The sequence below is a fragment of the Cetorhinus maximus genome, chromosome 13 (genome assembly GCF_964194155.1).
Source record: "Cetorhinus maximus chromosome 13, sCetMax3.hap1.1, whole genome shotgun sequence".
Lineage (NCBI taxonomy): Eukaryota > Metazoa > Chordata > Chondrichthyes > Lamniformes > Cetorhinidae > Cetorhinus > Cetorhinus maximus.
Genome location: NC_135891.1, coordinates 33026470 through 33170648, shown reverse-complemented (window position 1 = coordinate 33170648; position 144179 = coordinate 33026470). Strand labels below are relative to the sequence as shown.

General features: G+C 42.0%; 2 protein-coding genes and 1 non-coding gene across 4 annotated transcripts; 1 reads left to right on the top strand and 2 right to left on the bottom strand.

Annotated features, from left to right (window-relative positions):
• Positions 1–21855: 21855 nt before the first annotated feature.
• Positions 21856–38488, bottom strand: LOC144689174 (uncharacterized). Of its 2 annotated transcripts, XM_078556296.1 has the most exons (5): positions 38218–38488; positions 30769–30911; positions 30602–30676; positions 24927–25079; positions 21856–22153 (listed from the first exon to the last, which is right to left on the bottom strand). In XM_078556296.1, exons 1-5 carry the CDS (start codon positions 38225–38227, stop codon positions 21971–21973), a joined length of 564 nt encoding a protein of 187 aa, XP_078412422.1. In that variant the 5' UTR covers positions 38228–38488; the 3' UTR covers positions 21856–21970. The 2 variants fall into 2 exon arrangements, 1 of the variants encoding a protein (XP_078412422.1); XR_013578584.1 differs by lacking the exon at positions 30769–30911 and having other exon boundaries at positions 21860–22153; positions 38218–38456.
• Positions 38489–45876: 7388 nt separating this feature from the next.
• Positions 45877–112928, bottom strand: prpf6 (PRP6 pre-mRNA processing factor 6 homolog (S. cerevisiae)). Its single transcript, XM_078555223.1, has 21 exons — positions 112759–112928; positions 107075–107240; positions 104280–104398; positions 103251–103329; positions 101120–101296; positions 93169–93324; positions 92816–92910; positions 91310–91466; positions 89646–89808; positions 81570–81688; positions 81188–81406; positions 71692–71814; positions 69964–70085; positions 68254–68392; positions 67055–67174; positions 59706–59882; positions 59327–59460; positions 58969–59060; positions 49198–49312; positions 48126–48252; positions 45877–46499 (listed from the first exon to the last, which is right to left on the bottom strand). Exons 1-21 carry the CDS (start codon positions 112890–112892, stop codon positions 46347–46349), a joined length of 2886 nt encoding a protein of 961 aa, XP_078411349.1. The 5' UTR covers positions 112893–112928; the 3' UTR covers positions 45877–46346.
• Positions 112929–125193: 12265 nt separating this feature from the next.
• Positions 125194–125308, top strand: LOC144689282 (U5 spliceosomal RNA). The gene has a single exon (XR_013578617.1). It is a non-coding gene; the product is annotated as a U5 spliceosomal RNA (small nuclear RNA).
• Positions 125309–144179: the final 18871 nt, after the last annotated feature.

The following is a 144179-nucleotide window of genomic DNA, read 5'->3' as shown; positions in this document are numbered from 1 at the left end:
CCATAACAGTCGCTCAATTGCCAGGAGGATGATGACGACATGCAGTGAGGACACCCCATAGATCTTCACACAGCCTCTGAGGATGTCTGACTCTATCTGGCAAAGGGCAGCTCACTTGTGCTTTGTGATCAGGGTCATAACATGGAAACGCAGCCATGAAACTTTATAAGTATCTGATCCTTTGTCCACCTTCAGCATCTAACCATTTCAGGAGCACAGCATCAGAGGTCACAGATGCTGAAGAGATGGGGGCCAGCCCCACCTTAAAGGTGCTGAGAGCACACAGAGAAAATGACGGAACTTTGTGGCGCCTACCCACTACATTCCGGTAGCAATGACAAGTACCATCGAGGTGCAGGCGACACTAACATGTCCAGAGAGTGTGAGGCTGGACCATCACTTTGGTCTGAAGGCTGCACAGAGCACAGGGAAGAGACCCTGGACTGAGACACCTGCCTTTATCTTGTGTAGAAAGGTTTCACATCTGTGTGACACGAACACTGCTCATCAGAACAAGGAGCCATAGGTATGGAGACATTCTTGGGAGTTTATTTACAATAGTGAACATGATGTGCAAGTGATTAACACCTGTGCCCAGGCTGTGCAACTAATTCTCCTTAATGTTCTGAATCCTGCTACAACGTCTTGGTGCTCCCCAGACATCCACAGCAGAGGTGGAGGCGGCCTGCTGACTGTGATGCCCCGTCTGTGATAACCTTGACGGATGGCCTCTTGTGGGCCGAGACCTGGAGGGCCCTGGCCTGCTTTCGGGGTCCCGTGGTGTGGCAGTGACACCCTCCTCAGCCTATGGAGCTGGAGCTGTTGAGGTCACAGGAAGAGGGGATTCAGATGGGCCAGACACTCCCAGAGCCACCTGGATGTATGGCCCCAGGGAGGTGCACCTGCTGATCCTCCTCCCTATGGGTGCCCGAGGGCCCCTGGCTGACTCTGTGAGCGGAAGGGTTAGCTGGAGTGAGATCGAGCTGCCCTGCACCACTCTCGCGTACAAACCGTTGGAGGCCAAGTAGGCATCAGCGATGGAGTTAAGCCCGTGCAGCAGTGCAGGGGCGATGTCCTGGACCAAAGGTCTCCAAGGCGGCCGCGATCCTACCAGCTTTGACATCAATGTGTTGGCATGCCGGCACTATCATCTCAGCCTGAAGGTGGACAGACTCCTCCATTGTACCTTGCAAGCTGAGAAGTGCAGCGGACATCCCTTCCTGATGTTCCCGAGCTTGCCTTTGCAGCTCCAGCAACTGTGACATGACTGAATCCAGAGGCTCGTCATTCTGACCTCCAGCAGTCCTCCAAGTACCACACACAGTGCTGCCGTCTGCTGTGGACCAGAAAGTGCGATGTGCTCACCAGCTTGTGACCCCAAGGCTACTCTAAAGCTAGGTCCCACCGAGTTGTGTGTCTCTGCGCTGGTGGAGGATGTGGGTGAGTGTTGTGATGGGACTTCAAGGAGGGTTTCAGCAGATTCCTCTTCTGAGCTTCCCTCGGGGCTTATTTGGAGGTCCTGAGTCATCGACTCTCTCAGCTGTTTCCCAGATGTGCCTGTGAAAGCAAGGAGAGATAATTAGTGCATGGCAGTGGCCTGTGAAACAGGACACATCACTCACAGCATGGTTGTCTGATGGATGTTGCACTGCTGGATCCTTACTTCATAGTGCACAGGTGACCTCACTGTCAGCACAGGAATGGTCCAGATCGTCACCAGCCAGCTGGATGGCTCTGTTTCCAAAATCCGTGAGGACCTTGATTTCAGGCATTCCTCCACCGGTCAGCGACCTCTCCCTGCTGTTGTGTGCCAGCTTGTCCTGCATGAATAGAGATGGATAGAGAGTAAGCAGGATGCCTGCCAGGTCAGATGATAAGTATGCCTGGCAAGTGTGGGCAGTGAGTGATCCCATGGATGGGACAAGGACAATTATGGTGAGTATAAGAGAGTGAATGGCGATGTCCCTTGAACCAGCAATGAGTGAGATCCCTGTGGATGTGTGATGGGTTTGTGAGTGTGTGAGTTGAGAGTGATGAGAAGAGTGACTTACCCTGGCGAAACGGAGGAGATCATTCATTCTCTTGCAGCATTGGGTGGCTGTCCTCTTTGGCAGGGCATTGATGCTGATCACCGCTGCCACCGCCTCCCAAGCCGGATTAGTGATGTTGCTGCCCATCCTGCGGCCAGAGTAGACTTAGAGGACATCATGGCGGCTTCCACTGTGTCCAAGAGGTGCTTGAGGGACGCATCATTGAACCTGCGGGCTGCAATCTCTTTGCCTTTTGGGTCCATGTCTTCTGTGAAGCAGCCGTGGGCTGGAAGCACTGAGAGATGTGCGCGCGGCTGCATTTTAAATATGGCGCCCGACATGATGAAGCAGCGAGGTGATGGCATGGTGGGTGAATGAGAGCCCACCCACCACGGAAACGGTGTGTTTCCTGGGAATGCATAATTAATGTGGCAAATTTAGGATGATATGAGGTGAGAAGCCGGCACTGCGGCTGGCGGGTATGTTTTACCCACCTGCTACTGCACTTAGTGCAAATCTGGGATGATTCCACCATTAGAGTGGGTTTCCGGTGAGAAATTCTTCTAGGGATATAATCTTTCGCCTGGCAAATTAAGCAGGAGGTCTTGGGATTAGAACTGCTGGCTCTCAGTTAAATGTAATTGACCCATTCCCTGCCTGGAACAGTCATGGAGGGGACTGAGTGACTGCCAAGAGACAAAGATTGAGCAGCCTTTGGTTCCCTTCGGCTTCCAGGTATGTGGCCAGGAGGGGTATTGATTCCCAAGGAACACTACTATGTGCTTCTGTTCCATCTGAAAAATAACCATTCACCACTGCTCTCTACTTTCTGCCTTAATCAATTTCATATGCATGTTGCTACTGTACTGCCCCTTTAATCCCATGGGATTCAATTTTGCTAACAAGTTAATTATGCAGAACTTTACTAAAGGCCTTTTGAATATCCATATGGACAATAATAACTGCATTAACTTCATCAGCACTCTCTATTACTTCAATAAGAACGCAATCTAGTTAGTGAAACACAATTTGCCTTTAACAAATCCATTGTGGTTGTCATTTCTTCACCTATATATTTCCAAGAGCCAATTCGTTTTGTCCCTAAAGGTTTCCCACCACCAATGTTAGGTTGATCCTTCTCTCTGATTTTGAACAAGCATGTAACATTTGCAATATCCTCAGACACTGCTCCCATGTCTAAGAAGGGTTGGACAATTGCAGCCAAAGCCTCCACCATCGCCATCCTTACTTCCCTCAGCAACCCAGGATGCATCCAATCCGGGTTAGGTGACTTTTCTACTTTAAGTGCTGCCAACCTTTTATGTACCTCAATCTATTTTCATCCTACCCAAATTTTCTACTACCTCCTCCTTTATTTTCAACATCTTCGTCTTTAGGAAGACAGATACAAAGCACTCATTCAGTACCTCAGTTGTGCCGCCACCCTCCCCCCCTCCACAAAAACATATTTTTGGTCCCAAGTTGTCCCACACTTCCTTTGACAATTCTTTTACTATTTATATGTTCATAAAAGTCTTTTGTGTTCCCTTTAATGTTACCTGCTAATCAATTCATATATGTGCCCTTTTCCTGGCCCTTTTCCTTTTTCAGATCTCCTCTGTACTTGCAGTATTGAACTTGTCCAACAGGTACGAGGTACTTGCTCCCTGTGTGGATGAGGAACAGGGCTGTAGGGAGGATGAGCCAGCTGACCACGGCACCGTGGCACAGGAGGCCATTCAAGAGGGGGGAGCAAAAAGTGGTAGTTGTAGGGGATTCTATAATTAGAGGAATTGATAGCATCCTTTGTAAGCAGGATCGAGAGTCCCGCAACGTATGTTGCCTGCCCGGTGCCAGGGTGAGGGACATCTCTGACCGGCTTGAAAGGATTTTGGTGAGGGAGGGGGAGGATCCAGTTGTTGTGGTCCACGTTAGGACAAATAACATAGGTAAGACTAGGAAAGAGGACCTGTTTGGGGATTATCAGGAACTAGGAACTAAATTAAAGAACAGGTCCTCAAGGGTTATAATCTCCGGATTACTACCCGAGCCATGTGCAAATTGGCATAGGGACGCGAGAATAAGGGAAGTAAACACGTGGCTAAAGGAGTGGTGCGGGAAAGAGGGGTTCCATTTCGTGGGGCACTGGCATCAGTATTGGAACAGGAGGGATCTGTACCATTGAGACGGTCTCCACCTGAACCAATCTGGGACCAATGTTCTAGCGAAAAGGGTAAATACGGTGGTCAACAGGACTTTAAACTAGAAAGTGGGGGGGAAGGGAAGGGTAAAACTCCAAGAAGTATGACCAATGGGAAACAAAGCAGCAGGTTAGCGTGTGGGGGGGGGTGAATTCAACTTCATGGAAAATTATGAAAAAACTGAAAAGGAAGGAGAGCCCAGGAGAGGCTATTAAAGTCTCCAGAACACAAAATAGGACAGAGTGTTTGGAAAGGGCTAGGAATCTAACTTCAAGCACATTAGATAAAGGGACGACAATGAGAAAGGGGACGGGAAATACAGGACTGAAGGTGTTGTATCTGAATGCACGCAGTATACGAAATAAGGTAAATGAGCTTGTGGCGCAGATTGAAATTGGCAGGTATGATGTGGTGGGCACTGCGGAGACATGGCTGCAGGGGGATCAGGACTGGGAGCTAAATATCCAAGGATATACATCCTATCGAAAAGATAGGCAGGTTGGCAGAGGCGGGGTGCGGTTACTTTGTTAGTAAGAAATGAAATTAAATCGATAGCAAGAAACGACGTAGGGTCAGATGATGTAGAATCTGTGTGGGTAGAGTTGAGGAACCGCAAAGGTAAAAAAAGCATAATGGGAGTTATGTACAGGCCTCCGAACAGTAGTCAGGATGTGAGGCACAAGATACACCAGGAGATAGAAAAGGCGTGTAAGAAAGGCAAGGTTACAGTGATAATGGGGTTTTCAATATGCAGATAGACTGAGAAAATCAGGTTGGTAGTGGATCCCAAGAAAAGGAATTTGTGGAATGTCTACGAGATGGCTTTTTGGAGCAGCTTGTGGTGGAGCCCACTAGGGAACAGGCAATTCTAGATTTAGTGATGTGTAGTGAGGCAGATTTGTTAAGGGAGCTTAAGGTGAAGGAACCCTTAGGAGGAAGTGACCATAATATGATAGAATTTACCCTGCAATTTGAGAGGAAAAAGCTGGAATCAGATGTAATGGTATTACGGTTGAATAAAGGTAACTACAGAGGCATGAGGGAGGAGCTGGCCAGAATTGACTGGGAGATGAGCCTAGCAGGAAAGACAGTGGAACAGCAATGGCAGGAGTTTCTGGGGGTAATTTGGGAGACACAGCAAAAATTCATCCCTAGGAAGAAGAAGCAAACTAAAGGGAGGACGAGGCAAACATGGCTGACAAGGGAAGTCAGAGATAGCATAAAAGCTAAAGAGAAAGCATACAATGCGGCGAAGAGCAGTGGGAAGCCAGGAGTTTGGGAAGCCTACAAAGACCAACAGAGGACAACTAAAAAAGAAATAAAGAGGGAGAAGATTAAATATGAGGGTAAACTAGCCAGTAATATAAAAGAAGAGTGCAAGAGTTTTTTTAGATATATAAAGGGTAAGAGAGAGGCAAAAGTGGACATTGGGCCGCTGGAAAATGACGCTGGAGAAGTAGTAGTGGGGAACAAAGAAATGGCGGAGGAACTGAATAGGTACTTTGCGTCAGTCTTCACGGTGGAAGACACGAGTAATATCCCCAAAGTTCAAGAGAGTCGGGGGGCAGAGGTGAGTATGATTGTCATTACCAAGGAGAAGGTGCTAGGAAAACTGAAAGGTCTGAAGGTGGATAAATCACCTGGACCAGATAGATTACACCCCAGAGTTCTGAAGGAGATAGCTGAAGAGATAGTGGAGGCGTTAGTGGTGATCTTTCAGGAATCACTAGAGTCAGGGAGGGTCACAGAGGACTGGAAAATCGCTAATGTAACCCCCCTGTTTAAAAAGGGAGTGAGGCAAAAGACAGGAAATTACAGGCTGATAAACCTGACCTCGGTCGTTGGTAAGATTTTAGAGTCCATTATTAAGGATGAGATTTCAGAATACTTGGAAGTGTATGGTAAAATAGGGCAAAGTCAGCATGGTTTCATCAAGAGGAGGTCATGCCTGACAAATCTGTTAGAATTCTTTGAGGAGGTAACGATCAGGTTAGATAAAGGAGAGCCAATGGATGTTATCTACTTTGGACTTCCAGAAGGCCTTTGACAAGGTGCCGCACAGGAGGCTGCTCAGTAAGTTAAGAGCCCATGGTGTTAGAGGCAAGGTACTAGCATGGTTAGAAGATTGGCTGTCTGGCAGGAGGCAGAGAGTGGGGATAAGGGGGCCCTTCTCAGGATGGCGGCCGGTGACTAGTGGAGTTCCGCAAGGGTCAGTTTTGGGACCACAACTTTTCACTTTATACATTAATGATCTAGATGAAGGAACTGAGGGCATTCTGGCTAAGTTTGCAGATGATACAAAGATAGGTGGAGGGACAGGTAGTATTGAGGAGGCGGGGAGGCTGCAGAAGGATTTGGACAGGTTGGGAGAATGGGCAAAGAAGTGGCAGATGGAATACAACGTGGGGAAGTGTGAGGTCATGCACTTTGGTAGGAAGAATAGAGGCATAGACTATTTTCTAAATGTGGAAAGAATTCAGCAACCTGGAATGCAAAGGGACTTGGGAGTCCTAGTCCAGGATTCTCTTAAGGTTAACTTGCAGGTTGACACGGTAGTTAGGAAGGCAAATGCAATGTTGGCATTTATTTTGAGAGGACTAGAATATAAAAGCAGGGATGTGCTGCTGAGACTTTATAAGGCTCTGGTCAGACCACATTTAGAATATTGTGAGCAATTTTGGGCCCCGTATCTCAGGAAGGATGTTCTGGCCCTGGAGAGGGTCCAGAGGAGGTTCATGAGAACGATCCCAGGAATGAAAGGCTTAACATATGAGGAACGTTTGAGGACTCTGGGTCTATACTCGATGGAGTTTAGAGGGATGAGGGAGGATCTGATTGAAACTTACAGAATACTGAAAGGCCTGGATAGAGTGGATGTGGGGAAGGTGTTTCCATAAGTAGGAGAGACTAGGACCCGAGGGCACAGCCTCAGAGTAAAGGGAAGACCTTTTAGAACAGAGTTGAGGAGAAACTTCTTTAGCCAGAGAGTGGTGAATCTATGGAATTCATTGTCACAGAAGGCTGTGGAGGCCAGGTCATTGAGTCTATTTGAGACCGAGATAGATAGGTTCTTGATTGGTAAAGGGATCAAAGGTTACGGGGAGAAGGCGGGAGAACGGGGTTGAGAAACTTAGCAGCCATGATTGAATGGTGGAGCAGACTCGATGGGCCAAATGGCCTAATTTCTGTTCCTTTGTCTTATGGCCTTATTCAGCTTGAATCTCTGTTATATTATTAATCTTGCATTTGACATAAGCTTCCCTTTTCTGTGCCATTTTAACTTCTATATATTTCGTCATCCAGGGAGCTCCAATTTTGGATACTTGCCTTTTCCCCTCATAGGAAGGGCTGGATTTTTCCAATCCAGCAGTGTGAGGGAGGTGGAACAGAAAGTGGTACTCTTTCGAGTTATCAACAGTCACAGATTACAACTCTTTCGAGTACAATCACAGTTCTTGGTTTCCGGGATTGGGACATGAACCCACAACCCTCTGATTCAAAGGCGAGGGTGCTATGAACTGAGCCACAGCTGATGGTGCACTCAATCCCACTCCTGCCATCTCAGCTCATCAAATCAAGCATCAGTTGAAAGGCCACTTAGTGGCCATTGGCATGAATGCAGCCAATTAGAGGTGCAAAGTGGGGGCTCCACAGCCAATCTGGAGTTTAGGCTGGGACATCATCCGGCAGATCCGGTTAACAGGATGTCAGTCATGGCTACAATGTTAAAGGCTCCCTGCTCTCACAATCTCTTTTTTTCATTATGGCAGGCTCCAAAAAAATTTTTTTAATGAGTTAAAAAAATATACAGAGGCTGCCACCTTCAGCAGCAGAATCTGTTGCTACATGCAGCCATGATCCCAGTGGCAGGCCTTTTCTTTCGCCCTCGTGCCGCTTTGCCATAGCTGCCGTAAAACACTTCCAGACTTATTCATGTCCAACGCCTGAAAAATGCAGTGGCAATGAAAATTTGCAAAAGATTGGGTCCTTAACAAGCTTAATAGCTTGTTAATTAGTCATTTCAAAATGGCGGGCAGGCTTCAGATTTCCACGTCTTCTCTCCTTCCATAATTTTGGAGACTGGTTTGGTGACGTTGTATTGCCGACCCAACATCATCACTTCCCATTTAACGTTTGAGGGGGGGTGGGGGCAGCCCACTTGGTATGCGGCCTGGAAATCTAGCCTAAAGTGTCCAGTCTGTACTCAAAGTCTTTCTTCTTTGCCAACCGCCCTATTTCCCATTTGTGTGATCTAATTTAATAATAACTTGCAGCAAACTCGCTCATGATTAACTCAGAAGGTTAGTTTATTCACATTGAAACCCAGGATGGTGGGGGGGGGGGGGGGGGGGGGGGGGTGGTGGAGGGGGTGATGGTGGGGGAGGTGTTCACAATCTCACACACACACACACACACACACAATAAGGTGGGGATAGAAAAGAGGAAGATCTACAACTATGGATACCAATAATAAAATACCACAGAAATGAATATTAATTCACATGATTTCCAGAATCTGAGTCAAAGTCCAGGGAGTGTTTCCTTCGTGGGGGAGTTCAGTCCAGGTGAGTTTCTAGTTGCTAATCCTTGACTCCAATTCACCTAGGCCAGAATCCCTTTCAGCTCAATTAAATTTTTCTCTCTCCAGTTGACATTTTCATATTTGTCTGTTCCTTGTTCATTTCTATAAGCATTCTAAACCTAACAATATTGCAATCACTGTGTCCCAAATGCTTCCCCACTGAAACATGCTCCATTCCCACTTCATTCCCCAGAACCAGATCCAGTGTTGCCTCTAGCTCATTGGACTGGAAACATACTTATTAACAAAGTTTTTTTGTGCACGTTTCAGGAATTCATCCCCTCTTTGCCCTTTAAGTTGTTACCTACCCAGTCTATATTAGGATAATTGAGGTCTCCCATTATCACTACTCTGTAGTTCTTGCATATTTCTGAAATTTGCTTGGAAATTTGCTTCTCTATCTCCTTCAAATATTTTGGTGACCTAATATATACACCTCTATAGGTAAAAGCTCCTCTATTGTTCCTTACTTCTAACCCCTAAATAAGTTCTATCTTTGATCCTCCAAATACATCATCCCTTCCAATGCTGGGACAGTATCTTTGGTCAATGTTACCATCACCACTCCTTGCTTTCCTTCTCTTTCTTTCCTCAATATTTTGTAGCTGTGAATATTAAATTCTTAATCCTCCCCTCCTTTGATCCAGGTCTCCATTACTGCAATTATCTCATAATCTCATGTTACGGACAGGAGAGAGAGAAACTGAACTTCTTTAGCTTCTCTCCATCTGTCCGTAAGCAGTGGTGTTTTGAATTATTTTTAAAGTAAGCTGTGACGTGTTTCCACAGACCCTCAGTTTGTGTGATCTAAGTTAATAATAACTTGCAGCAAACTCGCTCATGATTAACTCAGAACGTTAGTTTATTCACATTGAAACCCAGGATGGTGGGGGGGGTGGAGGAGGTGATGGTGGGGGAGGTGTTCACAATCTCACACACACACACACACACACACACACACACAATAAGGTGGGGATAGAAAAGAGGAAGATCTACAACTATGGATAACAATAATAAAATACCACAGAAATGAATATTAATTCACATGATTTCCAGAATCTGAGTCAAAGTCCAGGGAGTGTTTCCTTCGTGGGGGAGTTCAGTCCAGGTGAGTTTCTAGTTGGAGACAGCAACATGTAAATCCTTGAAATGAATGCCGATGCAGCAGGATGGGGTTTCTGTGCTTAGACCGTTTGGCAGGGAATGTTCAGAGACTTTTAAAATCAAACAGTTTTCAAAGAGATGAGAGCTGGTGGCTCAGCCAGGAGCTGTCGGAGTTCTTTCTTGTTGGTGTTAAAACAGCAGTCTCAAAGGAATACAGAGATTTCAAAATGGTCACTCGAGTCATGTGACCTTTTCCCACAGTGATGCCAAAGGGGATGTTTACCTTTTGTCTGGGACTGGCTTTGGTTTCAGGACTGAAAATGTCCCAGCCATTAGCTTTTGAAAGAGTTACCATCCATATTGAAGTTCTTGTGTTGGGAAGACATTGGCTAGGCTAGTCTCTGACTCCGTTAGAGGGGTAAGCTTATCAAGATGCAAATGACAGCCATTGTCCCCCCTTTTGAAATGGACCTAACATACGAACATTTGAAATAGGAGCAGAAGTAGGCCATTCAGACCATCAAGCCTGCTGCGCCATTCAATAAGATCATGGCTGATCTGTTTGTGTTTTGAATTCCACGTTCCCATGTACCTCTGATAACCTTTTATTCCCTTGTCTAACAAGAATCTATCTACCCCTGCTTTAAAAATATTCAATGACCCCCACCACCACCTACTTCAGAGGCAGAGAGTTCTAAAGTTGCACAACCCTCTGAGAGAAAAAAATTCTCCTCATCTCTGTCCTAAAAGGGCAACCACTAATTTTAAAGCAGTGCCCCTGGACTTACCCACATGACATCCTTTCCATATCCACCTTGTCAATACCGTTCAGTATCTTGAATACTTCAATCAAGTCACTCCTCACTCTTCTAAACTCCAGTGGAAACAAGCCCAATCTGTCTAATCTTTCCTCATAAGACAACCCACTCATTCCAGGTATCAATCTAGTACTTCTGAACCGCCTCCAACTCATTTACATCCTTCCTTAAATAAAGAGACCAAAACTGCACACATATTCGAGATGTGGTATCACCAATGCTCTGTATAACTGAAGCATAACATCCTTACTTTTATGTGCAATTCCTCCTGTAATGAAGGATAGCATTCCATTAGCCTTCTTAATTACTTGCTGTACCTGCATACTAACTTTGTGTGACTCATGCACTAGAACACCTTGATCCCCCTGTACCTCAGAATTCAACAGTTCTTCAGCTAAGTAATACTCTGCTTTTTTATTCTTCCTGCCAAAGTGAACAACTTCACATTTTCCAACACCATCTGCCAGATTTTTGCCCACTCCCTCAACCTATGTCAATCCATCTGCAACCCCCTTATGTCCTCTTCACAACATGCTTCCCTACCAGGTATGAGACGGGTCTGTTAACAGCTCTGCAGGAATAACAAGTTTCGATTTGCGGGCCCCTGGTTTTGTGATTACAATGTCCTTATAATTGGGTGGTGGAAGCAGAGATGATCAATGATTTCAGAAGGAAATTGGATATGTGGGAGATGAAATTGCAGGGTTACTGGGATAGTTGGTAGCTTCCAGAACACTGTGGCCACTCTGTGCATTTATACCAATGCACTCTAAATCCATCCTGATCTGCCCCCCATTTCCCCCATCTATTGTGGCTTATTTCTAAACTACTCTTTATTTTCATGGTATTTGCCTCTCCCAGTCCTCTGTTCACCTTGTTTCTCCTCTCTAATGCTTCACCTTGATGCTCTTCCTCTTGCCAAATTAGTTATAGAGTCATAGTCATAGGGCTACCATGGCACAAAAGGAGGCCATTTGGTCTACTGAGTCCATGCTGGCTCTCTGCTGAGCAATCTAATCAGTCCCATTCCTCTGCTCTATTCCTGTAAACCTGCAACTTTATCACCCACATATCCAATTTCCTTTTGAAATCATCGATCATCTCTGCTCCCACCATTCCTCCACCAGAGAGTTCCGGGTCATTGCTATTCGCTATGTAAAAAAATTCTTCCTCACATCCCCACTGTATCTCATGCCCAAGACCTTAAATCTGTGCCCCCTAGCTTAAAATTCCACCACAGCACTGAATAATCTCCTGCAAATTCATTGGTCTCAGCCTGGTTGAAGTGCAACCTGTGCGTTTTGTTCATGTCACAATGCCTCAGAACTGGCCCCACTTCCCCAGGAAGCTGAAGCTCCCTGCTCCTGAACCATTTCTTCTACCACATTTTAGTCTGCTTATCTTACTGCTCCTATGTTGATCAGCATGTGATAGTCCGTCATACCACTGTGCTGTGGGTTTTTTCTGAACTGCTATTCAGCACTTAAAACTTGTTTGTGAGTGCCACACGCTGAGAGGATTCCTGCACTGCCAACCTTTTCATCCATCCTGCCAAATGACCACCTACTTACTATTCTCTTGAACTCTCTTTGGCTGCAAGGTGGTCACCTTCTGGAATGTGCGATCCATGAAATTCTCAGCCTCCCATATGCCCTACAGTGACTCCAGCCTCTCCACAAGCTCATCAACCCTGAGTTCAAGCTTGAACAATCTTAGGCACTATGTGCACACATGGTTATCCAGGAGATATGAAGCATCATGGTGTTTCCACTTGGCATAGGAATTGTAGGTCACAGTTGACTCTCATTTACTTAAAGTCTATTTACTTAATGTTATATATGCTATATTTTAATATCCACTTAATGCCTTGTAAGGAATTTGGGCATGATAAATAAGTCGACAAGACTTTCAAATTGTAGCAAAGTGAAAAGGTTTATTAAGCGTAAAGTATGACTTAACAAACTAGGCAGTAATTAACACAGCTTAACAGGTTATAATTCTCATTTCGCCATGGAGAACAGAGAGTGTAAAAACCCAGACTGGATTCGTCTTGTAGACTTCTCAGACTTCTTCAGACTTCCATAATCTTTTCAGACTTCTGTTGTTCTCTGATCCTGGATGGGGACAATCCCTTCCCTTTGGATCTTTCTTCTCTTCGAGAGCAACGAACATAGTTTTGACCTCCTTTCTTATACCCTAAACAGTTAATTAATCCTTTACAAACCATTGGAGCCAATTTACCAGTTGCCAGGGCACATAATTGATCTCCAATTCCCCCCTGTCATCTGCTGTTAGCTCCTAATTTATAACATTCCTAAATAAGAGAGTTCTCACTCATCCAGACACCTTAGCCCAAAATCTCCGATCAAATTCAGAACCCTTGTGCCTAACTCTGATCAGAAAGAAAACTTCCCACTTACCTCCATACATTGAAAAGGCTCCAACTTCCAATGGAGGATCCTGCAGAACTTCCTAAGGCAGGAATGCTCACAAAGAGCAGTGAAGAGAAGAGCACAGAACCCATGCCCCTTTTTTATGGCACTAGCTGCTGTATTCTGGTGTTTAAAGCTTCTCAGAGTGTTAGTGGATGATTGTATGAGTGAATGTGTAAGTGAATGGGTGAGTGTGTAGGTGTGCAAGTGGGTAGGTGGGTACTGTGGCAGCTGGGTAGGGTGTTAGGTGGGTAAGGCAGGAGAGTAGGTAGGTGGCCTGGAGGTAGTCAGGTCAGGTTGGGAGCGGTTGTCAGGTCAGGGGCTAGTCAGATCTGGTCGGTGTGGGAGAGTCAGGGCATCGGGGGAACAGGTGATGGGAGCTAGTCAGATTGGGTCGGGAAAGTCAGGGGGATTGGGGAAATTGGGGGTGTCAGGGTGTAGTTGGAGGGTCAAGGGGAGGTCAGTTGTATAATTACCCAGGAGTTATATTAGGAATTTTCACTCTGACATTTCCTGGGTAACTATCCAGAACTGTTTGAAGTCTCCGACTCGAAGACTTTTTCAGAGGGTCCTGAAGATTAGGGTAATTTCCCATTGGAAGTTGAAACTCACTAGGCAGTTCCTGCAGAGTAAATGCTTTGGGACTTCTGTGGGGTACTAAAGCGCATCTTGGGACTACATCCATTCTTGGACAACCTAGAAACTGGAATATCTGAACCCTTACCTTTTATGTACTGGTTGTGGCTAGTTCAGTGCAGTTCCATACAGTTGCAAGCAAATATGCAAGGTATGGTAAGGTTCATCTATAGTCTAAATTTTGGCACTTGAGGTTATACATACATGTGTTAAAGCTGCAGAATTTGAATACATAGTTTAATTCCCTTACAAAGTATGATTTTCTCACACCCTACTTTTTTTTTGTACACTGGATTTTTATTTTTTGCAATTTAATTTTATCATGTTAGCTACTTGGATTATTCATTTACATATTTACTTAGTCACAATTCTCCCTTGGTTTAAAGTACTTAGCACCACCCTTTCCTCAGTACTCTTAATTCCCATTCTCACCAGATTCCTGTTTTAAAATCTTCACTCGGTTTTGCAATTCATCTCAATTTAATTCTGTGCTTCAGGCTCTCTGTGCTGATACGGATGTACTCTCTAATATATATCTTTCAAATACCTTTCAGTTTGTTTTTGAAAATTTATATCCAGCGCTTTGACAACATGTTATTACAAAGATTAACTGATGTCCCGTGGTTTGCTAATGTGTTTTGCTGCTAAGATGAAACTGTGTTAAACTGGACCTGACCCTTTAACACCACTGATATGCTACTGTAGACTGGTGACAATTTATAAGTCCCCAGTTTCCACTTTGTGGTTATGAATGTTAGGAAGTGAGCAGGAAATGCCGAGCTTTAAAACAATAGTAGTAGTGTATCTCCCATTGCCACCAATGAGTGGAGGGATCTGTCAGCAGTGGGGAGAGCAGGGGCTAACACTCTTATGGGAAAGAGCTGGGGCCTAAGAAAATGGAATCCGCATTTTCATTGGGCACTGTCTAACCATTAGGCGTCCACTCCCCAAGTGTCCCCGTATGGCAGGTACCCCCATAATCACTTTCTGTAAGGCACTCTCATTACCATTTTCAACAGTCTGTTTCTATCTTTATGCTCTTTACTTCAAGCATTCAAACATCAAATTTCTGCTTGTTCACATTACTGAGCTGAAAGCCATAGATTGGAAATGTGTAATTCCCTAATATGCATGCCCTGGGCTAGATTTTGTCAGGGTGGCAGTGGTCCTGACAACCGACTGGAAAGCTGTTCGGGGGAGCCAGATTTTATGCCCAACTCACAGCTAATGAGCAGACTACAGTGCTCCTGTACCTTTAAGGGGTGAGGTTCTCCCCCCCACCCCCCGCCCCCCGGCCAAGTGCTGTTGACCAATTGGAGGACAGACAGCTCTTCAGTCTCCACAGAGGTGGCCACTACTGGGCCTGCACCCTGCCGGGAGATGCAGCAATGAACACAACGAGGTTAAGTAAGGTCGGGGTGGGGAGTTGCTGGGGTCAGTCAGGCAGGCCCCGGTGAGGTGGAGCAGTGGTCAGTGAAGGTGGGAGATGTGTTGCCGTGGGATTGTTATTGTCACCCGGGTGTCCTCTGTGGACCACAGAGTGCCTGATTAGAAGGGCCCCCCACTGAGTCTGCAGGGAGACTGCCAATCTTCACCAGGTGATCTCTCCACAGGGTACACCCACTGCTGGTAAAATGCCAATGGTGGCAAGAAGAGGCTCTTAACTAGTCACAAATGCCATAATTGGCCTTTGGGCTGGAGGGTTGCCCTCCATCTACTCTGCTGCTGGCAAAATGCCATGGCAACAGGAAGGTGATGGGCACTCTACCTCCATCTTCTCTTGCTATTTAATGGCACCCTCCCCTCACCCTACCTCCAGGCCTTATAAATTTCAGCCCCCTGTTTGCTGCAGGAGTGCTTTCAATGAGTTTTCTGACTGATATATTCCTTAATAAACAAACTTTTTTTTATAAACTAACACAAATTTCTTCATAAAACAGTGAAAGTTCAACATTTATGTCATTTCCACATTTTTATGCAAAGCAAATGGCCCAAAATGATTAAAGAATGATTTTTTTAACTGTACATGCACACAGAAACCAAGTGACAAGAAAATCCTCTTATTGGCAACTCTCTGTTTCATTTTCTAATCTATGTTAAAGAGAATCAATATTGATTATTAATACTAGCATTTCTGGCATGATAACAGCAGTTTGCCTCTGTAGTTTTTCTGTGAGGAGTAACAGAAACATAACAGGAAGGCACAGTTGTAACATATTTATATAAATTCATCATTTGCAAAAAACTATTTACAAGGGTGATACTAGAAATACTGGGATATACCTATCAGGAGAGGATGAACAGGCTGAGTCGTTTTTCTCTTGCAAAGAGGAGGCTGAGAGAGATCTATTAGGGGTCTTTAAAATTATGAAAGTCTTTGGATAGGGTAGGCACCGAGAGAATGTTTCCATTTGTGGGGAAGAGCATAACTAGAGGCCATCAATATAAGATAGTCACCAAGAAATCAAAGAAGGAATTCAGAAAAAAAAACTTCTTTGCCCAAAGAGTGGTGAGCACGTGGAATTTGCTACCACAGGGAGTGGATGAAGTAAATGGTAAAGATGCATTTAAGAGGAGGCTAGATAAGCACATGAAGATGAGAATGGAGGGTGCTGATAGATAAGGAAAGTAGAAGGAGACTTTAGTGGAGCATAATCGCCAGCATGAACTAGTTTGGCTGAATGGCCTGTATATGTGTCGTGGTGGAAGTGTTTTGTCTAATTTAGGTTTATGGATATTTATGTGCTGTATATTATATGTTATTCTATGTAATTTGCATGAAATGAATGCTTTGAGAATCCGATATTGAATGCCTTTCAAAATTTTCTGAATAAAGCAAAGAAACTGTCAAATCCTGACAGGATGAGAAGACTCACCTGTCTATCTTTCAACTCTCATGTTGATGTATAGATTGAGCGCTAAGAAATTCTGTAAACTGCACTTGGTCAGAAAATGCAGATGTGAGTGTTAATTGTTGAGTGGTAAAAATATCCAGACAGAGCTCAGTTTTTTGAGACAGACCAGGGCCTTCATGTAAAAACTTTAACCAAATCATTAAAAGACATATTGGATAGCTGTAATCATGTTATTGTGAAATATATAGCTTTAAATTTTTTCTTTAAAGCCTTCATTTGTAAATTAAAAATATATATATGAAGAAAAAATGGAGAATGTAAAACATTTTCAGATGGCAAATCTGCTTCAAAATGCCACCAAATGGTCAGAACATGGAATTATGGGCTGTCATATTAATGGGAAAGTATTTTTTTTAAAAAGTGCAGGCATCATGAGGTACAAATATAATTAATAAAGAAACACAGACACTATTGACTCAACTTTTGAATGAAAAAAGGCAGGATGCACCATTTTTTTTAAACAATATGTACATCTGTCAATTCTTAATCAGCGCAATGCTATTAAGTGTGAGATCTGATCTTCAACATCTAAAGTATGACGCTTGAGATGTGATGGAATACCCTAGATGCAAAACTTGGATGGTTAGACAGATAAATAAAAGGATAGATAGGTCTGTGCATTTAGTAAAACTACTTCATATCCCCATCCTCCACAATAGGGTAACAACTCCACTCAAGTATAAGCCAGACCAGATTATATTCATCAATTTAAAATCCTGCCTTATAAGAGTGTACTGTTTTGACACATGTCTTTGAGCAAGATGATAACATTTACGATAACAGTTTATATGTCATGGTGGAAGCATTTTTGTCTAATTTAGATTTATATGAAATCTGACAAACAATTCCTTCCTCAATTAGCAAAACGAGAAAAGGATTTACTGGAGTTATTTTAAGACAAAGAATTGGATCAAAGACAACTGGAATTTTTACTTTTTGCCAGCTTCAACAGATCATTGTTTGGATCTCATAAAAAAATAGACAACCTATGGGCATGTACTGAAATGCCTATTCTCGAAAATTAATTATAATGTTCTGCATTCTGAAGGATAATGTCCAAACATGTTTGTGCAATAGAAATGAAGGAAATGTTTGAAAATCAACAGTAAAAAAGTATATTGCCAGAAGTTTAATATGATTGGATTACCATGTTTTATTAATAAAGAGATGACGCATGATCCAAGTGTGTAGGGGTTGTTGTTTATTCTGAATTTTTATACAAACACTCTATCCTTGTTCATGCCTGTCTTTCATTATGTGCTTTGGCTGAAATATCGTGTATGCTATTTAACATTTTCCAGTATATAGGCCAAAGACTATTAGCGTGAAAATCTGAATGTGTTCCAAATTTTACACAAGGTACCAAATTTTCACAGTTTGTTCTTGCAAACTATATTGGATACCGCTAATACATCATGTTGCAATGCGCAATCCAAACAACATTAACCTATTAGAGAGTTAGATCCAAATTATCATAATGTCACTTTTCAGTCAGTTTTTAATCTTCCCTCGTTTGAATCCTGTCTTTTTACTACTACCATATCCTTTTTGGGTTTGGGATCGGTAAAAAAAATAAGAAGGCAAGTAAGATGTAAAAATATGAGGGTCACTCATTGACAACTTGTAATTTAGTGTCTCTATAGCAACAGACTCCCCTTCCAGGTAGCTGGCTGCATGCTGGTACCAAAGATGAATTGTGTAATCTCAATTCTTAATAACTTACAAAAGGGTGTGAATTCTCAACAGTGGATTGTGTGGAGTAGAATGTTCCCTGTCATAACTGTTTCTAGTACACCTTATACATGAGCTTATGTTGGAGTTCTTGGGGCCCTATTATGTCAAAAGAACCAGGTGAAGATTTATTTTTCAGAAGGGCAACAGTAAAATGTTTCACTGCGTATGGATCAAAGCAAAAATAAATCCTATTTCTAACTTTATGAAAATCAAAAATGACTTCATCTGTAACAGGTATTGTATACAATTATGTAGATCATTGCGATAGTTAAATGTTTGACCAAATTATTCCAAGCACATCAAAGGACTCAAGATATAATATAAAACATTATAAACTAGAAATGGTTTTGATTCCATTACAGAAATTTAACATTGGTCATTTCAGATGAGTTAATGCCTCTGCCAAAATAACAAGCAAGGAATATCATTTGAATTCATCATCCATTAAAATCAACATTCATTTCCAAGATTATACAGTTATAAGCTTAGATTTTATGATGGAATCATCAAGATGCACACAGATTAAAGATCACAAGTTCAGTACATGAAGATGTTTTCACCAGTAAAATACTCTCAAAATATGGGAATAGTACAATAACAAACCACAGCACATTAGTATCAGCTTATTGAATCACAAAGGAATTTGACTAACATGAAGATCTCTTCAATTAGGTATTCAGTTTGCGCAAGACATCCCTGCAAAATTACAAGGAGTGATTTCAAGTCATTCCACTTCACATACCTGAAGTTACCTATAGATTCTTATTTTACAGACATATCGGGTGGAATCTTCTGCTCTCTCTGGTGGCAAGCTTGGAGATGGCATTTAATTCAGCAGGCATACCTGAGCCCTGCTGCCTTCCCATCCCCACCAGAATTAAGTTCTGGGCAGAAAGGGCCATCATCGACCTTCCCGCCCTACTACCAATTGAGGCCCTTAAGTGGCCAATTAATGACAACTCAAGGCCTTCATCCTGCCCCTCTGGTATTAACCCAGCTGCAGACAGGTCTATTGCCATGTGGCGTGCATGGCAGCAAAAACCATATGGTCAAGAATGTCACCTCCAGGCGGGGATCCCTCGATCAAAGGCACTGGAAGAAGGGGCCTGCTGAGACCCACTCTCCTGCGATTGCTGCCGACCCCACTGCACTCCTCTCTTGTGACCACCCCCCCACCCACCCACCACCCCCGCCCCCCCCACCCCCCCCCCCCGCCCCACCCCAACGAACCCCCACCCCCCAACAACATTACTTACCTGTAGCCTGGGTTGCTCTGTGATCCTGGGACTCCAGTGTCTGTCCTTCCAGTAGCAGTCATGGCCTTCCCAGTGGCAGTGCTGATTACAAGAGCTACCAGCCTCTGACTGGCTGGCAGCTCTCAATAGGCAAGACTTCCATCCCAGGGGTCTTGATTCTAGGCAAAGGCCTGCCACCAGTCTTTCCACTGCCTGATCGGTCTGTGGTTCATCAGATCTTCCCAAAAAGAGGCAGCTGAGGTCTCCCGCTGGCTCTCCTGCTGCCAGGCGAGACCCCCAATGCCTCAACAAGATTCCGCCCATGACATGGGAAGTGCATTGAAATACATCTTACTATATAAATACTGTTGACATCATATCTGTTGCTGGTCTCAGAACTAGTTTTAAGAGTTAAAACCTAAAAAAATAATTAATAACATACTTTATAACATTGCAAGTCATGTGATCACTATCAATTACACTGAAGAGTCTGAAATTTGAAACCATCACATACAAAAGCAGTAATCTGTCTATTGCCCTCAGGTAAGGACACTGAAGTACAAACTGGTATAAGTTGTATTAGCATATAGGTCTATTAAACTGGCATAATACAATTGCATACAGTATTATTTTGATAAGTGCATGAAGAGCTTTGAAAATACAGCAGAAATTCAATACATGTCATGTAACTGATTTCTTGATGCAACGTATTTCTATCAAAGGAAGCTAATTTAGGAATTAATCTGGCCAAAGTAATAGGCTTCATGATTTATTTTTTAACCTTTTCACATTATTGCTTTATTCCACAATTTCTGCATTGATGAAATGTCCAACTCCACCAACATCATCAGCCAGGAAGGTAGGATGGCTATGATTGCTGTTACTCCATAATAAGCATCAAGGAACTGTGGAATTGAGGTGATTACCACACAAATACTTAATACAGTCATATGAAATTCCATAATTCCCTATTTTGAGAAGTCTTTTAAATAAAGTGAGTTATGTACTACTAGATTTTACTCCTACCATTAAATGTTTCATTTAGCACCTCAGTTGAGAACTGGTTTTGCTCACTAAAATGAGACAGTGAGGTTAAGTATCAAGAGTATGTGACCATCTGAATAGGAGTCAAATGCTCAGCTGCCTGAAGTACAATGTTACCATTAGGTTACATTTTTTAAACAAATGCAATATTTGCTATTCGGGATTGCCATAAGGTTATTTTAGACAAAGTAGACTCATGTCTTCAATGGATTTTTTCAAGACGTTGTGTGCATGTTAGTATTAAGGAATGCCACTTATGACATTATACTTTATAGATATAATAATGCTAAATAGTAAATCATCAGCAATTAACACTATTGCTGTGGGATCATATATTAGACCAAATTTGCTGGGAAAATAATGGCAAATTAGTAGTATGTAAATTGTCCAGTGATTTGTTGCAAGGAAGAGCTCACAAAAGGCGATCTCACCATCAATCTTTCCATGAATTTCAAGAAGCTGCTGTACTTTCACATTAATTACTAATTAAAGTCAACTCAGGAAATTGTAGCTGGTGCTTATCAGTGTAAGGACATTTTTTTTATAAGAGCTTTATGTTCCTGCAATGCCACATTATCTCACCAGCCAACAAGGGAACAGTTGAAACAATAGATTCTCATTTCTGCAGGTTGTAAATTGTTATTAGATTTTTTAAATAAAAAAAACATTGATTTAAAAATTATTTTATTTTTACTTTATATCCTTTTTCTTTTTCTCAAACAAATCTTTCTTGCTCTCTAAATCTCTTTTTGTACCTGATTTGACTCTGATTTGCCTTATTTCCTTCTCTGTCATTCCCTTTCTTTCTCAATCCTTAAATCTCATTGGTTAAGGAGATATACTGTTGGTCCCATCATTCACCAGGGTCATAGATACCCTGTTGGCCTCACCATGCCATTTTAAGCTGATGCTTTTGGCAATTTGCAATGCGAAATATTTTTGAGCTGAAGGGTGAGAGCAAAAGTTGAACCAATAGGTCAAGGTTGCCAGAGGTCTCACTCCTGCAAATTCTGGACCATTGAGTTTCTAGATTTTCTCCTTGCCAGGCGTCTGATCACTGCACATGAGTTATAAAAATTACATCGAAAGACACAAATCTTTGTACAATATCTCACACCAGGAAATATTACATTTTAGAAGTAATTTAATATGTGGAATGAAAATAGGGAACAGATAGGAAAGCAACATTGTTAAATGTTAGCCATGTTTGAGCCAAAGGAAAAATTGTTAGGTTGATTTTCATCCAATCCTGGCACAGCTCTGACAGGGTCCAACAAATAATTTTTCCCAACACAAATACAAATTTGAGATTATTCTCAGTTGCTCTTTGTTTCCTTTCCTCGCTTTTACTTTTCTGTGATTCTTGCCTCTTTTCTTGTGGCTGGATTGATGAGTGCTACACCTTGTGCTTCTATTCAACTGCTAAAAGATAAAGGAAAATAACAAGTTTTTCAGTATTTTTATGGTTAAATAAGGAATTATATTTATTTATGCTAGATGAAGAATAGCATAGGGTGATATAAACTTTGAATCTACAGTGTAGGAGTTGCCTTACACATGAATATATGAATTAGGAGCAGGAGTAGGTCACTTGGTCCTTAAAGCCTACTCCACCATTCAATAAGAACATGGCAGATCTGATTGTAATCTCAAATCCACATTCCCGCCTACCCCCAATAGCCTTTCACCCTCTTGCTTATCAAGGATTTATCTACCTCTGCCTTAAAAATATTCAAAGACTCTGCTTTTGGGCTAGAGAGTTCCAAAGACTCACGACCCTCTGAGAGAAAAAAATTCTCCTCATCTCTGTCCTAAATGGGTGATCACTTATTTTTAACCAGTTGCCCCTAGTACTAGATTCTCCCACAAGAGGAAACATCCTCTCCACGTCGGCCTTGTCAAGACCCCTCAGGGTCTTATATGTTTCAATCAAGTCGCCTCTTATTCTTCTAAACTCCTTCAATTAAATTTTTTAAGTTCATTGATATTGATGCGGAAAGTCATGTGTCCTAGTTTGTCCAGCTAAGAAAGCCTATAGTCCTTATGTCATGGAACTATGGCTTGGTGAATTTGTGGCTCATTCGGTATGTGGTATCAGTAATGGTGAATAGTAGACTTTTTCACTCTGACATCGGCACTTCTGGATCAGAATGATCATAGCCAGGCAAAATAAAACTAGTAAGGTTATCTCTTTGAGAACAATACACTTATTCAAACATCTAAAACACACAATACTGCAATCTGTATTTTCGACAGCAATCAACCTGCCAGTCAAATAAAAAATACAAGGGTAGATTTTCATACAGGCCTATTTTGGGGCCTCATCTATGTATTCAGGACAAGCTGCACAGCTTGTCCAGCAACAAAATACAATTTCTGGACTCCTGCCTCACCAACAGCAGCCCTCAGGTAAATCTCAGGAGGGGGATTGGTGTGGATTCCATTGCAAGGAGCTAGTCGCAGTAACTGTGGAGTCAGGGAAGTGCAACTGCTCTTCCTAACTCCAGGGGAAGTTGTTTTAAACAAAATGAAAATAAAATTGACAAAATCCTACCTTTTGCTGGTGGATGTATGAGTCTGCGGGCAGTGAGTGCAACATTAGACAGGTTGGGCACAAAGAGACCCAATGCTAAATTGGTATGTGCTGCAGTCTTATATGCCCAGAAAATGGGAGCAATGCCCATTAGTGTCGAATACAGCTGAACTGTGGCCATTTTTTGTGCTTTATACCTATCATAACTAAGATCACAATTTAGATTGCTTATGCTGTTTTGGAACTAGTCATGGCAAGGTTAGGCAGGAGACGGAATAAATTGGCTGCATGGAAAGAGGGAAGATGTTGGGGGTGGGGAAGGTAGAATGTACCTGCCAACCCAACCTAGAAGTGATAAACAATGATAAACAGATCTAATTCTTCAGCTCAGTCAATCAGTACACTGTGGCAATATCTAAGAGGCTTGTTTTCAATATATACAGAACTAAAGACAAGTACTAGACCTATGAGCTTAGATTTAGTATTCTGGCACAACCCTATCTGTACTAGTACAGGTGCAATAAGAATAGACCATATGCTGTCATGGAGTGTGAATATGTTAAATCTGTCAGGGCCGTTTTTTTGTTGTAAGAGGCAACTGCTTAAAACAGGCAATATGCCTCTTACATTTGTAAATTGAGTTGCAGGGTTGGGGGTTGTGCCAGGGGTGGGGGATGTGAGGAAAGGGGCTATGGTTGTGCAAATAAATACCTGGTAAAGGACCCCTTGCCAAAATTACTTTAGTGGAGCAAATAAGTGTTCCCACTCAGAATTCATCAGTGGTCCCACACCCACCAATGAAAGGTCTAAAACTTTCCTTCAGTTCTGTTTAAAAAAATCTCGCTCTGGAGCTAGGAAGAGCAGGTGTACTTCCCCGACTCCGCAATCAGCTTCTTCCAGTGGAATCCACACCAATCCCCCTCCTGGAATTTCCCTGAGGGCTGTGGTTGGTGAGGCAGGAGTCTGGAAATTGAAGTTTCCTGTCTAGCGAGCTGCAGCTTGTCTTCAATACACAAAGATGAGACCCAAAAATAAGCCCGAATGGAAATCTACAAACCTCCTGGCGGAATTTTATTTCATGCTTTCCTAGGATGTGGGTGTCGCTGGCAAGGGCAGCATTTTTTGCCCATCCCTAATTGTCCTTAAGAAGGTGGTAGTGAGCCACCTTCTTAAACCACTGTAGTCCATCTGGTGCTGGTACACTCACAGTGCTGTGAGGAAGGGAGTTCCGGGATTTTGACCCAGCAACAGTGAAGGAATGGTGATATAGTTCCAAGTTAGGATGCTGTGTGACTTGAAGGGGAACTTGCAGGTGGTGCTGTTCCCATGCATCCACTGCTCTTGTCATCCTAGATGATAGAGGTCATGGGTTTGGAAGGTGCTGTTGAAGGAGGATTAGCGAGTTGCTATTTGTAGATTTTAGTAGATCTTAGGTGGGTGCATGGAGCATAATACCAGCTACCTTAGAGACAAGAGTTGGGAAGACTCAAAGCTCAGTGCACCTGATAAATTTAGATAGGCATAGTTCAGGTATAATTGGCAGACATGAAGGAAAGAGACATGACAGGAAAGTGTCATAGGGAGTAAATGTGATAATCACAAGAAATGTGCACATTCAAAAGACTTCTAATATATGATTATAGATAGAGAGTCGTTACTAACCTGGTACACTTTGTTACAGTGACATTTTATTACAGATTCCATTTGGTTACTTATTTTGCACAAGGTTGAATCTATGTCAGTGGTTGCAGTGCAGTTGACTTGACTTTTTAGGTATAAAGTCATACAATAAATTGACTGTAGTATCTTTTGCTCCTAAAATACAATTGTAGAAAATATTCTTAGTTTAAAATTTGTTTGGTTTTAACACCAGTCGGCTTTGACGCTATTAACCATTCTATTGTCCCCTTACATCTCTCCTTACTGGTCCATCTCCATGACACCCGAATCTCTCAGTTACAGTCCTACCTGTCCCAGTGCAGAAAATGGATGGGTTAGAGTCAGACAAGATGTCAAAATTTAAAAACATCTCAAACCCCATCTCCCATCCCATCGGCTTGTGGGTTGAATGGAGGCAAGGACGTCCAACCCACTTCCAGGAGATGGGTTGCATACTTAAACATCAAAATGAGGGGCCGAGCCTCATGTTTAAACCGGCTTATGGATTTAACCCTGGCAAACTCATGAAACCTTCAGCTTAAGGGTGGCATGGGGCAGCTTTAGGGGAACGGTAATTTCCCTTACAGCACTGCTTGTGGAACAGGAGTGCTTCTACTCCACCCAGTTCCATCAAGTGTACCTTCTTCCCTGTCATTGGAACCACCATCAAAAACCCACCCCCATCCAAAGATCAACCCCCACCCAGATCTCAACTCTATGCGGGATCTAACCTCAACTGCCTTTCCCCCTCCAAAATTAGGGATCAGATGCCATCGGGTAGGAGATCGACCCCCACCAGGATCAGAGATCAGAGATTGGAGCCCCACTGTTTGGAGATCGGAAGCTTCCAGGCCAGAATCCGAACCGCCACCACCTTCTCCATGCTAACACCGAGGCAGCATCAGGTTTGTTACCTGCCCCTGTGGTTGAGGTCTCCCACAGAATGTTCCCACCTGGCAGAGAGCCATGCCTGCCAAAGAGGCTGGCTTCCAGGCAGGGAAACTTGGGGGGAAAAAATGCACACAAAGCATCTTGGCATATGAGGATCCACAAACTTCCAAGTTTCTAAACCAGAACTCCTCCCAATCCATCTCTGTCAATTTTGGAACAGCTTCTAAAGATAGTTTCTCCTGTGTCTATCCTGTGTTCTTCTGCAAAGTCACCTACAGGCTATTGCTCAGCAAGATCACCTCAAGTGCACAATCAAGCTTTGCATATACGCCAATGACAGCTGTCATTGAATCTAGGCTTGTTGCTTAGGGCTGGATTTTATACTACCTGGGGTGGGTTTGAAGGCTGGCAGGAGCACATAAAATCCAGTGGGTGACCTTCTCGCTGTCTATCCGTCCGCTCCCAACCTGTCTGAAATTTTATTGGGGGGGAGGGGGAGTGGAGGTGGGTGGGGGGGTGGGGTTGTGAGGAAGGCTTCGGGTGATCTAGCTACCCTTGGGACACTTAAGGCCCTTATATAGCCAATTAATGGCCACTTAAGGGCCTCATTTCAGCCCCACCAGTATTTTACCTCTGGTGGGAGGATGTCCAAATCATCTGGGAAGCCTGGCAACTTTAGATGCACGGGCTGGTGCCAGGGAAGGGCAGTTATGGGGAGTCTCCTTTGCTGATCCCCTATTTACATCCAAGGCATCGTCCCAACATCATCCCTCCCCTTAACACTTCCCCTGTCTCTTGAACCCAGCCCCGCCCCACCCCCTCCTCACCTCCCTCATCCACTCACACCCCTCACTGAGAGCACCAAACCTGGACTTACCTGGGCTCCTGGCATAGTTGTACTGCCTGTAGTTCCAACAGTGGCCATTACTCCAGGCTGGCACTGGGACAATAGAGCTGCTGGCGATCGGATTGGCCAGAAGCTCTCTAAGGCAGAACTTCCTCCTGAGATAAGGGTGGAAGTCTGCCTTAAAGCAATTAACAGTGGTCCCAGTGTTGCAGCCATTGGGATTATGAGCAGGTTTCCCCTACTGACTTTTTACCCTGGGGGGACGGGGAAACAGAATGGGTGGTGTCGGGGGTATTGGCAACCCATAAATTCCAGCTCTTAATGTCCAAGGGATGGATTTTCATCTTCAAGGTGGGTAGCAGGGGTCAGAAAAATTCCCGGCTTGGCACACCCACCTCGGGAGAAAGAGCCTGCTAAGACAGGAATTTCATAGTGGGTGCAGGCTGCAGTTGGGTCAGCTGAACCTGGAAAGAGTTCGGAGGCAGCCACAGGGGCTGTCGGCTGCTGAGGCAGGCTGTGGGAAGAGACCACTTTGGTGCTCTGGGACCTTGTTCCAGTTATAATAAAAACAGAAAGACCCTCTAGTCCTCAGCACTACACCTCCTCATGAGAGAGGCAAGGTGCCTTTTTGGATATCATCTCAGGACACCTTTGGCAGAGGTCAGGTGTCCTTTTAGAGAGATAAGGTGCCCTTAGGGATTGTTAAAATTAGATGTGAATGTGCGTAAAAAGTGCATGAACTTATTGGAACTGTCAAGCTCATTGGAATTGTCATGAGAACTGTCAAGCTGTCAAAACATTAAATGTCCTGCCCTTTAAATGTTAGGGAAAAAAAACTGTGTGCAGTTGAAAAAAAATTGGTGCTTGGTTTTTCTCTTTGTGGGTTGACTTAAGCCTGAGGACTATCAATACAGGATTAGTGCTGCATGACTGATTTCACAACCTATCATTATCACAGTGGAGTTTGTATTAGTTCACAGTTTGATTGACAGCTCCAAGTGGTTATAAACTCTTTGAAGGACTACGAATACAAATGCTTGTTTACATAAGAGATGAAAGGAGGTTAAATGTGGTGAATGTGTTTTTATCAATGAGAATGTTTTTTGTTTGAAATAGTGAATTCATTGATAGATACTTAAGAACTTTATTTAATCTCAGTATGAGTCCTGAGGTCTGCCCATGGTGGATACTCAGTGAGTTGGCATGGAAGGTGTAAGCACAAAAGGTGGTGGGTGGGGGGTATAGATTGGCATGACTTGGCACTAAGTTGACATGGGGCAAAAAGGGCCATAGAGTGGGTGAAGGGGCATAGGTTGGCATGGAAGGTATGAGGGGCCATGGGCCATTGGGGGCGTGAGGTGGCATGGGCTAGCATGGATGGGGCCTAGGGCGTGTGTGGGAGGGTGAAAGGGTGTGAGGAGTGAGAGCTGGAAGGCTATTTTTTGTTTTATTCATTTTTGATAGCTTCAACAAAGTGTCGGGGCACCGAGGCAGACCTTCCTCCCAGCCCGCCTCCGCACCCAGCAACCTAGAACTCTTTCTGCGGTTGCCTGCCACCATGCACCCCACCCCCCACCCCAAAACAGAAAATCTGAACTTCTGGGCACTTTTTCCTGGGTTGGGTTTGTGAAGCCAGGAATTGTCATGACCCGCGAGTGAAAATTGAGGCCTTAAGAATGTTATTTAATCTCAGCATGGGTTCTGGGGTCTGCCATAGTGGATACTGGGTGAGTTAGCATGGAAGTTGGAAGGGCAAAGGGCATAGGCATGGGTTGGCATGAGTTGTCACTATGTTTGGAGAGGGGCTATCAAGGGCCATGGGGATGGTAGAGGGGCATAGGTTACCATGGAGGATATGAGGGGCAATGGAGCGTAGGTGGACGGTCATATGTTGGAGGGTATGAAGGGCCAAGGGAGGTGGTGGAGGAGCAATTTTTTTATTCTTCCATGGAATGTGGGTGTCGTCAGCAAGGCCAGAATTTGTTGCCCATCCCTAATTGCCATAGAATCATAGAAACATATAAAATAGGAGCAGGAGTATCCCTTCGAGCCTGGTCTGCCGTTCAATATGATCATGGCTGATCCTCTACCTCAATGCCATATTCCTGCTTTCTCCATATACTCTTTGACACATTTAGAGTCTAGAAATCTATGTATTTCCTTCTTAAATATATTCAGTGATTTGGCCTCCACAGCACCCTGTGGTAGAGAATTCACAGGTTCACAGAATTTATACGTTTCAGTAAGATCCCCTCTCATTCTTCTGAACTCCGGTGAATACAGCCTAGTTGACTCAATCTCTCCTCATACAACAATCCTGCCATCCCAGGAATCAGTCTGGTGAACTGAATGGCTTGCTAGGCCATTTCAGAGGGAAGTTAAGAGTCAACCACGTTGCTATGGGTCTTGAATCACACGTAGGCCTGATTAGGGAAGGACAGCAGATTTCCTTCACTCAAGGACATTAGTGAACCAGATGGGCTTTTACAACAATCGATTATAGTTTCATGGTCAGCAGGTTTTATTAATTGAATTCAAATTCCACCCTCCGTCATGGTGGGATTTGAACCCCTGTCCCCACAGCAATAACCATCTCCCCGTCAAAGGCATATGTTGGCATGGAGCATTTGAGGGCCATGGAGGGTGGGTGGATGGGCATTGGTTGGCATGGAGGATATGAAGGTCATGGGGGAGTGGGTTGGAAGTATGAGTTGGTATGGGTTGGCATAGATGGAGCATGGGAATTGTGTGGGGGTGTGAGGGAGTTTGAGGGGTGAGTGCTCAAGGGCTGTTTTCATTTCATTCTTTTTTTCACAGTGGGGCAAAGTGTCAGGGCGCTGAGATCGGCCTTTCTGCCCAGCCTGCCTCCACACCCAGCAGCCCCTGTGCAGCCTCCATACTGTCTCCGGTTTCACCCACCACGACTCCCATTTCACCTGCCAACCCCCAACTCCCCAGAATGAAAGTTAGATGTTTGGGGCAATTTTCTCCGGGTTGGGTTTGCAGTGCCAGGAATACTCCCAACTCTGCGTTCCAACCCTGGAGTGAAAATTCAGGCCTGTGTTCTTAATGAATTGAATCTTTCTTAAGATCAGTATTAACCGCTGAGATGATTGAATTCAGCTCATCAGCAGCGTCATACCTGCATCACCAGCTCCATCAACCTCTCTGGCTGGTTCCTTGGACTGAGTCGGGTGGCACACAGCCTCGGGTGTTTTCTTGACCCCAAGCTTTTCACTTGCCATGATAGCCCTTTAACACTGCTGAAGTGTTCCTTACTTGCACCCTACTTCACCTGTTTTACAGCCAAAACTCTCAGCCGTTAACTTGGTAATCAATGTCTAAATTGCTTTGCTCACTAATCTCCCCACTTCAACTTTTCTTAAACTGCAGCTAATCTAACACTCAATGGCTTAAATTCTTTCCCACATTAAGTTCCCAAGCACCTCCCCTGTTTCTCAGATCCCACAAATTGTTTCAAATCTCAACCTCAAATTCAAATCCCCTCATGGCCATGCCTCACCTATTTGGGAAATCTTCTTTAGCCATTAGGTCTCCAGATTACTGCTTGTCCTCTATCAGCCTCCAGCTGTAGACTGATCTTTCAGTCATTGCCTGGGAATGCTTTTCTTAAACTACTTTGCCTTACTAATTGTCCCCCAGCCTTTAAAAGCCCTTTGAAATCTTAACTCTTTAACCATAATTTCAATCTTCTTCCTTTAAAGTAACTTGAGACATTATTTTACACAAGCAGTACCATATAAATCCAAGTTGATGTTCAGGAAATTGAAATATACATGTATTAAATATCCTTATGCAAATTATATGTTTTTAAAGTAAATCACCTGCACATTTCTATTCACATATATTGCAATATTCAAAAGAATGAATGAAACTGATCGGTGAGCCAACACAATAGAAAACAACTATTAAACTGTACCTTATTTGATCGACAACTAAACATTTTTGGGTGTTTCAGCATTTCGTTGTTTTCAGAAATTCTCGTGATGTTTCTCTGCAAAAAACAATAGGACAGTGTAAATCTGGTATGTAATTTAACATTTCATAATGTTCATAAAATCCAAAAACTATGTTTCATGTACATACTAAGCTTCTTAATTCATCAAACATGATTGCTTTATAATTCTCTAGGATGACACCAATCTTGCACTTCTTCCCTTTGCACTTGCACGTGACTGAAGACATCAGCATCAGCAGCAGAAAAACACTGGTCACAAGCCTGGGACAAACTGGAGAAAAGTAACAGATCAAGAAATTGTCATTTTCAAGACAGTACATAATTATCAAGGATTCCAACGCACATAGACACACATGAGAGCACAGAAGTAAACCATTTACCATGTCACACCAGCAGTGATGTTAACGCTTCAACTGGAGCTATTTATTCTACTCCCATGTCCCTCCTGTTTTCCTGTAAACTTTTACATTCTTCCTTGTCCAATGTTTATCCAATTCCATTTTAAATCTGGCAAAGGCTTACGTGCTTACAGAGGAGTTGTGTTTTTTTTTATTTGAAGTTGGAAATATGGAGCAAAAATGCAAATTAAGGTAGATTAACCACCTTGAAATTCAGGCTTTGAACATTACCTTTGCAACAAGTAAGATGAGATTTGAAGCCAGCAAACTGGACAAATGACTTTCCTTTTCAAAGGATCTGCCTGGAACTTGCATGGTCTTCTAACCATAAGATCATATGAATTAGGAGCAGGAGTAGGCCATTTGGCCCCTCGAGCCTCTCCACCATTCAGTAAGATCATGGCTGATCTGATTGTGGCCTCAACTCCACTCTCCTGCCTCCCCCCATAACCCTTGATTCCCTTGTAGATCAAAAATCTGCCCAACTCAACCTTGAACATATTCAATGACCCTACTCTCTGGAGAAGGGAATTTCAAAGATTAAGAAATTCCTCCTCACCCCCACTTTAAATGGGAGACCCCTTGTTCTTAAACTGTGCCGCCCTAGTTTTAGAGTTCCCCACAAGTGGAAATATCCTCTCAGCATCTACGCTGTCAAGCCTCCTCAGAACCTTATACGATTCAAAAAGATCAACTCTCATTCTTCTAAACTCCAATGAGTATAGGCCCAACCTCCTCAACCTTTCCTCATAAGAAATCCCCTTCATCCCAGGGATCAGTTTAGTGAATCTTCTCTGAACGGCTTCTATAAAATAATCTAAGTTTATGCACTGTACGTATCCACTTCACTTCTTGATCAAGGCCTCTTCCCATTAGTTGAAATAAAATGTTAGAACCTAATTTCCTTCATGTTCGAAAGGACCAAAATGCCTGTTCTCATAGAAAGGAAAAAAAAAATTAGCGCCTGTGACATCAGTCAGATTAACATGCTCATACGACATTCCTCTCCCCATCATATTAACAAAGCCAGTAATCCAATGGCTCAATTAAATAGCAGACCATGGAATGTTGTATGAATGCTTGATTGAAGTATATAGGATCCTGAACAGTCTCGATAAGGTGTATGTGGAAAGAATGTTTCTACTTGTTGGTGAGCTGAGAACTAGGGGGCGCTGTTTTAAAATTAGGGGTCACCCTTTTAAGACAGGGATGAGGAGAATGTTTTTCTCTCAGAGTGTTGTGCAACTCTGGAACTCTCTGCCTCAGAAGGCAGTGGAGGCAGGGTCATTGAATATTTTAAAGGCTGAGGTAGATAGTTTCTTGTTAGGCAATAGAGTCAAAGGTTATCAAGGGTATATGGGAACGGGGAATTCGAAACGCAGACAGATCAGCCATGATCTTATTGAATGGCGGAGCAATCTCGAGAGGCTAAATTACCTACTTCTGCTCCTATTTTGTATGTTCATATGCTTTAAGCATTTGTCCAGCAATATCACAAACAATAAATCCTCACACAGTTTAACAATCAGTACATTATTGAAACGAAAAGGTAATTCTGTTATTAAAAGAAGGCTAAGGCCAAGATCGTCACTTTTGGCCCTGAAAAGTGTCTAGTCCACCTCAGACTACCCTGGAAGGGAAAAGTATATCAAAAGTTTGAGCAACAGGTGAAGCTAGCTGTTTCACGCTGCCACTATGCAGTAACAACATGAGTGGTATTCGCCACTAACAGGATGCTGCCGTCAAACCAAAAAGACATTCTGTACACAAATGAGTAATGTGATATATGAATTTCAGTGCCAGAGTGACGTTAAGTATGTAGGCCGTATGTTTCAAAGACTGGAAGATCGTATCAAGCAGCATGTCCCAACCGCTGTCAGAACGTGCAAGGTGCAGGCCATGCCCAACCAACCTGTGTTTGCAAAACTCAAAACACAGCATCCAACATTAGACGTGATTCCGCGATTAGACAACATTTGCTAAATAATCCTCAGTGTGCACAGAATTTCGCTGACAACCAATTTAAGATTGTCAGTCTGGCTCGCTGTGTGGTGCATGTGCGTGTACTGGAAGCTGCATATATTAATACACAGGTCCCTGTTCTTTGCAGGTGAAAGAACATTGTGCTTCTTTTAGCTAAACAAAATAAGCGACAACCATTTGCTGGTTCATTCCTCAGGGCAATGCCTTGACCAATCAGGGTCAAGCTGCCTGGTTTAAATTTCAAACAATGCTCAGCAGTTAACTGTCAGTCACCATCACTGGGGCATTCTCTATGGCAATGCCTCTGCCAATCAGAGTCCACTTGCGAACCAATCAGCACTCTCTTCTCATACATTATAAATTGTTGTTTTCCCCTTATATTGGTATTCTTGTGAAGTGTCTGGATGAGTGCAAGATGAAAAGCTTCGACATGGCTCTTTCTTTAGCAATGCTCAAGAATTAATGGTTAAAACCCAAAAGAAATAAGGAGAGGTAGGGAGAGTGGAGATTTGATAGAGGTGTTCAAAATCATGACAAATCCAGACAGAGTAGATAGAGAGAAACTGTTACCATTGGTAGAAGGGTTGAGAAGAAGAGGACAATGATGTAAGGTGTTTGGCGAAAGAAGCAACAGCAGATATGAGGAAGATCTTTTCTTACACAGCATGTCATTAGGCTCTGGAATGCACGGTCTGAGAGTGTGCTGGAGGCAGATTCAATCAGAACCTTTAAAAGAGAATTGGATAAATTCCCTGATGCAAAGGAAAGTGCAGGGCAAGGGGGGGAGAGAGAAGGCAGGGGAGTGGGATTAGCTGAGTTGCTCTTCCAGACAGCTGGCATAGACATGTTGGGCTGAATGACCCCCTTCTGTGCTGAAGCCATACTATTCTATGATCCTAACATGTCAGCAAACTACCTGTTCTTTATTTGGCATAATCCATTTACGCTTAGTTTTCTCATAGTACTACCCCATAAAGTAAGAAGATGACACAAGGAAACAGTCTAATTTCCAGTTAAAGGGTCCTATATAAAACAACTTCCCAATGTTGCAACAGTTACGTGAAAGCAGTAATACTTGACAAACAGGTACATGTTGCTGTAAGTAGTTACCTTCCAGGAATTGCTGGATATACTAAATTATTAGAATAACTATTGGTTGCTTTAATTGGTTCTCATCCTACTTAATATTAATATAATAGGATGTATTTGACCAGCCAGTTAATTAATCATTGCTTGGATATTTGAGTGCCAAAGTTTCTTCCTATGGCATCTGAAGAGCTGAGTAAATGGCCTGTTACTTCTAGTTCTATGGGTCACCCCAGCTCACATATCCAAAATTTATTTTGATGGCAATGTCAGAGCTGTGACCTGTGTTGGAAACTGCTATTATGGCTTCCTGAGCAGGAAGCAGTTGACATGTCACATTTGTTCTGAATTTCAGGATGTGACTCAAACAATCAAGTCTTCACATGCAAGGTAAAGTACCGTGCAAAGCATGTGGTCACAAATTCAGTGAGCTGGAATAAGATCAAAGAATGTGAATCTTCAGTTGAGTTTTATAGCAACCATAAGGCTTAAAAAGGGATATATGTGCTTGTGTAATGCTCTTATTGCAGAATTTAAAAAATGAAAAATGGTTGAATGTTGCAGGAACTGGAAAGTCATGGAGTATCTTCCCAGGAATTTTCCATCAACATGAATGTGTAAAGTGTGAACAGTCATCACAGAATGCTTTTCAGCGCTGTACTATTCTTTCAATGAAGTGGATTTAAGTAGACAATGCCACATTCTGCTATCTATAGCTAAGTCCTGAGAATGAAATATGAACCTTTCCACCTGTAGTTGAGCAGATCTCTGTAAAGTTTTATGAAACGATAGCGGGGTTCATCACCAGAAGGGTTAGCCTTTGGAAAATTGATCTTATCATATCAATGTTTTGGCCAACATATCCATTAAGAATCAACACATTTTGTTGGGTATATTCCTGGAGAAGCCAGATGTAATGAGGTTACTGCCATGCCGATGCTAAAGGTCAAGGTTAAAGTTAAGTTGCTTGGATACAGATTAAACCGTGATGCAGGTGAGATTTTCAAAAAGATAACAGCATGAAAAACTAGTTTCTAAAGCCTCACAACAACCAGTAAATGCAAATACAAATATCCCAAATGCATGCAAGTGCCAAAGTAAGGCCCATATTAAGCACTAATAGAGATTTGTATTCCCACAATACAAGTTAACAGTTGAAATACTTCATTTTTGTTCCTACTGTTGCACTAATGACAAAAATAATTGAACAATGCTAATCATGCTTGACTATTTTTTTTTAAATGTATTTAATTGCTCTCAATTGAAAAATGCATTATCCAAAGCCATATGCAATTAATTCATAGGAGTTAATTAAAGAAATTCACATAAACACATTTGACTGCAGCTGCTAAGAAATAATAAGTTGTGCAGATTGAAAGACATCTGTGTAGCGGATTGTATTTGCTTTGAACTAATGCCAACAGAGGAAATTTGGATCAGGGAAATAATATTTTTCATAATCATGCTAACTATCCCAGTTTACTGTTCTGTTGTGTTATTTTGTTGCTCCAATTTTGCGGTGTTCTGTGTCTAGATAAACTGTATGATAAGTTATTTGGATAAGCCCAATTTTTACTCATACAGGGTTCAGTTATTGGGCAGTGTTTCCAAAACAAGGATTCTGTTTATATAGCTGTGGTCAAAACAAGCTTGCATTTTTTGTCTCATGGTACATACTGTTACACAGCAGTCAGGGCACAAAATATCCACAGAAAATTCAAAAAGGCGCAACTAGAAACAACTCGTCCACCAAAATGCATTGGCTTAAATATGTTTTGTAGTGCTGTGAAATGTTCCCATAAAACAATTTATTTGACTTAGTACATAGGAACAGGAGTAGGCCATTCATCCTTTTGAGCCTATTCTGTTATTTGATCATATCATGACTGATTTACACCTCAATTCCATTTACTCACCATTGATTCATATCCTTTGATACACTTACCCAATAAAAATCTTTCATTGTCGGTCTTGAAATTTTAATTAACCCAGCTTCCAAAGTCTTTTGAGAAAGAAGTTCCAGATTTTTGCTACCCTTTCTGTGGAAAAAGTGTTCTAATTTAAAAATTGTGCTCCCCTTGTTTTAGATATCCCCAGAAGAGGAAATGGTTTCTCTATAGCTACCCTATTTATTTCCTTTATAATTTTAAACACCTCAGTTAAATCAGCATTCTAGATTCAAGGGAATACAAGTCTGGTTTATGCAACCTGTCCTCATAATTTCACTTTTTTTGCCCTGGTATAATTCTGGTAAATCTACACAGGGCTGAATTTTACACTGGTGGGACTTTACGGTCCCACCAAAGTCAATGGACTTTTGAACAGCTCACCACATTTTATGGCTCCACCCCCGCCACAATGGGGCCGTAAAATTCCACCCACTGTATCGTCCATGAGGCTAATATATCCTTCATGAGATGTGTTGCCCAAAAGCAAATGCAGTACTCCAGATGAGAACTAATCAGTTTCTAATCTTTTTGCTCCTCCACAATTCCTATTCTCTCATGATTAAAAAACTGTTCTGATTTATCTCTCTTGGATTCAGATTTAATGGCCTTCCTGAACTTTATCTGCTATAGTTCAGTCCACTGACATAGTCTGTCTATGCCACTTTGTAACTTCCTGCTTCCATCTTTACAACTTACTGTGCTTCCTAACTTAAAGTTATCTACAAACTTTGATATGCAACCCTATTCTTTCACCTAAGTCATTAATACATATGGTGAAAAGCTGAGGTTCTAGTACAGAATCATGGGGAACATCAATTGTCATATTCCACCAATCAGAGTACATTCTCTATAACCCTACTGCCTGGCTCTTACATTCTAATCAATTATCAACACATATAACAAGGTTCCTCCAATTCCACGTACTTTTAATTTTACTTAATAATTTCATGGGGAACTTTATCAAATGTTTATTTGATGTCTTTCAATTCATGGCCAATAATAAGAAATAAAGTCAATTCAATAAAATGTGATAGGAGTTGCACGTGGATGACTAGAATGACCTCCAACTCTTGGTGTATAGGAACACAAGACATTATCAGTTAATCACATGATTTATTTTGCAATATACCCTCAAAATTAAGAACTGTATTGCAATAAAACCTGTAAGATGCCATCAGTATAATATCTTAACTCTTTGCTTAAATTATTACAGAAGCTTTCTAAATAGTTGTACCCTGGTAAATAAAATAGTAGCATTGTGCAACAATTAAACATATTTTTAAGTTTTATTTGGAAAATAGTAATGATCAACACAACAGTGGGGTCAATATGCCAGAAATAGGACGTAGCACTGCAAATGCCTCATATAAATTGCATGTGGTGTAATGTGCTACAGATCATTCATAGAGTTTGAGTTGCTGTGGCAACATGCACTTTTGCATGCATGTTGTAATCTGAAGGTGCATGTACATATACATTAGTTGAATACCTGGCTGGAACTGACTCTGTTCAGCAACTGTTCTGAGACTGTAACAACAAAATTTATTTCAGCACCTTGTTTTATACTGTCTGGATCTATATCAAATTTTGACTGCCAGGATAAAGTTCTGCACACATATCTATTTATATACCCGTGCACTTAAGTATGCACAGAGACTCTGCTGTTGACTGGTGAATTTTAAATGTGCAGATTTGCAGCTATACAAAATTAGCTGTATATCTGGACACAAAAAAACCACTGTATCTTTAGATATATAAGGATGGAGTTATCCCTTTTTAAAGAGGGAAATTCCACCCATGTGCTTGAAGGCAGCGTGAAAGATCAGATAAAACATCATCTTGAATAAACTAAAGCTTAGACTCAAATATTAATCGGTATCGGCTGCCTTTAATTTTATGTTGCAGTGTTGGTATTTTTTGGCAACAGGCCTTCTTAGTTAAGCTTTTTATCTAGAAAGACAATTTTTTTCAAATCTACTTTGATTTACATTGATTCCAACATCAAATGCAAACCTGAAACTGCAAATTATTGATTGACAGGTACAGGTAGCTCCCAGATCAAATGATCAATAAAAAATATACAGGCAAATTACATCTTTCCAAAGAAGGAACTCAATTTCTAAAAGTAAAATTAGGCAGAAAGTGAATTTCCTTTGCTTACCATTTAGCATGGTATACTGAATAATCCACAATACTGTGAATCGATGGTCAAGAAGTAATTACTGATCATTGTCAAGCTTCTCTGATGCAAAAGTTTCACTTCCACATATCCATGTCCCTTTCCCACCAAACATGCATGCAATTATGCAGATCATTGATACATTGATTAATCCTCTTTAGTTAGCTTCATGTTGAATCAGCCTTGATCGCTGTTTCGCACTAAGTGCCATGACCAGAGAGACAGAATTCTCTGCTTACCCTCGATTTCATTCAGCTCAAGCTTGATCAACTTTAACAAACTTCCGTGACCAGTTGCCAGACTTTCACTTTCGTCAAATAAAAAAAAACTTGCTATCACATTCTTCAACAATTCTTTGGCAAGCATTTTGAATAGTTTATCTGCACTGTAAAGCTTCCAGTCACGGGTACAATAACCACTGCCTGTGCTAACAGATTTGACATTTTACCAATTAACTAAGCAACTCAATCTCATGATTTTAAAAGTTTTAAAAACTGAAAATAGCAATGTTACATCAGGGTTGAAAACAGGACTGAATTTTAACCATCCAAATCAAGACATATTGCATCTTTCTCGATTATGTTTGTGAAATATTGCATTTAACAATGAATTATGTTTAAATTATTGTACATAAAAATTGAAACTTAAAATGCAATTGTTATAAAATGGAAAGCTAGATAGAACATGAATACCTTCAGATTTAAGCTTTATTAACACTTTTCCCAAGCCAACAGTGCAAATCACTTTTGGGCTTGGAGAGCCAATTTATACCAGCTTCCCTTGGTTTTGAAATTACTTTGAAGCCATCTGATACCTCTGTGCGGCATTGTGACATTTGGGAGTGCCTGCACACAAAGAGGAAGCCTACTATTTAAACCTTTGCTGTCACTAAACAGAGACATGGCTCAAAGAAGGGGATGATTAGGAACTTAATATTCCTGGCTACAAGATATTCAGCAAACTTAGGCAATGAGAAAAATCAGATGGTGGGGTGGCAGTATTGATCAAAGAAACTATTATACCACAGGAGTGGGATCAAGGACAGAATCTACTTGGTTGGAATTAAGAGATAATTAATTATTCCCCCGACTCCATTCAGGTTTAAAAGCAGGACCTCAAAGGTAGTAATCTCTGGACTACTCCCAGTCCTACATGCTACAGAGAATAGAAATAGAAAGATATAGCACTTTACTGCGTGGCTAGAGACATGGTGCAGCAGGGGTTAATTCAGATTCTTGGGACATTGGGACCAGTTCTGTGACAGGGAGGCCCTGTTCAAGATGGACAGGTTGCACCTGAACAGAGCTGGGATCTGTCCCTGTGGGCAGATCAACTAGACCAATGGGAGAGGGGTTAAACTAATTTGGTAGAGAGTTGGGCACCAAGATGTAGTATTAAAATATAAAAACAAGGTGCAGAGAGGACTGGGAGAGAAAGTTACATTTAGAAAAAGTATGTAATTAGATGGGATCATTGAAATACAAAGAGGGCTAAGTTAGATTTGGAGTGCATCAGGAATGACGTCAAGGCCTGGGAGAGGGTGCAGAAGAGATTTACTGGAATGATACTAGGGATGAAAAGTGACAGTTATGCAGAGAGTCTGGATATGTTGGGCTGACTCTCCTTAGAACAAAGAAGGTTAAAAGGAGATTTTATAGAGGTGCTCAAAGTCATGAACAATATTTATAGAGTAAAAAAGGAGAAACTGTTTCCAGTGGCTCAAGAGTCGATAACCAGAGGACACAGATATAATGTGATCGGTAAAAGGAGCAGAGGCGGCATTTGGATTCTTTTTCTTGCAGCAGGTTGTGTTGTCCAGAATGCACTGCCTGACAGGGAGAGGAGGCAGATTAAATAGTGAGTCTCAAATGAAATTGGATAATTAATTGAAACTTATTTTACAGGGCGATGGGAATAGAATAGGGAAGTGAGACTAATTGGACACCTCTGCCGAAGAGCCAGCACAGATGTGATGGGCTGAATGTCCCCCTTCTGTGTTGCGTTATTCTATGATTTCTGGAAGGAGACTGCTTGTAAGTAAATTTGGAAAAAATATTCACGCAGGTTAAGGCCATCTTTAATAAAAGCAAAAACTTTAAGTTTCACTTCTCTTATATTCTTGGTTATATGCAAGTTTGAGGAATGAATGAAATTATGCAATTTCATTCTGTAATGATCAAGAACTAATACTGCAAATTTGCTGTCCAAATATGCTCAAGGTGTAGGTTTGCACCAAAAGTGGAAAAGCTGCAGCATAACAAAATATTGTTTTGCACGGAAAAATGGCAAAGGTTTATCACCTGCAAAACGGATCAATTTGGAGCAGCCCATGTAAATACCAGTTCTGAAGGGAAAATGTTATGATGGAAATCTCTCTCAAAGACTGGTAGTGAATTTCTGAATGAATACAGAAAGTACATACCTGTACATCTTGTGTGAATTTCACATTTTTCTCTGTTGTTACAGCCAAGCTCTGTTCCAACTGGGAACACGTGAGCTCCATACACTTCACATTTTATTTGGTGTTACATCATCAATCTTATGAATTGTGCATGAAATATGCATTGAAATTGTTGAGTTGCTGTAATTGTAATTCAAAGTGCCAAGGGAAGGATTAGCTTATTTGACTTTGAAAGGACAATTGACTGCTCACAAAAAGTCCACATCCAATCCCAGGACCACTGGACCACCAGGTCATTTTTTAGGACTGGCATTTTACAATCTAACAGGCAATTATGAAGTATAATTGCTACTTTATAAAATTACAGAATTGTTACAGCATAGGAGGAGGCCAGTTGGCTGCTTTCGATAGCAAGAAACATTCATGATGCTCCTGTACTGGCTTGCTCGCCAATAAATACTATGAGTTCAGGTGGAACATTACTTAATGCAAGCACTGTACATTTAAATGCCACAGAGGAGCTGGTTCACTTATTTGGAGATGCTGCATACTCATTCTATACACGGCTGTTGGAATCGTTTGCTGACAGCAACTGTCTTTCCTCATGGCAATAATATTCCAATCACAAGCTGTGGAGCCACTATTGGTGATTGGGCAAGTTACTGGTAGACTAGAAACATGTTGGAAATGTTTTCTGCAGTGTAATGATATCCATATTCCATTATTGTTCATAATGACTACTTGCAGTATTCCACATAACATATGCAGGCTGCATAGGTAAGTGTTCTCTGTATAAGGAGTCTGAAGAAGTAATGAGTTGTCCAGCAGCCAGGTATAGTGCAAACAGCCAATGTGAATGTGTAGGTTTAACTGCAGTAAATTGTCAATATTGTGGTTTTAGTGTTGTGACAGGGTAAGAGAAATCCAGTGATTTCCAAACTGTCTGATATCCTAGTCAGCTTTAGCCCCTCACACGTTGGCCTTAAATTGATTCATTCGTTTCTTGACATCTGGGTCTTGTTCAGTTTCTAGCAATCCCAGTGCAAACTTGCTAGCTTATCTAAACACATTTTGTTTGTGACTGATCTTAAAGAATCTGGCAAGATAACTTTGGAGTTACTGCTGGGTACATGAGAACTGTAGCAACTGAAACCGGTAGTGAATCATCCCTCTAATACCAATGTAAAACAGTAACTGATGTCTAGTAACCAAGTGGTCACCCATTCAACTACATCAAGAAAATCACATCCGTTTGCATTAGGCTATTAATAAAAAACATAAGTAAAATGTTGTTGAGGTTTGTTTTTGCTAATCCATGTTGCTCAACTCTTCAGTTGGAAGTTTACTGTTCATTCTTAACACATTAATGCACAACATTAATTCTACTGCCTTTTTTTTCAGGGGATTGTATTTTTCTATTGATAAGATGTTCTAGTTATGTTTTTTAACATTGATACCAATTAAGTTAAGCAATTGTATTCCTTTCAAAGTGTGCCATTCCTATGGCTATTGTTAAAGCAGAACTATGTAACACTAGCCCTTAAACACAGTTACTTATGTAATGAGCCTGAAACCATTCCTTTCACAGGCCAACATGCACACTGAACTATGTAGTATGTCTTCCTCCCATTTCAATGGCACCCCAATGCCCTGTGCCACAATTGCCAACAAAAATGTTCTCCAAAAAGTGACAAATAGTGTAAATATTTATTTAAGTGTTAAAATATGGAAACTTCACAAAAATAAAAGAATGCACAAAATTAGCATAGCACTATGAAATAAACATACCACGCCAACGGATTGGACACATTTCGTAGTATGGAATATATGTAATGGTCACTGCAGAAACAATTCCCTCATTCCTATTTTAACATAACACACCACACAAAGGGAAGCAAGAGCAAAAAAAAGTCAAGCCCTAACTGTAATCTATTGGTTTTTGTAGGTGACACTCTCAATCACTAGTTACTTTGAGGACATATAGCATACAGGCGGAGGAACACCCTAATTTGATTGCTCGAGGGGCGAAGAGTAAATACCTTCCTCCAGAAGGACGAGGTTTGAGATGTTTGAGACATCAGGCCTATAAGCTCTATGCAATAGAGTTAAAGTGGCCCAACAGAATGCCAGTAAAGATTGAATGAAGACTGAAAAAATTGGGCTCTTACTTGTTTTTAGCAGCCCTTAGGTTCAAATATGGGGGAGACAATGTATGGCCAGGGTGCCTGAGTGGCTTGGACTGGGGGAGTGCAATCCTAGGGATTAGAGAGGACCGGAAGTTGGGTGCGGCAGCAATTGGAATGGTGGTTATGTGGGCTTATAAGGGACACCCCTTATTCAGGTAAGTTGCCTACTTTCTTTGTTTCCGATTGCAGCCTGACACAGCCGGCTGCTTCTGGGCAAACAAACCATCAGATTGGATCTCAAATGAGTGTTCACCTTCATGTATGTATGGGCAAGATGTCTACCTCCTGTTCCAGATATAGATAAAGGATCCCTCTTCTTTACTCTTATCCAATATGCCAGCCAATGCACTTCCAGCCTCCCAGTTTGGAGCCTTGGGTGTCAGCACCACTCCCTTCTAGGCTTAAGAGCCTATCACATATTGTGGAGCTTGTCACATGTAGATCTGACTGGAGGGAGTGGCTAGTTGCCTTTCCTTCAGGGTAGTGAACTAGTGTTTTTTTGCACAAAAAATAAATAGCTGTTGTGTTATGGGTCTGCTTGGTGTCTCATTGATGAGATCTTGAGTCTTTTTTATTTAAACATGAACCATTTATTGGTAATCCTTAAATATGTACAAATCCCAGTTACTGCCACACATGGTGCTACTCCCATGCACGGTCCTTCCGGACTGTTTTCCAAGTCTATTACCAAGTGACTCCACACATCCTACGGTGGGTGGTGGCTATTCTCCAGTCCTACATTGACCTTTGCTCTGCCGAGTACCTTTACACTCCAATGGCACGTAGTCATATACAACAGTAGCTTTCATGGTTATTTTTTTGATGCTAGCCCACAAATTCAATTTCACAATTTGCCACAGTGAGACTTGAACTCTCAAGCACTTGGTTATTAATTTAGTACCTTAGCCTCTAGGCTACCCTAACCATACAACATGAAATTGAGACATACGTTCAAATGGTTAATTGTGCATAACACAGTTCTTACTGCTAAATGTAATAGTGTCAAAATTGACTTCCAACTGCATTTTCCTCATAACTCAACATAAGCAACAATTGCCGAAAACAGACATTTTGTCAAAACTTTTCGTGTTGCACTCATCAGGACAAACACAAGAATATCAACGTCAGGAGAAGCAACAACTTTATACTGTATGAGAAAAGAGTGCTGATTGGTTGGCAAGTGGACTCTAATTGGTAAGAGGCATTGCCATGGAGAATGCACCAGTTAATGGTGACTGACAGTTAACTGCCAAGCATTGTTTGAAATTTTAAACCAGGCAGATTGACTCTGATTGGTCCAGGCATTGCCCTGAGCAATGAACCAGCAAATGGCTATCACTTATTTCATTTAGCTAAAGCAGGCACAATGTATGTATATGTTCTTTCTGTCTGCAAAGAACAGGACTTTGTGTATTAATATATGTAGCTTCCAGTACATGCAAAAGCGCCACATTGCGAGCCCAACGGACAATCTTAAATTGGTTGTAATTTTTAGCACACTGAAGATTATTTAGCAAACGTTGTCCAATTGCAGAATCACATCTAATGTTGGACACTTATGTTTTGAGTTTTGCAAGCACGGGCTGGTTGGGAACAGCGGAACATGCTGTTCTTGTGCATGGTTTCAATTTTGGTTTGCCTTCACCCCAAATCAAATTGGAAGAGGTGTATTTCGTGAGTTTGAACTCCTCTGCTCCCAACTATCCCACCACATTGATATCACAACAAACTGCAATGTAACAGTGCCAAAGCTTAATGCCACTTGCTGTTATTAACGTGTAAATTGCCCAGTAACTTGTGGTGATACCTTATGAATTGCGAATCACCACAAGCTGCTGGATCATTGGCACAGTTCCACCATTAGCCTCACTTAAACAGCAGTTTGTCCTTAACCTTGTGAGCTTCATAAAAGATGCTGAATTTGCATGTTAATTGGTATTGAGATTTGTCATAGAAGTTGGGGTTTCCATTTAACAGCACAAGTACATGTTTAACGAGATTTCTGTTCCTGCAATGTCAGTGTTCTCTTTTTGGGCCAGGAACAAACTGTTACATCTCATTCCTATAAGTAGTAAGTTGTTGCTAGATTTAAAAAAAAATCTTCCATTTCCATTGTCTTTTCTCTATCTTAATCCAATCGTTCACTTTCTGTAGCCAGTCTAATTCACCTCACTACTCAATCTTTACTGTTTCTTTCCCAAATCTCAAATGCCATTGTGATAGACTGCTAGCCTCATACACCCTTATCTACACTTCCAGCAAATTATACTTATGCCAAAGTACGCAAGAAAATGTGTAACTGCACATAGAGCAAAATGCCACACTCCAGCAACTTCTGGGCCAATGTGTCAAACCACTTGTATAAAGTAGCAGCAGAGACACTTGTTTGCTGCTCAGTTCCCATGTTCCAGGTCTGGCCTTTCTCTTTGGAAGTGGATCTTTGAGGGAATAAGAGGGGAGATGATTGTGCCCAAGTGGTGTGGATCTTCTCCGATGGCTGTGCCTGGCCAAAACTATTAATATTGTTGCTTCCTTCACGTACATTAGATCATTGTGGCGGTTGCTCCCTCCAGTAGCAACATAGGATTCAGCATTCACTGCAGAAAAACCTCCAGGTGCATTTGAACAAATAAATCAGTTCCATGCAATTCATAATAAAACTGGCATTTTAAGATTGCTGCCGCTCCTACGCATAGTGGTCTTCAGAGCAGCTCAAAAGGCACACAACACTCCTGCAATGCTCTTTTGAATTATTACTCCTGCATTTTTCTAATATTAGAGTAAATGTGTTTGCAATGACTATGTATGGAAATAGTAGACACTTGATTCAGTCTATATTTCAAATGGTTCCACAACCATGCACAGAAAATTGTCTACCATGTAATTTAGGAAAAGTTAATTGCATATGGAAATTACGACTGCTGTAACAGGAGCACATCATCAAAATGCCTCTCAAGTTCAACACATTTTTACTCCTATTTGGGATAGCATAATTTCAAGTCAATACTCTGAACTCAACACTTGAAGCCAGAAATGAAAAAAATTATATAAATCTCCCATTTTCACTTTGAACTTTATTAAAAAGTATTCATACTGAATAGGCTTACAAGTCCATTTACAGGTAACATGGTAATTTAAACAACTTGCTCAGACAACAAATACATATGATTTCTCTTGACATTTATACATGTTTCCTGTAGCAACACGATCAATCTATTTGCCATATTTTCTATCCTCTTTAACAGTTAACAGCTACTACACTACAACCAGCATCAAATCATCAGTTTTTTAAAAATATATTATCCACTGGTAAATAAAACTAGGATGATTTTTTAAAAATGGTTTTGTACACAACACAGGAATCATGTCACCCAACAAAAATATCTTAGAAGTTGGATAAATTACATGTAATTAAATTACATAGAGGAAGGCAGAGCAGATACAAATTTCTGCACTGAAGTACTAATCTATTTCAAAAAAAGAAAATACAATGTTTAGACACACTTAGATCTTCAAACAAAATTTCAAAATGTATTTTTTATTTGAGCAGCTACAAGCATAAGAATCTCTCCAATCTTTCTTTGCCAGTTCTTGATGTCTTTTGATACTTCACACCATAACTCTCCATGTCTTGGCTCTGCATTTTCACACCGCCTTTTCACATCCTCATGCTGTTCCTGTACAGGAAAAAGAGTGCATTTGAAGTTTTGATTCAGTTTATTGAAAAATCCACGCAAATCTGTTACAAAATGCAGATTAGTGAGAAAAGACACAAATTCCTACGTATGGCCTTACTTAAAGTTGTCCAGTCCATTTCTGAACCACTGAACAGTTTTGACCCAGCACTAAGTCATAGGAGGTGTTTTCTGAGCTAAACTTTGTTCTGAAGGGGGACTTTTAGATTACAACTATCCTACATTCAACAGAAGTATAACATTGAAACAAAGTTATGCACCCTTTATCTTAAATTCACCAAGATTCACTTTTAAATAATACATCTCTCTTACAGAATCAGGGGCCATATTGGGTTTTTATGAGTAGCATTCACATTTTACAACATATTTAGTAATCAGTAATTCAAGTCGTGGCAAAAAAAAAATTGCTGTTTATGCTAAATATATCATATATTCTACACACAATTGACAATAAAAACTGCTGTGGATTTTCTAAAAGAAATTTTATTCATGTTTAATAAAAATGATGATATTACATTGATGCAATTGGATATGCAGTTAAAAACTCCTGGCTAAGATTGAAGAGTTCTGTTGAAGGGTCATGAGGACTCAAAACGTCAACTCTTTTCTTCTCCGCCGATGCTGCCAGACCTGCTGAGTTTTTCCAGGTAATTCTGTTTTTGTTTATTTATTACATGGTTATTTATAAATATTAAAACCTCACTGGGAACCATACACTACCTTAAGTTTTAGTCTATTCCTCAAATTATAAGCCATCTCATCCAACTGTGCCATATTCTACTACTGCTATACACTTTCATCTGCACTTTTGCAGCGCTCAAGAACCATTCCTTTTGCTATCAGTCAGATTAACACTCTATTCTCTTTACCAACTTGCACCTTAATAGTAAAAGTTCCAAGAACTTTCTGGCTGGGCACTGGGCCTACTTCAGCACTTTTATAATTGTATAAAATCCTATACTATAAAATTGTACCACGTATGCACAATATCTACTCCATCCTCCCCACACCAGCAAAACTTCATTCAGGATAACATCTACTACTTACCATCATGAACGTTATGTATGTGTATGTATGTAAGGTGTGGTTAGTTAATTATTTTCAATTGGGTAAGCCATAGTTTTGAATGAATGCAAGTTTAGTATATCTTCACCATACTTCCAAGCCTCTATCCTTAAGCCATACTGACTTCCATATCCCATTTTCTCTGTATTACACAATCAAAAGGCTTTTTAAAATGGACAATACAGTAACTTACTAGCAGGTTTTTGGATTCCCATTGATTTATTTCCTCCACTCATGTAACATACCATGCTCCAGTCCAGAAGACTGGCAAGTAACCAATTCCAGCACATGGCTTTAGAAATCATCTGACATACATCAATACACTTTCACATTCCCCGATTATACATTTGGTAGTTCCAAAATGGGAATAAAATTACTTAACAATCTACCAATGCAAGGCTCTCAAAAATATACAATACTGATCCTAATGAGATTCAAACATGATAATGAAAATATAAATGCAGCTCTTTCTTTCCTTATAACGTAGATTACAGAATTCTTCAGTTCTCATGTTGCTGTCTGCATCAATAACTTTTTAGTTACCTCAGTGCCATGCTGTAGTTCAAATTTGTAAAACAGAGCCCAAGCATCTCCAAGATCAGGATCAATTTTTACCGTCCTATGGAACCACTCTCTGGCCTTGGTTATTTTGCGTTCACTCCAAAACAGTCTGAAATACAATAGGAAAGAAAAGTAACATTGGAAAGCAAAGAGAAGGTATTGGTTTCCATAAAGAGAAGATTCAGCCTTTCTAATCTTTTTGTCTCCATTTTTCTGAAAGAATGAGCAGGGAAATTGATGTCTTATTAGTGAACACATATACATGCAATACTTACAAACAACATTACCTATTAAACTGGAAATCGTTCAATTGATTTGGAAGTATTCAACGCACAGACGTTGTATGAACTTCAAGGACTATTGGAATTCATTTTGAGCACATTCCAAAGCAGCAAAGATGCATGCAGTGTGTGTGTTTAGAATTGATGGATTTAGTCTTCATGCAAATGATTTGATAATTAAAATTTTTGGCACCATATTTGCTATTTTTATGCTTTTAAATTATTGAACAAGTCATTTTTTTAAAAACAAAAAAGTATACCAAGATTAGAATATAAACATTTAATAGAAATCTGAACATAGTGCATGTTAAATGGTATCACAAATTTATCATAAAATGGTTTCAATCTTTTTCCCCTGACACACCAGAACTGATATGTTTCAAACAAGAAAGTTAAATGAAATAGTTTTAATCACTTTAAAGAAAAAATATTAAAAATGCATTAAATGTCAATTTTACAATTCTTACACCCTAATACTCTTGGGGTACATTTGCACTACACGTTCAGAGACTGTGCAAGTTTTAATCTGTAGTGCATAAGCAGAATTGCAGACCAACCCAGACTCAACTGAAATGGTTTGAAGTTCCTGCTCCAAGAATCATGCTCAATTTTATTCTGGCATCAGGTCAATCCCCAATTCCAGATTTAGGCTACGTTTACAAAAGCAGCAGCACTGAAGTAAATTGGTTCACTTTGCAGCAATGCTAACAGTGGCATTTAGAGACTTCTATACATCATTACTACTATATTATGCAAAAAAAATGGCAACTTACTTTGCCACTGCTAGGAGGACATGAGGATCATGCTCACATTTCTTCAGAGCATCTACACTTTTGGTTTTTCTTTGTGGTCTTGCTTCCAGAAAAACAGCCTCAGCCCAAAGAATACCTACAATTAAAACATTTGCGATTTTTATTAGATCAATGAAATCCCTGATAATTAATGCAAACAAATATATTCATGTTATAGCTCAGTTTCCTGTGGCACTACTCACTATTATTCTAGGACCAGAAGTGTAGCTTGTGATGTTTACCATGATCTCATTACTTTCTAAATGTGACTGATTTGCTAGAAAAGAGCAAACTACTAGAGCAATAAATCATTTGATCCCAGCCTCAAATATGTCTGTTTTTGAAATATTGGACAGAACTTTCAACTTCATCTGCAATAGAATGAAAAACTGAGCAGGTTTTATAACGTGTGGTCAATGTGCTGGCACCTGCTTGATGAGCTTGGAGGTGTAAGTTTAGCCCATTATTTACCTCCCCAAAATATCTTCAGTTATTCAATTCTAAATTATATAATAGCTCTATCGCCTAATTTGAATTTACAGCTTTTGCTGGAGATGATTCCATCCTCTGTCTGCATGATTATAGAAGGCATTTCTTACTGCCCCTTATTTGTGGATTTGTAATTCTTGCTGAAAATATTGGTGCTATTGATTCAGGCTTGGCTGAGCGTCTCAAGCTCGAACTCCACTGTCAACATCAAGGTCCTTAAAAAGCCTGCTTCCTCTAGTTCTGTGCAAAGAAATACTCAACTTAAATATAATTCACTCTCAATTTTAACATAACTGTTACAATATACTGATTTTCAAAAAGTGTACAATATTTTCCATCTCAAAACTTGTGCCTCAGCTTTTTAATAAATTTTCTGTCTTTTGGTATCCATGTAATGCATTATGATAAATTTTCTGTACCTCGGTTTTACTGAAAATGCATAGAAACTACAACTTCCATGAAACATCACAAATACATAATGGACTGGAATATATGCCAAGGGCAGGCTCCCCATGCCCCAGCTTAAATTTCAGAGGCGAGTCCACCTTTGGTTTGCCCCTCTTAATTTTTCAGACAACGGCCCTTTAATTAGTACCAGGTGGGATTTCCATCTTCTCTAGGAGAAAATCCTGGTTTAGAGCTGCCAGGCAATCAGAGGCCAACAGCTTTACGGCACACCAGGATCAGTGGTCACTGTCAGTGTTTCAGGAGGCCCAGTGAAAGATAACCATGGATGCCCAAAAACCCAGGATCTCACCAAGTCCACTTAAGGGGCTGAATTGGGCCACAAGTAGGTGGCCCACCCGACATCTCCCCTGCTGACAATGCTGATCCTCTGCTGCTCTTGGGAGCTGTTTTATTTTGGGACCTCCATGATAAGGCTTCTGTGAGGCAAATTTGTGCAGCATTCATAATTAAGATCCTTGGGATTCTCTCAGGACTAACTTCCAGAAGATCAATCCAGGCACCTTCAATACGTAAGTAAATGCAATGAAGCTTGAATGAAACTCATTATACCAGTGCTCAGCTTGTATTCCATGCAAAACATATTACAAAGCAAGTTAAGACAATCTATTGACATTGTGGATATGAGATGCTTTAGAAATCAAATATGTGTCAATACACAGCCTTTCTTGAAATTACTCAGTGTCAGTATGTAGAATGGAACACCACTTAGGAATCCTCTAAAGAGGTTACCAAAAGTAAACATATCAGCGTCAAAGAAATTCGCCATGAACGAATGTGAGTGAGTTTGGAGCTCATAATATTCTAAGTTATTGGAAGAGGTTTCAATTACATTTGAGAGTATAAAGTTTCAATGATCTAGAATCATGACCTTCAAAGCTGAATCCTAACTTTACTTTTTAAAAAAAATGCTAAATTCTCAGAAGTAAATGTACTAAAATGATGGGTTAGTCTACTGTTAGAACTAGTTCCAACCACCTGTATGAACTCTTATGAGCCTCCAATATACATAACTTGCCAGAAATTTGACATTGGTAATTACTGAAAGTAATAAGACTTTTATGCTGATAGGGTTAGATGAAGTAGTTAGAAGGGGAGGCTCATTTTTAAAAGAAATTTGTTCATGGGATGTGGGTATCGCCGGCCAGGTCAGCATTTATTATCCATCCCTAGCATAACCCTAGATTACTAGTCCAGTGCAGTGACAATACTACTATGCCATCACCCCGCTGTGAAGCATAAACACTGATTTAGGCCCGTTAGGTCAAATGGCCAGTTTGTGGTATAAATTCCATGTAATTCCCTTAGCTTCTAATGCTAGTTTCACCAATCTTTTATCCCAATTTTAGATGATACTTATTCCAGAAAATAAGACCTCCATTCCATCACCACTACCAATGTCATCTATGTACCAAGAACCACTCTTCATAAGATCAATAAGAGGGATGGTGAATTGTTATTGATTTGGTCCCAACATGATACAGGGAATTTCTATTTTATTATTTCACCGGATGTGGGAGTTGCTGGCTAGGTGAACATTTATTGCCCATCCCTAATGTCCTTGAGGAGGTGGTGGGTGAGCTGCCTTCATGAACTGCTGCAGTCATGTGGTGTAGGTACACCCACAGTGCTGTTAGGGAGGGAGTTCCAGGATTTGACTCAGTGGCCATCTCTTGCTGGAGATGGTCATTGCCTGGCATTTATGTGATACGAGTGTAACTAGCCGCTTGTCAGCTCAAACCTGGATATTATCCAGGTCTTGCTGCATTTGGTCATGGACTGCTTCAGTATCTGAGGAGTTGCGAATGGTGAACATTGTATAATCATCAGCAAACATCCCCACTTCTGACCTTATGATGGAAGGAAGGTCATTGATGAAGCAGCTGAAGCTGGTTGGACCTAGGAATTAGAAGTCTATAAACTGCTGAGTTCAACACAGCCTGAGATTCCCCACTGGGCAAGGATTTTGCTTCAGCAGCTAGAGGGAGAAAATAAAGTTATTGATCTGAAATTCTATTTCACAATCTTATTATCTGAAAATACTGTCCCCCTGTGTAATTCTTCAGACATACCAAGGATTGGTTAGGCAGAATACTGCCTACAGAACAACTTCACTGCATGACATGAGGAAGATTAATGGCACAGGGGTAAAGATACAAATCAATTTTAATGCTAACCATGGTGGAGGAGAATTGAAATAATGTAACAGGTTATTACAGTGTTATTACTTTATTACAATTTTATATTCCTTGCACTATATATTTTAAGTAAATTACGAATACCACAGCTATTGCTTGAACAGATTTATCTTCAATAAGCTGTGATGCAGTCAGATAATCTTTCAGGCAAAAATAATTAGGAAGGCTAATCATTTTAAGAAATTTCATTGGACAATGCCATCATCTCAGAGGCCTGCTTTTTTTAAAGCAGCACAACGGTCACATGAGAAAATCCAGCAGAAACTGGCTCAGGATATGTACTACTAAAATTCGAGGGGCAGGTTGATGCAATATCTGGTGAGACTATGGTAGGAGGTGGCGGGGGGCGGGGTGGTGTTGTGGGCTGGGGAAAAGGAAACATAACTTGGCAAAAATCAAGTTGTATTGGTCTCATGCAAAAAAATAGATACAAGCACGAAATGATACCAGCAAATTACTGTGCCAGAAATTTGCTAAATGAAACAATGTGCATTCAAGGAATGTGTGCTTCGCTGGTTGGACCAACATTTATTGTCCATCCCTGATTGCCCTTGAGAAGGTGGTGGTGAGCTGCCTTCTTGAACTGGTGCTCACCTCCAAAGAAGAAAATAAAGCATAAAATGCTGCAAAAAAATGTCCATGCAGCACAATCAAGCACCTGAAAGCAGACCTCAAAACAAAAGCCCCCAGATATTTATTTTTATTTTTAATCCTAACGGAGATTTCATCCTGCCCTTGGATGAGGTTTCATCCAAAATGTAAAGCCTGCCTAGCTGATAGGCCTGTCCGCCAACTGTAAGGTTGGACGGGCCATGGAAAATCGCTGACAATTGGGCTTAATTGCCCACTTAATTGTCAGCAGGCGCTCTTCTGACTTTTACACGTGCCTGTCGAGCGAAATATCGCGTGAGTGTGCAATGATGTCAGGACGCTCACCTGACATCATCTCGTGTGATTTCATGCGTGTTTGGGTCAGGCACATGCCTGCCCGGGGGATGTAAAATTCTGGCCCGTGTGTTTATTAACACTGCAGCTGAAAACTCACCAAGTGACAAGCAAATTAAACGCAGGATTTGAATCCCGGGTCTAACCTTAATAAATTAGTTCTGAAAATTAATTCACTATTACACTGAAACTGCAGCTTAATGACAAATCAATTTTGAACATGTAAAAATGTTCAGCCACCAATTTAAAAAAAAACTAAACATCTGTAGACAGATTTTTGAAGCTTTCCAAGCATCAAGTTGAATAAAAATTGGCCTACACCTTAGAAGCCCCAGATGGGTCACTACCTGTTGGACTTATAAATGTGACAGAGATCTTGATTGATCACCATAAATATGTTGCTTCACTCATATTCAATTACACGCAGCAAAAGTAAACCAATTTCCCAGAGAAAAAGAAAGAAAACCATTTTAAAATGCACTTAGGTGTAACCAGCCATTATGCTTAATGGCAAGGCAAAGTGGACAAAATTACCAAACAGGGAAGCCTGAATAATTGCACAAAAACAGGCCAAAATATAAATTGAATTAATTCATGAGGAACATTTTGTTTTTTCAAAAAATCTATTTCAAAAAAATGATAACTAAAACTTGAATCTTCATACTGTGTAAATTGTGAATTAATGTCGTCTTCACTAAAAACATACTATTTTTCTGCATGTAGAACCTCACTTAAGGGCCCTGAAGTAGAGTCATACGGACTTGAAATGTTAACTCTGTTTCTCTCTTCACAAATGCTGCCTGACCTGCTGAGGTTTTTTCCAGCATTTTCTGTTTTTATTTCAGATTTCAAGCATCCACAGTATTATGTTTTTATTTCATTCAAGGGCCAGTTTGCTTAGTTGGCAAATGTTAGAGTATGTGCAGAGTATTGCCAACAATGTGGATTCAATCCCTGTACTGGCTGAAGTGATTCTTGTGATGTACCTCTGTGTCTTGCCCCACAGTGATATCATGGCATGGGCCATGATTAGCAACCCTCGGACAATGAGGGCACTCATGATGGGAGAAAAAAAATCTCATTTGTTTTGTTGCAGCTAAATTTTGAAGTATTGCTGCACATTATACAACCAGCTGGGACAGCTACTTTAAAACGGTTTTAAAACTGAGGCCTTTTGGCAAGACAGTGTAATTTCAAATGCTTAAATGTTGGTCAGGAATCAAAGATCATTGCTATTTCTTATTAGTTCAAATTGGAGCAGAGATGAAAAACTACAAAAAAGCAACACATTGCATTTTCTAAATGCAAAGTGACTTGAATATACTCAATGACTGAGCATACATTGCTCTCTGGGATAGAGAATTCCAAAAATTCACAACCTCTGAATGGAGAAACTTCTTTGTCTTCAATAGCTGATCACTTTTTCTGGAGACTGAGACCTTTAGTTCTAGACTCCCCATCCTAGGGGTACATTCTCACAGCATCTAAACTGTCAAGTTTTTAATGAATTTTATGCTTCAGCAAGATCTGCTTTTTATTTTTTGTACCAAAGTGGATAACTTCACATTTTTCCACATCTGCCGGATTATTGTTCACTCACTTAACCTATCTAAATGATTGTATCTGCACTGTCCTCAACTTATTTTCACACCTATTTGTATCAGCAGCAAACTTGAATACAGAATACTTGGTCCCCTCATCTAAGTCATAAGTGCAGATTCTAAATAGCTGAGGCCCAAGCAATGAACCTAACATTACTCCACAAGTTAGTGTTTTCTGTCTGTTGAACAATCCTCAATCCACACTAATATATTACTCCCAATCCCATGAGCCTTAATTTTAAATGACTTAAATGACTCTTGTGCATTGACACATCAAAGTTGTATGAAAATCCAAATACACTACATCCATTTGTTCCCCTGAGTTAACCTACTAGCTACAGTTGCTAGTTACAAAAAACTAACGTTTGTCAAACACGATTCAACTGTCCTATGATCGTGTCCCTAACAATAGATTTTAGCATTTTCCTAAAAATTATGTCAGGCTAACTGGCATATAGTTCCCCATTTTCTCTCTCCCTCCTTTCTTGAGCAGTAGGGTTGCATTTGCTGCCTTCCAATCCAAGAAGACTGTTCTAGAATCTAGGGATTTCTAGAAGATTTAAAAAAAAGGCTGTGAAGACGTCAATGGACTTTTATGCATTTGGTTCTTTAAAGGCTACATACGAATATATGAATTAGGAACGGAGGTGGTCACTCAGTCCCTCAAGCCTGCTCTGCCATTCAATAAGATCACGGCTGATCTAATTTTAACCTCAACTTCACATCCCTGCCTGTCCCTGAGAACCTTTCATGCCCATGCTTATCAAGAAGCAATCTACTTCTGCCTTAAAGATATTCAAAGACTGCTTCAACAATCTTTTGAGGAAGAGAATTCCAAAATCTCTCAACTCTCAGAGAAAATTTTTTCCTCATCTGTCTGAAATGGGCAACCCCTTATTTTTAAACAATGGCCCCTAATTCTAAGTTCTCCCACAAAAGGAAGCATCCTTTCCACATCCAACCTGTCGATTGCCCTCAGGATCTTATAAATTTCAATCAAGCCATCTCTTACTCTTCTAAACTCCAGCGGATACAAGCCTAGCCAGTCCAAACTTTCCCCATAAGACAACCCACCCATTCCAAGTATTAGTTTAGTAATCCTTCCCAGAGCTGCTACCAATGCATTTACATCTTTCCTTAAATAAGACCACTAATACTGTACACATGTGCTCAAGATGTGGTCTCACCAATGCCCTGTATAACTGAAGCATACTACTCTTGTATTCAATTCCCTTTACAATGAACAACAATGTTCTATTAACTTTGCTAATTACTTGCTGAACTTGCATACTAACCTTTTGCAATTCATGCACTAACTAGTACACCCAGATCCCTCTGTATCTCAGAGCTCTGCAATCTCTCGCCAATTAGATAACGTGCTCCTTTTTTATTCATCCTGCCAAAATGGACAACCTCACATTTTCCCACATTATATTCCATTTGCCAGGTCTTTGCCCACTTACCTAACCTATCTATATCCTTTGTAGCCTTACGTCCTCTTCAGAACTTACTTTCCTTCCTATCTTTGTGTCATCAGCAAATTTAGCAACCAGATCATCGGTCCCTTCATCGAAATCATTTATATAAATTGTAAAGAGTAGAGGCCCCAGCACTGATCCCTGCCAACCAGAAAATGACCCATTAATGCCTACTCTCTTTCCTGTTAGCTAGTCAATCTTCTATCCATGCCAATATGTTACCCCCTACACCATGAACTTTTATTGTACGCAATAACCTTTGATGAGGCACCTTATCAAATGCCTTCTGAAAATCTAAATACAGTGCATCCACAGCATCACAAATAAATCATTGGACCTCATTAAATATGATTTCCCTTTCAAAAAATCATGTTGACTTTGCCCAATTACCTTGATTTATCTAAGTGCCCTGTTATAACGTCTTTAATAACAGCTTTTAATATTTTCCCTATGACAGATGTTAAGCCAACTGGCCTACAGTTTCCTGCTTTCTGTCTCTCTCCCTTTTTGAATAAAGGAGTTACATTATCTATTGTCCAATTGAATGGAACCTTCCCTGAATCTAGTGAATTTTGGAAAATTAAACCCAACTCTCTCATTAGCTACTTCTGTTAAGGCTGGAGCAATCACCTTGCAATTTGCCATCCACTGTTGTGCAAGGAAGTCACTGAGCCTCTCTAATCGATGAGAGCAAACCAAATTGCACTCTCCGGCCAGGGACAAGTGGAGCAAGCATGCAGCTTATCCATGATACAATGACTGCATACACATCATATGTGGGCATCGTATGTGAACACTATCCTATATGGGAACTGAAAGCATTTTCACTCGCTCAATGTCCATTGATATGTGGCCATAGGCAGAGAGTCGTGCAGGTCAATGCCCAGAATCTTGGCGTAATGATGCTTTCATTTTTTAGCAATCCATTGTGTCAGCTGCATTGGAGCCGCCATAGCAAGCCAAATAACTACTGCTGCCAAATAGCTGATTACATGCCAATGACTCTTGTGTGTAGCTCTCACACTAATTATGGTATGCACACAATGAAAGTCATGCTACCACATAAAATGTGACAAAACAGATAGCTTAATGCTGAACCAATGCTTCAGCTGCCTGGACCACTCTGGAGGAGCCCTGTACTCAGCAGAAACGGTGTCAAAATTCAGAATTGTCTGTTACCTGCTGCACAATCTCGCCATCATGAGGGGATGGCCCCTGCCACCAATCATTTATCAAGCTACTAAGGAGCAGGAGGAAGATGAAAAGGAAGAAGAAGAAGAATGGAGGAGACTACCTAAACAGCCCTTTCTGACTGGGCTGTCCATGAACAACACATTCAACTGTGATAACAGTAAATGCAACTCCAATTCCCCACTTGCCAACAGTCCCACACATTACCTTCCCCGTCATCTGCTTGGGCACAATGCAAAAATAAATTAAATACTCCAAATCAAATTTATGAAATCATGCCATTTTGTATACAAAAGGCAACTAATCACCCTTGTGCATTACTTCTGTCTTGTGCGTGCCTTTTCCTGTCCTAATGCCCATCCTTACACAATGCTCCCCCAGTGTCTGCAGCATGCTGGTGGAAAGCTGATTTCCACTGGGGAGGACGGCAGATGGCTTTGGAGTGCAACCTTGAGCAGCTCTGGACCTAGAAGGCTCAGGTGCAGACTGCACCATCTTGGCAAGGGTGACAGCAGTCTGTGTTAATTAACTGACGGGCAACAGCAAGACCACAGGCGGAACGGGAGGATGAATGTTGTCTTCCTGAAAAAGGACAGCAGGTTTCCATTCTGCAGAGTCACCGCTATTTCCCCTGGCGTGGTGCCTCAGCAATTCTAGCAATCGGTTCGAGTGCAGATTGTTTGTGCTGCTTGACACCTGGCATTGGCCTCCATAGTTAGGTTGCCACTGTCTTTTCAGCACATCTGGAGGGCCTCCTTAGGATACAGGAAATCGCTCCTATTTTCCTCCCACCTCCAACACTATGTTTCTGAAAACTCTGAAGTCCACTCTCCCCCATGTTATGTCATTAATCAATGTTTCTCAGGTCATATCCACTTCCTGCACAACTGCCGGTTCCTGCTCCAGCAATATACACTCCCTTTTGAGGTGCAGGCTAGTTTATGCAGCACTAGCTTTAAGTGGTGTTAGCAAGTTACAATTTTTGCTCTCCTACGGACACATGCAGCCAAGCAACACCGTGCCTAGCGATGGTTGCATGTGGCAATGGTGGAAACGAGCAGGCAGCATGAAGTTGACATGCTGCCTGCATTAAACTGAACAGGTGAGGTGTTATTCGCATATTATGATCCTCTGTGCCTGTTTTTAGAGGGCTATCCAAATTTAGCTGCTCTTGCATTCAACAGCAATGCCAATAGTTTAAGCAGCAAGCTGATATCTGTTTTTTGGTCTCTGATGTATATTATATGAATTATTACATTTGTTAAGACAGAAAAAACCCCCACAAATATCAAGGCGGCGACCAATTTGAATGGAATCTATGGTTAGTAAATGGAAGCACCAAGCAGTATGTCTGCTTTATTACTGGAGTTTTTGAAATGAACTTACCAGAATTGGAACATTCTTGAAGAGCCTTTGCCATTAATGTATTGGAAATATTTTTCAGACCAGCCCTATATTCTAGTCTTACAGATTCCAACCTGAGGCACAATGGAAATTTACATGTTATTCAGTATACTAAATATCAAAAAACAACTTTTAAGTAAATGAAATGAATGGAGCAATCCACAACAAGTGCTCAGACAAGCAAATGTCATTTTACTGGTCAATCAGCAGTACCCTGCTCTCAACTGAACTTTGGACTTCATGTGTCATGTTACAAAATTGTTATATATATTTGTCAGGCACTTGCTAATTGTAGTGCAGTATGTTAAAAATTAAAGCCTTGCGCTGTGTCTCTTCATACCATAATTCCGGATTTTGAGGGTTTTTCAGCCGTGCTTTTTCTAAGATGGCTCTTGCTCTTGTAAGATTTCCAGCTTTCTCTTCAAGTCTGGATAGAAGTAACCAAAGGGGGCTGGAATGTGGACATTTCTTTAACTGTTCGGAAAAAATATACAATACAAAATAATTTAATGGAATATATTATATATAGAAGTAATGTCACAAAATTAGCAAAATTAATAGAAAATTATTTCCAATTAAAGGAGTCAATTTATGTACGACTTGGGAATTTTAAAAGAAAAGTGAATTGCATCTGCTTATGTAGTTGCAGAGATTCCCTTTAAATGCTCACAATCTATTAAATCATTGTATATTTAATGGTCAGAAAAATATATATATACCCCTTGATTGTAAGCTTCACGGGCTTTCTCTATATTTTCAACTTGGTCTTCAATTTGACCCTTCATCATCCATAGTTTTGGGAAGTCTTCATAATGTTTCAGTGCTTCATCACATAACTCGCGAGCTCGAGGAATGTCTCCCAACACCCACTCTAATTTCACAGATTTCATAAATACCTACAATATGCAGGCAGAAAGACAGTAATTGTTATTTTACCTGGGGTGGCGCAGCAAAGAAAATGAAAAATCTGAATTATAAATTGCATATTATTAGTCAATTAGAGACTAATGTAATACAGAATTGTATTATATCCATCTCTAATTCCCATATTCAAAAAGTTTCTCAATATGATTGATTCCCTTCCCCCAATTTTGTTGAGTGGGTGAGAAATGGAGGCAACTAAGCTGTCAATGGATAATAGCAAAAAGTTAGTGATGTTAGTTATTTCTGATACAAAATAAAATGTGCATTAAAATCAATCACACTTGTTTGCTACACCACGTAAGCACCCCAATGAGTTACAACAAGCAGTATGTCAGGTCAAAAACAAAACCAAGAGAATACTGGAACTATACAGTATGTCCATCAACACCTGCAAAGTGTTGTAACCCTTAAAAACTCAAAACTGTCTTTTTTAATGGATGTATTTCCAGTAGTTTCAATTTTTATTTCAGATTTCCAGTTTAAAAAAAAAAGGATCAGAAGACAGGTTAAAACTTTAAATAAGCTTCCCTGTTGCCTAAATGGCCAAATACATCGCACAGAGTGATACGAAGTTTGACACTTGCTTAGCTAAATCCACTGCTTTCAGTTGAGGCAATGGTGTGAGGATTAACCAAGGCTGTGTCACAATGTTAACGCAACAATACTAAAACAAAATCAATGATGAAATAAATTACTTCCTGAACGAAACTGTAATGTGGGTAGGTTTAACCAAAAATGCCATTCTTCAATCTTGAGCCTCTGATTGCTGAATTATAAATGGCTTTTAGAACCAGCTTTTAGCCAAACTCCATTTTATTTTATAAAATTACTCCCACATTTGGGGCTACTGCTAGTTATAGTTTAATAAAATTCTTTAAGAATGGAACATTGAATAGTTTTTGAGTCGCAAATTGAGTATAGCAGTTGATGATGTTAACTAAAGTAGAATGATCCATCTGGATAAGCTTGGTTAAGTGGACACAGGTGATCTTGCTCACCACATAGCTATAATGCCACAAAAATAGGCATCTGAATGAAGAGCCCAGGTTACATATTAAATGGCACTCTGCTTGAAACAGAACTAGGATAAAAGCTACAACCTTTTGTAACTAGGCTGTTAAAACAACTGGCTCCATGTTGCCAAGCATTGAAAGGCGGCAAATGAAATATTGGAATCTAAGGACAAGATCTCGAACTTGTACCTCTTCTTGGGTGAATTTTTTCAATTTTTCAGTCTGTGTTACAGGAAAGAGGTTGAATAATTGCAGGGAGTTAAAAGGACACGAGACTGATCTATGAAGGGGGCTAAATTATCAGGGACCTGAAAGATTTAAAACAAAGATTTAACTTTTCTTAACTTAGAAATTTGTTCTCGAATGTGGCTAATGCTAGTGAGGCAACCGTCCATTTCCCAGCAAGAGGTAGTGGTTACCCACCGTCTTGAACTGCTGCAGTCCACATGGTGCAGGTATTTCCATAGCGCTAATAGGTAAAGGGTTCCAGAATTTGGACCCAGCAAAGATGAAGGATCAGTGATATATGCTCAAATCAGGACTGTGCAAAACTTGGATATGGCAGGGTTTCAAGGTCCTACTGCTCTTGACCTTTTAGGTGGTGCAGGTTGCAGGTTTAAGCGTTGTTGTCAAAGAAGCCTAGGTGAGCAGAGCATTTTGCTGACAAAGCCAGCATTTATTGCTCATCCCTAATTGCCCTTGAGAACATGGTGGTGAGCCACCCTCTTGCCAACTGCTGCAGTGCATGTGTGTAGGTATACCCACAGTGCTGTTAGGGAGTGTTCCAGGATTTTGATGCAGTGAGTGTGAAAGATTGGGCGGATATCTCCAAGTCAGGATGGTGAGCGACTTAGAGGACAACTTGCAGATGCAGGTGCTCCCATGCATGTGCTGCCCTTATCTTTCTAAGTGGTAGAGGTCATGGGTTTGCAATATGCCCAAGGAACCTTAGAGTTGCTGCAGGGCATCTTGCAGATGATACACATTGCAGCGGTAGTGAATGGAGTGATCAAACAGACTGTTTTGTCTTAGATGGTGTAAAGTTTCCTGAGTGTTGTTAGAGCTGCATTCATCCAGGCAAGTGGAGAGTATTCTATCACCCTCCTGATTTGTGTTATGTAGATGGTGGACAGACTTTGGGGAGTCAGGTCACAAAATACTTGCTGCAGAATTCCCTGCTCTTATAGCCACAGTATTTATATAACTGATCCAGTTAATTTTCCAGTCAATGGTAACCCCCAAGGATGTCAATGGTGGGGATTCAAAAAAGGTAATGCCATTGAACGTCAAGCAAAGTTGGTTATATTCTCTTTTGCTAGAGATTGTCATTGCCTGGCACTTAAGCAGCACGAATGTCAGATTCCACTTACAAGCCCAAATTATACCACAAACAATTTTTCTTGATCAGAAGATCAAAACTCATCACTATTTTTAATGGTCTATAAATGAAGTTACTAAGATTCCATGCAAGTGCAGTTTTTGGATTCCCTAAATGGATTTCACACCCTCCTCAATTCAGATACATTGTGCTTGTCTAAGGCCAGAAAACCGAGGGGCAAGTTGGTAGTGCTATAGCTTAAGGCAACAATTAAAGAACTCACTTGAGCAAGAGGCGTCACAAATATCCCCATCCTCAATGATGGGGAAGCACAGCACATCAGTGCAAAAGATAAAGCTGAAGCTTTTGCAGCCATCTTCAGCTAGAAGTCCTGAATGGATGATCCATCTCGGCCTCCTATGGAGGTCTCAAGCATCATGGATGCCAGCTTTCAGCCAATTCGATTCACTCTGTGATATCAAGAAATGGCTGAAAGCACTGGATATTGCAAAGGCCAAGGACCATGACAATATTCCATCAATAGTACTGAAGACTTGTGCTCCAGAACTTGCAGCATGCCCTAGCCAAGCTGTTCCAGTACAGCTACAACAGTGGCATCTACCCTGCAATGTGGAAAATTGTCCAGGTATGTCCTGTACACTAAAAGCAGGACAAACCCAACCCAGCCAATTACCACCCCAACTGTCTACACTCAATCATCAGTAAAATGATGGAAGGAGTCATCAATAGTGCTATCAAGTGGCACTTGCTAAGCAATAACCTGTTCACTGACTCTCAGTTTGGGTTCTGCCAGTGCCACTCAGCTCCTGACCTCGTTACAGCCTTGGTTCAAACATGGACAAAAACGCTGAACTCTAGAGGTGAGGTAAGAGTGGCTGCATTTTTTGTTTTTAAAATATTCATTCATGGGATGTGGGCATTATTACCTAGGCCAACATTTATTCCCTCATCCCTAATTGACCTTGATGTGGTGCTGAGCTGCCTTCTTGAACCTCTGCAGTACATGTGGTATAGGTAAACGCACAGTGCTGTTAGGGAAGGAGTTCCAGGATTTGTCTCAGCAACACTGAAGGAACGGTGATATATTTCCAAGTCAGGGTGGTGTGTGGCTTGGAGGGGAACTTCCAGGTGGTGGTATTCCCATCTGTCTGCTGCCCTTGTCCTTCTATATGGTAGTGGTTGTAGGTTTGGAAGGTGCTGTCTAAGAGGGTTTGGTGAGTTCCTACAGTGCATCTTGTAGCTGGTACACACTGCTGCCACTGTGCATCAGTGGTGGAGGAAGTGAATGTTTATGAATTGGGTGCCAATCAAGCAGGCTGCTTTGTTCTGGATGGTGTCAAGCTTCGAGTGTGTTGGAGCTACACTCATCCAGGCAAGTCGAGAGTATTCCATCACACTCCTGACTTGTCCCTTGTAGATGGTGGACAGGATTTAGGGAGTCAAGAGGAGAGTTGTTCACTGCAGGATTCCTAGCCTCTGACCTACTCTTGTAGCCACAGTATTTATATGTGGTCAAAGAAGCCTTGGAGAGTTGCTGCAGAGCATTCCGTTGACAAAGCCAGCATTTATTGCTCATATTTATATGGCTAGCCCAGTTCAGTTTCTGGTCAATGGTAATCCCCAGGATGTTGATAGTGGGGGAATTCAGCAATTGTAATGCCATTGAATGTCAACGGGTGATGGTTAGATTCTCTCTTTTGGAGATGATTTTTGCCTGGCACTTATGTGGAGCAAATGTCACTTGCCACTTGTCAGCCAAGCCTGGATATTGTCCAGGTCTTGCTGTTTCTCTATTTGTGGGTTAAGAAGGTGAAACCTGGGATCTAGTTTCATTTTAGAGTGAAGACAGTAGGTCTAAGGCTTTGTGTGTCTGCATTCTAGTGGGACAACTCTTGAAGGGAAGTTAAAATAAACACAAGGTAGAAAAAGACTGTGCTGTAGCCTGGTAACAGGGGTCCAGAGAGAGGGACCCACAGAGACAGAAAACCAGAGAAGTAATTTTAGTTCAGTTGAAGCCAGGATTCCAGAGAGGCTGGATAGGAGAGGGAACTGCACAGAGCAGGTTCCAAAAACCAAAGATAAAGTCCCCAAAACCAGGGAGTGGAACAGGAAAGGTCCCAAGAGGACAGTTAAGTCAAAGGATAAGGGCAGGAGCCTGGAAAATATCCTATTAAGTGAAGTTAAGAGTGAGAAGCAGAGAAACAGTCCAAGCTTAAAGGGAGGAGCTGCAGGATGCAGATTTAAAGCAATAAAGGCTTGCTAGAAGCCAGAAGATCCAAGGAGACAGCTGAAGGTTTGTAACTCTTTGCCAAGAGCATGTGAAGCAGTGATGTTCTGTTGGTGCAGAAGAGTCAGTGAGAAATAGAGCATGGAAGCAAGCTTGAATGTACGGACAATCCAGAAGAGCTCTGGAGGTGGACCCTTGTGGAAGGCATTTGAGAGGAAGTATTGTTTTGGAAAAGGTTCCAAAGTGGGTTCTTCGAGAGTGGAGATTGTAAACCCTTGTGTGAAAGATTGAGTTCAGTGAGACCGGTTGGCTCCTGGTCTGACAAGTGCCTCGGGGGATTTGATGAGAGATCCACAGCATCTATTTGGGGTGGCGTCTTTCACTTGGTTTCAGAGCGTGGTGTGCTTGACCACAGGTCACCTATTGGTTTACATGAACTGCGTACTTACTGTGAACATTACAGTATAAGATAGCTTTTGTAACTTGTGTTATCCTTACGAATCTACATATATCTGTAAAGGCATAGTTGTGGATCAAGAAGTATTGTAATATAGTTAATCTTTTCTTGTTTAATAAAAATTTTATTCTTTTGTTATAAGTTCATCAGTCGACTTCGGTGACTCTGTTCAGTAGCCACTCTCCACGTATCTAAAAAAAATTAAAGTTAGGATCTATCAAGCCGGATTCCACCCTTGGATCTGGCTTGTCCAATAGCAACATTGGCTGGAATCATAACACTAATGGTGAACATTGTCCAATCAACGAAAATCCCCACTTCTGACCTTATGATGGAGAGAAGGTCATTGATGAAGCAGCTGAAGATGGTTGGGCCAAGGACACTACCTGGAGTAACACCTGCCGTGATGTCCTGGAACTGAGATGATTGACCTCCTGCAACCACAACCATCTTCCTTTGTGCTAGATATGAATCCAGACAGTGGAGAGCTTTCCCCTGATTCCCACTGACCGTGGTTTTGCTAGGATTCCTTAAAATCACGCTTAGTCAAATGCTGCCTTGATGTCAAGGGGAGTCACTTCCATCACTTTACTGATGATGGAGAGTAAGCATATGTGGCGGTAATTGGCCGGGTTGGATTTGCCCTGCTTTTCGTGAACAGCGCATACGTGGGCAATTTCTCACATTGCTGGGTAGATGCCAGTGTTGTAGCTGTACTGGAACAACTTGGATAGGGGTGTGGCAAATTCTGGAGCACATGTTTTCAGTACTATTGCCGGAATATTGTCAGGGCCCATAGCCTTTTCAGTATCCAGTGCCTTCAGCTGTTTCTTGATATTACGTGGAGTGAATTGAATTGGCTGAAGACTGGCATCTATGATGTTGGACACCTTCGGAGGAAGCCAAGATGGATCATCCACTTGGCATTTCTGGCTGAAGATTGTTGCAAATGCTTTAGCCTTATCTTTTACACTGATGTGCTGGGCTCCCACTTCATTGAGGATGGGGATATTTGTACAACCTCCCCCTCCAGTGAGTTGTTTAGTTGTCCAGCACCATTCACGACAGGATGTGGCAGGACTGCATAGTTTAGGTCTGATCCATTGGTTATGGAATCACTTAGCTCTGTTTATCACTTGTTTATGTTGTTTGGCATGCAAGTAGTCCTGTGTTGTAGCTTAACCAGGTTGACAACTCATTGTTAGGTATACCTGGTGCTGCTCCCGGCATGCCCTATTGCAATTTTCATTGAACCACGGTTGATCCTCTGGCTTGATGGTAATGGTAGAGTGGGGGATATGCCATGTCATGAGGTTACAGATTGTGGTTGAATACAACTCCAATACTGATGATTGCCCACAGAACATCATGGATGCCCAGTCTCGAGTTACTAGATCTGTTATAAATCTGTCCCATTTAGCACAGTGGTAGTTCCACACAACACGATGGAGGGTATCCTCCATGTGAAGATGCGACTTCGTCTCCACGACGACTGTGCAGTGGTCACTCCTACTAATACTGTCATGGACAGATGCATCTGCAATAGATAGACTGGTGAGGATGAGGTTAAGTATGTTTCCCCCCATCTTTTTGGTTCCCTCATCACCTGCCGCCAGCCCAGTACAACAGCTATGTCCTTTAGGACTTGGTCAGCTCAGTCTGTTGTGGTGCTACCGAGCCATGCTTGGTGATGGACACTGCCAAAGTATTTCACATATGGTTTTTAGAACACCAATTATTTCTCACCAATTTCTGTACTTCTCAGTATTTATGTAAGCAATGGTCCCCAGGCACATATTTGAGAAAGTAACCAAAAAGTCTTGTATAATTGAACCCTGTAGGACAGAAAATGCTGGGCAAAAGTTAAGAGATTTGGAGCTAACCAAATAGTAACCCAGTGATTTGTGTCAGTATAATTTTAATATACGTCAATGGAGAGTTAGGAAATATTTTCTTCAATTAGTTCCATAAAAAGTTTGCAAAAGTCGGGAAATATACCATATTCCTTTAAAACAACAAAGTAGTTTGTGCACTTATCACAGATGCTTCTATCACAGGGAGCACCGATAACATGAAATTTAAATTTTAAATGCTCTAGGTTTACTTACTCTTGCAGTAGGAGCACTGCTCCTAGCTTTAGCCAGGAGTCTCCGTGCTCTTTCATATTCATTATTCTCAGACTCCAGCTTAACTGCAGCCAACCAAATCTCCTCACTGTTAGGGTTAGCCTTTTACAGAACAGAAATGTACAATTAATCAAAAATGTATTTCCTGAAAAAATGAGAACTGCAACCACCAATGTTTCACTTGAACTTGCAAGTTGAACTTCAACTTATTTCACTGCACAAAATGAATTCCATTTATGCAATGCTCGTTACATTTTTCTGAAGTATCTCAAAGTGCTTTACATACAATTACTATGGAATGGCAGGGCTATTATATATTCAAAATCAACTTTCATCTTTTACAAATTTAATATCTCACAAATATCCACATAATGACCAATGAATTTGATCTTGGTGATGTAGACTGGGGCAGGGATGTTGGCCAGAGCACCAGAACACTGCTTTTGAGCCTTCTACATCCTGCTGAACCATAAGAACAGATAGACATAGCCTCAGTTTTATGTCTTAGCTGAAAGATGACACTCGCTGGTGTGCTCCAGGCCTGGATTGGAGTTTGTACCCATAACCTTCTTACTCTGGAAGAAGCGTACTACTAAATGACCCAACCTGACATATTGTCCTAACACATATATAATGCATTTAAGTTATGCAATTCAATAATCTTCAGTGGTGCAAAAATTAAACTTTTCTTCAGGAATCCCTAATCCAATTCAAAAATGTCTCCAATGCTAGTCAAATTTGATTTCTCTGAATTTACACATTTTCTTATATGCTCTCATGGGATGGCTACTAAAATAAAACACAGATCCAATTCTAGCTCTGCCAGCAGCCAAGGAAGTCAGGTCTGTTCCAGCTTCCTACTTAGAAGATGAAGTTTGGACAGTGGACGCACCAGTAGAGGAACAGGAGAAGTGAAAGGGAGGAATGAGGGGGAAAAGTCAAAAAATGTAAATGCTGTTTGGAAAAAATATTAAAACCAAATTATCAAATCAACTTTTGATGCCAGGTCCTCAACCTGAAATGTAACTGTTCCTCTCTCCACATGCTGACTGGCCTGTTGCATGCTTCCAGCACTTTGTTCTTATTTCAGCTATTACTGTTGTGAATACAATATGTCAGCAGGAAATTCAAAGCACAGTCGCAAACTCTCAGTAAAGAACATAAACTTAATTCATACTGACCTGGAAAGCAAGTGCAAGAATGCTCCTAGCTGCAGGCACATCCCCAGCTAACCATTTGGACTTAGCCCCCATTAGCCAAAGGACTTCTGCTTTTGGGCAATGAGCCACAGCTCTCTGTAAAAGGGCCTCCAAAGATTCCCTGAAATAAAATAGGATCATTTCATTTAACTATGATTAGATATAGCTCTCATGGTCAATCCAAGAAAGTATCTATTGCATTTACGCCAGATATAAATGTAATGATTGTCAGTATCACAATATCTTTGCAGTGTAGAAGGAGGCCATTTGCCCCAAGTCTGCACTGGCTCTCTGAAAGAGCATTCGAGCTCGTCCCACTCCCCTGCCTTATCCCCGTAACCTTGCACATTACAACTTCACATATATTGAGATTTATTTGAAATTTTTAAAAAAGGCAAAAAATTATGCAACCATATCACGTTACCATACAAGAAATTTCACAATAAAGTTGGATCACATTTACTTCCAGATACATAAATTAACAAAAATATTATTGCAATAGGAATCCTTTCCCAAATAGCATACATTATTCATCAGAAAGGTCTTACTATTGCAAACTCAAAGTTGATGGAAAAAATTTCTAATATATAGGAAATGGCAGCACATATCTGGGTGTTGGGTTCACTTAGATTGCCTTCCATGGTTAAGTTCAAGGAAACAAGTAGCTGCTTAGAACAGTCCTGGCCATGTACCAGCTGGGAAATTCTGAAGGCTGCGGCAAACCACACTGCAGTGTAGATGACCTTGAAGGCTCATGACATGAGATTTGCCACTGCACACCAGGATTGTTATTGAATTGAGTCAAAGATACTTTAAAAAGGTTTTAGAAATAGGCATAATAAGGCAAATTAAAGAGAAGAGAGAATGCAAGAATGCTTCTTGCTGCAGGCACACACCCAGCCAACCATATGGACTACGCCCCCATTAACCAAAGGACTTGAAATTCTGCCTTCATGAATTTCAATTTTTTGAACTACTGTCTTTTTTCCCCCTTTAGTCTTTCTTGGGATGTGGGCGTCACTGGCAAGGCCAGCATTTGTTACCCATCCTGAACTGCCCTTGAACTGAATGACTTGTTAGATCATTTCAGAGGGCAGTTAAGAGTCAATCACATTGCTGTGGGCCTGACCAGGTAAGGGTGGCAGATTTTCTTCACTAAAGGAAGTTAGCGAACTAGATGGCTTTTTACAACCATCGACAATAGCTTCATAGTCACCGTTATTGAGCTAGCTTTCAATTCCAGATTTATTGATTGTAGTATAGTGACATTACCACCACGTCACCATCTCCCCCTCTAATCTACTCAAAGTAGAACACAAATGACAAAAAATACAAAACAGTTGAATTTAAACCAAGATGTCATCCTGACATGGGAAGTGTGACGTACATCTAGGATAAAACTACTACGTTTAATCTTACGGATGAAAAACTGCACTACAATGTTTAAGCGTTAGTGGCGAAATTTAGAGAATTTTATCTTATAGGTGTTTTAAGCGTAATCGAACATACTTCAACCAGGATTTGTAATAGCTTACACCAATAATATTTTGACTAAATTGGAATCAGATCCAGTCTATGAATAATAAAAATTGCCCAACAAAAAGAGGTTTTGTATAAATACAAGAAAGTCATTTTGTGATCATCTTCTCAAGGCATGATGTTACTAGTACAATAGAAATACTGTAATCATACCTGGTGCCATAATTCTTTTCAAAGTAGGCAGCTCTCAGCCACACACTCTTTTTGCTTGGGAACACCTGGAGTGCATGTGCATAAATTGCTCTTGCACATTCGAGTGCTCCATGGGAAATGCACTGAGGAATGAAGCAGAATTAAACATGGAAGTAAAATGAAAGACAATCTTGCCTAATTAAGAGAAAAAGAACAGGCATTGACATATTTATAAACTTAATTTCGTCCAAACTGTTCCTAATGTGAAGAAACAAACATGCAATTTCAGATGCTAAGCACCAATCACATTTAGTACAGATGGCACTTTTGTCACAGGATAAACAGCAAATTACAGGATGTTTGCTACCGAGTTTATTCCATGTGTATCAACATTTGGGGGAAAAAACTTGCCTTTCAAGCCCTCAACATATCCCAAAGCACTTTTGAAATGTAGTCACCATGAGAGCAGAAGAAATGGAGCTGCCGATCTGCACATTTGAAATAGTGCCATGGGATCTTGTATTCCCAACCTTAGAAAGCAGACAGTGCCTCAGTTTGGCATCTCATCCAAAAGATGACAGTACAGCACGCCCTCAGTATTGCACTGGAGCGTTAGCCTAATTTTTTGTGCTCATGTTTCTGGACTGAATTTGAACTCACGACCTTCTGACTTGGAGGCAAGGGAGTTACCAATTGAGCTACAGCTGACATGTGCCAGGCCTTTGAAGTCAGCTTTCTGTAGCAAATTTAGATTATACACAGGCACTAACCAGGCATAAGGGTAAGATATACTAAGGAAGACATAATTCAGTGATGCTGCACTGCTATACAACCATAGCAGTTTACAGCACAAAGGCATCCTGTCATGTCTGTACTGGCTCTTTGCAAGACAATGCAAAACAAAGCCCGCTTCTCCATAGCCTTGTCCTCTTTTGCTTCAAATATTTATCCAAATTTTCCTTAAAAGATGCAATGTTCTCTGCCTCAACCATTCCTGTAGCAAAATAATTCATGCTCTATTAATCCAGAGGAAAGAAATGTATTCTAACCCCTCACTCTCAGTAATAATTCAAAATGAACTGCGATTCCACAAGAAGTTAACAATCTTGCAGTAAATGAATATATTGGGAATAGTGACAATAATGTTGAATTTGTAATAAGGGAGAAGGGTCAGTTACAAACCAGGGTTTTAAATTTAACCTGGGCAAATTTTAAAGATATGAAAAATAAAGTGACTACAGTAAACTGGGTTGAACTGTTAAATCTACAAACAGTAGGAAATAGTCAAATAAGTACTTGGTATGATAAAACACCTGCAAGTACCCATAAAAGGAAAAGGTTCCAAATGTGCCGTTAAGTGACCACGGTTATCAAATTAAGTAGAGACAGTATCAAGCTAAAAGATAAGACTTACACAAATGTAAAGAAAATTGGAAATCCAATAGCCAGAGCTACAAGAGCATAGCAATACAAAGAAAGTAATGAGGGGCAAAAAGCAAAATGAAAATAAACTTGCATGGAATATCAAAACCACAAGTTTTAAAAAATATATTAAGAGTAGGAAGGGAGTTGAGTACATTAAAAGTAGACCATAATGGATAATAAATAAATGGTAACTTGCTAAATGAGTGCCTTGCCTGTTCTCGAGACCTATTTGGTCAAATGCTGCCTTGATATCAAGTGCAGGCACTCTCACTTCAAAACTATTCTCTCGAGTATAGTTTTCTCAAAAATATTCTCCATGCTTACACTTTCTGCATCCTCCATCCATGCATGCTTCCGATCTTCTTCTTCAACACCAATTCCGATAACTGCACGAATAATGGCCTGACAGGTGGCAACACTTCCTGCTCTATCACATTCTTCAGCATCCTGCAAAAGGGGCAAAACTATGTGAGCAGCGTTAAAGAGTTAAGTCAACCAAGGTTTATATAACAGGACCAATTATGTAGGATGAAGAAATCTTAAACAAAAGCGGTTTTAAGTTGATTAAATTTTTACTTAAATCATTAAATAGAATTTCAAACAAACAATATTGCCAATAAATGTGCTTGTACCTTTATTTAGAACATTTTTATGGCACACAATCCTCTTTTCAACTTCTAGCTCACGTCAACCCATAGTCACTAAGATTTCTGACACTGAAACTTAGGGCAAAACCAATTTGTTGAGTATCAGGGTACAATTAGTCCAAATATACCTTCTATCAGGAATGGGTTATTCTTTTCAGCTTTGTAGAGAATTCCACAGTATCCTCTATCTGCAAGCTTCTGGTGCATAAGGGAAGAGTTATTCTGGAGGAAGGGGCAACATACTTAAGGGAGTACCATACTGAAGCTGTGCATTAGAATCTCAAAACAGGGTATTTTAGTTAGAGTCTAAACTAGGGAGTGAAATGTTGAAAATGCATTTGTGGCAGCAATGCTCCTAAAATGGGTATGTCCAATAAATAGGGCATTTCTAATTAGCACTGTTCCCATGAAAATGATCCAAGAATGCTCGTGTTAACGTTTTGTTACAAATGCTAGTTGACCACTTACCAAATTATGTAGAAATTGTCAGTAACTGACTAAGGAAAGCACTTTTATAGGCAAGGAACTACAAGTTCTTTTCAAGTGCTCAGGTGAAAAAGGCACACTTCCTGCATTAAGCATTTTCAGTCTTTTACACTGTCATCCTCTTACACTGTCATCATGTTACCATTTAGTCATTGTGGTGTATACCTGGACGTCTTTACAGGGTACTACGGAGTATACAACAGTCAGTGATTGACCTGAATTTTGCAATCAGTGAAGCAATGGTGGCTTGTCACTGATCTCAATGAGACCCCCAATGATCTCCGTGGTGAGAACTTTAATGCTGTCAACGCACAACTGATTAGAGCATAGCTTAAGGGGGATTGCCAGGCTTGAGCAGAAGTGATGTCATCAAGCTGTCCAAGCAGCCAGCCACATTAAAGAACTCTCACAGCCAGCCGACCAGGAAACGTAAAGTACTAATAACCAAATCACTTTTTAAAAATTGTAAAAAGTGAAATAAAGATTGGGATATACACGAGGTGAAGGTAGAAGTTGAAATAACATGATTTAAAAAAAATCTAGTTTAATAAATCTAGTAATGATAGAAACATTTAATTACATTCCAAATACTTTGCAGGGCCAGATTGGCTGTTCAACAGTAGTTAAATACTCAGATCACTGTTAAAAATCCAGTTACACCTCAAAGAACAACACTAATGGGGTTTTGAACAGCAATATGAGAGCGTAAAAGGGGAAGATCTTGCTAGATCAACTGATTTCATCGGTGGCCGGTTCTTTGCCTATGTGCTGAATCCTGAACTGACAGTCAGGTTCAGAGGGGAAATGATGGTAAATACTGAGCTCATCATCAAAAACACTGCAAATTCCAGGCCTTTACTCTGAAAGCCTGTGGGATAGCATGGAGATGTCAGGAGCCATGGTTGTATCTGGAAATCTTAAGTCTGCCTGGTGCAATTGTTCCACTCTCTACTCCCCTTTCAACAACTTGTATTTCTGCAGCACCTTTAACATCATAATGTCCCAAGGTACTTCACAGCAGCACACAAAAAAAGTTTGATGCTGAGCCAAAGAAACAAACATTAGGACAAGCAACCAGTGCCTTCAACAAGGGTAGACAGGTGGAAAGGTGAAGAGTTTTGGAGAGGGAATTCCAGAAGCATATTTTCAATGTAATTTGATTTTGAGATATTAAATAACTTTGCCAAGCTGAGTTGGTATTGCTTTCTTGCTTCGTACAAGTCACATGAAAGAAGTGGTGAACAACCAGAACGTTTTTATTACTGCAGCCAAAATGCACTGTTCTATCAGAGACATATTGTTAAAAAGGCAAGTGCACAAAAAATTTGATATTATACTTGAAATCATTACATTGCTGCAGCTTTAGTACCAGTTAAAAAGAATTGCCAGAGTTTATAGAAAAATTATGGATTGAGTTGGATTAGTAAGACTGTAATTGAAACTGATCCTGGTAGCCAACGTTCCCTTTAAGCCAACACTTCCCAAAATGTGGGTCACAACTCCATTAAGGTCTCAGAAACAATGGATGGAATAACAAGCTCCCCCTCCTCTGAGACTGCACCTGGCACCGAGGCCCAGGCGGCATCCAGCCCTGCCCTTGCCTTGCTCATCTCAGGCTCTTTCCGAGCATGGCAGAGGACAGCAATGAAGCCAGCGGGTAGGCAGGGAGGCTTCAAACATATTATTTAAGCTGCAAACCCGGAATAAGAAGCTACCGGTCATGTGTTTTCAGTGAGGGGCAGCTGCAGGGTTTCTCCCAGTGTTAGGTCCAGGTTAATGACTGCCATCTTTATAGGAGGAAATGTGCAGCAAAGCATTTGCACGGCTGCCTTCTTTACAGGAGATAAAGTGGAGCAGAGCATATGTGCAGCCATCCTGGGCCAAGAAGCAGGTGAAGAGGGCCTTCAACGAGTCCTCTGTCACAGGGAAATATGGAGAGCTTGACTGAAGGCTACATTAAGCACACAAAATAATATTTTTACAAAGTAGATTAAAGTACAGATTTTCATATTTAAGTGATGTAATATGTTGATCTATAATGCATAAACTTTAATAATTATATACTGAATGTTGCTATACTGTTTATAGCAGTTTTGTTTTTGTTGCCATGTGGGGTCACGTTCATTTTCCAGTGTTAAAATGGGGTCACGCTGGAAAATTGTTTTGGAAGCACTGCTTTAAACTGCGTAGGGTGCACACAAGTCAGTCCTTTTAAATTAGCGCACACTTAAAAGAAATCGCCCGCATACAGAAAAAGTAGCAACGGTATTGGTGGCATTGTTTTTACATAAAAACAAACTGGTTTATGAATGGCAAACAAAACAAAGTCATTCTCTCTCTCTCTCTGAGCCAAGAATGCTATATCTGGAGCCATGCATCACCAACACTTCACAATGCAGCAACTGCCTTCCTTCCTGACATGCGATAGCCAGGATGAACATTAATGCTCATTTCAAACGGCAAGGTTAGCACTTCTCAACTTCAGGGATATTGCCGATTACCTCACCTTTAACGGGCCAAAATTTCATAATACTAAATCCTTGCACTGTGCAATCTGCAAGCAAAATTGCACTCAACCCTGAATAGCCTGCAATATCAGTGTTATAGTCAATCGATGGGAAACCAGCAAGTTCAGGAGTTCACTCTTTCTTGAAGGAATATTCAAGATGATTTAAAAAAAATGGATTTCCGCACTCATGAACTCCAAGTATGTGCATTGAAAATATGCCAACGTTTAACATTTTAAAGAATATGAGAAAAGGCAAACAATGCAGATGTACCACGTTTGCTACTACTCCTTAGCTAAAGGTTTTAATGATGTTTCCACCTCTTCATTCTATGAACTAGCATTAAAGATTTCAATTATTAAATGAATTATTTGCTATGAAGACAGTAATCACTGAAACAAACAAATTGTTCATGGATTGATAAAATTGAAAAAAGGAAATTCAGTAATTGTTACCTTTTGTACACTGCAATTTTGCTTTCAAAAGCACAGCTCATGTTTAATACCCCATAGAAGTAATTACACAATCCCAGCAGGAAGCCACGCTTGCAGGCAGCACAGCCGAAGATTTTGAGATACAATTGGGTACCTCGTTCAACAAGTCAGTGTCCATCCAGCAGGGCCTCCCCACATGGAGCATAGGAACAGAATTAATCTGCACCATATTTCCATATTTTAAGGGGAAAACAAAGTAGAGCTACAAAAAAATGCAATCCACTTGACCATCAGCTTCCCAATTAAATGTGTGCAGATTCAGAAAATGTTGTCAAAAACCTTCTGACAACCAACGTCTAGTGGTCTATCATTAGCACTACAACTGCAAGAAGAGCATATAGTTATGTTTATGTCTCATGCTATCATAAACAAATAAGGTAAATGCACAATTTTTTTGGTGGTGGTTTACAGAGGAAAGTTAGGCAGCACACAAAAAGAAACTCCTGCATTGCTTCAAATAGTGCTATAGGATCTTTTATTTCAGGCATACAAGGGCTTGGTTTTTCTTTTCATCCAAAATATACTTTAGATAATGTAGTACTCACTCTGCACATCGATGACAGTTCAAGCTCTGAGGTGAGGCCTGCACCCACTTTCCCATTATTCAAAGGAAGAATGTGACAAAATGAAGTGCAGCACCAATTAAAAATTTGAATACTGCCCACAATGACCACTTTCAAATCCTACAACAGTGCTATGCCAGGTAATATATTACTTTGTTTTACTGGTCAACAGATTCATACCGGTAAAACAGTGTCCCAAAACGAAAAAGGTATCTAAAGACTCCATTTACATTACAAGAGAATTGGTCCCATTAACTCATAGGCCTAATTTTAAGCAAGAACAGGCACCATCAGGTTGGATGCCCCATTTACACTCCATTTCATTTTCAGCCCCAGTGAACTCAATTGAGCACAAAATAGGGCAGGATATAGATCAAGTGTCTGACTCAAATCCACCTTGCTCCTGTTAGGTTAAATTCAGGGCTAAAGCTTCAAGTCTAGGTGGTGATGCAACTTTAAATTAAAAACCATAGAAGCAATGCCATTTTTGCTGGTTGTGTTCAAGACCACTAATAACCTTGCCTTGTGGTTATTACTGAGAAATCAATCAAAAAAGTAAAATTTCTGCCAACTCCTAGATTCCCACACATCAACAGTCACCAATAAACTAGAGCCATGATTACAAGTGGACAAATCATGGAAACTGGTTACTAAAATACTGACAAAATTCTAGAATCTGGCGTGAAAAAAAATGACTACTTACTCAGGTTACCATAAGCCTTTATTAGGCTAAAAAACCAAGACAAATTGATGCAACACAAAAAAATACCAAAGAAAGAAATCTGCATAAAACTCAAGATTGCAAAACCACTCAACACCTAGAGAACTGGAATAGGTCATGCTCAACTCAACAACTTCAAAATAGGAGAGCTAATGACAAAAGCAAAATGTAATATTAGTCCTGCTTACAAACAGCTGATGTTGGCAGACACCTGGGGTTTGCAACAGTTGACAATGGCAGATTACGTTTATCTCCTTCCAGCTGTTGTACTTCAAATGCTGCTTCATACCTCCTTACCAAAGCACCCAATATACATCCAGAATTAAGTGCTATTCTTTCCTAGAGAAAGCAAGAAATTAAGAGCACAGACAAGTACAAGAGGCATATGGGGAGGGTTATTTGTAGGTAGTTAATCCAACTTCCTGTGGCTCTTAAAAAATGCTTATTCCAACAAAAGGCAACAGAAGGTTTCAAAGCATGATAAAAAAGAGGTTTGGACAGTTCACGTTTCCACAAGTGCTGAGAACACTTCAAGCAAGAGCAGAGTTACAAGATGGATGTATAACTGGCCAAGGAGGATTCACAAGTATGAAGAGAAACATTAGAAACAAAGAAAATATGAAGGCATAGGCGCAGAATAGAAGGGAAAGTGGAGATGAGTGAACATAATTTTCCATTATATTTATAAATTAAATCCTAGTGTGCAACTGTTGCCTCTTGTTATTGTACCATTTAAGTGTACCTGTAATCGCAGGTGACGCTGAAGCAGGTCAGACTGCTTCAACAATTGTATATCCCTCTCCTGAGGAGCTGATGATCAACCAGGCTGTTTGCAACCTTGATATCATGTTTGACCCCAAGATGAGCTTCCAACCATATATTTACACCATGGCTAAGATTGCACACTTCCATCTCCATAACCTCGCCTGACTTCACCTTATGTACTGTTGAAATCCTCATCAATACCTGTTTACCTCCAGATTTGACTATTCCAATGCACGCCTGGCCAGCCTCTCTTGTTTTACCCTCCCTAAATTTGAAGTCAACCAAAACTCTGCTGCCCATGTTCTAACTCGCCCTAAGTTCCATCACCCATCTCTCCTGGGCTCACTGACCTACAGGTTAAACAATGCCTTGTTTTTAAAAATTCTCATTTTCAAATCTCTTCACGACATTACCTGTCCCTACCTTTATAATACCCTGCAGCTGCAAAACCATCATAGCTGCACTCCTCTAATTCTGGCCTCTTGAGCACCCTTTAATTTTAGTTGCTCCACTATCCGTGTCACGCCTTCAGCTGCCAAAATCGTAGGCTCAGGAATTCCTGCACCCTCTCTTGTTTCTGCACCTCTCTTTACCCCTTTAAGATGCTCTTCAAAACCTACCTCCTTGATCAAGCTTTTGATCATCTGCCCTAATACCTCTATGTGGCTCCATGTCAAATTCTGCTTTATAAGCATTCTTGAAGCACTTTGGGACATTTTGTATTTATCTAGCACTTTTATCATTGCAAGTTGCTGTTGTTATAATTGGAAAAAAGTAAACAAGGCGGGTATTGCTGCCTAGTGGTTTTGGTACTCAACCAGAAAACCAGAGGTCATGAGCACAAATCCCACCAATTGTGAAAATAAATTCAATAAATCTGGCAATTTGAGAGTTAGCACCAGTGAAATTGGCCACAAATGCAGCCAGATTGCTGCAAAAGATGTGCTTCAGGGAAGAGGCCTGCCACTCCTACTCAGTCTGGCCCACATGTGACCTCAACCCCACACAAGATGGTTAACTCAATGTCCTCAAGGCAACCAAGCTGGGCATTAAATACTGCCTTGCTGGTGTCACCCATATCACAAAAGCAAATAAAACAATAGTATTCACTTTAGTAATTCATATAAAAATGGGTATTTGCATGCAAAACTTGGAAGTCATCCCTAAATGATGAAATAGGTCAGACAAACATAGAAGTGACCTTAGCAGACTAGCAGGAATTATACAACACTCCAATACCCACTATTTGAATAGACAGTAACCCATTCATTTCAAACAGATAATGCTGCCACTAAAATTACAGGCTGAGCAATGTCATATATATACACAAAACAAACTCACTGTTAGTATCAGCAACAGTAATTTCTGGGTTACAATTCACACATTTTATTAGAGCTTACACTATTATATTACTGTTTTTAATACAAGTACAGTAAACTTTGTATTATCCGGCACTGTGCCAACTGGAATTTTCTAGGAATCAGAATTTCTGACAGCACAATTTTATTTTTTATATAAAAGCCGGTCACTGTGTTCAGATAATGCATTCTTTAAAATAAAAGTTAATAACAGTAGATTATAAATCTGCAAAAAGTTCTTAGGCTTTACACTGAAATTATTGAATTAGTTTTGGTTATTGTGTCCGAACAAAGATATACAGCTCGGAGCAACTGTCAGTGAAACTGACAGCTCAAGGTTTTTTTTCAAAGGCTGGTCTGAATGTCATGGTGTCAGTTGTAGTGGTTTAACTGTGATGCCCTGTGATTGAGCCCTTGACTGCCCAGTTGTTCCCCCTCTACCCTCAACCTCTCAAAGATAGAGCAGCACCTTGTCTTGTGTCCAAAGTAATGTAATTCCCTGTTAACAGCATTTTTGATTAACTAGCATCACCTATTCCCAGAGAATGCTGGATAACAAAAATTTTACTGCAATACAAAACAATTGGCCCAAATTATTTACAAATTTGGATTGTACAAACTATTTTATATAGTTGACATGCAGTCAATTATAAAGTTTGTGAAACAAATCTGCTGGCATTTGTCAAAGAGCAAATTATCGTAAAATTTACAATATAGTTGCAGGTTACAAGACATTAATGAACTAGACGCAGCATTTTAAAAGCAACCCAAAGCATCCTGAAACTAAACCACGGTGATGTGTTATAAAAAAAGAATTGTAATGGTCAAAACATCAGAAGACTGCTATAACATCTGGAGGAAGTTCACTGGTGAGTCAGAAACTAAGCAAACATTTTACCATCAAATCCGTCTTTGATCAACTGAAGCAGTGAGCCAAATCTAAAAGCATGAAAAACAGTTCTGCACGCAATTGCCAGGGAGCGACAAACTTCACATTTCTTTATTAAAAAGTTTAAGTAAAATTTTACTAGCTTTAAATTACAGTATAGGTCCATTCTGCTTAGAATTGGTAAGTCATTTAAACACAGTTTTAAATATTCAAGTTGTTTGATGATAACTTGAATATTTAAGTTGCCAGCTTGAATATTCAACCCTCAAAAATTATACTCGTGTGTAGGACAGCTTCAAACACGCAACCTAAAAGCAAGTGCCTGAGAAGGCAACCAAAGCTAGTCATCTTTGCACTTCTGTTCCCACCACACTGGCACGCATCCTCTTTTAGTTTGGACAGCAGAGATTTAGATCGTGAGCTTCTAAACAGCCAACCAAATCTACTAACAATTTGGTTGCCATATTGGTCTGCATAGTAAAAGGGGACACAATAAGGCACTAAAGTGTTTTTATTTTCTTTCTTTGAAGTATTTCTTCATAACAGAACTGACCCTGTTGGTTCCATAATCTCTACAACCTCTGCCTCATGGCTAACAAAGCATTTCCGTCAGCAACAAACATCTAAAAAAAAACCATCAAAATTTAAATCAAGGCAATAATTACTGAAGCTTGCCCAGCAAAATGATGCTGAGAAAATTACCTCTGCACTGGAAAATCCCCAACCCCACCAACCTGTCACCTGCAAAGTCAAGTTCACCAATTCATTTGCAGTTAGTTATGTGCAGTGCAAAGGGATAGTGTTCCTTGACCATTATAATAACAATGAAACAGTATTTGTGATTTGGCAGGATAAAGAAACAATTGCAATGATTCTGTGCTTTTAACCAGAGTTTAGTTATTGACAGCACACATGAAAATATTCAAGTATGAGGAGTATTTTGGTAAAAGGTTTCTGGGAGTCCTAAAATGCACCAAACATTAAAGAATCCAAAAAGGTCAGGTCTCAAATATCTTTAAAAATATCCTGTGAAATCAGATGGTGTCTTTTGCTTCCCTTTTAGAGAGGCTTTGTACTTAAGTTACCTTCCAGTATTTCACAGGGACAAATGTGAGAACACTAATTCGCTCTTACTATCTTAAACACTATTAGCTTTTAAGTGTTATCTCCAACATCACACATTCAGCTTCCTAACACCTGAAATGTAATGATCCTTAATTGTCTGCAGCAGTAATGCTGAGAAACATATAATGGTAGCAGACCATCAATTTTTAGTTTAGGTCTACTACACTGCATTTATATCAGATTTAACTGACTTAACAGGATTCAACAAATGATTCAACTCAATTGAAAAGGTCTGCCTGGTACTCACGTTAAGACGAGTAATTACCTGAATCCACTGTTCTCGATTAATTTCCACTCCATTAGCTCTAAGTGAAGTAATAGCTCTGTCAATGATTTTTTCGACCATCTGAGTATTTCCATTAGCCTCTTCTAGTTTTGCTGCAGTAATCCAAATATGCCTGTCTGTTGGGATGTTTTCTCTTGCTTTGTTGAGCACTTTCCGAGCATTCTCATAGGTTTCCAATCTTGCTAAAGCAAGCCAAAGCTACAACAGAAAAACAATTTGAAATTCAGATTCACAACTCTAAAACTTATATGCTTAAAAAGTCTATATCTCCTTAATTTGGGGAACCACTACATAGAATATAAACAAGAATCACTGCTTTGGCATTTTTAAAGAAACAAAATCTTGTCTCCTGCATACTTACTTCAACACTAGTAGGGCAGCATTCAACAGCTCTACTGAGCATAATCCGTGCATCTTCAGGTTCCTCCAATTCAACTGCCGCTTTCCATAAACGCACTGAATTTGGCACATGCTCCAGGGCTGAAGAAAACGAAATCATTTTATTTAACTGAGCAATGTGATGTACATAGACTAAATAGGTACAATTAGAAACTACTGCTGGATATACCAGATCAGCCAATGTCTGTAAAGAGAGAGAACAATTTTATTTTTCTCCTTAGTTGTATTAGATTGATGCCAACTATGTTGGCCTCTATTAATTTTGCTTTGAATGATGGACACTCAAAACATACCACAACATCCCACAAAAAAATTACACAAGAACAAAGTAACTAATGTGTTGTAAATTGCTTAAGTTTCTTTGCATTGTTGGATATACACTTAGCAGATTCCCAGAACAATCAGCAGTTGATCCTAACGGGAAAAAAACATCATGCTTTCCTTATGCATTTAGACTGCAAGTTTGATAGTCTGAATGTCTCTTAAATAGCCAAGGACGGAGTGGATTATTTGCAATGAAAAGTGGAAACTTGAAAACTTATCTCTGAAACTTGAATGGGTATATTATTTATTATTGTTTGTTCCGCCATCATAAACCAAATGGGTCATGGAGGCTACAATTTCTACAGAACTACCAAAGTCAAAAGATCAATAGATACCATTAAATTATTGTACAGCAAGAAATAATTTAGATAATAAAACTCTACAGTAAAATGATTTATTTTATAACCAATGAATTTCTTTATCACCAACTTTTGATTCTATGCTAAACAATTGGAAAAAGTAAATACATAAGCCACTTAAGCATTTTTAAACCAAATTTCAGGCATCAACAAATCATAATTGCTCTTTAGGTAAAAAAAAACAATGCTTCATATATGTGAAAGTAATATAGCCAAAACAAATGTTAAAAATTGAAAGTAATTCTGAATCTTTAAAACAATGTTGAACATACCCATGATACCAGATAACATATAGTAATTAAATACTATCTTAACTATTAGAACACAAACTTGATCAAATTTGCTAAAGATACACAGAAGCAGCAGTCACTAATCATTGCACACTTTAAATTAATAAAACTCACAAAACACAAGAAATGAGATAGAGATCAGTTTTTCGAAGCATTTCCTATCATATTTGTAAATTATGTGTTTACCAGTTTCATTTCAAAAACAAAATATACCATAAAAATCTTCATTGCAAAAAGGAATTCTCTCCCTCATTAAAAAAATCATCAAAAACATTTTCTATATAAAGTGTGGCTGGGTTTCACTGCTATTAATTAAAACACTAATAAAAAAGTTCTCAAGTTCCTTTCACATGAATGTGTCACCACAAAATTACAAGCCTTGCACCATCTGAAAGCAAAGAATGCTTCTCTGAACTTTGGGAGAAAATCAAAACGTTGAGGACCTCAACTGAAAAAAACATGAGTTTCTCCAGAATACAGTACACATAGTATCCAGCGTGCTTCTAATTACAAATTAATGTAATCAATTCTTCTAAAAGTTCTATGTAAGGTTCCTGATGAACACTGTTACAGTCTGTCTAATCAGCTTTGAGATCACACCAATTATAACTGCCACAATATGAAGAGGGATACAGTGCCAGAAACTGACAATTCACAGAAGGTAAAAAACTCAGAAAAGTCTATTTTGCCAACTCAGGTGTTTGATCTTTTTCTGTGTTTCTTCAAGCTAAATTAAAATGTTCCATATTGCTTTAGCAGTAAAATACAAATTTAAAATTATCCGCCTTTCGGATTTTTGTTGCAATGTGAAGTGGAACAATGTTGGCAAGGCTAAAGGAGACCAATGAAAGCATTAAAATTTTATTAGAATTAAGACTTTTTTTTCATTCATGGGATGTGCGCGCTGCTGGCAAGGTCAGCATTTGTTCTCCATTCGTAATACAATTGAATGTTGCTAGACCATTTCAGAGGATAGTTAAGAGTCAACCACAATGCTGTGGGTCTGGAGTCACATGTAGGCCAGAGCAGGTAAGGATGATAGATTTCCTTCCCCAAAATACATTGGTGAACCAAATGGCTTTTTATAACAATTCAATAGTTTCATGGGCACCATTACTGAGGCTGGGTTTGTTTTTTGTCCCAGATTTATTAATTAATTGAATTTAAATTCCACCAGCTGCCACGGACAGATTTGAATTCATACCTCCGAAGCATTAGTCTGAGCCTCTGGATTACTAGTTCTGTAGCATTACCACCACACCATTGTAGTTACAAGACAGGAATACAGGTTCAATTTTGGTGGTGCTGCAAAACAGGTGGTAACAGGCTGGTCACACATTACACACCCTGCAGATTTTTCTTTTCATTGGCCTACTGCATCAGTACAAATATTTCCAATTCCTCCAACAGACATCCTTTTGATCTTAGGTACTGAATAGAATTTCAATCTATGGGCAGAATTTTCCATTTGTCGGGTGGGTGGGCCCGACTCAATCGCCGGTGGGCACGGAGCCGATTGCCGCTGGCAAAGCGGGCTGCACCGCCATTTTGCGCGGATGGGCCAATTAAGGCCCGCCCAGTGTGTTTCACACTCCCGTGGAGAGCAGGATTTTCAAATTTGTGGCGGGCGTGCACAGACCGCCGGTTCCAATGGGGAACCGGCAGTCTGTATAAAGGAAGGCCAGGCAGCCTCCTTTAGGCTGTTCACCATGGCCAGCGACGGGTGCAGGGGGTCTGCACAGTGGGCTCCGGAGGAGGGCAGGCTGCAGGGTAGGCCAGCAGGGGGGGCAATGTGCCCCTCGCTTCTCTGAAGCCTGCCTTGCTGCCCACCTCGAAGAGGTGGCAGGACGTCGGGAGGTCTTGTTTCCCGAGGATGGGAGGAGGAGGCCCCCCACGTCATGAAGTGGGCTGGGCAGGAGGTGGTCAGCTCCCAAGATGCTGTCAGTCGCACAGGGACGCAGTGCCGCAAGCGTTTCAATGATTGCTGCGCTCTGGAAGGATGAGTACCATGTCAGCCTTGACCATTTAACCCAGCAGGTAGCATTAGCCTTTGAGCCCCGCCCCTCCCCAACGTCTTAGTGTCGTTACTGCATTGGGCATTTGGCGCACGCTGGGTGGACAAACAGATAGTGACCATGCTTACATCAGCCTTAGTGGTTGATGAGAAGATGGGTTCTCCCCGCAGCATATGTTGGTGTTTGTCGCATTTGAGTAGTCTGGGGAGGCAGATAGGCACATACTGAGAACTCCAACACGTCTTATTGATGGTGATCAGATGGTGGAAGGGGAGCCTCAAGGTGTCGTGGCCAAGAGCCATCTACTGGCCTTGGCGCCGCACCTAGTTGTGCCTCCATGCCATGGGCACTAAGACCCATGTGTTATTGAAAGTGATGGACGCCGAATGTGTCCAAGGTGGCCGTTGGGGGAGGGGGTTGGGACCAGCCGTACTATCTTCTGGTGACTGATCACCAGTAGTGTGGACAGGAGCCGCTGAAGGCCTCAGATGGGCCACTGTGGTTGGGGTGAGCGTGCACGTGCAGAGTACATGAGCGATCAGCCTCAATGTACTCTTCTCTGTTCTGCAGGCAAAAATTGAACACAACAACCAAGAACATTTGCGCACTGGTGGTGGCCAGGCCATGTTGCACACCGTCACCCACTTCGAAGGACAGGCTATGGAGTTGGGAAGAAGCCAAGTGGCCAGGTCGGCAGGTGTCGGTGAGACTGGGGTGCAGCGGCCAGGTATTTGAGGCCCACAGTTCCATCCACTCTGTCTTCCCACCATCCAAAGCACTGATGGTTGCTGCAATCATTAATGCTACAACACTGCACATTCACAGATTGATACAGTCAGACGTGTGGGTCATACACAAAGGTCCCTCGGCCCCTTGAGGATTCGCGTCTCTAGCACCTTCCAAAGTTGCCTTATCCCATTTCTGACCACAATCCCCATGGCCTAACATGCCATGGCATCGCTGCTGCACATCCAAAGACTTATTGCATCTGAGGAGGGTTTGTACCTCCGCCACCCTTTCAGCCAGTGCGTCCCACATTACTCTGTCCAAAAAGGTCCTCAGCACCTCACCTGTCAACCTCATGGCACTCAACTTAAATAAATGCCACCACGTTAGTCATCCCTCTGCCAAGGGGAAATGTTGCCTTCTGTCCACCCGGTCTATGCCCCTCATAATGGTATGAAGGTCAATAATGTGACCTGTCAATCTCCTGTGCTCCACGGCAAATGTCACAAGTGTATGCAATGTTTCTTCATAACTCCAACTCTCCAGGCCAGCATGCATCCTGGTCAGGAACCTCTGCACTCTCTCCACTCCAATGCCATCCCTCCCATGAAGCACAGGTCACAACTGAACGCAGAAGTGTAGCTGTGGCCTCGACATCGTTTCTGCACTTGCAACATGACCTCCCTTTCCCTACATTCTATTCCTCGGCTAATAAAGGCAAGCCTGGCTTTGACTTTGTTAAACACCTGATGTTCCTGTTCTGCTACCTTAATGGGTCTGCCCAGCAAGGTCCCTGTAATCGTCCTTACTTTCCACGGTCCTACTATTTCTCCTGTGTTCCCGTACCTTGCTTGTCTTGCCCAAGTGCTTAACCTCACACTTATCCACATAACATTCCATGTGGCATTCCTTAGGCCAGCCTGTCTGTATGCGCATGTAATGTTTGGGCCTCCTCTTGACTATTTACCACCCCACCAATGTTCGTCTCCTTAGGTTCTTGAAGGCTGAGCACGTTATGAGCCTGGGGGGGGGAAGGGATGAAAGGTGTTACTGACTGAACGCTAACTGATCCACTGTCCTTGTTGTTAATTTCAACATCACTACCGCATGGCCGCCAGGACGACGTCCAAAGCCCCCCTCCATACTTGAGGGGTGTTAATTGGCACTTGGGTCACATCATTTCAGCGAGTCAGGCACCAGCGCAGCGACTACCACGTCGGTGGGGATTATAACGTCGGCTAGTGTCCCGGGGCACAGTGGAGAGTGCACTTCACAATCACTGGAGGAGATGGCACGGAGAGTGCCAATGGTGCCAGCAGCCGGAGGACTGCAGGGGACCGGGCACATGCTGAGTCGGGCAGTGATGATGTGCCTCTGGAGATTTCCGCCATGCAGCAGCTGCAGGACAAGTGGCAGGGTGCGCGGGAGCATCTGGCAGGGTTGCATGAGGGTGTGCTTCACTTGGTTTCTGTGATGGAGGGATCCAGGTAGAGTGTCAGTGAAGGCATGAACCTCAGGACAGAGCGTCAGGCTTCCTCCATTGAGAGATTGGCGACTCTCATGGAGAGGGGCTTCATTCGGATTGAGACTCTTCTGATTGGGTTACGCTCTGACCTGCAAGCCCTCACAGCGCTAATGGCCACAGGTGGTCATTGGCAATGTGGGAAATGTTCTGGGCACCAAGTGTCGCCGCTCGGTGCACATCTATCTGCGGTGAGCAGGGAGGTCCAATGTGGCCTCACGTCGGCGCAGCAGCTGCCTGTCATCTCTGCAGGCTCCTCTCAGGGCGCTCCGGGTGAGGGCAGCAGCTCCTCCACCCCTCTGCCAGTGACCAATGGATCCTTTAAGGCTGCGACAACTGGGGAGGTGCCAGTTCTGGAACTGGCCACTCCCTCCCAGGCGGGGCCAGCATAGGCTCCACGGACCAGAGGACATCCACCAAGGTCATCGAGGCAAACAGGACAGCAGAGTCAGCAGGCTGTCTCACAAGCCACTCCGAGCAATGGGGCGGCACCAAGACGAAGCACCCGCAAACGTAAGCATAAGACACATTAGGCACTCCACGGGTTTGTCACTGATGCTTTTCTGTTGCCCGTAGATTAGGGAATTTATTTTTGTGAACGTCAGAGCAACGTTTTGTCATGTTTTTGGTGGCACCATCTGATGGATGGCAATAAAGTCCACATTTGTGACCATGGCCGAGGGTGTCTCCTTTGTGCTGCATTTGTCTGTTTCACAGACATATCATGAGTGTTTGAGTGGACATTGATGTTTATGTATTAAACCCTTAGTTGCAGCTGATGAAGTGGAAGATGAAGCACTTAAGTGCAGCGTATGGATGCACCAGGTGTGTGGAGCTAGCTGAAGGTCCATTGGATTAAAGTGTCTCGGATGTCCCTGCCTTCTTGGTGTAGTTGCGGGTCGGCGTGCTGCCCCTCAACATTGCCCTGTGCTTCCTCATCCTCTGAGCCACTACTGGATCGATCATGTACAGCCTCATCCACTGCGTCAAGGTCTTCATCTTCAACTGCATCCCCCCTTTCCAGCGAAAGATTGTGCAGAGCGCAGCATGCTACCACTATCACAGAGACGCGATCTAGGGGGTACTGGAGTGTGCCCCCTGAGCGGTCCAGGCATCGGAAGTGCATCTTGAGAAGACCGATGGCTCTCTCCACCACAGCCCTTGTTGAGCTGTGGCTCCTATTGTAACGCTCCTCAGCTTCTGTTCTTGGATGGCGGAGAGGCATCACGAGCCACCTTCTAAGGGGGTAGCCCTTGTCACCCACCTGCCATCCATCCAGCCGAGCCGGAGCACTGAAGAGCCCCGGCACGTGGGAGCGTCTGAGGATGTAGGCGTTGTGGGAGCTGCCTGGGTACCTTGCACAAATTTGCAGAATCTGCATCCTGTGATCTCACACTATCTGAACGTTCATGGAGTGGAAGCCCTTCCTGTTGACAAAGGCACCGGGCTCACCTGCTGGCGCCTTGATGACCACGTGGGCAGTCTATAGCACCCTGGACACAGGGGAAGTCAGCAATGGCTGCGAAGTCTCTGGCTCGCTGTGCCTGACTTGCTTGGTCGCAGCGGAAGTGGATGAAGGTCAATGCACATCTGAACAGAGCGTCTCTAACCTGCTTGACACAAGTGTGGACAGCTGATTGGGAGACACTGCAAAGATCACCCACCAAGCCCTGGATGGAGCCAGATGCATAGAAGTGGAGGGCAACTGTGACCTTCAGAGCTGCTGTCATGCGGTGTCCGCCCACACAGTTAGGAGATATCTCAGGGCCCATCATCTGACAGATGTAGTTGACTGTTTCCCTTGACAGTCGGAGCCTCTTTTGGCACTGCACCTCAGTCATATTGAGGTAGCTGCTTCACCGCCTGTATACCCTGGCCGCAGGATAGTGGCGTCTTCTGCGGCCCCTTCCACCTTGGACAACCTCTTGGACCTGCGCCCCTTGTGCCTGCGCCTGGCCTCCCATAGGTGGCTCCCCTGGAGACTGATTGTCCACCCCTGGCCTCCTCCTTATTCTAGCCCTCCCTTCCTCCTCAGAGGAGCTGCCCCCAGTGGAGACGTCAGAGCCCATACCCAGGCTAAGTGGAGGTCTCTGGAAAGCTGCAGGCCCGATAAAGATTACTGTCCGCAGACAGCTGAGTTGAAGCTTCAAAGTACAGAGAAAGCTGTTGGAAATCAATCTGAACTGCTACCGATCACACAGGCAAGTTTAAAACACTTGCTGCAATAAATACTTCACATGAAACATCAACAACCCCATTGAGCCCACATATCCCGCCCATGGATGAGTTTTGTTAAATAGTCACTTACCCCCCACCTGCCTGTTGCGCCTGTGCGCCGAGCCAAAGATCGCACGGGCGCCTCAAAATCAGCATTGATTGCCGAGTTAAGGGCCTTAACAAGCCCTTTAATTAATGGCAGGCGTGCGTCGCGCTTCATCGCATGCCCGCCCAGCTAAATATCATGATGCTGCGCGCTGACGTCTGGACGCTCGCCCGACGTCAGTGCGCTCCATTTTAAGTACTGATGTGCGTGGCCCACCACCCACGTCATCCATAAAATTCTGCCCTATGTGTCGACAGCTGTTCTGGGGAATGACGCCCATAAAGAAATGGGTTGAAAACGGCTAATTATTTTGCAAAGGACCCTTACTGCTAACAAAGACGACACTTGCTACCTGTTCCTCTGAGATTTAGGTTAAGCAACCCAAGGATAAACAATGTACTACCTACTCAGTTGTTTGGTGTTTTTTTTTAAGTGCAGTTGCATAGGCCAAAATATTCAATTGTAAACTTGGTACTCACCTTTCCTCAAAACTCGCTTCTTGGCTCTAATGTCTGTTTCTAATTCTGCAGCACGTATGTATATACGAACAGACTGTGGCAGGTGTCTGACAGCATTTGCTACCACTGCTTTAGCTGTGTCACCAGGCTGCAGTCGGGCTGCTTCCAACCAAACATCTTCACTCTAGAAATACACAATGCAATTTACTGAAATAAAAACAGACTAACTTGGCCTTACTTTTATGAAGCTCAACTATCTTAAGGCTCTGATTGCCTTTAATGGCAAGCAGCAATTTTCATAATCCTCAACCAAAACAACAACTTGCATTTATATAGCGCCTTTAACATAAAAAAGGCATATTGAAGTGTTTCACAGAGTGCTAATCAGAAAATAAACTCATAGTACTCACTACAAGTGGGTTAAAATGAGGCAATTTTTTTCTTTATACAATTATTTATACTTGTTCCTTTAATTAATTTTCTGATTAGTAAAGGATATCGTATTTCTGGTTCTTCCTATACTTTACTAGTTTAAATGTAGCCCCTTGCATTTTATAATGCTCCTCTCTGTGGGAAAGGCATCCTACTCCCTCAATTAGGAACAATTTATACCTACATTAGCTCATTGTTCATCCTAACCATTCACAAATATCTGGGGGATGGAGTAGTAGCAGTGGCTAATGCGGGCTAATTAATGATTATGGGCAGCAATTGCCTGTCAATCTCTTCAGTGGGGGTCATTGCAATGAATGGATGTTGTAACATCCATTCCTTAGAGATAATTTTCAGAACAAAACTCATCCACTTGTGTGGCAGAAATCCGGATGCATGCTCATATCCAATTTTCTGGACCTATAAAGTGAGAGCACAAGAGTGAAGTGTCATTCGCATCTCTAACAATTGATCCTTTCACACTCGTGCATATCCTTCCTCCAAGTAGTTAGTGACAGACCTTTTGGACAGCATGGCCCTGTGCTCTGGAATTCTTTTTTCTAATCCTACATCATACTATAATCCCTCCCCATCTTCAAAATCTAATACTTCAACAAAGTCTTTATGACCTCTCCTAACACTTGCTCTCACTACTTCTCTTGCCTTTTGTGACACACCTTAGAATGTTCAACTATGTTAAAGATGCTGCCTAAGTGCAAGTTTTGTGCCTTGCAAAATCAGCATAAAATTGGCTCTGATTTCAACAGAAATTGCTGCAAGGAAGAGAGGAGAAATAAATTCCCTGAATTGCAGTAAAAACTTAGAGAAAAAATGAATCACAGGCAACAAAGTGTCATTAACAGCTTTTTCCTCCCAATACAAGATGCCAGTAGCACTGAAGGTGGCGAGGGAATCCTGAAATTAATACGAGCCCTAGTTAGAGTGAAAATAGAGATGCTAGGATATACATTTTCAGCTGAGCCTCTGTAGCCTAGCAAGTATTTGCAAACAAATGAAAATTTATGGATACATAAGACTACAGAAAGATACTGCAACTTTTTGACTCAACTAACACGAAAAGCTATCAAAAAATTTATGCACTACATTCATTATATACTAATATAGAATGAAATACTTATATGATGAAATGCGATCTGATAAAACAAATTGGAATAAAGTCCTTGTCAAATTAAATACTCGCATGAAAAGCAGATTCAATGCATAATATCAAACCACCTGAAAACACTGAATACCTTTGGGCACATCTCTGTTCCTTTCATAATTAGATTCCTGGCCACCTGCAGCTTGCCTGTTACTTCCTCAAGTCTTGCAGATGCAATCCATGCTGGGGGATGATGGGGATTGGTCTCGCGTACTGACTTTAGTAGTAGTCTGGCTTTTTTAATGTCACTGTTACAAGAACATAATATTTAGCTGTAAACAGATTTTTTTGTAAATCCTTAAATGCTATTTGTCAAAGCAGCACACGTAAAAGGAAATCATTTAAAAATTGCACTTCTGGTTACAGTATACTTTCGTAGCAATCCTTGATCTGTAATAGTGATAAACTTTTCAAAAATATCTAAGACATGATCAACTTTGATCAAGCAAGTCACTTTCTTAAAAATTGCTCCATTTGTCATGGTCCTGAATTTCCCACCTAGCCACATCCAGGCAGTGTAATAATGCCAGTCGTTATTTCATAAGGCAAATGCTAAAGAGGTGTCCTAGCCCTTACTATTAAAATTTCACCTGCAGATATAATTGTGTGATATTACCACTGTTGCTAATATTTCTACGTCCTTATCACAAAGCTCTTAATTGCAATATTTTCAATCGCGTTCTTTAATTCGCAAGTGTTGTTTTTATACAGGTGGGTGGTGCGGAAAAAGACTGACATTAGCAAGTGTTCAGAACAAGTCAAGGCTTTTGCTGTGCTGGTTTAGCAATGAAAAGGAAATAGAGCAGCATGCTAAAGGAAAAGTCACAATGGCAAGAGCTTCAGGTCTCAAATTACAATGGGTTACACAATTGGATTTCTCATGATGGTCAAAAGTGGGTGGGAGGTGGGGGTGGGTGTTAACTGTTCAGGTTCAGTTTAAATACATTTTTAGGTCTTCCCAATAAAGCTCCCATTGGTAATCAATGTCCAATGCCTGTGACTAACAATGGGAGATTCCTGGGCTAAATTTCTGGGTAGGTATAGGGCATCAAGCACAAGTCTCCAACACTAAGGGCAGTGTTGGAGACATTCTTGGATCAGCCTGGACAGTAATTCTGCCCACTGGAAGTTTAAACATCCTGGGTAAATGCCGCATACATGCGGTTGGGGCCTTCTCTGGGTCCAGACGCTCAACAGTGATGAACGTTTCAACATTTGCCACTGTTGCCATTGGAAAATCTAGGCCAAAGGCCCTATTAAGTAATTTGTAATTTTTCTCAGGTTTATACACTCACCAGTAAGTGAATGTAAAAAAATCTTTCAACATTGAAATATTGGTTACTGTCATTTCAGGTTTACCTTTTAAACTAGGATTTTCCTTCTTTCCACAAAGGGTAGGAATTAAATCCAACCAAGTATGAATTTTTATTGTAGTCATGTAATGAAAGGTTACTTTACATACTGAAATAGTAAATGGATAACACTGTCATCGAGTATAAAAGTACAATAACAGGTTAACCATCTGAACTTTTACATACTGTATAACATATGCAGCCACCTACAAGCACAATTTCAACTCCAATTCTTATCCACTTACTTAATATCTCCACCATGTGTTGGAATCATAGAGTTCAAGTCAGTCAGATAGCCTTTAGGGTCAACAACGGTTTGTCCACTGACAGAATCAGACACCTCAAAGAAAGAGAACAATTAATCACATTTGTGTTGTCCAGTGCAAAAATAATCCAGGTAAACTGTTAGTAATATTCTTAAGGAAGCATCTCGTTTTACGCTGCATATATTTGGTCATATCATTAACCAAATAATCACATTTATGTTGTACAGTGCAAAAATAATCCAGGTAAACTGTTAGTAATATTCTTAAGGAAGCATCTCATTTTACATTGCATATATTCAGTCACATCATTAACCAGACTGTCATTCACCTACTTGGCTCAGTCTCATGTCCATCAAGGTGTTTCGGGCTTGACCAATTTTTCTCATGTCCAACTCTCCTGATCCAGGCGTCATCAGGCCGGGCGTCATTCCACCTGGGTATGGTGTATTCAAGCCACCAGGGTAAGGTGATGTCAAGCCAGAAAATTGCTGTAATTAAAACATCGCTTATCAAACTCTGCACTGGAGTATCATGAAAAATACATGGAATAGTGACAATACTGTAATAAGAAATCTATTCCTTTTCTGTACAAATTATGCCAATTATTTTTCTACTGAAAACAAAAAGTGAAATAAAATTTGGTTTAATATATTCTATCCAACTTCAGACCATCAGACTTAATTTCAATTAATATATTTTTTAACTGAAAAATACCCAACTGAAAGTCAGAAGCACACTTGAAGTTCAGCAACTAACTGACAAAACAGTCAATAGGTAAACAATTAGTGGAAATAAAACGTTAGGGAAAGGCAAAATTGCTTATTTTAAGATTGCATATCCCATTCATTCAGTTAAAGAATAATCTTACAATGACATGATACTTTATCCCATCCCAACACCCATCAAAGCCCTTAACATGTGACTAATTACTTCTGAACTACTGTGTGGGCAAATGTGGCAGATTAGCTGCACACAGCAATGTCCCACAAACAATGACCAGCTAATTTGTAATCCTTTTGGTGATGGCAGCTGAGGAACAAACATAGGCCACATTCATGTAGGGTGGGGAGAGCTTCTCGCTTTTTCACATAGTTGCATGAGATTAGAACATAGGAACAGGAGAAGACTATATGGCTTGTCGAACCTACTCTGCCATTTAATATGATCATGGTTGATCTTGGGCTTCAATTCAACTTTCACGCTTGCTCCCTATATCCCTCAATTCTCCGAGAGACCAAAACTGTCAAAATCAGCCTTAAACATATTAAATGATTGAGCATCCACAACCCTCTGGGATAGAATTCCAAACATTCAAAACCCTTTAAGACATTTCTCCTCATCTCAATCCTACCTGAAACGATGCCCCTTTGTTCTAAATTCCCCAGCCAGGGGAAACAACACCTCAGTATCTACCTACCTTAGAAATCTTGAATGTTTCAATGAGATCACCCCTCATGCTTCTAAACTCCACAGAATATGGACCCAATTTACTCAGCCTCTCATCATAGGATAGCTCTCTCAACCCAGGGATCAATCTAGTGAACCTTTATTGTACTGCCTCCAATGCAATTTATCTTTCCTTAAACATAGACACTAAAATTGAACACAGTATTCCAGGTTTGGTTTCATCAAAGTCCCGCACAATTGTAGCAAGGCTTCTTTATTCTTGTACTATAACTCCCTTGCAATAAAGGCCAAAATGCCATTAGCTTTCATATTTGCTTACTGTACCTGCATGTTAACCTTTTGTGTTCCTTGTCCGAGTACACTCCAAGATTTAATCAACATTTACAAGTTTCATGCCTTTAAAAAAAATTCTGCTTTTCTATTATGACCAGATGAATAACCTCACACTTGCCCACATTATACTCTATCTGCCACCTTGTTGCCCACTCACTCAACCTGTCTATATTTCTTTGCAGCCTTTCCTCCTCGCAGCTTGCATTCCCACCTAGTTTTATATCGTCAACAAATTTAGATGCATTACTCTCTGAATCTCTGTCTAAGTCATTAATATAGATTGTAAATAGCTGAAGCCCCAGCACTGATCCTTACTGCACAAATCACAGCCTGCCAACTTAAAAATGCCCCATTTATCCCTCTCTGCTGCCTGTCCATTAACCAATCCTCTAACCATACAACATATTGCTTCCAACTCCATGAAACTATCTTGTGTATTAAACATTTGTGCTACACCTTATCAAATGCCTTTTGGAACTCCAAGTAGACTACATCTACTGGTTTCCCTTTACCTACCCTACTAGTTACATCCTCAAAAAACTTCAATAAATTAGTCATACACAATTTCTCTTTCATAAAACATCGTTGACTTATTCTAATCATGCTATGCTTTATGTGCTTAAGATTTCTAACAATAGATTCCAGCACTTTCCTGATGACTGATGTCAGGCTAATTGGCCTGCAGTTCCCTTTCTTTCTCCTTCCTTTCTTGAACAGCAGTGTTACATTTGCTAATCTGCTTCCAATCTGCTGGGACTGTTCCATAATCTAGGGAATTTTGTAAAATCATAGCCAGCACATCCACCATCTCCGCAGCTATCTCTTTTAGAATCCTAGATGTAGGCCACTGGGTCAGATTTTAGTCCCTCGAATTTCTCCAGTACCTTTTCTCTGCTAATTTTAAATACCTTAAGTTCCTCATTCTTTTAGCCCTATGGTTACCCTCTATTTCCGTTATGTAACTTGTGTATTCCACTGTGAAAACAGACACACGATATTTGCTCAATGTCTCCGCCATTTCCTCATTTCCCATAATTTCTGCTTCTAAGGAATCCTCAGGCTCACAACTATTCTTTGCAACATTATAAACTTCTTCTTTTAATCCAATACAGTTCTTAACCTCCTTAGTACATCAAGGATGGCTTTTTCTCACTGATTTTTTTGTTGTTCAATAGAATGTATTTCTGTTGAACATTTTCGATTGTTTCTTTAAATGTTTCCCACTGTTTATTTACTGCAATACATTTTAGTCTATTTACCCAATCAACCTTAGCTAGCTCTTGCCTTATATCTATGTAATTGGCTTTAAGATTCTTGTTTGTGATTGCAGTGTGTTGTTTCCATACTTAATGTGGAATTTACTTGTATTATGATCACTGTTTCCCAGTGGATCTTTTGCAGTGACCTTACTAATTAGCCCTGCCTTATTGTACAATACTAGATCTAAAATAGCTCTATCCTGAGTTGGTCCCACAGCATATTGCTCCAGGGAACTGTTGTGAAAGCATTCTACAAACTCATCTTCCAGACCATCTTTGCCAATTTGATGGTTCAGGCCATATGAAGATTAAAGTCTTCTGTTTATTGCCCTGTCCAATGTTATAATTACTCTTTTTTTTTGGGGGGGGGGTCCATAAACTACTCCGTCCAACCTTTTCTGACTCTTTCAGACCACCCATTCTGATTCTACTTCCTGATTTTCTGAGCCAAGATCCTTTCTCACATGTGCTTACATCTTCTTTTATTATCAGGGCTACCCCTCCTTCTTTTCCATTCTGCCCGTCTTTTTGAAATGGTGTACAACATGGAATGTTCATTTCCGAACCTCACCACGTCTCTGTAATGGCAATCAGATCTAAACCATCTATCTCTATTTGTGCCACCAGTTCACCTAGCTTATTGCGGATGCTCCAAGCATTCAGATAAAATGACTTTAATTTTATTTTTAACTACTATTCCCTGCATGGACCCTACTCTCTGATCCACTATTACTGTTAAACTCTTTGTCCCTTCTTGTGCCACTTAGCTTGTCTTTACCGACATTGATATACTTTTCTACTGCGTCAACTTTTAACTTTGGATTTTTAAAATCTCTCTTCGCCGGAACCCTGCCCCACCCCCCCACCACCATTTAAAGCCGTTTTTCCCAACTCTGACCATATTTTCTGGTGCACTTACGTTTATACGCTCTGTCTCTTCCTGTCACACTCTGATTACCATTATTTGTATTGCTAACCTGCACTATTGCCTGGTCCTTTCTCTTTAATTTTCTAAATCTCCCCTCACGTGAACCCTCCACCAACTCCATACCAGACAAGTTAGTTTAAAGCCTTCCTGCAGCCCTAGTCAAAAGACCCATCAGGACATTGATCCCAGCACAGTTCAGTGAAGACTGGCACAACTTTCCCCAGTGCTGCTGCCAGTGCCCACCAGTCAAAACCCATTTCTCCTAGACCAATCTTTGGGCCACACATTCAATTCTCTGATCTTATTTACCTTATGTCAATTTGCTTGTGGCTGAGATAGTAATCAGAGATTTCTACCTTTATGATTCTGCTCTTCAATTTAGCCCCTAGTTGCTCAGATTCCCTGGGAAGAACCTCTTTCTTAGTCTTACCTATATCATTGGTACCCATGTGGACCATGACAACTGGATCCTTTCTCTCCAACTCCTAGACCCTCTTCAGCATGGAGATGTCCTTAACCCTAGTACCAGACAGGCAACATGGCCTTTAGAACCACACTCAGAAAATCGTAACTATCTGCTAACTGTCACCTTATACAACTACATTCCCTTTTACTCCCCCCACTTGAATGGCTCCCTGTAACATGGTGCCATGATCAGTTTGGTCATCCACCCTGCAGTCACCGCTCGTACACACAAGTTGCAAGAACTTCAAACCTGTTGGACAATTGCAGTGGCAATTTACATCGACTAGAACAGGCCAACATTGTCTTGGTTTAACATCTCAAGCAAAACACTGCATCTCCGAAAAAAAATGCAGCGCTCCCTCAGTACAACACTGAAATGCCAGCCTTGATTACGTGCTTAAGTCTTGCTGTAGTTCTTGAATCCAAGGATGCCAACTCAGATACATGGATACTGCCAACTGAGTTATTCAAATGTCCCAAACATTATATTTGTAAAATTGACAAATTACTACTTTTATTCACATGTTACTGTGAAAAGTTACCAGTGCTAACCAAAATAATTGTTGCATTTCCTGCAAAGGAATTGGGCATATGTTCCACTGTTGCTCAAACTAGCCACTAGTTGGCACATATCTGATTTTTTTTCTCCCAAGTATTTGTACATTTCTATGTCTGAGTGTACATACTCCACAGTGTGTAGATAATCAGTGTGCCTGTGCTGCAAATGACATGTTGCTCTAAGTTCCTTTGATAATTACAATTAATACAACTGATTGCCAAATACCAAAGATGCTGATACCTGCACTGCCATCTGGTGGTTAAAGTAAAATTATAGAATAAAAACTCTCATCAGGTTGCTGTGCTGAGAAGCGCATTCAAGTAAACTCTAACAGGCGTACTTTTACATTTAATGCACATTTTTAAAATTTACTTTTGGGATGTGGACATCATTGGCATTGCCCATCCCTTGCTGCCCTTGAGAAGGTTGTGGCCAAATTGCTGAGTCTATTTGGCAAAGGTTCATAGTGTAAACAAGAAAAAAAGTATTCAATTAGCCTTTTTGATTATTTTCTGTACTGGTTCATGACATTTTAGTGACAAGTACGTGGACCCCCAAATCTCTTTGGACCTCCACTGCTTCTAGCCTTTCACCATTTAAGAAATACCCTATTTTATCCTTTTTAGGTCCAACATGGATGAGGGGGGCAAAAACAGAAAATGCTGGAAAAACTCAGCAGGTCTAATAGCATCTGTGGAGAGAAAAACAGAGTTAACGTTTCGAGTCCATATGAGTACAGATTTCCAGCATCCACAGTATTTTGCTTTTATCTTGGATGAGTGATGTCGTCGCTGTACTAGTAATCCAGAGGCCCAGGGCAATGCTCTGAGCACACGGGTCCAAAATCCACCATTGCAGCTGGTGGAATTTAAATTCAATTAATAAAATCTGGAATTGAAAGCTAGACCATAAAACTTATCGATTGTCATGAAAAAAATCCATTCATAATGTAATCTCCCATCTTCATCTGATCTGGCGTACATGTGACTCCAAACCCACAGTAATGTAAAACAAAAATAAAAATAAAAATACCTGGAAAAACTCAGCAGGTCTGGCAGCATCTGCGGAGAGGAACACAGTTAACGTTTTGAGTCTGTATGACTCTTCAACAGAACTGTTCTCTCATGCTCACATCCCATAAAAGAATAAAAAACCCTAACATTTGTCCATAGTGAAATCCATTTGCCACAGTTTTGCCAATTCACCTAATCTATTACCAGCTCTTTGTAATTTTATACTCTATCCCCACACTGCTTACAAGACACATTTGTGTCATTGGCAAATTTGAATATGTGGCTTTCTCACCCATTGTCATTAATGACTTAATGACAATTAATTAAATGAATACAGTGAATAGTTAAGGCCCCAACACAGGTCCTTGCGGGACACCACTAGTTACATCCTGCCAATTAGAAAACTTGCTCATCATTCCTACTTTGTCTCCTTCTGCTCAGTTAATTTCCAATAATATGACTTCAATTTCATGATTTTCATCTTCACCTAACAGACTACTATGAGGGACTTTATCAAATGCCTTCTGGTAGCTCATATAAATAACATCTATATACATTCCCCTGCCCAATACTTTAAATTTTTAATCAGCATTGTCGGTTATGACCTACTCTTCAAAAATCCAAACTGGCTCTCAACTGAAAATCTTCAAGGTGTTCGATCATTTAAGCTAAGTTGCAGACTCTAGCAATTTCCAGAAAACAAATGTCAAGCTAACTGATTTCTCTAGTTTCACTCAGTCATCTTTCTTAAATAGCTGAGTGACTATACACTTTTCCAATCTAAAGGAATGGTTTCCAAATTGAGAACTTTAAAAAGGTCATAATTTAGGGCATCAAGAATGCTCTCAGCCATATCCTTTAAAACCCTGGGATGGAAACATTCTGGTCCTGATGATGGTCACTTCTTAGTACTATTAATTTTTTCATTACTGCTATTTTGCTTATGTTAATTTTACTGAGTCCCTGTCCTTGATTCAATAATGTTTACCTAGGATTTCCAGCATGCTAACCACTTCCCTCTAAATGATGACAGGAAGTAATTATTCAGCATGTTCTCCATTTCCTTATCATTGACATAATTGTCATCAGTTTTCAAGGGATCCACATTGCTTCTGACCACACTCATTCTTTAAAGTAATTAAATAGACGTGTGAGATGTTGAAATCCCTTTTTGTGGCTCTTACATCTTTGTCACCCTCTGCTGCTGTTTTTGTATCTTTCCCATTCACTAGGATCTGTGCTTTTGTTTGTAATTTTGTGTGTTTTTTCTTTTAATTTTATGGGCTTTAATGCACCAATCCTATGTCCACTCAAGCATAAAACAGCACTGTAATTAAACAGTCTATCCCAGGCTTCTCCAACGTAGAAGGAGAAGGTCGCAATCGGCCTATGAAGCTGCTCTATGTGGCCCCTGGAGCAAGTTTTCAAAATGCTTGTCAAACAGGTAACTTTGAATGCAAGATTCTGCATGGAACTGCTCCTCCAATCACAGTGTTTGCTGGTGAGCCTAGCAGTAGCAAATGTGGGAGAGAAACAATCTGTGATTGGAGGAGCAGCGAACACCAGCAGTGGCGAGTTCGGAGCCTAGGGAGTGGCGGTGGCCCAGGAAGCGAGGCTCAGGCAAGCTCGAGTGGGGCCCACGTAGGCTGACAGGGAACGCGAGGCAGTAGGAGCAGTGTCCAATGGCATCTGAGAAAGTGCTGACTGAAGACTGCATGCGAGAGAGGGTGTGGGGAGTGGGTTGAGAGAGGGAGAGAGAGTGAACGTGTGAGGGGAGTGTGTGTGCGGGCACAGAATGTGTCCATAAGTCTGACTCATTCCCATCATCTGGGCTCTCATTCACCCTCACGCACCATCATGCAGTCATCTACTCTCAGTGTGTGAGGGTGAATGAGTGAGTACCCTGAGACTGGGGGTGAGCCAGACACACACACACACAACTTACTGTTTCTTTTCATACCACAGTTTTATTTTGGAATTCATGTTTATTGTTGTGCCAAAGTTTATCCTTCCAAAACTTGCCCATCGGCCCCTTGAGTGAGAAAAATTTTAATACGTGGTTCCCCTGCACGAAACGTTTGGACAAGCCTGGTCTGTCTGCTTGATCTGCTAATAGGTAATTTTGTATGTCCCGCATATGTCGAACAACGATTCATCTCCATTTGTGATTAAATTTTTGTGTAAAAAATATTAAAATACACAAGAATAATCAGTAATGAGGTCACAATGCTAGCCAATAAATTTACTTTCTTTGTTATCATTCAACTTTGGATATGCTCTTTCATCTGAATAGTGATAGTTATATATAGTTATACTGACCGTTTGTCTGGGATCCACAGATGTGTGTTGTTCTCCAGTTTGCAAATGTTTGGCAAAGAAACTATCTGGTACAGGTGTCAGTTTCTCATAGCGAGGATTTCGCTGACGTTTGTTACGAGCATCTCCAACTTCAGGAATACTCAACCATTCTTCTTCTGTAACTTCTGACAGTTTTCTCTGAAGGGGCATTTTTTTAAAACATGTTTTATAAACATCAAAGGATTCCTAAAAATGGTAACGTAATTCACTTACAAATCAAGAGATAGCAGTGCATTAGGCTCCAAATACAGCTCAAATTTGGGAAAATTTCACCCAAAGTGCAGTAGCGGGCAGGTAAAACGTTTACCCGCCAAACGTGATAGCAGGTTTTCATGCTGTATTGACCTGAACCTGCCTCATTATTTATGCACTCCCGCGAAGCACAATGTTTCCATTGCGGGCGGGCTCTCATTCACCTGCCTGCCACCACCCCGCCGCTGCGTCACGCCAGCCACCATGTTTAAAGTCCAGCTACAAGCACACATCTCAGTGCTTCCAGCTCACCACTGCTACACAGAAGGCATGGCCCTGAAACTGAAGAAGAATGCAGCCCCCAGGTTCAGCCGCGTCTCTCGAGCGACTTTTGGGTGCCGTGGAGGCCCACTGGGATGTCCTCCACCCTTGCTCTGGACGCAGGGTGGGCAGCAACAGCACTAACCCAGTTTGGGAGGTGATGGCAGAGGTGGTCAGTGCCAACGCCCTGCAAAAGAGGAAAGCCACCCAGTGCCGCAAGAGGATGAATGATCTCCTCCGTTCCATCAGGGAAAGTCACTCATCTCATCACTCAACCCCATCACACATCCATAGGGCCTGCACTCACTGCCGGTTCAAGGGACATCTCCATTCACTCTCTCTCACTCACTATCATTGTCCTCATGCCATCCATGGGACCACTCAACACCCACACAGGCTTGTCATCTGGCCTGGCAGGCGTCCTGCTTACGCTTTCCCCATCTCTATCCATGCAGGGCAAGCTGGCACACAGAGAGAGGGGTCACAGACCGGTGGCGGAATGCCAAAATCAAGGTCCTCACGTACTTTGAAAACAGAGCCATCCAGCTGGCTGGCGAGGATCTGAACTGGTCCTGTGCTGGTGAGGTCAGTGCTGCTCTACCAAGCGAGGATCCTGCAATGCAACATCCATCAGTCAACCACGACATGAGTGATGTGTCCTCTTTCACAGGCCACTGCCATGCACTAATTATCTCTCCTTGCTTTCGCAGGCACATCTGCCAAACAGCGAACGGAGCCTATGGCCCAGGGCCTCCAATCAAGCTCCAAAGAAACTTCCCAAGAGGAATCTGGAGGCACCCTCCCTGAAGTTCCGTCACAGCGTTTGCCCACACCCTTCACCAGTCACCTCTGAGACAATGCTGCACTTGCACCCTTGATTCCGCATCCCCTGCCCCCCACCACCAGTCAGACAGGTTGGCACTTCACCCCAACCTTCCCACACCCCTGAAGCCTGCAAAGCAACAGGCGACCCTGGCAAGCTCTGCAGAACGTTGCTGTGCACTCACCTCCAGTTCACCCAAAGTGCAGGCTGCCAAGTTCACCTTGCCTCTGTGCTGCTGTGAAACATGTTGGCATGAGGACGGGCGATCCAGCGGGGCTGCAAGAACCTGGCGGGATGGCCTGATAATGATACGCTGATGTATTACAATGAGGCTCCCAATGACCAATGGCGAGAAACGTGGCCTGCCATCGACAGGGTAAGCAGACAATTTGACCTGTCTTCCTGCCATCGTGAAATCAGTTGCGCCATACTGTCTGCTCATGCCACCTATCACACCCATCGCCAGCGAGCACAGAAAATTCCGCTCCCTAAGTGACAATCTGATAGAACGCTGTTCCACACTTACTATACTTCATCTGGAATCTCAATTTCAGCCATGCTACCTTAAGTTGAGGCAAACTACTTTCCCCACAGAAGTACAGGAGGGCCCATCTGGGCCATTATTGTGCCACTCTTGGCTACCGAACTCAGTCTCTTAGCTAGGATGTTGCATTGTACAGAGAATTCAATGAAGAGCCAAAAGAAAAAAAAATCTGAAAGAGATGGAGTTTTATGCTGAAAGACAAAAGGCATTACCTTCAGATCAGAAAACTGTTGCTGGATTTTTGGGCGTTCCATACGGTATTTTTCAATTTCTTCTTTTTCACGCTGTTCCCTGTTTAAAGAGAATGTAATTTTAAATTTAAAATGAACACACATGAATAGAAAATACTTACCTTCAATTCTTACCATTAAATAGATTCTTAAACAAATTTCCAATAACCACCTGAAATGCAGTGCAAAAAGAATGTGCCCAAAACTTGGTTTCTAAAATCAAATCTTATTTGAAACATTCACTGTTTTTATAGGAAGCTTTTTATATTACTAACAGGATACATCCAAGGTGAACAGTAAGGAGAGATACATCATAAATTTGATGCAGGGATGAAGAAAGATTCAGGCCAATTGTATTGTAACCTTTCTTGCTACGTTGGCCCATAGCTTAAAACACACTTCCTGCTCATCCATTGATCAATTCTACGTGATTTTGTCAATGTTAATCTTTTGGAAGGAAAATTAACCACTCCAAGCAAGATGGTGCCATTAACAAAAAGAGCATGCCAATTACAACTAACACTTGTAAAGTAAACTTATCCCGCCATCAATGACCAAGTGAGTGCTAATTTGACAATGTGTAATGTATCATGAATTAATATGTTTCATGTAGTCTTCATATCTAGTTCGGCACCTCACCAAATATGCCACAAGAATCTAACTGCTCAATTAAATCAGGATGTTATATCTTATTAAAAAAAGGTTGAAGGCTACTATGCTAGCTTTGTAGTTAACATTAAGAGTCATTCCACTCAAATCAAAGTGAATTCAAAAGAAACATTTTCACCTAGACAGTGGTGAGGTTATACAACTCATTACTACAGGGAGTGGCTGAGGTGATTAGTATAAATGCATTTAAAAGGAAGCCGTATAGGCACGAGGGAGAAAGCAATAGAGGGTTATACTGATTGAGTTAGATGAAGGATGGGAGGCAGCTCAAGTAGAGCTGGCATGGACTTGTTGGGTCAAATAGCCTGTTCCTGTGCTCCAAGTGCTATATAATTTTCATACCTTCTATCTTTCCTTCTTTCATCCATTCTCTTGTCCAACGCAGCATAGATTGCATCAGCTTCTTCATCATCTTTTTCATATGGTCCACTTGAGAACAAACTTCCAGCATATCCATTAAACTTAAAAAGAAAATGACTTCAATATCTCCAAAATATCATGCAAAAATCAGAAAATAAGGGCACTTTTTAAAGCTTTGTGGTTTACTTTTAAAAAAAAGTAACAGAAGTGTGCCGAATGCAAAATGCTTCCACTTAAGCACATCAGTGCTGATAATAAATGGCATTGAATCTTTACTCAAAGATATAATTGAAAACCATCGAGAAAACAAATGTAATTTTAAAAAGTAATCACGGATTCCAAAAGGGAAAGTCATGTTTGACCAACCTCACTGAATTCCTTGAAAAAAGTAACAGAATGAGTAGATAAGGGTAATGCAGTAAATGTAATACAAAATACCAAGGAAGCTGGAATTCAAATAAAAACAGAAATTGTTGGAAATGCTAAGCAAGTCAGACAGCATCTGCGGAGAGAGAAACAAAGTTAAAACTTCAGGTCACAGCAGTACTGCAAGGTTCCACAGTCACTGCCCCATCTCTTCCATTTTTTAAACTTGGATTTCCAAAAGTCTTTGATAAGGATAACAGACTCATGACTAATGTCAGTGCATGTGGAGTTAGGGCACAATAGCAGAATAGATTTTTTTTTAAATTCATTCATGGGATGTGGGTTTTGCTGGCCAGCATTTATTGCCCATCCCTAATTGCCCTTGAGAAGGTGGTGGTGAGCTGCCTTCTTGAACCCGTGCAGTCCATCTGGTGTAAGTACACCCACGGTACTGTTAGGGAGGGAGTTCCAAGATTTTGATCCAGCGACAGTGAAGGAACGGCGATATATTTCCAAGTCAGGATGGTGAGTGACTTGGAGGGGAACTTCCAGGTGGTGGTGTTACCATCTATCTGCTGCCCTTGTCCTTCTAGATGGTATTGGTCATGGGTTTGGAAGGTGCTGTCGAAGGAGCCATAGTGAATTCCTGCAGTGCATCTTGTAGATGGTACACGCTGCTGCTACTGTGCGTCAGTGGTGGAGGGAATGAATGTTTGTGGATAGGGTACCAATCAAGCGGGCTGCTTTGTCCTGGACAGTGTCAAGCTTCTTGAGTGTTGTGGGAGCTGCACTCATCCAGGCAAGTGGGGGGTATTCCATCTCACACCTGACTTGTGCCTTGTAGATGGTGGACAGGTTTTGGGGAGTCAGGAGGTGGGTTACCCATTGCAGGATTCCTAGCCTCTGACCTGCTCTTGTAGCCACAGTATTCATATGGCTAGTCCAGTTCAGTTTCTGGTCAATGGCAACCCCCAGGATGTTGATAGTGGAGGATTCTGTGATGGTAATGCCATTAAACATCAAGGGGTGATGAAGGGGTTGAATTCTCTCTTGTTGGAAATGGTCATTGCCTGACACTTGTGTGGCACAAATGTTCCTTGCCACTTGTCAGCCCAAGCCTGGATATTGTCCAGCTTTTGCTGTATTTTGGTCATGGACTGCTTCAGTATCTGAGGAGTCGCGAATGGTACTGAACATTGTGCAATCATCAGCGAACATCCCCAATTCTGACCTTATGATGGAAGGAAGGTCATTGATGAAGCAGCTGAAGATGGTTGGGTCTAGGACACTACCCTGAGGAACTCCTGCAGTGATGTCCTGGAGCTGAGATGCCTGACCTCCAACAACCACAACCATCTTCCTTTGTGCTAGGATAGCAAGCTGTCTACAGAAAAGAGAGTAAGGGTTAAAATATAGTTACTCAGATTTGCAAAAAGCAAGAAATGGTGTTTTACAGGACTTGATACTGGGACCACTTTACATAAACAATCAGCAGTATATTTTCAAAATTTGCACACGACACCAAATTGGCAGGAGGGGGTCGTGGGGTGGCAGTGCGGGTACAGTTAATCAGTTAATACTGAGAAGACAGCGACAAAACACATCATTTTAATAAACCTGCAGAATGGCCTTGTAAATAAATTTCAAATGCATTTCAATAAAATAAGTGCAAGGTGGTGCACATTTTAAGAGGACTAAGGAGGTCACACACTCCTTGAAAAATAAGAGTTTAATTGGGGTAGAGAAGCAGAGGATCAAGTGGTACGGATTCACAAATCACTAAAAACCCAATAGAGGTCTTTAAAATTGTGAAGCAGTTTGAGAGGGGAAAAAAGATTATGTTTTCAGTTATGGGGAGTTCAAAATGAGGGGTTATAAATTTTAGATGCTCACTAATAAATCTAGTAATAAATTCAGGAGAAGCTTGCTACTTAAATATTGGTCAAAATACAGAATGTGGTGTCATTAAATAGCTGAGGTGAATAGTATAGATGCATTAAGGGAAAGGTAGATAAGTACACAAGGGAGAATATGCTAGTTGGGTTAGATGAAGTAGAGTGGTAAAAGGCTAGTAAGGAGAATGAACACTTGCATAGATATGCGGTGTCAAATGGCTATTTCCATGCTTTAAATTCTATGTAAATCTGGCTGTTTCAGATTATAATAAATGGCAAAATTAGAAAGACTGGAAAGCATAGAAGGTCAAATGTTAGAAGTAATTTTACACAAATGGTGGCAAGTAAAAGGCGGCTATGGAAAAAAGCAAAAGCAAACACTTGCAAATGGCTTACCACACCATTCAGAAATATGTTATTCTGCTCATAATTTCTCATTTTTCTTTCACTTACTGACGCAAATATATTTTTAACTTCATATTAATGTTTTTAAATACAGATACACCATGTTATCACCTCATCATAGTTGGTGTCATTCAAATCTTCATCGTCGTCATCTGCCTGGTTCTTTTTCATTTGATCACCAACAGTTCTTTTTCCTGGGGGAGCATGACGATCATCAACTGGGTCATTGGCATCTCGAGCAGGACCAATATCAGAACGTGTTGTGAAACCAGTAGCACTGGATCAAGTAGAAGAATTTAAATGAACAACCAAATCACAAAATAATGTTACATCTGCATTAAACTACAGTGGAGCTGTATTAGCATTTAGCATTAGCTTTTCTTCCTCTGGATACAAAGTTAACCAGATTCTTCACTGTAACAGTAAACAAAATGTACCTTTCATCATTGATTTTGTCTTAGGTGGTCAACACAATTCTGTTTCTTCAATAGTGTAAGCTGCTCTTTGTCTAACAAAAGTAAAGTTTATCTTTTGGGAGAGGTCCGTTATTTGCAATTTTATTTCAACTTGTTATATGTCTTCTGCATGATAAATTTTAAAAATCCCAAACTTATGTTTTCATTATTAAATAGTTGCATTGTTTTTAAGTATTACTGGTAAACCTATCCCATGCTGAGCACACACCACTTTTCCACAACATTAAGAAGTCACAATGCAGCTGTATCAAAACCTCAACCTGGTTATCCAACTCATGAAATCCAGGCAACACAATCCTATTTATGCTACTATCAATGTTATTAAAAATCTTGCACAGGAAGTACTTATCTTTTTACAAGCCTTGTCACAATTTTTGGTCACACTTTTCGGTCAACACTTCTCATCCAATTTTGATTTTGCTATGTGATTTGCCATGTTGATGTTGCTGCAGGCACTGTGGGTACTTGCTGGCTCTGTGGACTAAGTACTTCGAATCAGTGTTGCTATAATAAAACTCATCAACTAGCTCTGGGCAATTTACTGGTATTTATTAATTTTTTATTAATCTTGTAGGAATCTTGTTTAGAAATTGGGAAAGTGATGTTCTTAATGTTGTTGCCTCACTGTAGTTAAATGAGATATATTCAAATTAATGAGAATGTGGGTTAAATTCTATATACTCTAGGCAATCACAGAGTTTGGAAGGTCATTATCCAAATTAACACAAATTACGTTCTTTCCTTTGGAAGGGATCTTTTGTTTGCAACTTGGTTCAAATTCATTGATGTCATCAATTTAAACTAACAAACAACTGACCCTTGCTTCATCTTTAATAGACCTCCACACTCCAATTTCAGATGGTATTGAGCCAGGGCAGGAGCACAACTGAAATACTGAGTTTAGTTTTGGACATCAAACCTGAGCAAAGCCTTGGAGGGGATGCAGCACAAATTTACTAGAACTATACCAAAGTTTAAAGATTTGAAGACTAAAACTTCAACGCAGGACTTGGAGTGCTACACTGCTGGAGTTGCTGTGTTTCAGATGAGATATTAAACTGAGGCCTTAGCTGCTATCTCATTTATTTGAACGTAAAAGATTTCATGGCACTATTTCAAAAAGGGAAAAGGAGGTATCTCTGAAGTCCTGGCCAACATTTATTTCTCAATCAATGTGACGAAGCAATCCGTTATAGTGATTAACACATTGCTGTTTGTAGGCAGCTTGCTGTGCACAAATTGGCTGTTGCATTTCTTACTGTACAGTGATTATGCTTCAAAAGAATTTCCTGAATCTGTGTAACTGACAAGTTAAACTGACATTTACAGTAATCTTTCCAATGGTGACTTACACCAAAATGTCCCGAGAATTTCACTAACATACACAGCAAGGTAAAAACCCACAAAAACAAGAGTCATTCAACAAAAATATTTGGTGCTCCAAGAAAACAACGAACTCACACCATACTCAAGACCTTGCTATGAAAGAAAATAAAAGTCTGAAGCCCTGGAATTCCCTCACTAAATGTCTAAGCCTCTTTATCCTCTGAAGATGCTCCTTAAAGCCTACCTCTTTGATTAAGCTTTTGGTTATCTGATCTAATATGTCATGTGGCTTAGTAGCATATTTTGTTTTATAATATTCCTACGAAGCACATGGGAAGCTTTTACAGGTTGAGTATCCTTTATCTGAAACCCTCGGGGCCGAATGCGTTTCGGATTTCAGATAATTTCGGTTTTCAGATACTGCATATTTACACGTCTATTTACATTAAAATGGCTGAAGCCTAAGCTGGCTATAGCCTAAAGTAAATAAAATGTCTAGAAAAGTACATGTACCACTGAATAATAAATACAGGGTGTGGTCAGCGAAGTTCGTGTCAGCTTGGGTCATGCTGGCTCAGGTCACACCCTTCCCATACTAAAGATCGATGAGATTCAAAAAATAGCACGGTTTTTGGGTGTGTTCGGTTTTCGAATAAAGGATACTTTACTTTAATATAAACATGCTTTATAAATACACATTTTTGTTGCTGATGTACATTAGGCTAGTGCTTAGAACATACATAAAAACCATTTATCCAAAATTAGAATTTAACTGCCCTCATCACGATCATGGGTAAATTCACTGCCCCATATCCCACTAAGCCACAGGGCCAGAATTTTCCAGATTCCTTACCTGTATTGGCTGATCTCAGTGGAGGAACAAATGGATACTATAAAACTCAGCACCTCTAGACTCTCCATTATACCCTCCATATTGGACTGATTGGACAGATCAATTTAAGGAGCATCTTCATGGGGGAAAGAGGCTGAGACACTTAGTGAGGGAATTCTAGGGCTTTAGGCTTTTATTTTCTTTTATAGCAAGGGTCTTGAATATGTTATTAGCTCATTGTTTACTCTGATCACCAAATGTTTTTTGTTGAATGACATGTCTTTGTGGGTTTTTACCTTCCTGTGTATGTTGATGAAATTCTCAGGAAATTTTAGTGTAACTCACTAGTGAAAAGATTAATGTGAATTTCAGTTTAACTCATCAGTTACACAGATTCAGAAATTCTTTTGAAGCATAGCCACCATTGTAAAAAATGCAACAGCCAATTTGTGCACAGCAAGCTCCCACAAACAGCAATATGATAATCATAAGACCATAAAACGCAGGAGCAGAAGTAGGCTATTCGGCCCATCGAGTTTACTCCGTCATTCAATGAGATCATGGCTGATCTGATAATCCTCAACTCCACTTTCCTGCCTTTTCCCCATAACCCTCGATTCCCTTACTGATTAAAAATCTGTCTATCTCTTCCTTGAGTATACTTAACAACCCAGCATCTACAGCCCTCTACGGTTACGAATTCCACAGATTAACTACCCTCCAAGAGAAGAAATTCCTCCTCATCTCTGTTTTAAATGGAGGGGGGGGGGGGGCCTTACTCTGAGATTATGCCTTCTGGTTCTAGACTCTCCCACAAGGGGAAACAACCTCTCAGCATCTACCCTGTCAAGCCCCCTAAATAACATTCAGTTCCTCTATTCTTCCTTCCAAAGCACATAACCTCACATATTCCCACATTATATTCCATTTGAACTTTTTTGCCCACTCACTTAATCTGTCCATATTCCTCTGTAGACTGTGTCATCCTCACCACTTGCCTTCCCACCTATTTTTATATCATCCACAAATTTGACGATAGATGAAGGAAGTGAATGTACCAAGTCATAAATATGCTATAAATAATTGATGCCCCAGCACTAATTCTTGTGGCACTCCACTAGTTACAGGTTGTCATCCTGAAAATGCCCCCCTTATCCTAACTCTGTATTCTATTAGTTCGCCAATAGTCTGTCCATGCTAATATACTATCCCCAACACCAAGATCACTAATACAGATTGCTTGGCCACACTGATTGAGAAATAAATGTTGACCAGGGCACTGGACATACTTCCCTTGCCCTTTTTTGAAATAGTGTAATGAAATCTTTTACATTCAAATAAATAAGAGGGCAGATGAGGCCTCAGTTTAATGTCTCATCTGAAACACAGCACCTCCAATAGTGTAGCATTCCCACACTACTTTTGTCTATTTTTCATCTATTCATTAACATTTGTACAAGGCTTAATAACATTATTGATATCTTGAAAAATGGCTTGACCCAACATATTTATTTAAGGGAAATCATGTTTAACTAATCTACTGGAGTTTTTTGAGGAGGTGACTAGTAGAATAGATAAGGGATAACCAGTGGATGTGGTGTATTTGGATTTCAAGAAGGCTTTTGATAAGGTCCCACTTAAGAGGCTAGTGAGCAATATATATATATGTATATATTATATATATAAAATATAATATAAATAATATATATATGTATTATATTTTATATATATATATATATATGACTCGGATCTGGACAGGGATTTCAGTTGTGAGGAAGCTGCAACGAGGCTTCAGGACGATTTAGACAAGTTGTGTGTGTGGGCAAACACATGGCAGATGCAGTATAACGTGGGTAAATGTGAAGTTACACACTTCAGTGTGAAAAACAGAAAGGCAGAATATTATTCAAATGGTGATATATTGGGAAATGTGGATGCACAAAAGGATCTGGACGTCCTTGTACTCCAGTCAATGAAAGTAAACAGGCAGGTGCAGCAAGCAATTAGGAAGGCAAATGGTATGTTGGCCTTCATTGCAAAAGGTTTTGAGTTCAGAAGTAGGGATGTCTTACTGCAGTTATACAAGGCCTTGATGAGACCACACCTGGAGTATTGCGCGAAGTTTTGGTCTTTCTATCTAAGAAAGGATATACTTGCCATAGAGGCAGTGCAGCGAAGGTTCACTAGGCTGATACCGGGGTTAGCAGGACTGTCATGAGGAGAGATTGGTTCGACTGGGCCTGTATTCAGTAGCATTTAGAAGAATGAGAGGGGGTCTGATTGAAACGTATAAAATTCTAAAGGACTAGATGGACTGGAAGCAGGGAGGATGGTTCCTCTGATTAGGGAGTCTAGAACCAGGGGCCACAGTCTGAGGAAACGGGGCAGGCCCTTTAGGACTGAGATGAGGAAAGCTTTATTCACTCAGAGGGTGGTCAACGTGTGGAATTCTCTACCTCAGAAGGTTGTGGAGGCCAAGTCACTGAGTATATTCAAGAAAGAAACTGATAATTTTTTGTATATTAGGGGCATCAAGGGGTATGGAAAGAAAGCAGGAATATGGCGTTGAAATAGAGGATCAGCCATGATCATATTGAATGGCGGAGCAGGCTCGAAGGGCCGAATGGCCTACTCCTGCTCCTAGTTTCTATATCAAGCCCCCTTTAGGGTCAGGGTTTTAGTCCTGAAACTGATGCTCAATACACCCTTCATGCAGGTGCAACATGTCCTCTGTCTTAACTCCTTGGTGTCTACACAGCCTGTGGTCCCTGGTGCAAAGTGTGAGCACAAGATGATAGGATGGGACTGGATCTGTTTTATCACTCCACCACCCAGTTGAATATCCTGATATTTTCACAAAAAAATGGACCCAACTGGGCCAGACAGCCAAGGGCAGTTGATATCGTCGCATTAGCCAGTGTCTTGAGAATGAAACTAAAATGAGGACCCATAGTAGTACTTATAAGAAATGATATAGTTCGTTGCTTCCATCTTGAATAAAAGGTAACCTTTCAGGGCCTGCCTGAACAGCAGAAAGTTGTCTTTGAGGCGTTCAGTTCGCCAGCCACGGTCCCCTGCCTGGGACTCGGTCTGCTGCTGTCTGTTTATTTGTTTTCAGGCCCCGCCACGAAGGAGAAGCACGGACTGGGGATTGCACTCACCCTCTGCCCAAACCAGGAACATAGCCCAGCGGCGCCGGCATGCCAAGAAACGGCTTCTTTTTCTTGTTGAGGGTCCCGGTGAGAGACGGGCCCCCCGAACTCATCCCAGTCGGTGCTGCAGCCGCGGCCGCCATCTTGGAACCAAGTGCAGTCCCAGCCGCCTCTGCGGCAGTGTCACGTGGTCATCACATTAACATATTCCGGCGCGTCATTTATATATATTCAGCCTCATTAACATAACTGAGCAGCTCTGTGACAAAGTGCTTGGAACGGAACAGCAGCAGCATGGGCACAGGATGGCAAATCTTCCAAATGAGCAATTCCTTGAAATATTGGCAGGTGAAGGCGCAAGTTAAATGTCTTCCCCAGAAAAATCTCAGCTAAAACCATGCTTGTAACTAAGCATTCTCGACAGGGGAAAAGGACTCCGAAAAAACATTACAGATGAGAAGGTTATTCAGCTCAACCATTCAGAAAGATCCTAAAGAGCTTCCAATACAATTGGTTTGCCCAAACAGTGAGAAACATACAGAACAAACTCCCAGATTGAGCCTGACTGACTCTTGTTTGTTCATGTTTTTTGCTTTCTGACAGAGCTGTTCATTATACTGCCACTCTGGACAAATGCTTTGCTTCCTTATTGCAACCATTACCACTCCCTCTGTGTTATGTAGGAATTCCAGGATCCTGTGTCCTGCATTGCCATTTGTGCTGAAAGTGTCATCAAAACTTTCATGTCGCCATTATTGTCATTAACCTTTGGAGAAAAATAAAAATAAGCACACTCCTTAGCCTCACTTATCTGGCTAGTTGTAAACAGACTGACATCCCTTTGAAAACCAAACAAACCCTTCACTTATCTAAAAATGCAAACTCCCTTCACACGTTACATGCTAAGACAGCAACCATGTTTACTCATTTAGCATTTCAAGTACATTTCTACGCCTAGCTTCTTTTGATGATTTCAAGCTTGCAGTCTACCTGACTCCAAATATAATTAAATCACACAGATAGACCCTCACACTCATACCCATAAGCCTACTTTACAATAAACTAGAAAAATATTATGAAAATTATACTTTCGTAACACCTCCATCTTTATGGAAAAATGAACTGTCATAATTTTAAAGATGGCTTCATTTTCTCAATCCACCTTACACTAGTTACTATACTTATCTATGTACCCAAACTATTACCAGATCTATGCATTAACATAACAATACATATATATAAATTCTTTGTATCAACAGAAGTCATTTCAGTCCAGTGACCAGGTTTTTAAATGTTCAATTTCCTTTGAGCTTTAAATTCTCGACAATGCATCTGCAATTAGATTTTCTCATCCAGCGACATGTATAATCTGTAAATTAAATGGTTGCCATAATAAACTCCACCTGAATGGTATTGTACTTTGGTTTCAAAATTTGTCCAGAAATTTTAAAGGATTGTGGTCTGTATAAACAATTGTTTCTGGCTAATTGCTTGCAACATAAACCTCAAAATGCCGCAACGCTAACACCAGACCCAGAATCTCCTTTTCAGTCGTTGGATATCTCCACTGTTGTACATTCAGCTTTCATGAAAAATACTCTATTGGTTTCTCAATTCCAGTTTCATCTTTTTGCAATAGTACAGCACCAATCACTTACTTAAGCCTACATCACTTGCATCAACGGCCAACTTAATCTGCTTGGCATAATTAGGTACTGCCAAAACTGGTGTTGTAGCCAATACAGTTTTTAAACTGTCAAATGCATTCCCACACTTCTGTGTCCATTGAAACTTCTTGTTCTTTTTTAATAGTTCAGTCAATGGAGCAACCACACTGCTAAAATTTGGTAAAAATTTCCAGTAAAACCCACTCATGCCCAGAAATCTCAAAACTTCTCATTTTGTTGTAGGCACAGGGAAATTCATGATGGCTTTTATTTTCACATCTCTCGGAGCCACCTTACCATGTCCAATGTTATGGCCTAGATATGTAACGTGCGCTTTTGCAAACTCACTCTTAAAGTTCATCACCAAATTAGCTTCTTGCAGTTGATTAAGCAGTTCTTCCAGATGTTGTAAGTGCTCCTCCCACATTTGACTGAAAACTATCAAGTCATCAATATAAACAGCACAATTGCTCATCCATGCAATTACTTTGTTTGTCAGTCTTTGAAATGTTGCTGATGCATTCTTCGTACCAAATGGCATAAATTTAAACTGATATCGTCCATCTGGTATCACAAGAGCTGATATCTCCATTAGTCTATCCAATAACGGTACTTGTCATTATCCCCTCAGCAAGTCAATCTGTGTGATAAACTTTGATTATCCCACTTTCTCAATGCAGTCTTCCAACTGTGGTGTAGGATATAAATCCACTTTTGTCACTGCATTCACCTTTCAACAATTCACACAGCCTTTTGTGTTCCATCTGGTTTTGGTACCATCACAATAGGCAAACTCCAGTTACTGCAACTAGACTCAATGAAGTCTCTTTGAAGCATGAATTCAATTTCTTTCTGTACTTGTGATAATTTTGCAGGACTTAACCGATAAGAATGTTGCCTTATCAAAGCTGAATCCTCTACACTTACATCATGTGTAGCTAAATCTGTCCTCCCATCTTATTCCCACAGATAGCTTTGTGTGACGCCAATGGTTCTTTCAAATCACTTTGACACTTGTCTGGAAGGTAACTCAATATTATATTTAAATTTTTAAGTACCCCCTCATTGTCCAATTTGATTAGAGGAAAATCAATTTCAGAATCCTTCATTTCTACTTCTTTCTCCTTATCCACCACCACTAATACCTCCTTTTGGTAATCTTCCCTGTCAAAGTACTTTTTAAGCATATTTACATGACATGCCCTCTGCTTCTTTTTCCTATCTGGAGAAAATGATTTATTAAATAATTTACTTCACTCAATTTCTTTTCAATCCTGTAAGGCCTACTAAACCTTGCCTTTAATAATTCACCCAATACCAGTAACAAAACTGGGAAGGTGGTGGCATAGTGGTATTGTCACTGGACTCATAACCCAGAGACCCAGGGTGATGCTCTGGGGACCTGAGTTCAAATCCCACTATGGCAGATGGTGAAATTTGAATTCAATAAAAACCTGGAATTAAAAGTCTAATGATGACTATGAAACCATTGCTGATTGTCATTAAACAAAAACCATCTCATTCATTAATGCCCTTTAGGGAAGGAAATCTGCTGTCCTTACCTGGTCTGGCCTACATGTGACTCTGGGCCCACAGCAATGTGGTTGTTTGCTCTCTGAACAAGGGCAAATAGGGATAGGCAACAAATGCTGGCCCAGCCAGTGATGCCCATATCTCATGAACAAATTAAAAAAAAACTTTTCCCCCAGCAACAAAACTACGAGCTTCGGATCTCTTATCTGCCTTCGCTTTCATCACCTGCTGTGATATCTTTAAATGTTCCCTAGCTAACTCACATGCTCTGTTCAATCTTTCTCTGAAGTTTGTCACATAACCCAGGAGAGTACTTTCTGAATTTTGACTCACCAATTTCTCATGAATCGACTTCAGTGGTCCCCTTACCTCAAGACCAAGTGGTGACTCAAGGAGTCTACAGAGGGATATAGATAGTTTAAGTGAGTGAGCAAAAAATTTGACAAATAGAATTTAATGTGTGAAAATGTGAGGTTATGCATTTCGCAGGGAGAATAGAGGAGCTGAATATTATCTAAATGGAGAAAGACTGCAAAGACCTACAGCACAGAGGGATTTGGGAGTCCTCATGTATGAATCCCAAAAAGCAAAAATACGAGTTCATCAGATAATAGGGAAGGCAGATGGAATATTGGCCTTTATTTCAATGGGAATGGAGTATAAAAATAGACAAGCCTTGGTAAAACTCTAAAAGGCACTAGTTAGACCACACCTAGAATACTGTGAACATTTTTGGTCTCCTTATCTAAGGAAAGATATACTGGCATTGGAGGCAGTCCAGAGAAGGTTCACTAGGTTGATTCCGGGTATGGAGGGATTTTCTTATGAGGAGAGGTTGAGTAGGTTGGGCCTGTACTCACTGGAGTTTAGAAGAATGAGAGGCGACCTTATTGAAACATATAAGATTCTTAGGGGGCTTGACAGGGTAGATGCTGAGAGGCTGTTCCCCTTGTGGAGAGTCTAGGACCACAGGGCATAATCTCAGAGTAAAGGGTCACCCATTTTAGACAGAGATGAGGAGGAATTTCTTCTCTCAGAAGGTAGTGAATCTGTGGAATTCTTTACCGCAGATTGCTGCAGAGGTTCAGTCATTAAGTATGGTTAAGGCAGAGATAGACTGGTTTTTAATCAGTAAGGGAATCAAGGGTTATGGGGAAAAGGCAGGAAAGTGGAGTTGAGGATTATCAGACCAGCCATGGTCTCACTGAATGGTGGAGCAGGTGCGATGGGCTGAATGTCCTACTTCTGCTCCTATGTCTTATGGTTCCTGGGTTTTCTGTGTGTCTGTGGGTGGGACACACCTCTCTGGGCCCCTGATGCTAGGCAACAGACTAATTCTTCCACTCTTGTTTGTTTACCTAAGCTTAAGTTGTAAAACTCTCATAAGAAATGCAAGCACCCTTTTAAAGTGAAACTAAAACTCAATTTAAGACCATAAGACATAGGAGCAGAAATTAGGCCGTTCGGCCCATCGAGTCTGCTCTGCCATTCAATCATGGCTGATAAGTTTCTCAACCCCATTCTCCCACCTTCTCCCCATAACCTTTGATCCCCTTACCAATCAAGAACCTATCTATCTCGGTCTTAAATACACTCAATGACCTGGCCTCCACAGCCTTCTGTGGCAATGAATTCCATAGATTCACCACTCTCTGGCTAAAGAAGTTTCTCCTCATCTCTGTTCTAACAGGTCTTCCCTTTACTCTGAGGCTGTGCCCTCGGGTCCTAGTCTCTCCTACTAATGGAAACATCTTCCCCACGTTCACTCTATCCAGGCCTTTCAGTATTCTGTAAGTTTCAATCAGATCCCCCCTCATCCTTCTAAACTCCATCGAGTATAGACCCAGAGTCCTCAAACGTTCCTCATATGTTAAGCCTTTCATTCCTGGGATCATTCTCGTGAACCTCCTCTGGACCCTCTGCAGGGCCAGCACATCCTTCCTGAGATACGGGGCCCAAAATTGCTCACAATATTCTAAATGTGGTCTGACCAGAGCCTTATAAAGTCTCAGCAGCAAATCCCTGCTTTTATATTCTAGTCCTCTCGAAATAAATGCCAACATTGCATTTGCCTTCCTAACTACCGACTCAACCTGCAAGTTAACCTTAAGAGAATCCTGGACTAGTACTCCCAAGTCCCTTTGCACTCCAGACTTCTGAATTCTCTCCCCATTTAGAAAATAGTCTATGCCTCTATTCTTCCTACCAAAGTGCATGACCTCACACTTCCCCATGTGGTATTCCATCTGCCACTTCTTTGCCCATTCTCCTAACCTGTCCAAATCCTTCTGCAGCCTCCCTGCCTCCTCAATACTACCTGTCCCTCCACCTATCTTTGTATCATCTGCAAAATTAGCCAGGATGCCCTCAGTTCCTTCATCTAGATCATTAATGTATAAAGTGAAAAGTTGTGGTCCCAACACTGACCCCTGCGGAACTCCACTAGTCACCGGCCGCCATCCTGAGAAGGACCCCCTTATCCCCACTCTCTGCCTCCTGCCAGACATCCAATCTTCTATCCATGCTCGTACCTTGCCTCTAACACCATGGGCTCTTATCTTACTGAGCAGCCTCCTTTGCGGCACCTTGTCAAAGGCCTTCTGGAAGTCCAAGTAGATAACATCCATTGGCTCTCCTTTGTCTAACCTACTCGTTACCTCCTCAAAGAATTCTAACAGATTTGTCAGGCATGACCTCCCCTTGATGAAACCATGCTGATTTTGCCCGATTTTACCATGCACTTCCAAGTATTCTGAAATCTCATCCTTAATAATGGACTCTAAAATCTTACCAACGACCGAGGTCAGGCTAATTGGCCTGTAATTTCCCGTCTTTTGCCTCACTCCCTTTTTAAACAGGGGGGTTACATTAGCGATTTTCCAGTCCTCTGTGACCCTCCCTGACTCGAGTGATTCCTGAAAGATCACCACTTACGCCTCCACTATCTCTTCAGCTATCTCCTTCAGAACTCTGGGGTGTAATCCATTTGGCCCAGGTGATTTATCCACCTTCAGACCTTTCAGTTTTCCTAGCACCTTCTCCTTGGTAATGGCCACCATACTCACCTCTGCCCCCCGACTCTCTCGAACTTTGGGGATGTCACTCGTGTCTTCCACTGTGAAGACTGACGCAAAGTACCTATTCAGTTCCTCCGCCATTTCTTTGTTCCTCACTACTACTTCTCCAGCGTCATTTTCCAGCAGCCCAATGTCCACTTTTGCCTCTCTCTTACCCTTTATATATCTAAAAAAACTCTTGCAATGTTCTTTTATTATACTGGCTAGTTTACCCTCATATTTAATCTTCTCCCTCCTTATTTGTTTTTTAGTTGTCCTCTGTTGGTCCTTGTAGGCTTCCCAATCCCCTGGTTTCCCACTGCTCTTCACCGCATTGTATGCTTTCTCTTTAGCTTTTATGCTGTCCCTGACTTCCCTTGTCAGCCATGGTTGCTTCGTCCTCCCTTTAGTATGCTTCTTCTTCCTAGGGATGATTTTTTGCTGTGTCTCCCAAATTACTCCCAGAAACTCCTGCCATTGCTGTTCCACTGTCTTTCCTGCTAGGCTCATCTCCCAGTCAATTCTGGCCAGCTCCTCCCTCAAGCCTCTGTAGTTGCCTTTATTCAACTGTAATACCGTTACATCTGATTCCAGCTTTTTCCTCTCAAAATTGCAGGGTAAATTCTATCATATTATGGTCACTTCCTCCTAAGGGTTCCTTCACCTTAAGATCCCTTAACAAATCTGCCTCATGACACATCGCTAAATCTAGAATTGCCTGTTCCCTAATGGGCTCCACCACAAGCTGCTCCAAAAAGCCATCTCGTAGACATTCCACAAATTCCTTTTCTTGGGATCCACTACCAACCTGATTTTCCCAGTCTATCTGCATATTGAAATCCCCCATGATCACTGTAACCTTGCCTTTCTTACACGCCTTTTCTATCTCCTGGTGTATCTTGTGCCACACATCCTGACTACTGTTCGGAGGACTGTACATAACTCCCATTATGCTTTTTTTACCTTTGCGGTTCCTCAACTCTACCCACACAGATTCTACATCATCTGAATTTGACCTTTCTTAACACACAAATACAGAAATACAAATCAAACTCAAACATTAAAGCTAAAACACATTCCTACACACACAAATACCAATATGACTTACTTAAACTGTCTCTTTATCCTAACATCTACTTCCAAAAATGCTTTAGCCATGGATACAACCATTTTTGCAGTCTCACCGCTTTGAAACTGCTCACACCAACTCCTGAGTTCAATTTGCTTTTCACACTCGTAGCCTTAAGATTCCCCGACTTCAAACCAATCAAGGAATTTCAAATATCTCGGACGAGCCCCCAATTTTATTATGACGCGGCGGATGATGTGTGCCAGGTGGGCCAAATCCACAAAGGAAACTTAGACACGCTGTCACAAATCACAATGGTTTTGCAATTTGTACTTATTATGAGAAGATGTGTACACTGAATTCAGAAGTAACTAAGACCTTTTAGAGATTTTAAAATTAAATTAAAATATTTATTAACAAAATAAGAGATTTCAAGCACATACATAAGACTACAATTACTTAATACTATAACGGTTCCTAAAATTCCTAATTAACCTGACTCCCAGTTACGCACCTCCTTTAAGGCTATTGTCCAAAATAGATTTTAGATTAAAAAGAAGCAAGTTAGCACAGTACCCAGTTGACAGTGGAATTCCAAATGGTTTTTCCCCAACTTCAGTTACTGGACACAGCAGACTTATGCACAAATGGCTGGAGGCTTTCTGAAGGCTGTTTCAAACACTTCGATCTTACATGGCCCCCAACATAGCCTTTCATTCTTCTTTATATATGTTTCTCTCTCTTTAATGTTAAATTCCATTATTCCATATATCTTTGGAACTGTTCCTTTCCCATAATATAAGAGCATTCATGTTGCCAGTATTGTTAGTTACCTTTGGAAAAAATAAACAGTCCTCAGCCTTGCTTATCTGGCTAGTTGTAAACAGACTAACATCCCTTTGAAATCTAAACAATCCCTTCATTTAGCTGAAAATGCAAATTTCCTTCACACTTTACATGTTGAGACAACATCCATGTTTACTCATTTAGCATTTCAAGTACCTTTCTACACCTAGCTTCTTTTGATGATTTCAAGCTTGCAGTCTACCTGATTCCAAATGTAATTAAATCACACAGACAAAACCATCTATCCTCACACCCATAAACCTACTTTACAATAAACCAGAAAAATATTATGAAAATTATTATACTTCCGTAACAATCGGAATGAGTGCAGAAAAGATTCACAAGAATGGTTCCAGGGATGAGGAAATTTGGTTATGAAGATAGATTAGAGAGGTTGGGACTGTTTTCCTTGGAGACGAGAAGGCTAAGAGGAGATTTGATAGAGGTATTTAAAATCACGAGGGGTCAGGGCAGAGTAGATAGGGAGAAACTGTTCCCACTCATGAAAAGTTTGAGAACAAGAGGGCATAGATTTAAAGAAATTGGCGAAGAAGCAAACGTGACATGAGGAAAATCTTTTTCACCCAATGAATGGGTATGGTCTGGAATGCATTGCCTGAGCATGTGGTGGAGGCAGGTTCAATCAAATCATTCAAAAGAGGATTTGATTGTTACCTGAAAAGGTAGAATGTGCAGGGTTATGGGGAGAGGATGTAGGAATGACACTTGGAGAGCCAGTGCAGGCATGATGTTGTAACAATTCTATGATTCCTTTGCCTATTGTTCCATGACATCTTTCTCATTTAATCTCTCCTGCTCTCTACCCTATCCCAGGTCTTGCCTTTTGTTCTTTCTCCCCCACTCCTTTCAATGGCATAAAATCCATCACATTCCTACCTTTGTTCAGTTCAGAAGAAGTCATAATTGACTTGAAACATTTAATCTGTATCTCACCCTAGAGATGCTGCCAATCCTGCTGATTATTTCCAACACTTTCTGTTTTTATTTCAGATTTCCAGCAGCCACAGCATTTTGCTTTTATTTATCCCAGATAGTGGGAATGAAAATTCTGGAAACATTAAGGACTAATTTGACTAATAAGCTAGGTTTCATCGAATGCATTATCAATGAAAGATAGATAACTGGAGCCAATATACCTGGCATTAAAATGCTGAACTCCTACAAAAAATCGTCAATATAGGCAGTTGGAAGACATTCTGCCTTTACAGTAGAGATGGTGAGTTCAGTGGAGCAGAGCAAGATGCAGAGCTAGACATTCACTGTGACATCCTTCTGAAGCTTTCGAAGCATCCACTGTATTAACTTCTTAATAATGAGTTATGCTAACCTGTTCATATCTTATGTCCCCCTTTTCTACAGAAAGAACATGATGATGAGGGTGATGTCACAGAAGATAAGGATGAAGAGAATCATCTCACAGAACAGCCTCTGTTTCAAGAACTTGCCCATGGCCATACACTGCAATGCCTTTAATATCACCTCCATGTTATTTGCTTTCTCACTCCCATACACAAGTTCAGATATTTTCCACCCATCCATAATTAGCCATAGTTCACAAGGTGCTTTAGGCATCTTTCTCTGTTCACTGCAATTCTGTGCCACTGCCATTTCTCCCTCTGTTCAGTTTCTGATGTTGTCCACCCATCCAGCCCTTCTTTGACCTGGCCTGTTCTTTCCCGATGATCACCTTCTATTGTTGGTAGCAATAGATTCTCTCCGTGCCTTTTCCAGTGGTAGTGCATTCTCAATTTACACTTCTTCACTTCAACTAAATGAACCGCTGGCAGTCCAGTTTTCCTGCGGACAAATTCATTGGTCCTTCTCTCTGTCAAGCTGATTCTAGGGCCCTTCTTACACTCAGGTGGAATTAGATACTGTAAGCAAGGCTGCAGCACTGAATGATTCATGGACCTTGAATAGCTTTGATAGATGATGCCCTGAGCCAGGTTCTCCATTCTTTGGAGATTTCCAAATCTGCTCCAATCTCAATCTATTTCCTTGGGTTGGAAGTCATTATTAATGCATGGTGGGCTCCCAGTTAGACTCCTGTCACTAAGAGTTTCCATTATTGTGCAGCCACAGCACTCTATTAGTGCTGCAATGAGATTGCTGCTGCAGTATTTGAAGAGGCAGTCAAGCAATTAAAAAGAGAAACTAACCCCAAAGATCAAGAAACTGGCAGCCTCATGTACCTCAGCAGAGACTAAGGCCTACACATCAAAATAAGTGAGGGATAGTTTGGAGGGAGAGAAGGTTGCAACATGGCCTATGCCGCCTTTAGGGGATCTTGAGATTAACCTACATTTTCCATATTGTGGCCCTGGAGAACCACAGAAACTGGGGCAGACAGTGAGAAATGTTTGCCCAGGAACCTGATGTCATTTTTATGCAGTAGGCTTGGAAGAATTGTGCACCTGACCTATCCTTATACAATGTTTGGAGTTTTGTTATTATAGTCAGCCTAATAACAGGCTTGATGAAGTCTAACACACTAGCCTTCAGGATTGGTTTAGTTTGTACTTGCCTGAAAGTCCCTTTATGAATTTGAGAAATTGACTGCAAACTTTAGGACATACCTATCGTAACATCCTTCTGAGGTACAGTTTAGCTTTAATCAAAGGTTCTCTTAAAGAAAGGCTGGTAGGCTGTTGAAATGTCTCAGGTGAAAATAGATTGGAAATCTAAGGAAAGATGATTGACGTGCCTGGAAGACAAGGGAAATATGTGAAGGTCATTTTAACTTTTATAGTGAGGTGAAAATTATGTGATGGCAAATCAACTGCTCATTTTGCAACAATAGGAAGCACAGAGATAAGCTTTCAAAAAAAACAGCATAGCATTATAAAGCAAGGAGTTACCAATGGAAAAAAAGTTACACTGTCTAACAACACAGATGAGTTTTAGTTATTGGATTTTACATAAAAAGGGGATAGGAAGAATAATTTGCAGCTCTGAGAGTGAAAAGACTTAAAGTTATGTTTCACAATAATGTAGATTGGAGGTGCTACAGAAGGCATTTAAGTATTTAGTTCTAGATTGAACTGTAATCTCAAATTATTCTTGCTGGTAGGCCAATGGATAATGGATAGGAATATAAAGATATTGTTAGAAGTGATGAAGTAGAGGGAAAGTTCAAGGGCAGGAAGATAAGATCTGTTCAGATAAGACAGATTCCACTTAACCAGACTGGCACCAATATTATTGTAGCAAGGGTAGATAATGCAATGGGGATGGATTTAAGATTTTAAAGTGAACTAGGAATTGGGTGGGTGGCGAGGATGGTGTGTTGACGGCCAAGCAAAACAAGCCAGAAAGAAGAAGTGATGGCACTCAACAACAGAAAGATCAATACAAAAGAAAATATTTTGAAGGAGCAGCTTAAATTTTTTATACAATCAGAAGAATTTTCAGAAACAAAGTATTGGAGTTAGAAGTATCTGGAAAGGAGGGGTAAAATCGTAAATAAATTCACTGAGGCAAGCAAGGATTGTTTCTTTACGCAATGAGGTTGGCTATTTGAATATATTCTATGTTGGATTTGCTGTTAGCAGGTTCACCAGAGCTGATCATAATACCCTACAGGTGGTGAGTACCTGAGATCTAGTGATTACTGTATTACCAGATTTGTTAATTATTGTTAATGCTAAGGCAAAAACAACAATATAGCATTACAAAATTTTAGAAGGGCTGATTTTAGAACCAGAAGAAGAGCCATAGCAAGACCTTTGTGAGCAATTTAACAAGGACTGTGAATCCAAATTTTAAAAGCCTGGACATGCCACAGCAGAACACATTGGAGACGCACTATCACCAAGATGTTTTGCTTTAGTATTTAATATCACAATTACATTTTCATGCTTTCATTTACCTCTGATGTACATTACAAAGATATTTACTGCATACAGATGGGATGGTTATTCAAGCTTAGAAAAGAATATGCTTTCAGCTTAAATATTTCTGATGAAGAACAAAATATTTTTACCTATCATTGATATTAAATGTTAGGATCTTTCAAAAACCTTCAGTAAATCAATAGGGTCAGGGGAATAATAATAGATTTACCAGAGCAGCAATATTGGTGAGGGAAATGGCCTCAGGATGGTCATTAGATCAGGTGGAAGGCTAGGTTTAGGAACCTGTTAAAAATAGTACTAGATTTTGGGAGGGAAATGTCTGGGGAGATAAAACTGCAAGTAAAGAAGACACTAAAGGCACAGTTAATTACGTTTGTGTTTATTTGTGCCACAACAGTATACTCTGGTTTCTCTTCAGATCGTATAAATCTTTCACCTTTTACTAAAGATTTCCCTGGAGAAGAGCACTCAGAGTTTAAGTTAATTTTTTGTGGCCCTCCTTTAGTGAGGCTGAAAAAAAATACTAGAGTGAGCACTTCTGCACATGCTCAGTTAATGTCTCAATATCAGACTGTCAGCTTGCAGCTTTAAAATGAACAAGTTGGCTTGATGCAAACTAACAATTAAGTTGAAGTTACCCATTTTTTACATCTGTGCAGTCCTTCACTAATTGCAAGTTCTTGTATCCACTCTACCTATGGTTTTATCAACTGTTTCCTCTGTAAAACATGGGCCTGAACTTTTAGGATAGCAGGGGCTTGCCTCAGCTCTGCATATCCCCACCAACTCCTTCAGCCCTGATGCCATTTTTCACTCTAATGAGTGTTAATTGGCATAAAGCGGGGCTTCTGCCCCTCACTCAGGAGGAGTTCCACCTTCGATAGCTGTTGGCCAATCAGATTGGCCGGCAACTCTCCAGTCCCTCCAGGAACAGCACTGCAGTGGCTGGAAGAGGAACTGCAAGAAGCTCCCTTAGCCTAAGTTCCAGGAACCAGAGAAAGGGGTAAGTGTTAGGGGTCTGGGTGGGGAGGATAGGAAAGGCCTAGGAGGGGTCTCAAAGGGGCGATTAGGGTCTTGGGGGATAGGCCAGTTGGGGGGGAGGGAGTGAGGCCTGGAGGTCACCGGGCCTTAATGGGAGGGTGCCCCCAGTCAGAAGGGGGGTTCTGATGGAGGCGCCCCTCCCTCTTCCCACCCTATCATTATGGGATCCATCCCCTGAGCTGTAATCCCCCTGTCAGCCTAAAAATTGAGGCTGGGTAGCAAACGGCCCTTAATGGCCATTAATTGGCCTCTTAAGGGCCTTAATTGGGGCAAGGACGGGCTTCCCATCTGAGGCCCTACCCGCCCCAGCGTAAAATTATTGCCAGGCTGGGGCAGGCAGAAAGCCGGAGGGAATCCTGTCCATGCAATTTCACACTCCGCTCCATCTCAGAACCTGTCGGGGGGGTTGAGGAGCATAAAATTCAGCCCATGCTTCTGATGGTTCAGCAAATGATGAAGATGGATGATCAGTAAATTTCAGTTGATGAGATTCTCAACTTCAAATGTGGACCATTGATTGTTGAAGGGCATGTTTTGGCAAAATTTTAAAAAAATATTTAAGGAAATTCTATTACCCAACATGCAACTTGAAACACTGACCCTGAGATTAAGAGCCCCATTATCTAGCAATGAGCTATCCAAGAGATAAAAGCAAAATACTGCAGATGCTGGAAATCTGAAATAAAAACAGAAAATGCTGGAAAAACTCAGCAGGTCTGGCAATATCTGTGGAGAGAGAAACAGAGTTAATGTGTGGAGTTCCCCATTCAGGAGACTAAGTGTGGTGGTATCAGTGGTGCCCACCCCACTGGCCGGAATGGTGGGAACTCACACCCGATTCTGCGCTTGGAAGCTCATTAATTATGCACTGGTGAGTATCGGGCCGAATCACCTGGTGGGTCGGGAGCTGATTCATCCTCCCGCCATCATCTGGCGGGGTCGAAGGTGCGGGCACCACATTTAAACGCCAGTCCAACACATAATCTCACTCTCTCCAGCCCAGCTGTCTTCATGACATGTGTAGAGGTGTCTTCTAGTCACAAGAAGAAGGTTGAAAACCAGGCAGCACTCCACTTCATACTCCAAGCCTTGATCAGAGGAGTGCTGGTGCACAGGCATGTCCTGTATCCCAGGGATGGCTCCAGGAAGCACAGCAGCCTCACATCTCCAGCCTAGGAGGCCATCGCAGAGCAGGTCAGCGTGGCTGACAACCACGTCCGAAACACCATCCAGTGCAGGAAGAGAATGAATGATCTCACCTGCTCCACCGGGGTAAGTCATCCTCCAACTCCCTCCAATATCAAACCGTCAACATTGTATCATGCACTCAAATGGCTACTCTCTTCAGGGATCTCACCCAACCATTAGCAGGGGACACATATCAACACTCATTCTCTCACAGAAACTTTCACATCACCACCATCCCATCTCTCATGTTGCTCACACTCCGTCCTCTGGCCCTTCTTGGGAGGGCTCACCACACACAGGGGACATGCATCTCACCCAACCGCTGCTCCATCCCTTCTCGTCACATGCTTTTCTTTTTCATACAGGTCAAACAGGCACACAACAGGCACGAGACAGCACAGACCGGAGGAGGGATGACCGACATCATTGCCCTCACTGAGTTTGAGGAGGCTGCAGCAGAGCTGGCTGGGGAGGACAGGGATCGCTCCTGTGGGGAAGGGGAGATCAGCCTCTCCCAGCAACATAGTATGGATCACAACTCCATCACTTCATCAAATCCTGACAATCACAGTGACTCACATGCATTCTTTTATAGCTCATTAACTGAAACTCCATTTTCTACTTTCTAGGCACCAGCAGATCGAGGCCTACAAGACAGTCAAGCACCAGTCCAAACCCCCAGACCACACCTAGGAGGAATCTCTGGAAGAACCATCACAGCGCTCACATGCACCCCCCCCACCAGCTCAGAGACACACACGTTGGTGGGGCACAGCTGTAGGTTAGGCTTGGGCTCACTTTCTGGGGAACATCTCACTGACGCTTCCCTGCAGCAGTGGGAGGCAGGGACTGGCCAGGTCTCCAGAGGGCTGCTGGAGGCCAGCCACCCACTCAGTCCAAGCCAGATAATGAGGCTCTGGAACAAAAATAAAAATACCTGGAAAAACTCAGCAGGTCTGGCAGCATCTGCTGAGAGGAACACAGTTAACGTTTCGAGTCCGAATGACTCTTCAACAGAACTGGAGGCTCTGGAAATGGCCACCAGCTCAATGCTGGAAATGCAATGACAGGTGGCGGAACAGGTTTGACAGTCACTCAGCAGACTAGAGTGAATGATGGAGGAGTCCGTCCGCGTCCTGTCTGATGAAGTGGCTCCAACGTACAAGCGCCTTGAGGTTACCATGGGAAGGCCCTGCATTCCATGGCTACGCACCCTGGTGGACACTATCAAGATGTAGGTGACATGGGGACGAGGCACCTTGACTTAACTCCAGGTGCTCCATCTCCTGCAGGAGTCAAGGAGTCCCTTGAGCACCCACAGGGAGGTTGAGCATCATCCAGCTACCCAGGTGGCCTCCTCTCAGGACGCTCCAAGGGTGTGCAGCTGCTCACAGTCCCCTCTACCTGTGACCCCATCCACTCCAGCTTCTCAGGCTGCCAAGGACACTTCTGCTCCTGAGCAGGTGACCATGATCAGGCCAGGGCCCTCCAGGCCTCGGGCCACCAGAGGACGTCCGCCAAGGGTGTAGCAGTCAACAGGCTGCCTCCACCTCTGCTGCGGAGGTTGGGGCTGCACCCAGGTGTAGCAGTAGTGTTAGGAAAGTTAAGAAAATTTGATGTCATAGGTGTGCTATACATGGAAAGAAATTGCACTTTTGTGAATATATTTGATGGTTATGTGAATGTTCCTGTCAACTGAAGGCATTGTGAATTTATACATTGGAATCCTCTTATTTTGAGGTTTAGCTTCCCTCCCACTCAGTGATAGTGTCCCACTGTGAGATTCACATTCCTGTGATGTCAACCTCAGTTGAACTAGTCTCCGCACCCTTGTGTGATGTCAGGGAGATGTGTTTAAATCTTTATTTGAAGTGTGTGATGTAAGCATTTCTAATCCCTCTTCCGCAAGGAACACCATTGAGTGAGGGCAGCTCATCAGCATTGATATTCTAACGGCATTTGTATCTCCTCAGTGGTAGTGGCAGAAGACAACATATGCACGGGAGGAGGAGATCCCTAGGCATGTCCACATCTTAGATGCACCTGTGTTTGCATCATTTGACAGCAGCGAAGGCTTCAAGTCGTCTCCTGCATTGCTCTTGTTCCTAAGTGGACTCTCAGTTCCCAGAGTGAGCTCAGTCACAGGGTCCCACGGACCAAAGCATAGATCATGTCCTGGCAATTTATGAGGCCGGAACACGCAAGTGTGAATGCGGGACTCATTCGCACTGCAAGTTGTTGGACATCCCCTGAGATGAAAGGGAATGGCATTGAGGGCTAGAAGAGATGTGGCTATATTCCCTTACTTAACTTTACTCTTCCTGGAACCTGTCAACAATTAACGTATCACGGGCGTGTCTCCCAGATCTTCCTTCCTCCATGGCGTGATCACACTCATACTGACCCTCAGCAGGCTCGTGAGGCTTCTGCGCCTCCAGAACTTCATCCTCCAATGAGCTGTCATCCTCCTCCAGTTCACCCTCTGGCAGGGGTTCACCTCTTTGCATTGCCAGATTGTGAAGGGTGCAACACACTGCGATGATGCGGGAAACCCTGTGGGGGTGTATTGGAGTGAGCCACCTGAGCGGTCCAAGTAAATTGGATTCTCTTCTATGATAAACCCTAGGTCTGGCAACTTGCCTCCATTGTCTGGATCTCTCCTTCTGACCCTTCTCTTCATGCTCTGGCTTTACCTGACCATGTCCCTCAGGTGTGGCCTCCTGCTGGAGCTGCGTACGGTGTTGCCTCTCCTTCGTTTTCTCCGTTGCATTAGGACCCTGATAACAGCAGCATTGAGCCCTGGATCCATATGTGCTTTTGTCTTCTCCCTGAAAGGAAACATTGAAGACATTAATGATTCAAGGGGCAAGAAAGTGAAGCTCAGAAGGTGACATGTTTGGAAACTGTAAGGGTCCATAGTTTTTCCTGCCCTACTTGCATGGTGGCTGATGCCGCCTTGTCCCTGAGACACTAGCACACACATCGAGGTGGCCAAGATGGCATTGCAGACATGTAACATCTTTAACCTTGCATGCCCAGCAGGAAAAAACAGTAAAAACTGGGAAATAAGAATACTGTTCCAAACTGGTCTTGTATACCTTAAAATGGAACAACAGTAAAAACTGGGAAATAAGAGTACTGGTCTGAACTGTTTTTTCCTTCTGGGTGAGATGCTAAGATTTAATTGAGATGAGTGACCCAACCTAGCTCTGTGCTCCAATCTCTGATGTGGCACATTAATGACCAACCAGTTGCTCATGGTCAATGAGTGGATGCCCTTTGGCCCATTAGGAGTGTCACATCTGGTGAACACGTAACAGGCCTTCATTGATGGAATTTCATATATAATACAGCTGTACCTCCATCACTATTGCCTGCACTCCCAAATTCTATATACCGATGTGTTACTCTTGAGATACAGCGACTGTGATGTGAAGCCACTGAGTTCTAAGTAGCCCTTTAACAGTGCTAATGAAGCCATTGGCTTTCAGTGGCATTCATCGCAAGGAGGTCTTTCCCTTTTCTTTCTAAGCAGATTCCTGTCCACGCTTGTGGCAACAACAAATTAGAGGGTGACCCCAGAAAGGCCCATTTGTGCTCGCCCTCCCCCCTCACTCCCATTCCACAGCCTTGCCTCCCCTTTTCGCCCCTTGTGTTTGCCCTTCCCCCTCACTGCCATTCCAGAGCCTTCCCTCTCCTTTGCCCCCCCTTGTGTTCATCCTTCCCCCTCACTGCCATTCCACAGAATTCCTTCCCCATTGCCAACCTTGTGTTCATCATCCCCACCCTTGTCTCATAGCCCACCCCCTGGTTGAAGTGCTTGTTTCTGAAAGTGGAGTTCTGCCTGACTACCACGGCACAGCGGTGTACTTGTGGACAATGGTCACAGCAGGGGAGGGAGTGGCATAGTGGTATTGTCACTGACTAGTATTCCAAAGACCCAGGGTAATGCTTTGGGGGCCCAAGTTCGAATCAATAAAAATCTAGAATTAAAAAGTCTGATAAGGACCATGAAATCATTGCTGATTGTAGTAAAAACCCACCTGGTTCACTCATGTCTTCTGCCCTTACCTGGTCTGGCCTACATGTGACTCCAGACCCAAAGCAATGTGGTTGACTCTTAAGGGCAACTCGGGATGGGCAATAAATGCTGGCCTGGCCAGCAATGCCCACATCCCATAAACGAAGGCACTGGGAGTAGAAGACCCCATGCACTCCCCAACAGTACTGGTCACTTTCTGAAAGTGGAGGCCTGCATGAGTACCACAGCACAGTGGTGTTCTTCAGGACAATGTAGGCAAAGAGCAGGAGCAGACCAACCCTACAGCCCCAGCAATGTGACATTCATCTCAACAAGACCGGTGCAGCGTGATGGCAGGTAGGGTATGTATGTTGCAATCACCCTGAAGTTACAAGCAAACTGAGGCCCGACTTGTGCACGCCACCCCTTTTCAAACGGGTTTGAGGCCGATGTAATATCCCGTTGGTGTGACGCAAGTTTGGAAGGCCTGACAAGATCCTGGCGAGCAGCTGTTTTAACAAGCATTCATGAGATATTAATGAATGCAAATTGCGTTCATGCCACTAGTCGTCAGGATAATCGACCCGCCATAAACCTGCCATTGGGAGAATTGCAAACTGTTTTTATGCCAGTGGGTTTCTGACTTTTTGCCTGCTGCTGGATTCTCCACTCCCACCCGCCATGAAACCCGCCGCAGACAGTTTCGGAAAATCCCACCCAATGTTTCTCCACAGATGCTGCCAGACCTGCTGAGTTTTCCCAGCATTTTCTGTTTTTATTTGAGCTATCCAAGAGTTTCTTACACAGAGCTTTAACACACTGGGTCTATTGTAAGGTGGCAGCACTCTCATTGCGATTAAGACTCTATTAGAAATTGGGTACTGGAATGAATTGTTGCTGGCAACTAATGTTTTTATTCTCTCTTGGAAATTGATGCTGATTGCATCACGCATGTTCCAAACTCGAACAGTTGCGCACGTGTCGGCTGCCGTAGTGTTGGTGGTAGGAGTTATAGTGAATTAATCAGCTGGTTACAAATGAAAAGTACAGATTATAATACAGCAGAGTCTTGATATACTGAAGCTAAAAGGGCAAAAATGAAAATATTGACTTTCCAACCTTGCGGAATCAATTCTTTGAGAGATCAGGAAACTATAATATATCTGAGCTGTGAAACATTGATGCTTTTCCAGCAGCACTTTCCCTATATGAAAATGTTTGCATTCATGTCACAAACAAGAAAATACAGTTTGTATTTTGTAATAAAAGCTCAATGCTTTTTCTAGGCAAAAAAACTGGTTTATTTAACTAGTACAGTAAAGCATACAATTGTTCTATCTAATCTGGGATAGCAATATAACAATACAATAACGGATAAATCAGGTTTAAGCATTTACAATATGCTTTACCTTGTATTTATAGCAGTAGAGTAGGTAAAGGTTGAAATTTTAAAAAGTAATGAAGTCTCTTTGTTTACCTTCAGACACTTGTACTTCTTCAATTCTTCCTTGCACAGTTTGTGGTGAGCTGAGACAAACTTGCATCTTAGCATTTTAATTTAACATTTGAGGAAATTTGGCCAGGTGGTTCTCCCTTATCTCAGATGAGTTGATAATTAGTTTGTGTAGGCTGTCAATTAATGAGTCTGTGTCCGCCAGTGAGTTGGAGGCAGGGCAAAAGTTACATCAGGACTCACAGCAAACAGTCTACATTACGCCAAACAAAGTGTATTTGCTCAGCAAGCAGAATCTATTTCAATAGCACACTACAACAAACAGTCACAGAATCTATTTGAAAAGTTTCTACAAACCACAGCAAACAGAACTCAAGATTGAAACAGGAACATCTGATAAAAGCTGGGTGATTTCTTCAGCAAAATGCAGTGAGTGGAGAATAGTCACATACAGATTGCAAAGTATGACAGAAACAGGCCATTCAGCCTAACAGGTCGATGCTCCACATGGGCCACCTCCCACCCTTCTTTGTCTAACCCCACCAGCATATCATCTATTCCTTTCTCCCTTTTGTGTTTATCAAGCTTCCCCTTAAATGCCTCTATGCTAGTCATCTCAACTATGATGTCTGCTAGCTCATTCTATATTCAAACCGCTCCTTGGGTTTAAGAATTAAGTTGACAAAAATGGATGGCAAATCATGATAATAGAAAGTAATATTTTATAAATTATGTGTGCAAAATTAATTCCAGTCACTTATGGCAGTACATCTCTAGGCATGATTGATGGCAGAAATTACCATCCTGGCCTGGAATAGTGGTGTCACTCTATGCAGCTTAGTTTGTGCACAGTACCATTGTCATTCTTCTTACATCCAAGGGTGGAATTGTCCCAGATTTGCACAAAGTGCAGTAGCGAGCGAGAAAAAAGGACGTTTTACTTGCCAACAGCAATGGCGGGTTTTTGCGCAGTATCGTCCCATTCCCAGCATTAATTCCTCATTAAAATGCATCCCTGGGAAATGTGCCAGATCGCTGGCGGGCTTCACCCACCCTGCCTTCACCTCAGGCCTTCAGTAATCCTGGTGCCATATTTAAAGGGTGCCCCTGCACAGAGCTAGCACTCTCTAAGGGGTCGGAAGATCTGATGCAAAGTCATGGCTGCCAAAGGGAGGGAACATGCTGCCCCCAAATTTAGCGATGCCTCCCTCGGGTGCCTTCTGGATGCAGTGTGGAGGCCCGCAATGAAGCCCTCTACCCCAGCTCTGGGCGAAAACCAGCAAGCAAGGTCACCAATCCAGCATGGGAGGTGGTGGCAGTAGTGGTCAGCGCCACCTTGCAAAAGAGGACAGCTACCCAGTGCCGAAAGAGGGTGAATGATCTCCCCCGTTCTACCAGGGTAAGTCACTCTTCTCATCACTCTCAACTCACACACTCACAAACCCATTACACATCCACAGGGCACCTCACTCACTGCCTGTTTGAGGGACATCACCATTAAATCTCTCACATACACCTTCATCTGCCCCGTAGATGGTGTCCTCATCTCGTCCATGGCACCACTCACCACCTACACATGACAGGCATCCTCATCTGGCCTGGCAGGTGTCCTGCTTACAGTCTCTCCATTTGTATTCATGCAGGAAAAGCCAGCACACAACAAAAGGGAGAGGTTGCAGACTGAAGGAGGAATGCTCGACGTCAAGATCTTCACAGGCTTTGAAAATAGAGTCATCCAGCTGGCCGGCGACAGTCTGGACCATTCCTGTGCTAAGGTCAGGTCGGCAGTGCTCAACCAAGTGAGGATCCAGCAGTTCAAAATCCATCAGACAACCATGCTGTGAGTGAGTTCCACTGTTCCGCAGTCCCTTTCATGCACTAATTATCTCTCCTTGCTTTCACAGGCACATCTGGGAAACAGCTGAAGGGGTCCACGAGCCAGGAGCTTGACTCAAGCCCTGAAGACACTTTGAAAGAAGAATCCAATGACACCTTTACTTGAAGACTCGTCACAGCACTCACTCAGATCTTCCAATAGTGCAGGGACACACACTTCAGTGGGACCTAGCTCTAGATTAGCCTTGGGTTCACAACCTGGTGAGCACATCATACCGTCTGATCCAAAGAAGGCGGCAGCAGGGACTGCCCAGATTTCTGGCACTCGGAGGACTGCTAGAGGCCAGAAATCTGCTGAGTCTGAGTCAGATGAGGAGCCTCTGGACTCGGTCATACCTCAGTTGCTGGAGCTGCAAAAGCAAGCTCGGGAACATCAGGAAAGGATGTCCGCTGTACTCCTCAGATTGCAAGGCACAATGGAGGAGTCTGTCCACCTTCAGTCTGAGGTGATAGCGTGAGCATTGCAACGCACCAAGGTCAACACTGGTAGGATGGCTGCTGCCATGGAAACCTTGGTCCAGGACATCAGTCCTGCACTGCTGCGCTGGCTGAACTCCATCACTGACGCCATAATTGGCTCCCAGCAGTGTCAAAGCAAGAGAAGTGCAGGGCAGCTCGATCTCACTCCAGCTTCTCCTTCTCCTCAAGGAGTCAGCCAGTGGCCCTTGGGCACCATTAGGGAGGAGGATCAGCAGGTGTAACCCTCCCTCCCCCCCCCCCTGCTGGGTCCATCCAACCAGGTGACTGCAGGAGTGTCCAGCCCATCCTGTGACCCCTGCAGCTCCAGCTCAACAGGTCAAGGAGGGTGCTACTGCTACACAGCAGGACCCCGAAAGCAGGCCGAGTCCCTCCAGGTCTCAGCCCTCCAGAGTGCGCCCGCCAAGGTCATCACAGACAGGGCGTAGCAGTCAGCAGGCTGCCTCCACCTCTGCTTTGGATGTCCAGGGAGCACCAAGGCATAGCAGCAGAGTTAGGAAGGTTGCATAGCCTGGGTACAGGTGTTAATCACTTGCACTTAATGTTCACTATTGTAAATAAACTCTCAAAATGTCTCCTTGCCTATGACTCCTCGTTATGATGAGCAGTGTCCGCGTCACTCAAATGTTAAACCTTGGATCCTGTACAAGATTAAGGCAAGTGCCTCAGTCCAGGGCATCTTCCCTGTGAAGTGTGTGACCTTCAGACTAAAGTGATGGTCTGGCTTCACACTCACGGGACACATTACTGATGTCTGCACCTTGTTGGTGCTTGTCATTGCTGCCAGAATGTCATTGGCAGGCATCACAGAGTTCCATCATTCTCCCTGTGTGCTCTCAGCACCTTTGAGATGGGGCTGGCACCCCCATCTCTTCAGAATCTGTAACTGGTGATGCTGTGCTCCTGAAGGGGTCAGGTGCTGAAGGTTAACAAAGGATCAGGTGCATTTAAAGTTTCACAGCTGCATCTCCATGATACGACCCTGATCACAGAGCGCAAGCAAGCTGCCCTCAGCCAGACAGGAGTCAGATATTCACAGATGCAATGTGAAGATCTATGGAGTGTCCTTACTGCATGTCGTCATCATCCTCCTGGAATCTAATGACTATTAAGGCATCTGCTGCGTCTCCATGACATGAGCCTGAGCACTGAGTGTATGTGCACTGCACCAGCCACACAGGAGTCAATGTTCACAGATGAGGATGTCAGGACTGTCCTCACTGCATCTTGTCATCATCCTCCACGAATCTTGCGGCTCTGAGGGTCTCCTGAGCATGTCTGGTTTGACTGGCCAGTGCGATGGCCTCATCGCCAGCACCCTCACCTTCGAGGACATCATCATCGTCATCCCCTTCGACGTTCTCCTCATCGGAGGATACATGCAGCTCTTCCATCTCCCCCTCAGCCAGGTCCTCCCCCTGTTGCAGCACCAGGTTGTGGAGCACACAGCAAGCGACGATGATGCGCGACACCCTCTGGGGACTGTATTGCAGTGCTCCACCAGACATGTTGAGGCACCAGAACCTCATTTTCAAAATGCCTATTGTTTGCTCCACCAAAGTCGCAACATGAGCCTCATTATACCGTTGCTCTGCTGCAGTCTGATGCCGCTGCAAGGGCGTCATCAGCCACGTCCTCTGTGGGTAGCCCTTGTCCCTGAAGAGACAACCCCACAGCCTCTCTGGACTCTGGAAGATGTCAGGAATCTGAGACCTGTTAAGGATAAAGAAATCTTGGGTGCTTCCTGGGAATTGTGCACAGACCTGTAGGATGTGTTTGTGGTGGTCACACACCAGCTGAATATTCAGCAAGTGGAAGCCTTGCAGTTCACGCAGTTGACCGCTTGTTGCCATGGAGATGTAAGTGCCATATGAGTGCAGTTGATGGCACCCTGCACCCGAGGAAAACCTGAGATCTGCGAAAATCCCAGCACTCTTGCTTCCTAGCTTTCCTGATCCCCGGCGAAATGCACAAACTTCTTGTGCTTTCGTGAGGATGGCATAACGACCTCTAGATACACTTGTGCATGAAGGCTTGCGAGATCCCACACAGATTACATGTGGAGCCCTGGAAGGAACCAACGGCATAAAAATTGAGCACCACGGTCACTTTCATGGCCACTGGTAGTGGATACCTTCCATATCCCCGTGGCAGCAAATCCTGCAGCAGGTGGCATCTGTGACCGACCAGTCAAACATGCACAGTCTTCAGTGACACTGGTTCTCTGACATCTGCAGGAATGACAGGCATCATCTATAGACCCTGGGTCTAGTGAGGTGCTTACGAGTGATGGCTCGCTGTGGCAGGTGCATACGCACCCCTTCATCTTGAGGGAGATTCTTTGCCAAGCCAGGTGCCTCTGCTGCTCTTTTCTTCTTCTTCTCTGGTTTCTGTAAGCCATGAGGCATACCGCCAAATCACCAGGCTCCACGATCCTGATGTTCTCCTCCTGCAGGGTTAGCATGGGTGTACTAAGAACCTCTCTTGATTAAGTCTGAAGGCCCCTTCACACATGCAGGAAAGTCCAGTGGATGTCCAGTGTGTAGTGCGCTTCTTGGCTGTTCAAAACCCAACCCACCTCCGCCCAACTCCACTTGACCGATTGGTGGCAGCTTCGGCCACAGTGATCTCAGCTCAGGCGCAGGCATTCTCCTAACCCATAGCTTGAACCATAATGGATACTGGTCCTTGCCTTAAAAAAGACATTGCAAGGAGCTGTGAGTGCATCCACCAGTGGCTGTGCCATGGCCACCTTTTGTAAGGGGATTGTACAACTTGCCCAATTGGCCAATTGTTTTGCTACCTCTAAAACGCACATTAATTTGCAGTCTGCGCCTGAGAGGTGGAAGGTTCTGGAGCATTCGGTGGCACATTCATGCTTTTGTGCTGCTTGAGTGGGCAGAAAATCTTCAGCGGCCCAACTCCAAGCGTGTCAATGGAGCTGCTGCTGAACAGTCTCAGCTGTGGACGAAAGCTCACTTTAGACAAGCTTTTCCAAATGGGTGGCCACATCCTTCACGACAACACCAACCCCCCCGCCCCCCCAACCCCCACCCATACCCCCACAACACCCCCTGCCCCTACCCAACCCCCCTGGCATGTGCTTGAGTATTTTCTTCAGCCTGTGCTGTCTTGCCCCCCCCAAACCCCCCACCCAGCTTTACCCGCACTGGAGCCCTTGCCCCGGCACCGCACTGAAAACCAATCTGGAAAAAGCGACTTACCCGTGCCCCCGACATCCTACGGGCGATGCTCGTGAGCACTGCGTAAGGTCAGCGTGCACTTACCTCCGAGCTCCCCTCAAAGTTCAGGCCGACAGGTTCACGCTTTTTAAAGGCAGTCATGAAGCACACCGTCCTGAAGTCACGCCGATGTGAGCGTTATATTTGACGTGGGGGGATAATTCTGGCGAGCAAGGCTTATAGTTAGATGCAAATGTATTAAAATGATGTTCCCGATGTGCTGTGGCGGGAAATGGGTGGAGCAGGTGATCTCAAACTGGTTTAGTGACAGCGTAAAACCAAATTTTAGCCTTCTCACCAAACTGTCCCCCTCCCCCCACACCCCCCTGCCCCGCCCACCATCATGCCCGATGCCAACAGGGTTGGAAAATTCTAGCCTGAGTCTTTCAACAGTGATGGAAGATTATAGAGATACATTTTATCAATTTTTTAAAATTCACAATATGTTTTCACTTTTTTCTGATCTTTCCCCTTCAGGCATAAACCTTGCTGGGATGTCCAATTTCTCGGGCAGTAGCACTGGGCAGTAGTTGGGGAGGCCCTGCCCTGGGCTCTGCTGATTCCTCCAGGCAGCTTGTTGAGCTCCTTGTCATTGCTGATGGTGAGAGGCAGGTGGTGGTCGATGATGCAGGTCTTCCTGTTGTAACGGGCCACATTGCCTGCCAGCTCCTGGATTTTGGCGATCAGCTCCTCAAGAACATTGGCCAGCTAGACGGGAGCTGTTAGGAAGGGAGTTCCAGGATTTTGACCCAGCGACAGTGGTGATATAGTTGCAAGTCAGGATAGTGTGTGGCTTGGAGGGGAACTCGTAAGTGGTGGTGTTCCCATGCCTCTGCTGCCTTTGTCCTTCTAGGTGGTAGAGGCTGCAGGTTTGGAAGATGCTGTCCTAAATCAAAGCTGCATTCCCTGTTTTCAGATTCCTTTTTGTGCACCTCAGGAAGTATCCCTGGGAGGAAGTACAGCACTAATTCATCAGAATGATACTTGGGCTTCAAGGATTAAATTGTGAGGAAAGGGTTGCATAAATTTAATTTATATTACCTTGAATATAAGAGGATGAGGGGTGTTCTTATTGAGGTCTTTAAAATGACAATAGGATTTTCTAGGTTAGATTGAGAGAAACTGGTTCCTCTGGTACCTTGATCATGAGGCACAATCTTAAAATTAGAGTCTGGCTTAGCTTTCACAGGATTGAAATCAGGGGCAGAAATTTTGGGTCCCACCGAGATTGGGAATGGAGGCAGATGGGTGCCAGCCAGCATCCCGGCTGCCCAACCCTGTTTCCAGCGCTGGCGACTTTTGCTGAGGCGGGTTCAGGGATGGTAGGACAGCCCACTCCAAAGAGGTAGGCAGCCAATTAGACTAATTAAGAGTATTCTTACTGATAGTTAAAAGAGGCTGACTAGGTTTTGTCCAACAGAATGACTGCCTGGGGTGGCAGCACTCAGTGGCAGGCCAAGGCGACTGCACTCCAGGAAGGTCTACAGGCCCTCCCTAGCCTGCCTGGGAGTTCGTGCAACCAAAGGAGCCCTGTAGAGGGATTCGCCAATATCTACCCATGTCACCTCCCCCTCCCACCTTACTCATAGTGATTGCCTGACCTCTTTTTTTACTTTATGTTTGAATTTTTTTTTTAAAAGTTGGTGAGAAGGAAATTTCATGTTCAAGCCCTCTCAGTTACTTGCCCTTTACCGCAGCCTGCTTCCTATCTCAAGTTGGAAGGCCTCTGATTGGTCCTTCAGCTTTGAGAGCCTATCTGCCACCTTTAATTGGAAAGGAGACCAGTCTCCACCTCAATTAAGGGGATTTCCCAGTCAAAATCCCAAAGACTAACTGTTTGGCCCCTGGAACAAGACCTAGAAACAGACCCAACTCCTGTTTCCTCTCCCGGAGTGAAAGTGCAGCCCCAGGAGGAGGAACCTTTTCAAAAAAAAAGCAATCAGATTGAATGGCAGAGCATACTCAAGAGGTTGAATGGCCTAGTCCTGTTCCTATGCTTCTGAGGTTACCTCCAACTCTATAGACTTCCTTTTTTCTAATAATCTCTTGTGCAGAACCTTTTCAAATACTTTTTGGAAGCCCATATAGCCAACATCAGTAGACCTTCCCTTACCATATTAATGACCCCCTTTACATATCTATGCTGACTCATCTTGATCACCATTCACCATGAGAAGTTGCAGTAACTGGGAAAGAAAACAAGGAAATTCCCTGGGGTCCCAAGTACCACTCTCCTGCTGCATTAGCACATGGTGGACGTGGAAGAAACAGCCACCAACGATCCCAATAAAAGGGAAGGGGGGAATTCTAGTTCTGATGGTGCAGTAGTATTAGTATTCCTTGGTGCTCAAATTTTCCAACATCCTATGCCATGATCCTGTCCAATTTCAGGTGGGATTGTTAAAGACAATTGAACAGCAGCCCCCCTCCCCGCCCCGCCCCACCCCCCACTCCATCTGTCTGTTACACTCCCTCTTAGCCGTAAGGCTAACTTTACACAAGTTAACTAATTAGGGTGTGAAAAATATATGGCTAGAAATTACTTCGGGCAGACAAATTTTAATGAATTTATATGACATTCCTCCATTTGATATTTTAATGCCAGCCTTAACCCATTTGTACATTTTAAATGGATTAATGCCTCAACTGAAAGAACAGACTAAAGAATGTCCAATGAATGATTAATTATTCTTCTGTTAATATCTCAACTTCCTCCTCCTTAACCTCATTCACCAACCCCCCCTGCCATTCTCTCTCTCTCTCTCTCTCTCTCTCCGTCACATGGCTCTGATTTTCTATCCTCCTTCACTCTTGCTCCCCCCACACCACACCCCTACCTGCTTCCACCATCCCACTTACAGCTCCTGCAGAAGAAAAGGAAATGAGGTAAGGATGGGTACGCATCACCATAAGCACCTCTGGAGTTCAGTTGCAGCTTCTTTCTTTACAGTGATGTGTAGATCTACGGATTTTTAGTCACAAAGAATGCTGAAAAACATTGGCCTAAATGTACTGCTGCATGAAAAAAAATGGCCCAGCAATGACTAGAAAATATGTTTGCAACCAAACAGTGGATTGTCTGCTCAACAAGCTTCAGAAGGTAGTAAAGTGTTGCCCAGTAGTTAAGGAAATACAACCTTGTATTTATGAAAAGCTTTCAGAATGCTTTGCACAGCTGGTGCAAACAAAGATTCCATGGTATGCATTTAACAGCATGTAGCATTCAAGGATTTTCCTTGGATGGACTGTTCTTTCCCTGCTTATTGTGAGAGAACAATGAAGCAGAGGTCACCTTTGTGTTATTGGAAGCTTCCCTGTTGAATGACACTAATTGGTAAATAGGCATATTAAAAACACAGAGATAAAAACAAAAAACTACTGCGGATGCTGGAAATCCAAAACAAAAACAGAATTACCTGGAAAAACTCAGCAGGTCCGGCAGCATCGGCGGAGAAGAAAAGAGTCGATGTTTCGAGTCCTCATGACCCTTCAGCAGAACTCAGTGTTTATATTAAAAACACAGTCTTACATTTAAAACATTCCAAATATGGGGTAATATAACTGTCACTTTGATCATGTTAAAATCCTCTTCTTCTTGACATGTCGCTACACCTTCTCTCACCACTGTTCCACGCAGGTTGTGGCTCGAGAGTTAAAGACCTTCATATCTTCAGGGATGCAGTCAGAGTCGATAGAATTTGTTTGGCTGTATCCCCAATTCTGCGTAAGGCCTTATAGCAGACGACACCAGTCCTGAGATGATCAAGACACAGCAGCAGGCCATGTTTCACTGGCCCCTGATGGAAGGGTTTCCTCTGGGTCAATAGACAACTCGTGTGTTTTTGTCTGTAGGTGTGTTGACCAATCAGCCAGGTGGTGCCATGGGGATAAAGAGGGCCTTGACTTGAGTCTCCTTGTTGTTAGTTCTTTTCAGTTGAGGATGATGAGGGTCACCGGTCTGCTTTGTCTGCTCTGCCCTTACGTAACTAACTTCCTTAGGGAAAATGGGGCAATACGAGCAAACAGGTACAGGCATTCTGCAATGGCTCTGCAAGCTGTGTTGAGAATGGTATCCAACTTCTTGGCACGGGGAGAACATTCCCAGAATGGGCAGCATATTCAGCTGCTGAGTAGCATAGGGCAAGTGGAGTTGTTCATAATGTTCTTGTCAGCTCCCCATTTAGACTTGGCCAACTTCCTTAAGATGTTGTTTCCGGCTGCCATCTTAGCCTTTTCTTTGACAACATGATCTTTGAGGCTTAGAGTGTGAGCTGACGTTACTCCAGGGTATACTTGCTCAAAGATGTCTGCCAGTGTTCTCCTATACCAATATATGTCAAGCTCTTGCTTATCTCTATTCCTAAAATTAGAACAACTGATCTGTGTCTTTTCAGGGTTGACCCACAAATGATTAATCACATCATAGTTGCTTAGCTCAGCTAATGAATCACAAAGGAACTTCACCACTTTATCAAAGGATTGGTCCTGAAATGCTAGACACAACTCATCAGCATAGAGGAAACTTCTGGTATGTGGATGAATGGGCTGGTCATTGGTATAAACATTGAACAAGAAGGGTGCGAGAAAACCTTGAGGTAAGCAATTTCAGTCAATCTTTTGTCATATGGAATAACTTCCATACAGGATCTGATGAGTGATTGTGTCACATGCAGCAGATAAATCCATGAAGGCAGTGCCTGGCATTAGTCCTGTCTCATAGCTGTCCTCAATGAGTTGGGTGAGATTTAGGTTTTCCCTGGTTTGAAACCTGCTTATTTAGAGATGAGACATTCATCTATAAAGGGGATCAAGAAATTTAGGATGAGTCTCTTGAACAGCTTGTAGCTGTGGCATAGCAGGGAGCTATGAAGCTCTTTGGGCTGGCTGGGTCTTTGCTTAGCTTCAGATTTGCCATGATTCTTGCTCGTCTCCACATCTTAGGAATTACGTTGATTATTGAGCAATTGTTGGACATATTGAGTAGCCATAATGTGCAGGTTCAAAGTGCTTGATTTGTTCACATAAAATATCCTTTTCTTCTATCTCTTTGATAACGAGTAACAACTTGCTCATGCTAGAGGGTTTTGTAAAGCCAGTATCTTCTGTAGATCTTGGATATTTTTCCTGCTCAGATGATGCTTTTTTCTAGCTGTTCAAGAGAATCCCATGAGTGACTTGATCTGCTGTCACCTTGTACAGTGGTTATGCTTTAGTGAAGTCACTTCCTAGCATCCTGATGGTTTTCCATGTTTTCTTGCTGGTATGTCACATATAAGACCATAAGACGTAGGAGCATAAGTAGGCCATTCAGCCCATCGAGTCTGCTCCTCCATTCAATGAGCTCATGGCTGATCTGATAATCCTCAACTCCACTTTCCTGCCTTTTCCCATAATCATTGATTCCCTACTGATTAAAAATCTGTCTACCTCAGCCTTGAATATACTTAATGCCCCAGTCTCTACAGCCCTCTGCGGTAAAGAATTCCACAGATTCACTACCCTCTGAGAGAAGATATTCCTCCTCATCTCCGTTTTAAGTGGGCGCCCCCATATTCCGAGATTATGCCCTCTGGTCCTAGACTCTCCCACAAGGGGAAACAACCTCTCAGCATCTATCATGTCAAGCCCCTTAAGAATCTTATATGTTTCAATAAGAACGCCTCTCATTCTTCTAAACTCTGTGGACTCAATCAGTTCCTCCCACTCCTTTCATCTAACATGGAATCTACAAGCCTTTCTCCATCTTCCAGAGGTGAAAGTTAAAATTCTATAATACCAGAAAACCTAAAACTGCTATTTTAATTTTACCATCCAGGAATGTCAAAAGATTGCTGCTCGTGGACAAGGGGTAACCCCTACATATGTGGCTGATGACATCCTTCAGTAACGCCACCATGCATGAGTAACAGAAGTAAAATCACGGTTGGGGGATCATCAGGTATACAATTGGCACTTTGAAGTAAAGGTTCGAGTCCCTTGATTGCTCTGAGGGCTCCATACAATATGGCCCAGCCAAAGCGGGTTGTGTTGTTGTAGTTTGCTGCATTCTGCACCGCCTACCAATGT

Coding starts and splice junctions, on each gene's coding strand:
- LOC144689174 (XM_078556296.1), bottom strand. Junction 25,080..30,601: donor TTAGTTGTCGATCAAATAAG/GTACAGTTTAAT, acceptor ATTGTATTTTAG/GAGCAAAAGATACTACAGTC. Junction 22,154..24,926: donor ACTGTAACAAAGTGTACCAG/GTTAGTAACGAC, acceptor TTTATCTTTTAG/CAGTTGAATAGAAGCACAAG.
- prpf6 (XM_078555223.1), bottom strand. CDS start 112,892: ATGGCGGCCGCGGCTGCAGCACCGACTGGGATGAGTTCGGGGGGCCCG. Junction 107,241..112,758: donor GTTCCTGGTTTGGGCAGAGG/GTGAGTGCAATC, acceptor TACTTGATCCAG/TGCTACTGGTTTCACAACAC. Junction 101,297..103,250: donor AACAGTTTTCTGATCTGAAG/GTAATGCCTTTT, acceptor ATGCCCCTTCAG/AGAAAACTGTCAGAAGTTAC.